General features: G+C 37.3%; 1 protein-coding gene and 1 long non-coding RNA gene across 4 annotated transcripts in view; both read right to left on the bottom strand.

Annotated features, from left to right (window-relative positions):
- Positions 1 to 12,597: 12,597 nt before the first annotated feature.
- Positions 12,598 to 103,188, bottom strand: IBTK (inhibitor of Bruton tyrosine kinase). Of its 3 annotated transcripts, none has more exons than XM_043890536.1 (29): positions 103,052 to 103,188; positions 90,471 to 91,161; positions 85,526 to 85,622; positions 82,217 to 82,341; positions 78,574 to 78,684; positions 76,763 to 76,933; positions 74,842 to 74,959; positions 74,572 to 74,752; positions 72,482 to 72,605; positions 70,082 to 70,259; positions 67,113 to 67,287; positions 65,315 to 65,914; positions 64,261 to 64,347; positions 62,813 to 62,895; positions 62,694 to 62,731; positions 62,161 to 62,257; positions 53,980 to 54,081; positions 51,412 to 51,529; positions 48,567 to 48,627; positions 41,976 to 42,097; positions 40,278 to 40,390; positions 38,268 to 38,416; positions 36,559 to 36,722; positions 35,379 to 35,471; positions 34,694 to 34,837; positions 24,884 to 25,033; positions 15,117 to 15,188; positions 14,597 to 14,729; positions 12,598 to 13,877 (listed from the first exon to the last, which is right to left on the bottom strand). In XM_043890536.1, exons 2-29 carry the CDS (start codon positions 90,975 to 90,977, stop codon positions 13,746 to 13,748), a joined length of 4,245 nt encoding a protein of 1,414 aa, XP_043746471.1. In that variant the 5' UTR covers positions 90,978 to 91,161; positions 103,052 to 103,188; the 3' UTR covers positions 12,598 to 13,745. The 3 variants fall into 3 exon arrangements, with proteins under 3 accessions (XP_043746471.1, XP_043746470.1, XP_043746472.1); XM_043890535.1 differs by having other exon boundaries at positions 67,113 to 67,290; XM_043890537.1 differs by lacking the exon at positions 35,379 to 35,471 and having other exon boundaries at positions 67,113 to 67,290.
- Positions 103,189 to 136,050: 32,862 nt separating this feature from the next.
- Positions 136,051 to 144,179, bottom strand: part of LOC122685618 — a 62,849-nt gene continuing 54,720 nt past the window's right edge. The window contains exon 3 of the long non-coding RNA XR_006338481.1: positions 136,051 to 136,466. This is a non-coding gene — a long non-coding RNA (uncharacterized LOC122685618). The remainder of the gene's footprint in view (positions 136,467 to 144,179) is intronic.

Genomic DNA, 144,179 nt, shown 5'->3' on the forward strand with positions numbered 1-144,179 from the left:
TTAAGAGATGTAATAGCTAGGAGATAGTTTTCTCTAAAAATTAAAGGAAAATAAGACTTATTTCCTCAAAATATTATGCAAGAAGTTCAGGGTTGAGTTACAGTAATGAATACTGTGTTTATTTTTAATAGTACTGTCTGTAAGTTCTAACTAGAGCATACTTTGAAAGGTTCTAGACTAGGACAATTACTAATATTAGGCATAAATTGTTTATGAATTGATCTTAAGATGCTCTTATTTTCTATCTTATTAATAAATGATTTTTTCCAGTGAGGATATAGATTACTTCCTCTTCATCCTAAGGTATACAAAACATAATTTTATAATATTCTAGGATACATTGTTTCCCAGAACTTTAAATTGGGTCATTAGAATAAGCTAAATACTGGAGTATAGCAAAATTTAGCTTGATTTGAAGTTTATGGCTTGGTTTATAAAACAAAAACAGAACTTTGTTTTTGCTTTCTGACTTTTTAAAGCTACTTGGCTCACAATAAAAAGAAAATAAATGCACTTTATGTAATTCTGTTTAAACATTTACTCACCTACTCTTTTCATATAGAATGCCTAAAGAAAAACCAAAAAAGTTACCTTTTCCATTTCTTAAGCTAACAGTTGTGATACAATTCACAACTTGAAAATTCTAAACCAATGTGCCATCTGTTACTATGAATATGAAAGATAGTGCCTCATGGAGACTTTTAATTATATCAAAACATGAAATTTGGACTTTTGGTTACTATCTCAGTAACCTATAAAAAGCTTCTAATTTTGGAATACTTTTAGGATTCACAATTTCTTAAAAGAGCAATCCCAAAGAAGAATCTGAGGCTCAAATCAAACATGAAATTTACCTTAATAGAAATCAACTTGAAGCATTCATAACTTTTAACTGACTTTCTTAACTTTCTGCTTTGGATTTATTTTCTTTACTGACCAAGATAGTCCATATAGGAAGACCCAGCAATTAATACGCTTATTAGAAAAGGGTTTGTTCAAGTCTGCTTCTCTGCTGCTCTAACTATGTGGAATGTATTGGTAACTTGACAGAATCCACAATTTACCTCTCTTCATATAATTAATATATCATAATAGGATTCAAAATTTAGTTTTACTTTAACAAAGTCTGAAGTGTACTCAGAGCATTGAAACATATACATGACTGTATGTAAAACAGCTAATGCAAAGCCGCTATATAACACAGGGAGCTCAATGTGGTACCATGTGATAACCGAGGGGTGGGATGCGTGGAGTGTTGGGGGAGAGGTTCAGGGGGGAGGGATATAGGTATCCTCGTGGCTGATTCACGCTGTTGGGTGGCAGAAGCCAATGCAATATTGTAAAGCAATTATTCTCCAATTAAAAATAAATTAAGAAAAATAAAGTATACTCAGGACTAAGATTTATATATATATATAAATAATCTAAATGTTACACTCCACCACAGATTTTTGCCTTAAAATATCTAATACAGTTTCAACACAGAGTGAAGACAGACGTCTTATGCTTGTACGTTTTCTGAAACAGGCTTATTTTATGGAGGAAACTTGGCTTAATATTTCGAACTTTCACGCTAACCAAGTTTAGGGCACTTGCTTTACATAGTTTCAAATTTTAAGATTAAACACAGGGTAGATCAGTATTTATACTGAGCAAAAATTAAGTTCTGGTTCTCTTTTCTATAAAGTCACCTATCTACTTACTACATTTTTGAGTTTATAGTTAACTTTACAATCTCTAAATTTTATCAGTAACATACACTTGCAGAGCTTAGAAGTCAAACCCTGCTAAAAAGATGTGTGCCAAAAAGTGGCTCCCGACCCCAGCTCAGAGGTATTACTTTCAGCTCTCCTGTTCCTTCTTTTTTTAATTCTACTTATTTTTAAAACCACTTTATTGAGGTATGATCGATATATAAAAAGCTGCACATATTTATACAACTTGATAAGTTCGGAAATGAGAACACACCGTGAAAGCACCACCACCATCAAGGTCACTGACAAATCCCCCATCACGTCCCAGTTTCCTCCCACCCCCTTTAATAGTATTTTGAATGTGTCTTTCAGAATACATGATCTGCATGTTTTAAGTATATAATCATACTGTTAGCTGTAGGCACTGTGCTGAAATAGTAGATCTCCAGTACTTATTTTTGCGAGGTAGGTTAGCCCTGGCCCTTTCCAGTCCACTGGGGAAGGAGCGTGCACAGACACACCCACTAGAGGGAAAGTGAGGCTGTGCTTGTGGGTTGCAACGCGGCAGCAGTTAGCATCTCGCTGGCTCATCACCAGTTCTGCTGTTTTGGGGTCAGCCTGATATTGAGATGGCTTGGGCCACGAGCACACAGCATACATCAGTTATTACAAGTTATTACAAGTCAGTTCTATTGGCTGACCCACAATTCCTGAAACTTATCAAACTGGATGACCAAATCTACTCTTTGGGGGAAATGTTTTTAAAACACAGGACCCAGAAGAGCTCAAATCAGAACTAACTAAAAAAGGAGAAAATACTTAAAAGAATAGGGGTTTTGTGGAGTTATAATCAACTAATAAAAGTGGAGGCCATTCTACTACAAGTTTGATGGGACCCACACTCATTCTGTCTTCCTACCCTGTGGGGTAGTCTTAGAGATATCTCCTGATTTGATCAAAAATGAATTGTGTGTTTGCTTCTTGCTGATTTTCAAGAGATAGGGGATGATATTTTCTCTATCCTAAAACTAGAAATTCTAGTACACACTAAACTGTGCCTACAAAATTGCTGTAAGTAAAAGTTTACATCACCTTTTTTTCCATCATCTCATGTAGAGATGAAAGGATTGTAGGTTCTTTTAATATTTTTAGCTGAATCTTTAAAAACCAGTTGTATTTTTGGCTGTGCTGGGTCTTTGTTGCTTTGAGGGCACTTTCACTAGTTGTGGCGAGCAGGGGCTACTCTCCAGTTGCAGAGCATGGGCTTCTCATTGTGATAGCTTCTCTCATTGTAGTGCACTGGCTTAGCTGCCTCACGGCATGTGGAATCCTCCCAGACCAGGGATGGAACCCAATGCAGGCGGATTCTTAGCTGCTGGACCACCAGGGAAGTTCCTGGCTGAATCTTTTAAAAGGGACAATATATTTGCCACCTATTTTAAAAGGACTGTTTACAGGATTTTATTTTTTAGGAGCTTCAAATACAAAAATACTACATTAAGCTCCATAGTGAAAATTTTAAGCATTTGGAAAATTATTTGCATTATAAGATGATATTAACAACCATTTAAAATGTATCCACTTCTTCATTATCTATACAAATTAACTTCAAATTTAAAGATAATTATACTAGGTATGGAACCTAAGGACTTCCCAGGAGGCACAGTGGTAAAGAATCTGCCTGCCAAAGCAGGCACTCTAGGGACATGGGTTCAATGCCTGGGTTGGGAAGATCCCCTAGAATAGGAAATGGATGGCAACCCACTCCAGTATTCTTGTCTGGAAAATTCCATAGACAGAAGAGCCTGGAAGGCTACAGTCCATGGGATCACAAAGTCTTGGATATGACTGAGCATGTGCACACCACACACACATAGAATCTAAAAAGTCTCTATGTACATTTGTTGTTCAGTCCTTATGTTCTGTTTGACTCCTTGTGACCCCATGGACTGCAACACACCAGGCTTCTCTGCCCTTCACTATCTCCCAGAGGTTGCTCAGATTCATGTCCATTGAGTTGATGATGCCATCCAACCATCTCATCCTCTGTCATCCCCTTCTCTTCCTGCCTTCAATCTTTCCCAGCATCAGGGTCTTTTCCAATGAGTCAGCTCTTTGCATCAGGTGAGCCAATGTACTGGAGCTTCAGCTTCATCACCAGTCTTTCCAATGAATATTCAGGGTTGATTTCCTTTAGGATTGACTGGTTTGATCTTGCCGTCCAAGGGACTCTCAAGTCTTTTCCAGCACTACAATCTGAAAGCATCAATTCTTCTGCAGTCAGCCTTCTTTATGGTCCAACTCTCACCTCCCTACATGACTACTGGAAAAACTGTAGCTTTGACTAGATGGACCTTTGTTGACAAAGTAATGTCTCTGCTTTTTAATATGCTGTCTAGGTTTGTCATAGCTTTCCTTCCAAGGAGCAAGCATCTTTTAATTTCATGGCCGCAGTCACTGTTCACAGTGATTTTGGAGCCCAAAGAAATAAAATCTGTCACTGTTCCTACTTCTTGCCCTTCTTTTTGCCATAGTTTCTTGAATGTTGAGTTTAAGCCAGCTTTTCATTCTCCTTTCATCCTCATCAAGAGGCTCTTTAGTTCCTCTTCACTTTCTGCCATTAGTTACCACTCTAATATCTGAGATTGTTGATATTTCTCCCAGCAATCTTGATTCCAGCTTGTGATTCATCCAGCCTGGCATTTCGCATGATGTACTCTGCATAGAAGTTAAATATCCAGGGTGACAATATACAGCCTCAGTGTACTCCTTCCCCAATTTTGAACCAGTCCGTTGTTGCACACCCGGTTCTAACTGTTGCTTCTTAACCTGCATACAGGTTTCTCAGGAGACAGATAAGGTAGTCTGGTATTCCCATCTCTTTAAGAATTTTCTATAGTTTCTTGTGATCCACACAGTCAAAGGCTTTAGCATAGTCAGTGAAGCAGATGTTTGTTCTGGAATTCCCTTGCTTTCTCTATTATCTAATGAATGTTGGCAATTTGATCTCTGGTTCCTCTGCCTTTTCTAAACCCAGTTTATATATATACATCTGGAAATTCTTGGTTCGTGTATTGCTAAAGCCTAACTTGAAGGATTTTGAGCATTTTTGCAAGGATGTGAAATGAGCACAATTGTACGGTAGTTTGAACGTTCTTTGGCATTGTCCTTCCTTGGAATCGGAATGAAAAGTGACCTTTTCCAATCCTTTGGCCCCTGTTTTCCAAATTTGGTAACATATTAAGTGCAGCACTTCAACAGCATCATCTTTTAGGATTTTAAATAGCTCAGTTGGAATTCCATCACCTCCACTAGCTTTGTTTGTAGTGATGCTTCCTAAGGCCTACTTGACGTCACATTCCAGGATGTCTGCCTCTAGGAGAGTGGCCACACTATCATGGTTATCCAGGTCACTGAGACCTTTTTTTGTACAGTTCGTCTGTATATTCTTGCCACCTCTTCTTACTCTCTTCTGCTTCTATTAGGTCCCTACCATTTTTGTCCTTTATTGTGCCCATCTTTACATGAATTGTCTCCTTGATATCTCAAATTTTTTTAAAGAGATCTCCAGTCTTTCCATTCTATTGTTTACCTCTATTTCTTTATTTCTATATGCACATAAACCTATATAAAACATGGGTGAAGGGAGACTGTAAAACAGAGTATCTGATTATTTAAGAAGTCATGGTCTATCTTGAATATTTGAAATTGAGTTCAGCCCTATAATTTTTTCCACACTGTCTTAGCCTGAGCCATTTATTTTCAAGCAAAGAATAATGGCATTAGGAAATTTTTTATTGAAGTATAACTGACATAAACATTAGTTTCAGGTGTACAACTGAATGACTCAGTATTCACATATACTATGAAATGATTACCACAATGAACTTAACATGTCACCATACCGAGTCACAAAAATTTTGTACAGTGCTATACATGACACCCCATTTATTTTTTTTTATAACTGGAAATTAGTACCTTTTGGATCCCTTCACCCATTTTGCCCAACCCTCACCTCCTACCTCCAGCAATCACCAATCTGTTCTCTGAGCTCAGGTTTTTTTCGTGTTTTTCTAAATAGCATGTAACAGTATATGCCTTTCCCATCTGACTTATTTCACTTAACGTAATGCCCTCATGGTTCATCCATGTTGTTGCAAATGGCAAGATTTCCTTCTTTTTTATGACTGAATATTCCACTCTGTGTGTGTGTGTGTGTGTGTGTGTGTGTGTGTATCACAGTTTCTTTATCCATCGGTGGACACTTAAGTTTATTTCCTTACTTTCACTATTGTATATAATGCTGCGTATTTTCATTTTCTTCAGATAAAATACCCAGAAGCAGAATTACTGGATCATATGGTAACTTTTTAAATTTTTTGAGGAACCTCCATACTGTTTTCCATATTGGCTGCACCAGTTTCACTCATGCCAACAGCTCACAAGGGTTCCATCTCCACATTCTTGGCAAAATATTTATTTGATAATAGCCATTCTAACAGGTGTAGAGTGATGTCTCATTATGCTCTTGATTTTCATTTCCCTGATGATTAATAGTGTTGAGACCTTCTCATGGCCATCTGTTAAGTATTTTTTGAAAAAGTGTCTGTTCAGGTACTCTGCCTATTTTTTAATGAGTTTGTGTCTTTGTGTTGCTACTGAGTTGTATGTTCTTCATACATTTGTTCTTTATACATTTTGGCTATTATTCCCTTATCACATATATAAGTTGAAAATATCTTCTCTAATTTAGTAAGTTGCTTTTCGATTTTGTTGGTTTATTTTGCTATGCAGAAGAAGCTTTTTAGTTTGATGTAGTCCCACTTCTTTGTTTTTGCTTCCATTACCCTTGCTCCTGGTGACAAATCTAAAAAACCATCACCAAGACCACCTACCACCTTTCCCCACCCCTCAATTGTATGGTTTCACATTTTTCATTTAAATCTAATCCATTGTCAGTTTTTATATAAGACAGTAGTCATTTCATTCTTATGCATATGCTGTCCAGTTTTCCCAACACCTTTTATTGTATGATCTTGGTTCTTTTGTCATAAATTAATTGGCCAAATGTGTGTAGGTTTCTATTGTTTCATTGACCTATGTATCTACTTTTGATTACTATAGCTTTAAAATCAGAAGTGTGGTGCCACCAGCTCAATATTGCTTTACTATTTGAGTTCTTTGTGGTTCCATTGAAATTTTAGGTTTATTTTTGTGAAAAATGCCATGGAAATTTTGATAGGGATTGTATTGAATCTGTAGATACTTTGAGCAATGTGAACATTTTAACAATAATTCTTCCAATTCATGTGCACAAAATATTTTTCACTTATTTGTGTCTTCAATTTCTTTCATCAGTATTTTAGTTTTAACAGGTGTTTCACCTCCTTGGTTATATCTATCCTGAAGTATTTTATTCCTCTTGGTGCAATTATAAATGGGATTTCCTTAATTCCTCTGACAGTTCTTTATTAATGTGTAGAAGCACAAAAGACTTTTATATGTTGATTTCTTACACTGCAAGTATACGAAATTCACTTATTCGAACAGTCTTTCGGTGGAGTCTTTAGTGTTTTTTGTAAATAGCATCATGTTACCTGCAAATAGTGAAATTTTACTTTTTCCTTTCCAATTTCAGTGCCTTTTATTTATTTAGCCTAATTGCTCTGACAATCTGAGAACCACTAGGGCTTCCAAAACTCCGTTAAATAAAAGTAGTGAGAATTGACATCTTTGTTTTATTCCTGATCTTAGAGGAAAAGTTTTTAGCCTTTCATTGTTGAGTATGACGCTGGCTGTGAGCTTGTCATATAGTACTTCTCCTCTAAATGCACTTTGTTGAGAGTCATCACAAATGAATGTTGGATTCTGTCAAATGCTCTTTCTGCATCTACTGAGATGATGATTTTTATTCTTCACTTTGTGGTAGATCACATTGATTAGATGTTGAATCATGCTTGCATCCCTGAAATAAATTCCACCTCATCATAGTCAATGATCCTCTTCATGTATTTCTGAATTCAGTTTCATAATGTTTTGTAGAGGATTTCTGTCTTTATTTTCATCAGGGATGTTGGCCTGTAGCTTCCTTTTATTGTGGCATCTTTGCTTGATTTTAGTGTTAAAGTAACATGTCTCGCATCAGAATCACCTGGAGGCCTTGCTGAAGCACTGATGTGGGGATTCACTCTACACATTTTGGATTCCACAGAATTAGAGTGGAGCCCAATACTTTGCATTTCTCTTAAATTCCCGGGGATGTTGATGTTGCTGATGTGGAGACAATCTGAGATTAGAGATTATACAGTTTCTTCCCTGCAGTTTAGGAGAAACAGATAGCACTTCTTTCCCTTCCCACAAGTTTTACTTTGTACTGCTGCTTCCATCTTCATCCGCATTCTACAATTATTTCCTCTTTTCCCAGCACCTTCTATAAGCACTGACTTCCCACCTCCTGTTGTCTGGATACAGAGACTTCCATTTTTTAAAACACAAAACAAGTGCCCTATCTGACCATTATTTCTGTGTCTCACACATCTATCTATTCACTGCAAGTTTCTAAATGATATCCTGGAATCAAAACCTCTACATTCTGTTACTTTTCTCCATTACTTGGATCACCTCTGAATTAGTTAAGAGTCCTAACAGGAAACAGCACTCTCAACTTGGGAAACTACTGAAGGACTCTTTATAAGAAAGTGTGGTTGCAATGGATACTAGCAGTAACCTGGGCTGGAAACAATGGGAGGTCTTCTGCCAGTCCTAGAACGATGGGTGAAGGGAAACCGAATCTGGAGGGAAAGTGCTGTGTGGAGAGTGAGCTATCTGAGGAGCCGTGACCTGCCTGAGAGACATACGGCCCACAGCAGTTCCATGGAGGTGAAGGGCAGGGGAAGAAAAAACGTTTTCCTCCTGTCAACATGCCAGTGTTTTGCTAGTGTTCCAAACTGGCTAATATGACCAGAAACCAGAGGTTCCCTAATCCTGGCTGGTAGAATCCTAGAGTTCAACCCTATTAAGACACAGGAGTGGGGAGAAGAACAGAGAATGGGTCTGAGGTACAAATAGAATACACCTAGAATCATCCGCCCCTTTTGTTCTTCGGCACATATTCTTGTCCTTTATTTAGGCAACAAATTTATGTTCTCAATGTAAGAAACATACAGAGTCCCGAGGCTATCATTTCATATCAATTTAGTCATACTCTTCTCATGAATACAATGGAACTTTCTCCAGGATAGATCATATATATGTTAGATGATAAGGCAGGTCTCAATAAATTTAAAAGACTGAAACAATACAAGATCCAAATTTAACAAAATTAAATTAGAAATCAACAATAAAAGGATATTGGGGGGAAATTCCCAAATATTTTGAAATTAAACAATATACTTTAAATAATCCTTGGTTCAAAAATGAAATCAAGAAGAAATCAGAAAATATTTTGAACTGAATGAAAATGAAAACACAACATATAAAAAATTACAGAATGCAGCTAGAGCAGTGCTTACTGGCAAATTTATAGCTTTAAAAGACTTTATGTTTTAGAAAGAAGACAGACTTTAAATCAATAATCTAAGCTTAAACATCTAGAAAAAGAACAGCAAATTAAACCTAAAGCAAGCAGAAGGGAAATAATAAAGATCAGGGTTGAAACCAAGGATGATGCAGGCACAACAGGGAAAGATCAAAAGGAACCACAAAGTTGGTTCTTTGAACAAAACAATAAAATTGATACGATCAAGGAAAAAAAGACTACCAAAATCAAGAATGAAAGTGGGGACCTCACCACCAACTTTACATAAATTAAAAGGATTAGAAGTAAATGCTATCAACAACTTTATGCCAACAAACTAGACAATTTAGATGAACTAGAAAAATTCCTAAACATACAAATTATTGAAACTGACTCAAGATACAGAAAATCTCAATAGGTGTATAACATGTAAAGAGAAAGAAACTGAATTAATAATTTAAAACCTTTCCACAAAATCCATATCCAAATTCTAGGACACATAGGAAAAAAGGACTACTTAAAATAAACTATGAGGCCATCACTAAACTAATTCTAAAGGTAGAAAAAAGGGCAAAAGAAAACCACAGACCAATATCATGAATTACAGAAACAAAAACCCTTCATGAAATACTCACAAATCAAATCCAGCACCTCTTTTCCAAGGGGCTGTTAATGGTCCATTTCTTGACCTACTGGTAAATCACTGAACTAAATATTTTTCTCTTGTGCACTTATGTCTGTGTAATGGTTCAAGTTTAATGATTTAAATACACACAAGAAAGAAAAGAGTGCCTAGTTCTATGCCTTCAAACTATAAGTAACAGTAAAAGATAAGGACTAACAGAAAAACAAAAATAATGGCAGAATTTGACAAACTCCCTAAAAAGGTATAAAGTGTTCAGAGGAAATGGGAACATAATTGATCCATGTATGCTACTCTATTTTTTGAGGTGGTATGAGAAGGAAAAAACAAAAACTTTATAAGAAAAATAGAATTGGGGTTGTGTTTATCATGGATGGGTAGAATTTCAATAGGCAAAGAAAAAGAAAAATTTAGGTAGAAATATGAATGAAAAAACTTTAAGCCTATCTGGGAGAAACACCAGGTCAGGTTTGGCTCTACCACTATATATACATATAGATTAAAAACAAACAAAATCACTGGAAGCCCAAGGTGAGCAAAGTATAGAGGGAGTAACTTAAGTTTTCAGAGCAGGAAAATATGCTTTTGGGGGTATTTTTTGAAAGTTAAAGAGCTGAATGTCTTGGACCAGGAGAAAGAGAATAAGGTGGCAGTTAAGGGACTCTGGCAGTTAACTGGACCACTTTCTCAACCTTTCAGGAGTTGGCAAGGTCAAACTATTCATGTTATTTGCCTTTTTCAATCTCAATCTTTCAAGTTTCCAGACACTATATGACTTTTGTTTTCATACCAGATTAAATGTGGAAATAAATATGAGAGTCTAGGGGTCCTCTATTAAACTAGGTGGTAAAGACCTAAACCTGAAATACTGAGTTACATATTTTTATATATGAAAATATAAAACAAGCTCACTTGTGTAATTTTTTATAAAAGTTACTTTTTCATTAGAAATGTCATTTATGTTAGCATGCATTGGTTTATGATTTTTTAATGAATTAAAATCTTACAGTCTGTTGTAACTTGCAATACATTATATATGATAGATATGTAGTCAATATAAGTGAAAGTTGTTTGGGGTCCTCAAAAATTTTAATCATTATAAAGGGATCCTGACACCAAAAAGTTTCAGAACTTTCAGAGAGACTTAAGGACATACAACAGAGTAGTACTGATAAGAATGAAATGGTGAAAGAGACAAAGAATTCAAAAGTTTATGACTTAGGAGAATGACAGATTAAGAGAGAAGGAAATAAAAAAGATCAGAAAGTTTGGGAAAGGCAAAACTGACAAGAATTCAGCTTTACCAAGTAACAACATGTAAGAAAATGAAGTATTTATAGGGTCTAAGATATAGTTTGATGGTCATTTTCAAGCAAAAGACACACATAAACATTACCATGAATATCTTGGATCACTTGTCCCCAGTTCCTTGGTGGAAGGTTGTGGTAGCTTCTTCTGAAAACAGCTCTTAAATCAGTAATTCTGGAAGCTTCCAGACTATATTTATTAAGTGTATTTTAATATTTTCTTACTCTTGGCTAAATTACTATAGACAGTTAGAAAGAGGCAGATAGCTATAGGCGGACCAGACTGAAAAGACAGAATTCTCATTACTCATTTTCTCTGGAGTTTACACTCTTTTAATTTATACAATAAAAAGATATACAGGGTTGATCTATTAGGCTTCCTCAAATCTAAAATTTTATGAATCAGTTATCAACCCCCTTCTCATGAACTAAAAAATATACCCCAGCTTCCAGAAGAGTTATAGAACAAACCCAGATATTAGCTATTAAGTAGCAATACCTTTCTCAATCAACTATATCTGTTGTTGTTCCTCTTTACAGTAAGTCCTAAATCCTAGTATTTTGTCAAAAAATATGACTTTATAGCTCACAGACTTCTTGATCTTGCAAACTTTAAGCATATACTGCTCTGACACTTCTATCCCCAGCAATTCTCCACCCAGTCAACACCTTTCCAGGCTAAGGAGTTCTATAGCAAGTGTTGTCGTCAGTCTTAAAAACCTCTTCATCCCACCGATCCTTTAAATTGCCCACCTCTAGAGTTTAAGACTTCCTCCAATTCATGAGATTAAAGATGAATTAATTATTGTAGGCTGAATAATGTTAGGGGAAAAAACCCATTACTTCCCTAGACTTTTTGGTCATAATATATCAGGTTGCTTTCATGCAATCATTTACAAATCAGTTTATAGCAGTGCTTACCTTTCATTTCAATAGCAAAAGAACTCTTTCCACTCACTCCAAATGAAGTTTTATATAATACTCTACTATATAAAACAGGCCATAAAGTGCAATTACCCTCAATGAGGTTGGTAAAGACCTAAAACCCCACAGACTTGGTCAGGCCCTGCCGCTCCTTCACATCCCATCCACTGAAGGCCCTTAGCTCTGCTCCAGGCAGCAAGGAGCACATCAGGAAGATCATCATTTTACGGCATCTTTAAAGATGCCACGATGCATGGAGGAGTCAGAGGTTCAAATGCAGGAAAATTACTTCAGAAAATCTCTTTACAGCAACATCAGTAACACATTACAAAAGTTGTTTTTTCTCAATCTACTCAAATGTACATAATATAAAACTTTTCACAGATGCATTTTAGGAAAATTGCCCTTTTAGGTAGTGGCTACAATACATGATATTAGGAAGAATCACTGGTAATTCCTCCTATAATAGATGTCAGTAGAGTACAAGATATTAAACACACATCAACAGTGAAATGGATCAAGATTATTTTTTTATTGCACATTTGCTTACAAGTTTGCTGCTTTGGGAGGAGCTAAAAAGCTCAAGTGTTGTTAATTTCAGCCATATTTCATCAACCTCATTACAGCAGTGATTTGCCTGTATGTTCCCCGAGGCTTATTATTTCCCAGAAACATTAACCTTCGCAATTTGTCTAGGCGCCGGAGCAGATTTAACATTTGTTGTTTTAAAATTTTAACCACTCAGAAACAACCCGAACAGCATACTGTAAAGAAAACAATGTTTCTGTCTGTTCATATAATCCAGGCTCAGAAAATCTGATTATGTAACATTGCAAAGGTAACTATAAACCAAACTTGCCCCACACTATTCAATTCTTGTATGTATAATTAAGCATTTACTTTAGAAAATTTTAACACCTTTAGGAACTGATTCTTTCACAATTAGGCTTTTGATAAGGTCTCCTCTCCCTATCAAAATACAATCCCCACAGTGACTCCTAATTTTATCTTAGACTAAGCTGCTCAGAATAGTTTTATTTCCTTTCCACAATACTCCACAGATCAATGCAAAATGGAGAAAGTGCTGTTCAAACTGAAATAATATGGCATTCAAACAGCTCAAGCTTTAAAAATCAGGCTAGAACCCAAAGCCTGATGGAAAAAGACACAAGAATGGAGACATAAAACTACTAATAGCAAACACAAAATTTTGACCATTAACAAGATCAGAAGTAATGGCGGAGGCTCCTACTTTAAGCTCATCAATGTCACACTAAAAAAAAAAAAAGATATTTGGCAAAACTCTTCTAAATTATTTATCCCAAATGAAAGTTATTTTTAATCCATCACTCTTACATTTTACACTTCAATCACTCATGTTTTCCTTTTAGGACTATTCAGAAGAAATAGTTCTACTCAAACTTAAGCTAGTAAGTTTTCCCTCTCACACATTTTTACATAAAAGGTTACTAAAATCACAATTCTGAAGAATTTCTTTTTAATCATACAAACATTATATACTTAAAATTCAGTAAAGAAATTATATCCTTTCATATTCTATCCAGAATGATCAGTTACCAAATTTGTATGAACTCTTTTTCCACAGCATTTACTTGTAACAATCACAATTTATGAAACTTGTATCTCAACTCCATGGTGAACTAGCATCCATGCTTATTCCACATAGGTACTGCCAGTGGCCCCTGTGGTGTCCTTTCAACAACGACAAACTCATCAGGGTTGCCAAATGCTTCATAGAAAACCAACAAATCCTGTATTGCACGCTCCTCAATCTGAAAGGAGGAAAGGAAGAAAACTTGCTTTACTTTTTGAATTACCACTTTCTATGCCTGCAATACAGAACAATAGGTATCCTGCAAGGAGAAGGGCTGAGGCCTGAGCTACAATAATCAGATACCCACCTTTCCTTGATTTTAATCTTGAGCAGAAGGAAAAAGAAACTGAAGATAGCAGATGGAATCCATTCATTGCAATCTCTCATCCTGTGAGATACTTCCTGTTGTTGCACAAGTTGTCTAGCTCTTTGAGCTCTTTAGGACAACGATGAGTCTCGTCTGTTTCCTAAGCCTGGCTCTCTGGTTTTCAGCTAAGTCTATGGAATCTTAAGTGTCTCTCAAATAAGTTCTGTTCTCCTTAAGTTAGCCTGGCTGGGTGTCTGTGGCTTACAACCTACCAACTCTGACTGATACAGAAGCCAGATGGAGAGCTAGGTAAGGCCAGCTCTCTACTGGCCACTTTAAAAAACTAAAACAGTCCAAAGCATCACCAGTGCTAAAAATATTAGCTTTACACAATTTAATTTTTATTATCCTGAATACCTTCAATTAATACTTGCTGAATGCTTCAGTTTTGTTTTATACTACATTTACATTTTACTGTGCTAAATACACATGCACCTCTGCAAAGCTAACAGAATTTTCTTAAGACCTAAGAATGAAATACAGTATATAGTTCTTACCCTGAATTAAGCCCAAACAGGCATGTTACTTACCTGAATCAAAGCCAAGGGCTTCTCTCGGCTTCTGATAAGAGCTGCTTCCTGCTGTAGCTCTTCTTCTACGATAGATGCGAAAGTGACTGGTGCTGCCATGGAAGGAACGGTCAGTGAAGACGACAGCCAGGGACTGAAAGAATAGGAATAATGAGCTTTCAGTCATCTTGCCAAATTTTTGCACATAATGTCTCCCCTGAAATACTCTTTACCAGTGCTGCATTGTCTCCTCGTGACCTAGAACATAAGGGGACCTGGAAGCTTCTGCATTCAAACTTAACAGAATGACGAGGTGAGAAAGAGAAACAGGGAGAACTGATATTTAAATCAGTGCTGTAAGGTTTGGAAACACCAACAAGGGGAACAGAGCAAAGCAATATAACAGAAAGATGACTCAAACTGTGGAGCAGAGTATTCAGATAATACATTTCTACTGATACCATCCTCAACTCTCAGTGTTCTCTCCCAGTGCCAAACCAAGTCTAGCTTTGAGGTCCCAAAGCTGATCAATTAACCTTACTTGGGACTGTCTGGAAGTGGTACATCTGAAATGTGGTTGCCTTCTCGTCCTGGGGAACCGTGAGCAGAACATCTGCAAAACAAATGCCAAAACTGGAGATTAAAGCTTTTAGTAACATTAGTAAAACTGCTTATTAATAGAAATACAGAGAAGAACTGCAAGGCTCTGACTCAAGACAAATTAATTTATGAAGTCAGACTTACCTTTGAAATTGTAAATAAAACAACAAAAATCTCCAGATAATTATAAACTTATGTGTATAAAATATCATGGGGGAAGATCTTACAAGATATTGGGTCTGTTCTTCAGAAACAGAGTCACAAATGTAGAAAAAAAACTTTATGGTTAGCAGGGGAGGTAGGCAAAGGATAAACTGGGAGACTGGGATTGATACCTACACTGCTATATATAAAAGAGATAACCAAGAAGGACTTACTATGTAGCACAAGGAGCCTTACTCAATACTTTGTAATGATCTATATGGGAAAAGAATCTAAAAGAGTGGGTGTATGTACAATCGATTCACTTTGCTGTATACTTGAACTAACACAACACTCAATCAACTACACTCTTCAAAAAAGGTCTGTTTCTTTCTAATAACATTCATATAGCCAATTTATTATTAAAAAAAAACACATTAGGAAATAGACAACTCTATGAAGACTGTTTTACATTAATAACATTTTATGAATAAAAGTGACAGATTAGCACGAAGTTTCAAAATATATAAAAACACAATGGTCAGCAGCCAAATTTTGTGAGGGACTCTAATAGTGTAAATACTGTGAGCAAGAAAAATAAAGAAAATGCTTTGATACCCCAGAGATTATAGATAGGACAGAAATTTGTTTTATTCAAATACAGTTGACATACAATGTTAATTACTGCTTACTGCTGTTTGGCAAACTGATTCAGTTACACATATCTATATAATATTCAGCTTTTTAGAAACACTGTTTTCCATTATGGTTTTTCATAGGACACTGAATACAGTTTTCTGTGTTACACAGTGGGCCCTTGTTGTTTATCCGTTCTGTATGTAATAGCTTACATCTGCTAACCCCAACCTCTCACACCATCTTTTCCCCACCCCGCTTCTCCTTGGGAACCACAAGTTTGTTCTTTATGTCTGAGAGTCCGTTTCTGTTGCATGGATAGGTTCGTTTCTGTCATACTTTAGATTCCACATATAAGTGATATCATATGATATTTCTCCTCTGTTTGATTTACTTCACTTAGTATGATAATCTCTAGGTCCATCCATGTTGCCGCAAATGGCATTATTTCCTTCTTTTTTATGGCCGAGTGGAATTCGGTTGTATCTATGTCCCGTATCTTCTTTATCCTTTCCCCTGTAGGTAAGACATTTAGGTTGCTTCCATGTCTCGGCTATTGTGAACAGTGCTGCTAGGAGCACAGGGGTGGCATGTACTTTTTTGAATACAGTTTTGTTCAGAACTATGCCCAGGAGCGGGGCTGCTGTGGTAATTCTGCTTTCAGTTTGCTGAGGAGCCTCGATACACTGGCCACACCAACTTACATTCCCACCAAAAGTGTATGAGGACTCCCTTTATTCCACATCCTCTCCAGCATTTGTTATCTGTAGACCTTTTAATGACGGCCACTCTGACTGGTATGAGGTGGCACCTCATTATATTTTTTTATTTGTATTTCTCTAATAATTAGCAGTATTGAGCATCCTTTTGTGTGCCTACTGGCCATCTGTATGTTTGCCCATTTTTATCTTGTTGAGTTTTATGAGTTGTTTATATATTTTGGAAATTAAGCCCTCATCAGTTGCATAGTTTGCAAATATTTTCTCCCATTTCATAGATGATCTTTTCATTTTCTTTATGGTTTCCTTTGCTGTGCACGAGGTTTATTTTTGTTTTTATTTCTACTGCTTTGGGAGGCTGATCTAAGAAAACATTGGTATGTTTTCATACCAATGAATGTCTTGCTTAAGTTCTCTTCTAGGAGTTCTATGGTATAATGTCTTACGTTCAAGTCTTTAAGTCACTTTGAGTTTATTTTGTGTATTTTTGTATATGGGGAGAGCGTGTGTTCTAACTTCACAAATTCACATGTGGCTGAGAGAAGAGAAATGTAAAACACACTAAGAACTCACAAACTAGATGAGGAACCAAGATATAAAATGACATAACAGAAAAGAGTTTAAGAAAACAAAACTTAAAGGTCTACTGACTGTAAAGATTAAAACAACCAAACAGATTTGGTCATCTGAGAAGGTCTCACAGAAAAGACAATAAAAAGGGTATAGAATGAGGGAGGTAAGAAGCATTCCTGTAAGGAAAAAAATGAACAAAGGAACTATGAGAGAGCCCTAGTTGTGGAATTTTATGCTTAGAAAGATACCTAGATATTACTTAGATTAATTGACTGCCCTCATTCAGCAATAAGCAAATTTAGGTCTAGATGGGCTTTACAACAGAAAGTCAAACAGAGCATGAATAAACGGGGCCTAAAATATTGACTTTCTGATTCATTTATGCATTTATTGGGTATACGTCAGTACTATGATACTGAAAATCAGGTTAAAACCCAGTTCTCTTCACTCAAGATTTTTTAAAGGTATTTAAGTAATGATAAAGCAATGTGAGAGTAGATAATTGATATTTACATCAATATGTACAAAGTACTATGGATTCACGGGAGAAATTACATAACATGGAGAAGGGTATATACACTATTGGCTTCACTGAGGAAATGACATTAAAGCTGACCTGGAGAGCGGCACTGAGATGGGGGCTGGCCGTACAAATACGTGCAACAGTTCAAGACTGCTGGCTTAAGTAAAGGTGGGTTGTTCTCTTCAATGAACTGAATGACTGGATTAAGAGATTAAGAGGGAAATAAAGTTAAAATGAAACAGGGTCAGAGTACAAATGCACTAAGAACTAAAATGTTTAAACCTGATGTGTGTGGGCAAACAAATTTACTGAATCTATTTTCATATACATTATCTCATTTAATCTTTCTAATACTCTGAAGAAAGCATGTATTGTTCCTATTATATTGATTAGGAAACTATTAAAAATACTCAAAGAATATTCGATAATTTGCCTGATTAGCAAGCTGGGTAAATGGTAAAGACAGAACTCAAATCCAGGCTTTTTTCACTCAAAATACAGAGTATTTTCCATACACTGTAGCACAGAATATGGTCCATTACAAGGATCTTCTAATTCTCTAAGGACTGATTCAAATATCACCTTTTCTCTCTGCAAACAGAAGTGAATATAAGGACTAAAGTATCTTGTATAGGTCTTGTTAAAGCCAATCAATCAGAACTTACTTAACATTATATAATTTATAAAGTACTATCATATGAATTACCTGATATAATCCTTGTAACAAACCCATATGATAGGCATTACTGCTGTCATTTCAGAAATGTTCACACTGGACTGCTGTAAGAATTATACCCAACTCAAATGTGTTTTGTAAGATGTCAGAATTTTTTCATTAATGATTTTCCAAAGGATAACATTATTAATTATAAATTTACTCAAACATCTTTATCAAAATTTCATCTTAGAATGAAGTAAAATTGCTAAATAGAGCTATGACTAAACAAATACGAAAAGAGTATAAGCTTTCCAATGATAAATAACAGCATTATTAAGCCTCAGGTATTTGCAGCATAGAAACAGACATCCCAACAGATAATCTTATAAAATTTAGCCTTCTGGAAATAAAAGCAACATAAAAGGGCTGGCTAAAATCTTTTAAAGATTTTTGTTCAAACTGAGGAACATTAATCTGCCAAATTTAGACTTCAAGAGAAAAACTTACTTTTTGCTCACATGGTTGACAATTACTTTTTTTTATGGTTGACAATTATTAAAAATAATTTTGTATTATCACAATTACAAAGATTTTATATAAAATTAGATCTGATATAATGATTTTATCTCACATGTAGTTTTCCTTACTAATTAGAAATGCAAGATCACATTTTCTTCCTAGAAGCACTTAAGCGGATATTTAAGTGAAAGGAAAATGAAAGAAAACACATTAAAATGAAAAAGAACACAGAAGTAACAATAAACAAACAAAAAGTGCATAAACCTCTTTTCACATCAGTAAGTAACTTTGCCATTCTTTTATTAGCTCCCTAGCCTGGGGGTGGGGGATGATCACATTTTCTACAATTAAGACAAGAATGTATTATTTGTGGGATGAGCCCTCCATCCCTGCCACTGAGTCCCTAAAATATTCCTGTCTTCTTGCTCTAATTCCCACTATTTCCTCTCTTTATACTGTCCTTTCTCCTCTCTTCTTTTAAAAATCCCATAAATATATGGCCATTTGATCATTATGTTAAGATAAATAATCATTTAAATATATAGCCATAAACATAATGATCAAAATATTTGAGATTGAATAGGAAAAGTGTTTATGAACTAATGCTCAAACTTTTCCTCTTCAATGAAGTTTTTCTGGACAGCTCTAGCCCATGGTCATTTTCCCTTCTCTGAACCACGCATTCAGCATATAGTCATATATTGCCGTGTGACTTCTTTAACACTGTTATATTACGCTGTATTTTTGTTCTGTCAGTTAACTTCCATGTATGCATATTTACACTTACCAACCAGATTTCAAACATATTTCAGGCTGGGTCTGTGTATTATACCTTTATATATACATCCAAGAGAGGCCAGCAGAATATGTATATCAAATGTCCCATAATCTGGTGAATTAATAAATATTCTACTTTATCTGTTATATATTATTTCCTTAAATACAGCTGTCTTAATGGTAACATATTTTCTATGATGAAATTAAAAATGAAATCAAAGCTGTTTTCTTTCTCAGTGACCAGAAGACAAAAAACTAAAACATTAACTTCCACTTGCCAAACACCCAAGCTATGGATAGCAAGATACTATCATACACTCCTTTAACTAAAATGTCTAAAGCACTGTAACATCACACACTACTTTTCAGTTAATAGCCTGATGTTATAGCACACCCTAGCGATCAACTATGAAACCACACATCCTTAATATTTTAAAAGATAAATATCTATCCAAAGAAAATTAGAAAATTTTTGAAATACATTCAATATTTAAAATGTAAAAATGTTACAAAACAATCTTAACATTCACACCTTGACATTTATACATCCAGGGCAAACAATATAGCTCATTACATTAAAAACAAATGCTACTTGAAATAAGAGCTACAATTTTGTTTCACTTATTCTTCCCCTCCGTTCACCAGATGATCACTGAACACCTACTATACACTAGGAAACATTCTAATCAGTGATAAGCAAAAGTCAATCTTCCTTGCTATCACTGAACATACAGCTGAACACAGACATTAAAGGACTAATATTTGAAAACACTGGGCTTCCCTGGTGGCTCAGTGGTAAAGAATCCACCTGCCAATACAGGAGACATAAGAGACACAGTTCAATCCCTGGGTCAGGAAGATCCCCTGGAGGAGGAGATGGCAACCCACTCCAATATTCTTGCCTGGGAAATCCCATGGACACAAAAGCCTGGTGGGCTACAATCCATGGGGTCACAAAAGAGTCGGACACAACTTAGCGACTAAACAACAATTCGAAAACAGTAAACAAAGAATCACACCAACAGTAAGTTTACGATAGTTCCCATGTTATCCACAGGAATACATTCCTAGTCCCCTAGTGGATGCCTGAAACTGCGGATGGTACTGAACCTTATACACACTATGTTTTTTCCCCATACATACATACCTATGGTAAAGTTTAATTTCTGAATTAGGCACAGTAAGAAACTTACAACAATAATAAAACAATTATATAACAATATAGTGTAATAAAAGTTATGTGAATGTGCTCTCTGGCTCTTTCAAAATATCTCACAAACATAAAGCCTTTTACTTCTATGTCCTAAAGTATGATAGCAAAACTAGCATGAATATTTCATGGGTAGAAGATTCGTTTATAGCATAATCGTAGCACCCTAAAGACACAAATTTTTCTCTCCTCTCCTTACTAGGTTGAGAACTTTCCACTTTTTTTTTTTTTTTTTCACTTGAAGCTTTCATTTAAATGGCTTCTCTTTGGCATATTTGAATTGTCAACATCACTACTCTTGTGCTTCGGGGCTGTTATTAAGTAAAATAAAGATTACTTGAACATAAGCATCGTGAAACCCCAACAACTGATCCGATAACTGAGACGGCTACTGAGTGACTTGCGGGCAGGGAACACTGGACAAAGGGGTGATTCGTGTCCTCGGTAAAATAGTAAAATGGATCAGGCAAACGGTCAGGATGGAGAGCGATTTCATCACGCTACTCAGAACGGTGCAGAATTTAAAACTAAAAAAATTGTTTGCTTCTGAAATTTTCCATTTAATATTTTCACACTAGAGCTCACAGCAGGTAACCAAAACCATGTAAAGGAAAACCACAGACAAGGGGTACTCCTCAGACTGTGGTAAATGTGACAAGCGAGAAGAGCCATGAAGGCATTAACAGGAAACTGACCCAGTGAGAGAAGTCAGGCTTCTTCAACGCTTTGACTGAACAGAGACTGGAAGAAGTGAGTCAACAAGTCAAAAGGCAGTCAAGTGGGAAGAGGTAACTGGCATTTGAGAAACTACAAGGTCAAGGTTAAAATACAGAGACCATGTTAAAAACTAAAGAGGTTGACAGGAGCTAGACTGTATCAGCCTTGAGGGCCATATAAGAATTCTAGCTTTTATCCTACGAGGTAAGATTTGCATTTAAAAATACACAAACACTAGCCAAATATGCCATAGAGAAGGATAAAAGGCTATATGGCAACACTTGTTAGGCAGCTTACTCAGGCGGCCCAGGTAAAAGATTACAGTAGTCTAAATAAGGGTGGTGGCAGTGGAGATAGTTTAATACACAAATGGATATAATACTAAAGAGCTATAACTGGCATGTCCTGCTGACAGACTGGATACTGCTGAGGAAGATGATCATGTAAAACTTGCGAATGACATTTACTCAGGAAATCAAGAATAGGCTGGGTTTATGATTTGCCTGTATTTTTGCTTTTATGAGAAGGCTATGAGGAAAATGTTCAGTTTGGTTTGGGACATAAAAGTTTAAGGTATTTCTGAACATCCAAATAGGATGGCAATATCAAAGAAGGCAGATGGAGACCTAAGTCTGAAGCTCAGATGACAGACGTGAACAGGCAATTTAACTTTGAGTCTTTCATGTATAGCTGATAACTGAACAGAGAAACTCATGAAACAACACAGAAAGAACATAAGTGAAATGAGAAGATAACCTATAAGTGAACTTCAAGTATGATGAGTCATATAAAAAGCCCATGGTGTTGGCAATATGGAGGCTACTTCCGAATTTAGCCTGAACTGTTTCAGTTTAGTTGTGGGACTGGAAGCCAGAAGAAGTAGTAAGTGGGCAATGACAGCTCTTTTGAGAAATCTGGCTGTGAAGGAAGCAGGGAAGGGGGAACAACAGGACAATTCTAGAAGAAAGTAAGGAGGCTGAGTGAAGGACTGACTTCCCTCGCCACCCCCCACCCCCCACCACTCCACATGTGAGACACCTGTGCATATTCAAAACCAAATGGGATTTTGTCATACATTGACATGAATCAGCCATGGAGATTCATGTCAATGTATGACAAAACCCACCACAATGTTGCAAAGTAATTAGCCTCCAACTAATAAAAATAATTGGAAAAAAAAAAAAAAAAACCAAATGGGAAGAATCTACTTAAAAGGAAAACACTGAACATCCATGAGAAAAAGAGAGACAGTTAATAATTTAAGCCTTCATTAGTGGACCTGGGTTAAGATACAAGCACAGGTATAAATCGAACCCGCGTCTCTTATGTCTCCTGCATTAGCAGGCAGATTCTTTACCGCTGAGCCACCAGGGAAGCCCATAATGACTTATTTAGAAGATCCTAATTGAAATAAATGGGCTTCCCTGGTGGTTCAGTGATAAAAGAATCCGCCTGCCAATGCAGGAGACGTGGATTCAATCCCTGGGTTGGGAAGATCCTCTGGAGGAGGGCATGGCAATCCACTCTAGTATATCTTGCCTGGAGAATCCCATGGACAGAGGAGCCTGGCAGACTACATACAGTCCATGGGGTTGCAAGAGTCAGACATGATTTAGGAACTGAACAACCGTGAAAATAAATACTATACAATTAAAACATGAGAAATAAATTGAATATCGAGGCTGATAAACTTCCTCTTCATAATGTGTTGTCACTTTTGTATAAGGTTGGTCTTCTCTTTTGAACTAAGTTCTGTATGAGCAGGGGCTATGTTAATTTTGTTCATCATTGTAACTCTATTATCTACTATAATGTCTGATACACATCAGCTAATATATGTTAATATTAAGACATCTTACACTGCACCCAATTTGTATTTATGAGCCTATCACAATAGCTTTAATATTCCCTTAATCATACGTAAACATTATGTAAAAAGGTTTATCTGTTTTACACATTAGAGTTTGATTTAAGATTTTTGTTTTAAAATAACATCACACTGCCAAAAGTATTTGAAAAGTTAGATACTGATCACGACTTCTTTAGATCCTTTCTAATCTGATTTTCTGTACTATAAGTAAAAGGCTCAAAAACTACAGTCACAAATATACCTATCTGTAACAAGAAAGCCAATTACAAAAACAACAAAGCTATGTTTAAACAGTTCATCTAAACCTGCACTTCCCAGTGTTGTGAGAAGACTCTGGCATTCCTCAGGAGCTGCTTATAGGACAGGTGAGGAAACAGTAAAGCTGTTTGTTTCCTAGACCCCTCTCTTCACTCCAGTCAGAGAAGTTTGTATTACCTGTTTGATACGCTACAATTCGACGAAAGATCTGATTTTTAAAAAGGAGTTGGGGGGGAATCTGACAATGAAAAACTGTTTAATCATTATGAAAAAAATTATTAATCTGGCCACAACTAACATTTTTAATTACATTTTTATTTTGTCTAAAACATTCTAGGGAGTATAATATATAGGAGATGTCATATTAGCAGAAATAAGGTAAAAAAGAAAACTCCATTTAGTCAACCTACTTGAAACAGTTTTTCCTTCCAACATTGGCCCAATGCCCCAAGAATGTTTGTTCCCTTTTGAACGATAATTAAAAGAGAATTTACATACCATGGTGGGGAAACTTTTTTAAAATACCACTTTTAATCTATGTTTAGGTTTTCATGTAGGCATTTATAATATGAAACATGTTTTTAAAATACATTGGACTTTGACAACTAGTATCAAAAACAGCTAGAGAAAAAGATGGAAATACCTAAACAGATTCAAAAAAACTTGGATGCATCTCAAAGTGGATGCTAAGTGAAAGAGATTTTTTAAAAAGCATGTGCGGAATGATTCCACTGATATAATAAAAGTACAGAATATAAAAGTTAATCCATAATGACAGAATCAGGTTAGTAGCTGCAAGGAGACAGGATGGGGAAGGACTGTAAAGGAGCATGAAGAGACTTTGGAGAATGGTGGTTAATAGTCACCAACCTGAATAGCTAGTGATGATGGTTTCACAAAGGTATACATACGCCAAACTTCAAATTGTATACTTTAAATATATATAGTTTACTGTAAGCCAATTATCAAAATATATCTTAAAAGTAAACATGTTAATTTTGAATGTAAAAAGAATGTATAAAAACCTGCCTTATAAATTTTTAAAGACTATTTCAGAACATAAAACCACTATAAGAACATTTAAAGGTAGGAAAATGTTTATTTTACCTTACAACTTTTGGAGACTGGGAATTTTCAATTCCTTTAAAACAAACTTTTTTGACATGATCTCCTGAGCTCTGGCCAGTAACAGATTTTTTTTCTTCTACTAAGAAATCCCGGAATGACTTGGATGAAATTGAATGTTGAGAACATACCCTGTAGAAAGACAGCAAAGATCATAGAAAAACATTCATTTTTCTTAAAAGGCTGTTGCTGAAAGCGACGAGGGGACAATGAAGTGAATATATACCAAAAATTTTAGTGATATAATTACAGTTTTCAGTGTGATGTTGGATTTTTACTGTCAATTATAGACTAATGAAAACTGTGATAAGAAAAAACAATCAATGGAGATCAACATGGGTGATAGCCCAGATACTGAAATTAGCAATGCTTTTAAAAACAGTATTATAACTATGCCTCAGGTAACAACGAAAAATATGGTTAGAATAAATAAGTAAGCTCAGCAGAGGGAAAGTGTCTATCAAAAAGACACTATGAAAAAGAAGAAAACAGAAATTCAAAGGCTTTAATATTCAACAACAAAATTCACTGGAGGGGTGTAACAGCAAGATTGGAAAAGTCTAAACTGGAAGATAAATTTTTTCAATCTTTTCTTCTGATTAAAAATGTTTTATTGATTTAAGTCAGTCATGGTGACTTAAGGTAATATTAAATGTAACTGGAGACCCAGAAAGATAGGAGATAGGGCAGATAAAAATATCCAAAGAAACAATGGCCATCTCCAAATCTGGTGAAATCCATAATGTGAAAGAACTCAAGAATTTTAGCCAACCCCAAAGAAGAAAAATGTAAAAAAAAACATACTTAGACACATAGTGGGCAAACTGCTAAAAACTAGAGATCAAAAAAGAAATCTTAAAAACAGCCACAGAAATCCAACACAGTATGAAAACACCTGGCTTATTTATTAGAATGAAACTCAAAAGAGAAACAACATCTTTAATGTGATGGGGAAAGGGAGTCCCCCCACTTAATTACATTTAAAAAAAGCATTAACCAACCTAAGCCATAACGGATTCCTGATCCAAAGGACCATATACACTGGTTGTTTTAAGCTACTGTTTAAGGTAATTGGTTACAAAGCAATAGATAATACAAGATAACAATTTCAAAGGACAATAAAGAAATATTATAAATAACTATGCAAATAAATTTCACAATTTATAAGAAATGGACATACCCTCATCAAAGATAACAAAAAATAAATTAGAATATCTGCATAGACCTGTATCTAAACAACTGAATTAATCCCACCAGCTTTTTACTGTAGAAACTAACAAATCGATTCTAAAATTTATATGAGAATAGAAAAACCTAGATTAGCCAATGCTGTCTTAAAAAAGAATATAAAACTGGAAGAAGATAAAATAAGTTACTGTAATCAAGACAGTGTGGTATTGACATAATTATTAACAGATCAATGGAACAGATTAGAGAACTCAGTAACAGGCCCTCATGTGATAGTCACTTTACTTTCAATAATGGGACTGCCAAAGCAAACAAGTGGGAAACAGTGTTTTTTATAGAAGAAAATAAAAAGGCCTTTATTTCACACCATACCCCCCAAATTATTTCAAGATGAATTATAGACCTAATGTAAAAGCTAAATGTCCTGGAAGAAAATTGAATTACAGACTTAATGTAAAAGCTAAATGTCCCAGAAGAAAACAGATTATCTTCGTAACCTGGTGGCAAGCAAAGGTTTCTTCAGACATAACCAGCAATAACTATCAAATTAAGGAATGATAAATGAGACTTAAGCAAATCAAAAACTTCTGCTCATTAGAAGATATCATTAACCGACCGAGCTATGAGGGAAGCCCTAAGAAAACAAAAAATATCTGTAAAACATATATCTGACAAAGAACTTTTTTTTTTTGGACAAGCCAAATCTAAGATTTATATAAATGTGGTTGACATTAAAAATAATTCTGAATAAAAAGAACAAAATCAGAGAAACTGCACTATCTGATTTTAAAATGTATAAAAGTTATCATCAACAAGTCAGTCTATATGGGCACAAACACATGCACGTAAGTCATATGAAACTGAGTGGAGTCCAGAATTAGACCCACACATACATGGTCAGCTGAGTTCCACCAAAACTGCCAAGTAACAAAATAGAGCAAAGACAACCTTTTCAATAAGTTCAGCTGAAACAACTAGTTATCTGCATGAAGAAATAAAAATCTTGCCCTGTACCTTACCCACATACAAAGAGACACTTGATCACAAAAGCTAAACTAAGGAAACATCTACATCAAAACAAAAAATGTTTGTAACCTTAGTCAAAGACATGGAGATACTAATACCATCTCCTTCCTTATAAAGGTTGTTATATGGATCAAATGTTAACTTATGGTAAAATATTTAACAGTACCTGATACACAGAAATGCTATGTAAGTCTGTACTATCCACAATTTTCACAGCATTTAACAAAATTTGCTTAAAGCGAAAAAGACGACAATGAGAACACAAATTCTGATATGAAGAAATATAGTCAATTAACAGGCATAATATCTTTCCTTCCTAAAGTCTGACTTAGAAAAACTAATCCAGAAATGTAACTTTTTAGGTATTAATCCTAAGCATCATTTTCAGAAATCCTTAATAAGTCAATATTATGAACAATATAAAAAATTTCCTAGTCAAACATTAATTTCATCTATTTTATTTCCTCAGAAAACAAAGTGAATACAAATGCTAACCAGTTAATTCCTCCCAAAACTAAATTCATACTTTGAAGAAACCATAAAATTCACACCAGAGTAAACTCATAAACTATTTGGGGTTCCCCATAAAAGATTAGCAAAGCCTTCTAAAATCCTATTATCTTATCTGAATTCAGGGATTCAGTTCAGTTGCTCAGTCATGTCCGACTCTTTGCAACCCCATGGACTGTAGCATGCCAGGCTTCCCTGTCCATCACCAACTACAGGAGCTTACTCAAACTCATGTCCATCGAGTCAATGATATCAGCCAACCATCTCATCCTCTGTCATACCCTTCTCCTCCTGCCCTCAATCCTTCCCAGCATCAGGGTATTTTCAGATGAGTCAGTTCTTCGAATCAGGTGGCCAAAGCATTGCAGTTTCAGCTTCAGCATCAGTCCTTCCAATGAATATTCAGGACTGATTTCCTTTAGGATGGACTGGCTGGATCTCCTTGCAGTCCAAGGGACTCAAGAGTCTTCTCCAACACCACAGTTCAAAAGTATCCATTCTTCAGCACTCAGCTTTCTTTATGAACTCCCAACTCTCACATCCATACATGACTACTGGGAAAACAATAGCTCTGACTGGACAGATCTTAGTCAGCAAAGCAATGTCTCTGCTTTTTAATGTGCTGTCTAGGTTGGTCATAGCTTTTCTTCCAAGGAGCAAGCGTCTTTTAATTTCATGGCTGTAGTCACCATCTGCAGTGATTTTGGAGCCCAAGAAAATAAAGTCTCTTTTTCCATTGTTTCCCTATCTATTTGCCATGAAGTGACAGGACTGTATGCCATGATCTTAGTTTTTTGAATGTTGAGTTTTAAGCCAGCTTTTTCACTCTCCTCTTTCACTTTCATCAAAAGGCTCTTCAGTTCCTCTTCAGTTTCTCCCATAAGGGTGGTGTCATCAGCATATCTGAGGTTATTGATCTTTCTCCCAGCAATCTTGATTCCAGCTTGTGCTTCATCCAGCCTGACATTTCACATGATGTACTCTGCATATAAGTTAAATAAGCAGGGTGACAATTTACAGCCTTGACATACTCCTTTCCCAATTTGGAACCAGTCTGTTGTTCCATGTCCAGTTCTAACTGTTGCTCCTTCACCTGTATACAGACTTCTCAGGAGGCGGGTAAGGTGGTCTGGTAGTCCCATCTCTTTCAGAATTTTCCACAGTTTGTTGTGATCTACACAAAGGCTTTTTGTAGTCAATGAAGCAGAAGTAGATGTTTTCCTGGAACTCTCTTGCTTTTTCGACGATCCAATGGATGTTGGCAATTTGATCTCTGGTTCCTCTGCCTTTTCTAAAGCCAGCTTGAACATCTGGAAGCTCATGGTTCATGTACTGTTGAAGCCTGGCTTGGAGAATTATAAACATCACTTTACTAGCGTGTGAGATGAATGCAATTGTGTGGTAGTTTGAGCATTCTTTGGCATTGCCTTTCTTTGGGACTGGAATGAAAACTGACCGTTTCCAGTCCTGTGGCCACTGCTGAGTTTTCCAAATTTGCTGACTTATTGAGTGCAGCACTTTAAACAGCATCATCTTTTAGGATTTGAAATAGCTCAACTGGAATTCCATCACCTCCACTAGCTTTCTTCGTAGTGATGCTTTCTAAGGCCCACCTGACTTCACATTCCATGATGTCTGGCTCTAGGTGAGTGATCCCACCATTGTGGTTATCTGTGTCATGAAGATCTTTTTTGTATAGTTCTTCTGTATATTCTTGGCACCTCTTCTTAAATCTTCTGCTTCTCTTAGGTCCGTACCATAGCTGTCCTTTATTATGCCCATCTTTGCATGAAATGTTCTTGTCTGAATAACTAATATATATCTGATTGACCTAACCACCAAAACACTTTTATATGCGTCATCTCATTTAATCTTTACAACAATAATCCTTAAAGTATTTTCATCACAACCTAAATTTAAAAGAGCACAACCAAAGCTGAGGCCTTTGAATGACCCTCAGATCACCAGAGATAAGCAGAACTGGGATCCAAACCCAGTTCTTAATGATCACAAAACTCATGCTTGGCCATCTAGTCTATCACTGGCTTCAATAAGAATCAAAATAATACTCCTTATAAAGTGCCAAAGATGACACAGATGGAAGGAAAATGATGATTCACACTTAGTTTTGTTAGTATATGAGCTAATAGGCATCTATTCATAACAAAATCAGCTGAAACCTTCTACCAAATTTCTATCTGCTCAATAATTAAATACAACTGCTTCACATAAGGTTTTTCTTAGGAAAAAAACTCACCAAAATAACTCAATACATGCTAAAGAAATCAATCATGTGAACATATCACAAAGTTACATTTTATTTATATACTAATGGTTAATATTATACAATGCTTAAGGTGCTGTTATAAATGTGTTTCATTAACTGTTTACTCTTCACAATACCCCTGTGAAATAGGTCCTGTTTTTAGCCTATTTATGAACAAGAAAACAGAGAAAAATTAAATAACTGACCTGACAGAGTAAGACTGGAAAGTCAAATTAAAGACTTAATCTGAATTCACACAGCTACCAGGCAATAGATCAACATTTTAAAGTTCAGGCAAGGCTGACTCCTGATTACCAGGCTTAATCACTATACTACTATGTTCACAGAAAATCATTCACCCTATGTAAAATTCTTAAATGAGATAAATTTTCTTTACAGATTTATCAGAAATATGACCTACCAAGGCATTTACATTAAAGATATTTCTTCAAAAGGAACTTACCTGACTGACTTTATCACAAAATTTTCTCCAAAGCACATACATGTGCAGAACATTAAAAAATTAAACACAAAGAACCACGCCCCATTTCCTTACCAACTCCCTTCTCTTCCCAAAAATACACATACCTGAAAGTTTCTACCGGCAAACAACACAACTGTGCTATAAAGTACTTTGTAGTATCATTAGTCACTAGGAACACTGCTGGCAAATACTCTGCCCAAAAAAATCTGATGAATGTCTTTTGTAAGTAATTCATGTCTCTAAATACAGAAACTTCACAATCATCTGTATAAAAACCACAAGATGTCAAATTACCAAACTTTGGTAATCTGCAAACTTCTAGACGTGGTAAATAGTGTACACCCTAAAAAAAATTATTTCTTTCATAGCTATTTATAATATATCCTTAAGAATCAATATAGGTAACAATGCTTACTTACAAGATATCTTATATTCACGTTTATTAATCATGCATAGTGGCTACTTATAAATCGTCTTATACAGACTTCTTTAAATGAATTCTATTACTCTTTCCACTGATCATGCCATAATTTGAAACAGTGTCTGATGTCTGATTTCCCACAATTTTACTTTCCTAACTCAAAGGCTCTGGCTCTTTTCCATTTTAGCAGCCAGAGAAACTTAAGAAGCATTTGTAGACATTTGTAGCCACATAAAAAATTAATCAACATTTTTTTCTCAACTAAGGAAGCTCTAAAAATTGTGCTTTAATGAGTAAAATTTCTAGCTAAAAAATTAAAGAACTGAACTTAGTTTATAGGTTAGCTCAAAATGGAATTTGGAAGAAGTTACATTCATACAGCCAGGCCACAAAGATCATGCATTCTTCCACTCAAGATGGCTGGTGAGAAATGCAGTTTTATTTCTCCAAGTAAAATAAAGGATAATGAAAAGTGATCAACTCCCATATACACTTGGTATTTTCACAACAGATTTAAAAGTCAACTGGTTAGAATTTCATTGTAATGCAAAAACCAGTTATTTCTCCATTTAACATTGTCACACCTAACTGCATGCAGCAGGAGTACTGTTGCATACTAGAAGTCATCATACAGACTAAGTGAAGGAATGGGTGAACAAACTAAGTAAATTCCCCATCACAACCAGAAGTAGACTTAAAGGGCTAATTTGTGATTTGCTAAAGAATTGCACATTAACCTTATTAAGAAGTTGATGTTTAGTTGCTAAGTTGTATCTGACTCTTTTACAACCCCATGGACTGTATGTAGCCCACCAAGCTCCTCTGTTCTTGGGATTTCCCAGGCAAGAATACTGGAGTGGGTTGCAGTTTCCTTCTCCAGGGGTTTTCCCAACCCAGGGGTCAAAACCACACCTCCTATACTAGAGGTGGATTCTTTACTGCTGAATCACCAGGGAAGCCCGTTATTAAGATAAAAACAGAATAAAAACATCCTTTAATAGTTAAGAAAAATCACATTAGATGATTTATCAGGAGATGAACATGTCCCTTTGAGAAGTAATTGAAAAAATCACTATAGCAATGAATATATTCCATACATACAATCTGTAAATCAAATCAAATTAAAATGCTAATTTCTTATTAATTTTCTACTTTTTTCAAAGCTGAGCAAACTTTAAATTCTACCAACTTTATCTAGACCAACATTTACAAGAGATATCCTCAGAAAAACAAATCTATTCCTTTTTTTTCTAATATGATTTCTAGAGAAAATAGTAAGGAAGAAAGTATCAAATAGTATATAAGCTGTTCCTAGACTTGGATGTTCCTAGACATGCTTTTCACAATTAATAAGAGAGCCCACCAAGTAGCCAGTATAACGTATCAGAAAAGAATCCACATCAAGGCACTTCACTATGAAATTTAAGAACACTAGAGAGAAAAAGGGGGGAGGAAAAGAAACTGGTAACATGTGAAGAGTTAGGAGTTGGAATGGCATTAGACTTCCCAGTAGAAATAAGAAAAAGGAACTCTACAAATGATTTCCAACTCAGAATTCTGTTCCCATTCAGTCAAGGGTGGCGAGAATAAAAACATTTTCAAAGTTATAAGAGCTCCAAAAATGTGCGTCCTGTACATTCTTCATCAGAAAACTACTGGTTTTGATGTGGAGTGTGCTACCTCAAATCAAAGAATAAACCAAGAAAGCAAAAAACACAGCCTCTAGGAAACTGGGGATCGAACACTGGAGAGAAGCAAAGGAAATCCCCAGGATGACAATTAAGAGAAACCTCAAGATCACAGTATTAAGCGTGCCTGAAAAAGGCCTAGTTCAAGCTAGAGAACTCAGAGTTCTAAATGAAAATGGTTCCAATAAAAAACAAAAGTCATAAGTTAGCTGGGATATTTCCCAGTAGGGGAATTAGTTATTCCCGGGAAAAATAAAGGCATAAAAAAGGAACCAGAATCATACGATGGTTCTGTTGTAAATCTTAACCAGTCAAAAGAGAATTTTTTTTATTGGGGTTGGAATGAACTCCAGTGTTTGAAATAGATTTGAAACCAAGAGTTGGATTAAGTCTATTAGTTGGATTTCCCAACTTGAGTAATCATTGTTTTGTTCCTCCTTTTGCTCATTTACTTTTTGTTTTTAAATAAGGAAACTGGTTGATGACATGGCTGAAATTGTATTTACTAAGCCCAAAGCTTCTCCTCAGGCTTCCCAGGTGGCACTAGTTGTAAAGAACCTGCCTGCCAATGCAGGAAACATAGGAGACACAGGTTTGATCCCTGGGTAGGGAAGATCCCCTGGAAAGGGAATGGCAACCCATTCCAGTATTCTTGCCTGGAGAATCCCATGGACAGAGGAGCCTTGGTGGGCTTCGGTCCATGGGGTCGCAGAGTCGGACACGACTGACATGACAGCAGAAAGCTTCCTCATGTGCTTAGTTAACTGGCTCAAATCGCAATATATTTAGTATCTTGAGAACTAATTTAAGAATTTTTTTTTTTGGTCTTTTCCATGCTTTTGTTTAGGAAAAACATTAACTCTATTTTAACAGCTACTCCATAAACCTAACAGAGGCAGTGATCAAATTACTTTTGTATATTGCCTTATCAGAAACTAGAACATGCCTTGCATGTAGAAGCTACACAACAAATACCAATGAATTGAAACATTCTACTAAACCCATTCCCTCAAGTTTTACTCTTTTCTTTTTAAATTGGGTTTTCTCATCTTTTTTTTTCTGTGATCAAGTTTTAGATTTACTAGTGGTTCTGACATTTAGTCTTCCTGATAGCAATCAAAATAAAATGAGTTGATACTCTCTTCAAAATAATTTGCATTTTAATTGGGAAAAAAATATTCCTTCTTACAAATAGAAAAAAAGTGGCATTAGAAGCAATGAAAGGATCTCCCCATGCCCACCCCCCCCGCCCCAATCAAGGGTAATCTCAAGTACCCTCTTCTATGCTTGTGACAGCAATAGGGTTTTTTCCTGCCCTTCATATATCCATGTATTTTTCCTCTAAAATTGGTTTCCATATATTCTATTAGTGGACTTGCCTGGTGGTATGGAGGCTGGGGATATGCCTACCAATGCAGGGGACACAGATTCAATCCCTGGTCCAGGAAGATTCCACATGCCACAGAGCATCTGGGCCTAAGTGCCACGACTACTGAAGCCTGCATACCCTACAGTCTGCACGCCACAACCACTGAGCCCACACGCCACAACCAGAGAAAGCCCATGCAGACCAATGAGGACCCAGTGCAGCCAAAAATAAATAAAAATTTTTTACAAAGTCTATTATGATATTAGTTACCAAAAAAGGAGGATGGAAGGGAAGCAGGAAGTACAATCTTTTAACATATCTCAAAATTGCCATGTGAACTCTTTGGAAATGATTCCTGCTAATGCTGCATTTATGGTTAAATTATAACGGAGAAAACTATATAACATATTGTTAAGTAAATAGTCCTGCTTAAAAGTGACAATGACAAGCTATGATAACAGAGATTTTCATGATACATACGGGGAATGTGCAAAGAAATTAGGGTGCTAAAAGAGATTTACTTTTATCAAACTTCTCCATGATATATATTATTTTTTATTAAAAAAAAAGAAAAAATAATGCTCTCAAACTACTTTAGCAATAAACATTAATTAAAATACCAAGAAGGAATTTTATCTACACATATGAAAAAGTTTGAAAATCATGATATACTTGTCAAAACAAACAAAAAACTAAAGGATTTCCCAAGGTCTGATTCATAACATAAAAGCTAAGGGGGAACAAAATATTTGAAAAAACAGGAGGAAAAAAAAAACCAAAGCCAAGAATCACCTTAAAAGCTAATGTACAAAGCTTATTTTAATAAAAATTAGAGCATACCATGCATTTGCTGGCTTGGGGCTTTTTGAAGGAGCACTTAAAGCTGTTTCCATGTTATTCATTCCTGAATTATTATCTTTGGTAGTCATTGCAATCATTTTTCGTTGCTTCTGAGAAAGTTTAACTCCATGAGAAATCATTTTTCTAGAAATTAAATTAAACCAATCAGTTTTACTGCTTCTGAGAAAGTTTAATTCCATAAGAAATAATTTTGCTAGAAATTTCTGCTTAAGATTACAGGTAATTATATTGCTTTGTGTTTAGTTGATGAAATTTTACTATTACTAGATCAAAATGACCACAAGTTTCAGCAGTGACCATATATATATATATATATATAATCAGTTTATACTACCAAGGATAAAGTAATAGCTACAATGAGCCTTTATAATAGCGTTCATCACACTTGTATCAGAAATAGCCTATAAGGATTATTTTAGAGGCCAATTTCTGGCATATAATTGTATTCCACAAGATCTGGACTATCAACCCAACTCAATCTTTAGCATGTACTTAAGAGATAATGTTATGGAGGCTAAATTACCTATCAATAGAAAAGAGCTTAGAACTAACTTTAACATCAAATGCAGAAAAATAATAGGAAAGGTCCAGTAGGTCTTTCTAATTCCTTAGGGCAAAACTATAATACAACATGTTCTTTCCTTTTTATGATTTTGTAACCAACCCCAAATTTGTCTTTGGTGTAGTTCCACATTTTTGTCTACTTTCTTCAATTTGCATGATGGTTCTGAGATCCACGACAGGAGGGCTGACAGGACTAAAAGACATATAAAAGCTACTTTACAACCCATTCATTACTTTCTACCCAAATATTACTGAAACTGTAAGTTATATATAACATCATTAATGAGAGGACAATTTAGGTCCATTTTGTCAGCTGTGGTCAACTTCAAAAAGGATAAATGAAAGCTCCTTTTATATATACATACATAAATAATAATTAAAATGTATCTAAGGTAAAATGTTAAGTGATACATGTTTAATAAAGCAGTCTAACATTAATGATTAGAAGATGCTTCCAAGTGTTCCCACAAGTATGTTTACGTAGGCAGAAAATTTTGAAACTACTTTCTGACTATCTTTAGATCATGAACCATCATATACCAGGACATCATAATCTTTATTCCAACTGTGCAATAGAGCATATTTCAAAATATTTACACAAATGGTCCAAATGATAACTAGTAAGGCAATTAACAGTTTTAGCCTATAATAAACCATACTAGGTAATAAAAGATGAAGAACAACCTCAATAAGCATTTTGAAAAAAATACTGTATTTTAATTATATTTACTCCTTCAGTTTTAAAAACTGGATTTTCTAAATAAAATAATGGACAGAATATATAGGTAAGGTAAAACTACAGTATAACAGTATAACTAAATGAATATCTTCTGACAATAACTGTGAACAACAACACATTTTATGAGATCTTAAATACCCTTTAATGTGCTAAAGAAAAGATAAAGGAAGCCTATAAGAGACAAAATGGTCTTCCTGAGTGGGTGTTTTTACTAATATACACTATTCGTTAAAAAAAAAAAAAATGGTGATATCAAGTCACTGCGTGCATGTATGTGTTTGTTACAGAGAATTTACTAGTATTCACTAATGACACTACAAAGGCAACTATATTTTGTCTGGAAAAAAGAGCCTATTTTAGCTGGTTAGTAATTTGTATGCACTTTAGCTGGTAATCTGTATGCAATTAGATACTTTCCTCTATGTTAGAAATTTATATTAATGGTTTTAAATGTGCTCCATTAACAATTTTCATTTGACTAAGAATGAATGATATTTTTGCCAACTAACAAGTATAGTACAGAACAAAATAGAAATCCTACCTGAAAGAGCCAGAAACCCAACTGGAAGAGCTTGTAGTATCAATTCTGTTACTGGGAATGGGCTGTGGAGCAGTTATTTTAAGTACTGGTGATTTTTCCCATGGTTTTAAGTCTTCTCTAAAGTATGTAGGAGGTGTACCATTAACATATGATTTAATTTTCCCCTGGAGGTAAAAAAAAAAAATTTTTTTTTTAGTTGAGTAGTAATAGGCACCCCTAGCACAGCAGTTTACACACAGTTGGTACTCAGTAGATACTGGTTAAACTGTATTAAAGAATAAAATTTTATGACAATAATCATCTAGCACTTTTAAATGTCACACAATTCACTCTGAATATACTTAAAGGACTCTGAATAAAATGAAAGCCAAATAATATTGTCACTTCAAAAGGGATGCTACAACTATTGCTATAGATTCTTCTACTACTGCTAGAAAGGCACTTCAACCTTCCTTTAAACCTCAAATGTCTTCCAGGCCAACCTTAGTGTAATATGAATTGCCCCCAAACTACTACTCTACATAAAAAATTTTAATAAAATTTTGTTTTGTATCAGTCCTTGAGGCCTGAGACTCTTTAATAAAGGGTACATTTTCTGAGGTCTCACAAATTTCTAGATATTCTGATATGTTTTGTGAATGCAGAGAGGTTAGAAAAAGATTATATCTGGTAAGTTAGATGTTTTCATTCCCTGTAGATTAACAACTATGGAATAAAATGTTAAGAGATGTCTAAAATATGGCCTCCCCAGAGTTCACTAGACTAGGAATTCAGCAGCTTGGTGTCAATTATGCTAGACTAGGAGAAGAACTCCATTTCAGATTGCATTGTTCTAATTATTACCATGAAGGAAAGATATTAAACAGATTTTGCAATTCAGCTCATTTTCAAAATCATTTTCCTTGGTTTTTAGCTGGTATTAACTGACATTCCAAAAAATAAATTTCAAGTAATCCAGCCATGAATATACAGGTGGTGCCACTGGTAAGGAATCTTGTCTCCAATGCAGGAGACACAAGAGACATGGGTTCCACTCCTGCTTCAGGAAGATCTCTGGAGTAGGAAATGGCAATCCACTCCAGTATTCTCGCCTGGAAAATTCTGTGAACAAAGGAGCCTGGTAGGCTACAGTCTATGGGGTTGCAAAGAGTCAGACACGACTGAGCAACTACACATACACATATATTTCAACTGCCTATACAGTATTGCTATACTTTATATCAATATTATATTTAATGTAGAAAGATTAGAAATATAACATCATAAACAGCTCAACAGTGCCATTAAAATCTTTAAGAGTAGAAACATTAGGCAAATTTGAGAAAATGAATATTACATGTATTGTCACTAGTTTCATATATATATATATATATATATATTTTATAAACCAGTTAGAGGAGTGTTTTAGAGTAAAACACTTGTAAAAAAGCCCAGTAAAAAAATGCTGGGTTCTTAGTAGCTCAGCTGGTAAAGAATCTGCTGGCAATGCAGGAGACACCGGTTCAATTCCGGGTCAGGAAGATCCGCTGGAGAAGGGAAAAGTTACCCACTCCAGTATTCTGGCCTGCAGAATTCCACTGTATAGTCCATGGGGTCGCAGAGTCAGACACAACTGAGCAACTTTCACTTTAGAGTAAAAACAATGAAAGACTAAACCGTCTCCAGACTAGAATTTGAAGAAAATAGTGCATTAAAAAACAAAGACAAACCTCAGACTTATCTGAATGAAATCCTGTTGTAAAGTCAGGAGACTGTAAATCTCTAGGACTACCCACTCCTGCATAGCTTCCTTCAGAGTCCGATGTCAACAGTTCTGGAAGAGACTCCACAGAATTGGTCTTACCAGACTTTAACAATCCTAAAAGATAAAAAGTTTTAAAACATTTAAACACATATACATTAAACATATATGAATTACATTTAAAGAACCAAATAATTTAATGAAGTAAAAAAATTGAAATGGAGGTTTTAAAACAAGTTTTATTCATTTCAACTACATATCAACTATGAGGAAGATTGTTATTTGGTATCTAATGTAAGAAGTGACTCAGAATATTTTCCCCCATAAAGATAAAAAAGGAAGGCAAAAATAAGTAAACTCTACTCTTTCTATAAAAAAGAGTCTATTTACTAGTGGAATGTTCCCAAAAGTCAATTATAAATTAATCTAATAAATAATGTCTTCTAACTTTAAGGATCAACACAAAAACTAAGCTGTCACACAACCATCCTTGATGAAATTAGCCTCATACTCAAAATTTCTTCAAGAATGGTCTTTTTTTTTTTTGGCCCGTATTAAATTTAACCTTTCAATCATTATTTGCTTTGGCCACAGAAAGAGTAGTATAGCAGGAAGAATACCAAAGGGAAATCAAGAAAATAAATTCTACTTCTGTCTGTTACTACCTGAAATCACGTAAAAGTTTTCTGACCTTGCTTCAAGTTTAAAGGAAGGGGCATAAATTAGTTCACTACTAACGTCTCTTCCAACTCTGAAATGCTATGACTCTAACACATGTGCTAACAATATCATTTAAAACAAACCAAATGTCTGCTTTTTCCATAAACCTTTTAGGTATTTAGAAAATCACTAGTTCCATGATTGTCTATCCATTTAAATACCTTCCCATCAATGTACCTATGCTTCCTTCTAAGGATGTGAGGTAATTCATGTAACAGAATGAAAAATCACAGAATTTTAAACTTGTAAAGGTCCGAAAATAGGAATCAAGATATGTAGTAAATATCTTTTATATTACCTAAAGCAATTATTCTTCACATTATTTATCAAACATGTCAAATACTTCACTTGTGCTTAAGTTGTTTGTATAAAGCTGACTGACTATGAAAGAAAATACTGTGGATAGAAATTGCACCAGTTTGTCTTACTGCTACAGATACACCTACTATTCCTTGAAGCCATATTGTACAGTCATTATTTGTTTACACTTCAAATTTTTATCTAAAGAAACTTAAAATTTAGGTAGTTTAATTTAGATCTAATCAGATGAATCTACAATATAGGGTAGTCTATACCGCCACTGGCCTTAACTTCTGAAAACAGAACAAAACGTTGTGAGGGGGTGCTACTCTAGTGTAAAAACACTAAAAAGACATTAATAAGCAAAGGCAATGTCAATCTTAGTAAGACATCAGATTTTCTTTTACATTAAAACAAAAAAGGCTATAAAAACATTTTTGGACAAGTAGGGAAATTTGAGTGTAGACTGTAACACTAGACAGTATTATGAATTAATGTCTTCCAAAGTCTGACCCTCTCCCACCCATCTCCTATCGGCAGAGATCTGATATGGCCGAGCCAAGCGGAACTGTGTGCATAAGATATGTGCAATCTTTCTACTGTCTCTAGGCTTGAAACACTGCCCTGTTCTCTTACCACGTCAACCTGCCTCCTCTTCTTAACTAACCTCTTTACTCTGCAAGAGCCAGCCCAGCTATCGCTGTCCTCTAACAGACATGTCCTCTAACAGATCTCAGGCTGCTTTGGGTGCCTCTCTTGTTCTCACAGAGCAGGTATCAGAGTACTTAACCACAACACACACCATTTTCTGTGGCCTCCCTAAGACAAGGATTATCTGGTTCTGTAGACCCAGCAAATGGCATGTATTGGTATTCAACACATGTTAAGTGAATTAGATAAGGAATAGAGTCGTGAAAGATTACATCAGAAAATACACCCTCAAACAGGTTCCACTAACCTGCAGATGGCGGACTCTGAATAATATCTGAAAGATTATAACCTCCAGAACTATCTGACCGTTTACGTGGCTTCTTTTTCGCTTTTGTTTTTGTCTTCTTGAACATACTTTCCCTAGAAAAAAAGCAAACATAAAAGTCATTTTTAAAAAGTTAAGTTAGAGGTAAAACAGAACAATGAAATTTTGAGCAATGGAATACAGCTTGATCAAACAGAAAACACAGAAGAATACACATGCTCTAGAGTCCCATTTATCTACGTGGCCCAGAGTTCCACTAAACTTCAATGTGATACTATCACACAGTAACTAGTATTTCTGTGAAAGTCAGAAACAAGGTGGTATATATGAAATACTCTGAGAAGTAAAATACTGTACATGTTCACATACAAGCTACTATAACCTATGATCTGGAACTAGAAATAGTTGGTGATAATTTTTAAAGCATTTCATGCGATGCTGTAAGCATTATTAACCAGGAAAAGGAAAATAACACTATCGATGACAACTACAAGTATCTTATCTCATCTAAAAATAATAAATCTCATCACATGATTTATCCCCAGTTAACACAGGTCAGCTATGAATACTATTATTTTGTAAAGGATAATATACTTAAGTCAGAGTTAATTTTATGATCACTTTTAATGTGGTAACACATCATACATCCAAGTCAGACATTTATAAATATCAAGTAGCCCAACAGGTACCGTCAAACTCCAGAAAAGAGGTTAAAAAAAATTCCTGGAACCAAGAGGAACTTTTCAGAGAGCAACATAATTGATTATTATACACTTACATATATATACACTCATATGTAGTAAATTACTTGAACATACCAAAATTTTAACAGGTCATTTACCAAGTAAAGGGAGAGTAATTCTATAACCAGCTGGTAAACTAGCCTAAAACACAGGCTGGAAATTCTAAACCTGACTTGTCAAACAGTCAACAGGGAGATTATGTAGAACCTGGGATATTTTATCAGAGGACTCCCAAATGCCAGGCATTATAGATCGTATCTCTTGAACTAGTAGGGTTCTCTAATATACTGGGGGATCCAGAGGAATGGCTGATGAATCCCCTTGGTTCACCCTCCCCAGAAGGCAAACCTTTTCTCTTCTATCAAGATGGAGGCGAGGCACTTACTTGGTTCAGGAATAGATCAATGCTTTTAGAAAAATTCTCAAACAGTGCTCTTTTTGAAATCCAACCAGGTACACTAGTCTTCATAAACCTAGTACCTCTAATTCTTAAGCCTGTCAAGAATTCTGTTTTGTCTTTTCTGTTCTAAGTCACTATTGCTCAACAACCACTTTCTAACTTCCAAAACATTAACATCTCCTGACTGACATTCACTCCTTTCCTGTTCTCTCTACTCTAGCACAACATGCCTTTTTCATTTCTTTACTATGCTCTCTGCAGGGTTTGGAAAGGTACTAAGATAACTGTACTTATTCAACCCAACATATTAAACTGGAAGCCTATATTCCTTTTATGCTTATGCTTAATTTTGTTATATCTGCAAATATTAATTATGCAGTCATATCAAGGCTAAGAATGGACATAAATACCTATTTTCTACGTTTTCACATTTTCTTTCAGTGGCAGTACAAAAGTGCCAACAGTGTCCAAGATTGGGAATGGGGGAAGGAGAAAAGAAACGGAAAAAAAAAAAAAAATCCCAAATCTAAAGCTTACGAGTAATTCTGTTCCATATTGACTTCTTCTTTCAAAAAGATATCTCCATCTTCTACATCCAAATAGCTAATATCTGGTCCATCTTGATATGGTGTAATGACTCTTCTCTCCATTGCTGGAATCTATAAGAAAAAAGATGTTACTTTTTCTTATAAATTCTACTAAATGTGTAGAGGAATTACATCACCTACCTTTCTCTCGCCCCTTCAATCTACAACCAGTAAAACAGCCAGAGCTCAAGAAAGGTGCTTCTGTCCAACACGAGGACGCCAGAGATTTCCACACATCTGCACGTCTAAAGGTGCAGGCTGGAACACACAGAGGAAGGAGGCAGAACCACTAAGAGTGGAGTCGGTGCCTGCAATCCTGGGCCTCTCACCATGGCAGCTGAGTCCACAGCTTCAGAGAACCGAGAAGCAGCAGGCAAGGCGGTACACACGTCTCTAGCCTCCTGAAAGGGGTGCTGGTGCTCACAACCCCAGGTCGCCGGGTAGCAGTGGCAGTGGGCCCTGGACCCCAGCCCTCTACCCCCACCTCCCACAGTGGCGGAGCCCAGAAACCTTACACAACACCGGACACAGTAGAGACACCTGTGAAACTGCTCCTACCACTCTCACGCTCCTCCTCCCCCCATGCAGAGGAGACCGTCACTCAAAGAATCCCAGACGCTGGGGAAGGGCCCCACATCCCAGTGATGACTGCAGCTCTGGCAGAAGAAAGGCAGTAAGGATCAGGGAGGCACAGAAGGAACAGGCAAGGCACTGACACACTTCTCACTGAGCCAGTGGAAGCCGGAAAGTGCCAACTAGAAAATACAATCGGACGCAACTCGGGGAAGAAACCAAAACCTTGTGTTATAACGCCACCTACTGGGAAACAAGAGTAAGGACTCCAACTTCCAACCTATCGTCAACTTCAAATGCACCTGCAGAGGAATAACTCATCAAGCACCGTGTACAGCCACAATAACACTGTATCACAAAAAAGAAAATAACTCTCCAGAAACCAAACTGAATCACAGAGTGTTTCAACATAACTGAAAGATAATTCAAAACAGCTGTTAACTCAAGGAGCTACAAGAAAAGTCAGAAAGGTGGTTTAATGAGCTCAGGAATAAAATTAATGAACAGAAGAAATCCTTTACCAAAGAGAAACTCTAAAAAAAAGAACCAAACAAACACTGGAGCTGAGGAATCTAACAAATGACATAAATAATGCATTAGAAATAGAAATAGACTTAATATATGGAAGAATTAGCAAGCTCAAAGATAGAAATCTTGAAATGATACAAGTATAAGAAAAAGAAGGAACAAAATATTAAAAAATGAGGAAATTCCTCAAGACCTATCTCTTTTAGGAAGGATGACACTAAGGTAATCAGTAACACAAAAGGAGAAGAGAGGGAGAAGGCAGCAGAGCGTTTATTTAAAGAAATAACAGCTGAGAAAGTCCCAAATCTGGGGAAGGAACTGGATATACAAGTACATGAAATTACCTCATACAAAATGACCTTTTCCAAGACAAGTAATAAATAATAAGATTGCTAAGAGTCAATAGCAAAGATTTTTAAAGGCAGGCAGTGTAAAAAGGACAGTGGCCTATAAAGAAACCTTCACTAGGCTATCAACAGATGTCTCAGCAGAAACTCTACAGGCCAGCAGGGAGTGAAATGACAGTCTCAGCATATTAAAAGATTAAAAACTGTGAGCCACGAATATTCTATCTGGGAAAGATATCATTTAAATATGACAGATAAAGGCTTTCTCCAACGAACAAGCTGAGGGAGTTCATCAACATTAGACCTGCGTAACAAGACATGTTGAAAGCAGTACTTTAATAGAGACAAAAGTAAATAAAACTTTGAGCAAGATGATAAACAGAACCAGGAAACTGTAGAGCATAAAGGTTAAACAGAGAAAAAAAGAAAAAGAACTATAAGCCATTCCTGTTTGGTAGCAAACTCACAACATAAAAAGGGATAATTTGAGAAAACAAAAACATAAAAGAGGATGAGAAAAACTGAACAGGTAAAGGAAGGTAACCAGCAGAAAAAAGATTTTTTCTATGAGCTGTTTTTTTACAAAGCTCAGGACAACCACAAAACTTTATCCTACAGAGCAGAGATATGAAACATAAAAAAAGAAAACACTGAGAAAAAGACCAAAGAAACCTCCACACCAAAATGACAAAAACACAAGGAAAAAGAAACAACGGAGATGTCAAGCAACCAAAAAACAAAACATAAAATGTCAGGACCAACTCCTCATTATCAATAATCACCCTAAATGCAACGGACTGAATTCGTGAATCAGAAGACAGAGACTGGGTGAAAGCACCAAAAAACAAGACTAACTCTATGCTACCTCCTGCAGACACACCTCAGCTGTGAGGAGAAACACAAGCTCAGAGTGAAGAGATGGGCTGCTATACTCCAAGCAAATGGCAGCAAAAAAGAAGCAGGTATAGCCATCCTCACACCAGACAGACTTCAAGCCGAAAAATGTAACAGACAAAAAATGGTCAGCATACAGTTATAAAGAGGACAACTCATCAAGAAGACATTGAAGTTACTAATGTATGTGTACCTAACCTAAGAACTATAAAATATATAAAACAACTATTAATCAACCCAAAGGGAGAGAAATGACAGCAACAAAATAATTGTAGGGAGTATTTATCACCCACTTACATCAAGAGTGGGCTTCCCTGTGGCTCAGCTGGTAAAGAATCCGCCTGCAATGTGGGAGACCTAGGTTCGATCCCTGGTCTTCCTGGAAAATCCCCTGGAGAAGGGCAAGGCTACCCACTCCAGTATTCTGGCCTGGAGAATTCCACAGACTGTATAGTCCATGGGGTCACAAAGAACCAGACACGTCTGAGCGATTTTCACATATACATCAACAGATAGATCAATCTAGAAGGAAAGTCTACAAGGAAACAGTGGCCTTAACTGAAACATCAGACTGGATATATTTGACAGGTCAAATTTGAACAGAACATTCCATCCAAATGAAGCAGAATATACATTCTTCTCAAATGCTCATGAAACTTTCTCAAGGATAAGCTGTATGTTGGGACACAAAAAAGTCTCAACAGATTTAAGAAACCCAAAATCCTATCAAATATCTTTTCTGATTACAATAAGAAAATAGGAATTAAGAACAAGAATGATAGAAAAACTACAAATATGTAATAAACAACATGCTACGGAACAACTGGGTTACTGAAGAAATCAAAGGAGAAACAAAATCCTACCAGAGGACAAATGAAAATATGATATACCAAAATCTATGAAAAACAGCAAAAGCAGTACTAAGGGTTTGTAGCAATAAAGGCTTACCTCAAAAAAATAAAAACTTATACCTAGAGGTACTAGAAGACCAAAGGAAATAAAGACCTAGTAGAAGGAAGGAAACAGGAAGAGAGGACAGTAGAAAAGATAAAGTAAGAGCTGATTCTTTGAAAAGATAATAAAATTGACAAATCATTAGCTAGACAAAGAAAAAAGAGAAGGCCTGATAAATAAAATAAAAAATGAAAGAAAAAAATGATACCAAGAAATGTAAGAGTATAAGAGAATACAAAAATTGGAAAACCAAGAAGAAATGGACAAATTCTTAGAATAATAAAACATTCCAAGGCTGAACCATGAAGAGACAGAAAATCTGAATAGATGAATCATGAATACAGAGATTGAGACAGTAATCAAAACGCACCTAAAAAGCATAGATCCAGGACCAGACTGCTTCACTGGTGAATTTTACAAAATATTCAAAGATTTAATACCTATCTTAAAACTCTTTCAATGAACTGAAAAGGAGGGAATGCTTCCTAACTCCTTTTATAAAGCCAGTATCACCCGATACCAAAACCAAAGACAACACAGAGAAAGAAAATCACATGCCCGTATCTCTGCTGAACAGATACAAAAATTCTCAAAATATTAGCAACCTGAATTGAATAATACATCAAAAGAATTATACAGCATGATCAAATGGGATTTATACCAGGGATGTAAGAATTGTTAACATCCTCAAATCAATGTGATATATACCACATTAACAAAATAAAGCATAAAAATCACGAGGTCTTCTCAATAGATGCAGAAAAAGCATTTGACAAAATTCAACACCCATTTAGGATAAAAATTTTCAATAAAGTGGGTATAATATATGAAAAATCCACAACTAACATACTCAATGGCAAAGTACTAAAAGCTATCCTCTAACATCAGGAATAAGACAAGGATGCTGACTCACCACTCTTATTCAACACAGTATTAGAAGTGCTGGCCAGAGCAATTAGGCAATAAGAAATAAAAGACATCTAAATTGGAAAGAAAGAAGTAAAACTGTCACTATTTGCAGATGACATGATTTTACACATACACAGATACACTACACATTCCACCAAAAATCTGTTAGAAATAACAAATGAATACAGCAAAGCAAAGGATACAAAATCAACATACAAAACCCTGTTGCATTTCTATACACTAAGAATAAGCTATCAAAAAGAGAAATTAAGAAAACAATCACATTTACAATCACAACGAAAGAATAAAACACCTAAGAAAAGATTTAAACAGGAAGATGAGAGATCTGTACATTGAAAACTCTAAGACACTATCAGAAGAAATTCAAGAAAATACAAATAAACGGAAAGATATTCCAGTCTCATGGAACGGAAAAATTACCATATTACCTAAAGCAGTCCAACTCAATGAAATCCCTATCAAAATCCCAAGAACATTTTTCACAAAAAATTCTAAAATTTATATGGAACCAAAACAGATGCTGAATAGTCAAAGCAACACTGATTAAAAAGAACAAAGCTGGAGGTATCACACACCCTGATTTCAAACTATATTACAAAGCCACAGTAATCAAAACAGCATGATATTGACAGAAAAATAAATACAACGATCTCCAAACAGAATTAAAGTTCAGAAATAAACACTTGCATATATGGACAACTAATTTACAACAAAGGAGCAAATATACAATGGAGAAAGGACAATCTCCAGTCAATAGTGCTAGGAAAACTGGACAGCCACATGCAAAACAAATTAAACTAGACCACTATCACACCACAGACAAAAATTAATTCATACAGCGGATCAAAGGCTCCAGTGTAAGACCTGAAACCATAACACTCCTAAAAAAGAAAACATAGGTGGCATGCACTTTGATATGAGTCTTGCAGTATCTTTTTATTTTCTCAGTCAAGGAAAACAAAAACAAACATAAATCAGATTACATCAAACTAGTTTCTACAGAGCAAAAGAAATCATCAAATGGGAAGAGAGATTTGCAAATGATATATCAAAAAACAACTTATATATATGAACTCAATGATATATTTAACAAAAAAACTGATCAAAAAATGGACAGGAGTTGAATACATATTTTTCCAAAGAAGACATATAGATGGCCAACAAGCATATGGAAAGATGTTCAGCATCATTAATTATTAGGAAAATGCAAATCAAGACCACACTGAGATATCACTGTACACCTATCAGAGAGCTAGGGTCAAAATGACAACACAATATAATGTGTTGGCAAGGATGTGGAGAAAAGGGAACTCTCGTACACTGTTAGTGAGATTTTAAATTGGTATAGTCACTAGAGAAGAGAGGATGGAGATTCCTAAAAAAATTAAGAACAGACTACCATATTATAGCCAGGTACTGCACTTCTGGGTATTCATCCAAAGAATACAAAAACACTTATTCGTAAAGATACATACTCCCCTATGTTCACTGCAACATTATTTACAATAGCCAAGATATGGAAGCACTGTATGTGCCCATCAAGGGATGAACAAATAAAGAACCTGTGTTATATGCATTTGCATATATAAATACACACACACACACATATATATACATACAATGGGATACTACTCAACCATGAAAAAAGATGTAATCTTGCCATTTGCAACAACATAGACCATGAGGGTATTACGCTAAGTGAAATAAGTCAGATGGAGATAGACAAATATTGCATGATTTCACTCATAGATGGAATATAAAACACTAATAAATAAAAACAAAATAAATGAGTAAACTAAACCCCAAAATTCCCTTTGTACAGAGAACACAGTGTGGTTATGAAAGGGAAAAGCAGGTGGTGAAACAGGTAAAAGGGATCAACCATATGCTGACAGACAGAAGTTAAATTCTTGGTTGGAAGCAACCTGCAGGGTACACAGAAACAGAAATATAATGCCGTCCACATGAAACCTATACAGCATTATAAATCAACATTACCCCAATAAAAATAAATAAAACCACTAAAAGCCCGTGTTTTTATAATTTCCAGATCTTTGCTAAATGAAAAATAACAAGACCCTGAAACTTTCCATAAATTCCATTTATAAAGGAATTTAAATAGACATTAATTTTATCATTGGACATCTTTAATTTTGATTATCAGGTTTACCTGTACAGTGGGTACCTAAGTCTCATGACCTCATTTTTAAAAGATCCTAATGAATCAGAATTCATTAGGAATTTGTTCTACTGAGAAGTTGGGCCAAATATACTGTTTAACTTGATACTGTAACTGAAAAAAAAGTAAACCTTACCATTTTCCGGTAAAACACAGAAAGGTCCTTCAAAACACCATCACTTAAAACATCAAGAGATCTAAAAAATAAATTATAAAATTCTATCTTAAGACTCAAGTAATTTAATGCCTGGTAAGATTTTCAAATATATAGAGACATTTTATATAGTTGAATAAGTAACATTTATTTTTTAATATATCAGCAGCAACAAATTCTTTTTGGAAGTATGTGTGATTATATATTTCAAATACACAGCAAACAGACAAACATACTGAATAAAACTCAAGCAACTCTTACAAATAATAGAAAAATATTTTCTATCATAATAAAGTATAAATTTTCAACTTTCATTTTCCACAAATTAAAATCCTTAAAGAGTAATAATTAATATAATTATAATATATAATTATATGTAATATATAATCATATGTAATATATAATTAATTATAGTTAGCATAATTTATTATAATCCTACAAAAGAGTATTATATTGATAGAACAATGGCCTATCAGGTACCTGAATTCTATCCAGAATTATCACTGTTTCTAATCATCTACATTATCTTGAGCAACTCACTTCATCTCTCTACGTTTTAAGATCTTCATGTATAAAATGACATTTGGACTAGTTCAACTGAATTCAAAGAGATTTCAAGGAATTTTACTGATACTTTGAGGCATCAGTAAAAATTTAAATCAGTTTTCATTCTAAAGTAAACTTCAAACTTTTTTACAACTAATATGAAACATGGAGAAGGAAATGGCAACCCACTCCAGTATTCCTAACTAGAGAATCCCACGGACAGAGGAGCCTGGTGGGCTACAGTCCACGGGATCACAAAGAGTCAGACATGACTTAGCAACTAAACGACAATGTGCAACAAGCATATTCAAATCTGTACCATACCGTTTTTTTAGCATTTAAAGATAATTAACTTGTAATGCTACATCAATTTACATGCAGCTCTCCTTTCTTAACATCTATTTGCATATTTATTTACACTTCTGAAAAACACATATTTTACTAGAAATGTTTACATTTATACAAACAAATCTTTATTTTAATGAAACTTATGCAAGTCTACTTATGTAAAATTATTCAACACAGCACATGTGCCACCCTTAATACTTCAGCTGACAAATTTGTCACAACATAATAAATGAAAAACAGTAGTGTGACACATCATTTTCCACATCATATTTTATTTTTCATATTTTAGATATGGTGTTCATTTCACACTGTGGTTGATTCTTATCTGACATATTAAATGAGCTTAATTTGGCGATAATGAAAAAAATTGCTATGATTAGAATTACTAATGTCAGCAAAAGTAAATGAATTTGTTCTGAAACCTTTGTTCCGACACTAAAATACCAGAGGCATTTTAAATGACATTGTCTAACATCCCATACTAGTAATTTGTATTTAGAAAGCATGCACCAAGTAACAAAGATTAAACGGCCATAAGAATTTCTTCTAAATAGACCCTAAATGTCAATTATTAAGAATCTCTTTGTGATTCACCTTTATAAAAAAGTAGAAAACTTTTATTTCAAACATGTTTTGAAATTAGTTTTATTAAAAATCATCCTGACTTTGAAAGGTTAGTTATCAAACAACTGTTACCACTTCTAATTATATGAATCAAGGTTTTTCTTGATTATTTGCAAAAAAAGTTTCATGGGTTTTTTTCATCCTCATATGAGGATATAAAAAAAATCTACCTTATAAGGTTTTCATAAAAATTATGAGAATCCATACAACACCTCTAGAATGCTGCCTGGCACATGGTAGTATTATTATCACTATTATTATGTAACTATTATTATATTACTACTATTAGTTATTATTAATAACTACTTTTATGGCAATAAGTGTTACCTATTATTACAATTAAAACAAAATACAGAATTATTATGATACTGACTTTAAAAATGCAACTGACACCAAAAACTCTAATCTGAAATTTCTGTATTCACCAAAAAGACTCATCTTCTTATCACTGACTTTATAGTGAATAAATGTAATAACATCTTGACCTTACACTAAAAAATGAATCTGTAAATTTATTTCATTAAAAAATTCCACTGCTAAAATAGTTGAAAAGAATGGGATTAAATTTCCTAAGATTCTTCTAATTCTAAAATGTCTATGACTCCTAAATCATTAGCATTTATCAAATTCCTTTCATCCAGGTAAACAACAATATAACGTGAAATATTAGCATATAACATAGGATATAATGTTTAACTTGTAACGTGTCATTTTTCATAATGAATATTCCATTACCATCAAAGCTTGCACACATGTACCAGCTTGCAATAAACCAGACCAACTAAATTTTTCAGGCCATCTGCTGCACACTAAGTTTGACCAAAGAATCAATACATAGTATAGGGAACATCTTAAAAGAGAATAAATACAAAGAGAAAATAGAAATCAACCAGTAACAAATTATATGCATAAATATATGTGAAGTAATTAAGTGCTGGCTTAATTAGTATTAACAGATAGTTTCCAAAAGACAGGTAACAACTACATAGCTACAAATTAGCCTAAACAAGCAGAGAGGTATGAATACATATACAAATACATTTGTGATAATATTGTCCCATAACCTTCCAATCAGAATGTAAGCTCCTATAACACTGAGGGCAAGGATATTGTCCATTTGTTCACTGTAGTACTGTAGCAATGGCTGGCATATATTAAGCATCCAAATACTGATGAAATGATTAAATGTCTTACATTTTCACTTTTTCTACAAAGTTAGGATTTATTGTTATTCACTTCCAAATTACTAACATAATAGCTATTATATATAAATAAGTGCTTTTGCAACAGTCTGTATATAATAACCTACCTTGCTTCAAGTAAAGCTGCCATATTCAGTCCAATAAACTGTAAACAAGAGAGTTTCAATTGTTCAGCATTATACATTGCTGCAAATTCCAGCAGCATAGCAGCATTCTTAAGGGTAACTACAAAGGAAGAAAAGATCTATAAAACAAGATGAAAGGCATTTTAACTATAGCAAATGAAACATACTTATTTCTTAACTTGTCAGGTTTGAACATTTAGAAGAAGGAAAACTGAAAGTACTGTCCTGCCAAAAAAAAGTTATACTGGGGCAAATATAGAATTTATTTTCCAACCCGATATGCCAAAGTAATTTTAAATGATTCATTATGAGGAAAAATAAACACACACAAAATTTTAAGCAAAAGAAAATAGAAAAGGTGCATTACAGTGTCATCTAAAAGTAAACACGTAAGAACTGACAATCTTCCATCTAAACTTTTTGGAGTATTTTTAACTTTCACTGATAAACAACACTCCTTTTCATTTACATGTCACAGAATAGTTATTTCCTCTTCTATAAAACTAAAAAGATATACTTATGACTAACAGAAAGTGAAGGAATCATTCTATAAAATATATTTATCTTAAATCAACTATCAGACTTTATGTGAATATATTTACATATATAAACACAAACTATATATTTAGAAAATAAGTACATTTAAATATTACTATATTATCATTCATGCCAGTGCACAATCTGGCATACTGCACAAAAGATGCTAAATTTTGTTATAATCCTTGTAAATGTATATACGAAGTGTGTTTTACTGGAGACTGTCCAAGAATATTCTGCTTACCTAACATGTAACTTGGCTTCTGAAATCCCCTTTTCTTATTTCCTCTGAGCCCCAGCCAACAGAGAAACACAACTATTTTCTACACCTGGCTTCCTCCATTTCCTTTCTCTTTCTCTCTTGTAACTCAGTCAAAAGTTATATGCAGACAATAATGATCTCTGCCTCACTCTGGACTGACCCAAAGTCTCAACTATTTATTTCACGGAAATAAAAATGAATCATATAAAAACTTTATAAAGAGTTGTTCAGCTGGTTTCAAGGACTGCCCAATAAACAGACACCAAGGTTCTGTTGAATCCTTCTCTTGCTAGATTCTAAGATGATCAAGAAATTCATTAACAGGGGCAACTGTGCAGCAGGAGCCAAGAAAGAATATCCAAAGGATAACAGGAAAGTTGACCGAACAACTGAAAATATCCTCAATTTGTATATTTTATACCTACTGCATGCTGTGTCCTTTAATATAGAGCTGGTCCTCCATGCCAGCAAGTTCCATACACAGAGAACCAGCTGTATTCACTGTATTAATACTATACTATTTTACACAAGGGACCTGAGCATCCACAGATTTTGGTGTCTGCAGAGGCTCCTGGAGTCAATCCCTGTGACACTGAGGGACAATTGTATTTCCTTTTTCTGGCTTTTAAGATCATAGCTGTTGCTCTCTCTTTGACAACCAAGAAGAAGATACTCCACAGAACTCAAGTGAGTAAATAAGATACCTGAGCTAAGTTAAACTATTAGCAAGTACAAATCAGAAAAATCTAACAGGAAATCTCTTCACACTTCCTTAAGAGGCAAAGAAGGAGAACAAGGATAAGATTAGAAAGCCAAGAAACTTTTGTTATCAGGCTAAGGAAATTTAACCATTATCTTAGAGGAAGCAATTAAAAACATGAATAGGAGAAGACACTAACCACTTCCTATAGGAAGATTAAAGAAAGAGAAGTCAGAAGAGAGAAAGAGGACTTAAAAGACTACTATGACACTACACAGAAGGGACGAGTAACAGTGATCTCAACTAGCATAGTGACAGTGAGGAAAAAAAAGGTGGGGGAAATGTGATCGACATAGTTAAGAGATTGATCAGTTTTGACAGCTGAAATTTGGATGTAAGGCACAAAATAATAAAGAAATAACTTTGGCTTTCAAAGTTCAGTGTTAGGATGACAGTCCTGCAAATAACTGAAATAATAAGCAGAGAGAGAAGTAAGAGCTTCAGAAAAAGAGATACTTTTGATCAAATACATTGATGGGATGGTTACACAAAAATTCCAGCAAATATAATTCTCTGGCAGTCCATGGGTTTGAACTCTGTACTTGCACAGCCAAGGACACAAGTTCATCCCTGATGGGGAAATAAGATCCCGTAAGCTGTACTACGTGGCTTAAAAAAAAGAAATTCCAGTAAATAACAGGGTAGTTAAGTGTAGACTTACAGACCAGGACAAGTGCAAAGAATTTCCACTTTCAAACTCTCATCCTTCAGATTGCAAAATAATTTCATGCCATCTTTATTATTCAAGTTTTATGATATTTCAAAAAAATTAACATATTTCAACTATAAGATTTACATGTATTCACATATTAACATCTCTGAAATAAGGATGTGCTTACAAATGATGACAAGAAATAATTTTAACTGTCTTGACATTTTTCATGATATAAAAACAGGCATTTTACTTAAGCTGCATCATAAAGTCAATAAAATACTATAAATCCTGAATCAACCTGAGAAAACACTAAGATTCTAATTCAAAATTACTCACGTTTTTCAGTTAATGCTACTTCACAAATTTCTTTCAGTCGAGATATGAGAAGCTGATCAGCCACCACAAGAACACTACAAACAAAATCCACATTTTGAGATTCTGGAAAAAAAAAAAAAAGTGTCACTCATACTATTTTGTAAACATTACACCCAGGAAAAAAGTCCAAGTAATTAAGATACTACAAAACACTACAAAAGAGAGGTAAGATGATTCGTTTCTAAATGTTGAAATTGTAAGTATGATAAAATATTTCTATCTATAGGTAGAAAACTGTTTAAAAATAAAAACACAAAACCATCAAAATGCCCTGGTTTACATTAGGACCATAAAATGGGAACTTGAGTAGATCTCTTTTAGTCTAAAGGGCTAGAATGCCTGCCTTATTTAAAATCTCCCATTATTGTTACAGAAACTAACAGGGGGGAAAGTCAATTCTCATCATCAAAAATAATATACAGGTATATGTTAAACACACACACACACATACAGCAAGGGACGGCAGAGGTGAATAAAGCTCTTAGGCTTATTTAAAATGAAACTGGTCATCTAAGAGTACTTTTAAACTATAGAGAAGTTCCTTAATTTAACATAACCTTGGTCCAATGTACTATTTATAACCTTAAAAATGCCCCCGAGTCACTGCCAGAATAGTAATATAAATAGGAAAAAAAAAAAAAAACAAAACACCATAGGAAGAAAAAAATGGTTAAAAAGAAAAAAATTAAAGCAGAAAAAACATTAAATGAGAGGCGAAGTCACTATAAATGGGAGACTAAGGACTACGTCAAAAATTCTTCTCTTCTACCAAAGCAATGAGAATTATTACAAAAAATGAGCAAAAATCAACTCTTTCAGAATTCTAGAAATTAGCCAAAGGCTCACAATAATCAGGGAGCACTGACTCCAAAAACTTGGCTGAATCTTGCTAAGAACAGTGAGCTTTGGGACACCCTGGCTCCTCCTACTTAGATCCTACTCTCCTCCATTCTCAACAGTAGTCCTGAAAGCCATCATTCCTGCAATCATGGGCTGAAATAAGCAGGTACAGACACTGGAGGTGACAGAACAGTTGTGGGGCAACATTATCAAATAACTTATTATTTAACCTATCTGGCAGTTTCCTGGAAACCCCACCAGTAGGGGTTTATTTGACCTGACTCAAAGCTCAGTGTGAACAGCGGCAGAAAAAGGTACTTATTAAAAACAAATAGCAATTGTTTAACACTGAGGCTGTCCAAGACAATGATGAGGGACAGAGCAAACAAGAGGCAGGTCAAAAAACTTAAAAAGAATAGCTCAGGGAGGAGATGTTGTCAAGACTGAATGTTTGTGTCCCCTGAAAATTCACATGGTGCAGTCATAAGGGTAGGGCCCTGATCTGACGAGATTAGTCTCTTTCTACGAGACAGAGATCTATCCATATTTCCCCAAAAAGCTGTTCCACGTGTGTGTGCTGTCTCACTCTTTCTCCATACACACTCACACACAAGCGCTGAGGAAAAGCCAAGTAAGCACATAACAAGAGGCTTGTTACACAACACAACAAGTAAGGACATAATAACAAAATTATACACACAACCTGTGTATGAGACAGGAAGAGAATCCTGCCAGACCTTGGTCTGAGACTTCTAGCCTCCAGAACTGTGACAATAAATTTCAGTCTGTTATTTTGTTGTAGCAGTCTAAGCTGACTAGTAAAGTGTCTAAAAGGGGCTTTGAAAAGTTTTAACATATTCCTGTGAATCTAGAAGGCCATACAAATGTGGAGGACTGTGTACATGCCCAGAAAACACTTAGGAAGGCCCCAAACTCTTGAAGCCACGTCACAACACACACAAACAACTCCTAGGCGTAGGCTGGGAAATTTACTGGTTTAGACATTTAAGGAAAACTCTATTAGCTGAACAAGCAGAGGCCTCAGTGGTCACATATGACAAAGAATATCAATCTGACAGAATTAGCTTCAAAAAGTCACTAAATAAACAGAAAAAATAAATAAAATAACCCCTGGAGAAGAAAGAGAATCTGATTTCAAGAGTTGCTACATTATGGGAATTCCCTGGTGGTTCAGTGGTTAGTGTGATTACACTGCCAAGCCCTGGTCAGGGAACTAAGATCCAGCAATTATGAAAGATGAAAAGAGAAACGTCAAGTGTGGCCTATAGGCAAAAAAAGGAAAAAATAGTCAAGAGAATGTCCCTAAGAATGCCAAGATCCTGAACTATTACAAAGAGTTTAAATCAATTATTTTAAATATGTCCAAAAACAAATTTAAAATATCACATCTAAAAATTTAAAAGAAAGCATCAGAAGAAATGAAGACTATCAATAAAGACAGAAACTACAGGTTAACTGAGATAATCCAATATGAAGAACAGAAAAAAAATAATGAGTAAAAAATAAACTGTGTATAAGGGATTTATGGAATACTATAAAAAGATACATAGGGGACTCACAGAAGCAAATAAGAAAGAACATAATATTTGAAGAAATAATGGAACTGGAAGATAGGGATTGACATATACACACTATTATATATAAAATGGATAACTAATAAGGACCTCCTATTAATACAGGGAACTTTATTCAATACTCTGTAATTGCCTACATGGGAAAAGAATCTAAAAAAGGGTGGATACATGTATATGTATAACTGATTCAAACTAACACAACACTGTAAATCAAGTATATTCCAATAATTAAACAAATAAATGCTTTAGTGGTATATAAAAAAAATAAAATCAGCGGTAATCTGGAAAAAAAAATAATTATCGGGGGGGGGGAACTAAGAGTGAAGAAAATCTGAATGCAAAATTAAGCAGTAAATGACAGCCAAGATAGGTGTAGTTCAGTCACTAAGTCGTGCCTGACTCTTTGCAACCCCAGGCGCTGCAGCACACCAGGCTTTCCTGTACTTCACCATCTCCCAGAGTTTGATCAAGCTCATGTCCATTGAGTTGGTGATGCCATCCATCCATTTCATCCTCTGTCATCCCTTCCAAGAAAGGGAACAACCAAAAAAACCATCACCCAATGAATGGATAAAGGAGATGTGGTGTTTACATGTATGTATACATACATATATGTGTGTGTGTCACATACAGTGTAATACTACTTGGCCATAAAAAAGAATGAAATTCTGTCATTTTCAATAATTAATCTAGAAGATATTATGCTTAATGCTGCTGTTGCCGCCAAGTTGCTTCAGACGTGTCCGACTCTGTGTGACCACATAGGCAGCAGCCCACCAGGATCCCCCGTCCCTGGAATTCTCCAGGCAAGAACACTGGAGTGGGTTGCCATTTCCTTCTCCAATGCATGAGTGAAAAGTGAAAGTGAAGTCGCTCAGTCATGTCCGACTTTTAGCGACCCCATGGACTGCAGCCTACCAGGCTCCTCCATCCACAGGATTTGCCAGGCAAGAGTACTGGAATGGGTTGCCACTGCCTTCTCCGATGCTTAATGAAATAAGTCAGAAAGACAAATACCTCATGTTATCACTTGTATGTGAAACTGTGGAATTTAAAGAACACACATGTATATAAAAAGGACAAAAACAGACAATGAGAACAAAGCAGTAGTCACCACTGGGGAGAGGGAAAGCGGAGGGGCAAGGTAAGGTTATGGGATTAAGATCTAAAAACTACTATGTATAAAATGAGAAGGCAACAGGATATATTTTATAGGACAGAAAAATAAAGACATTGTTTTTTTTAACAACTTTACATGAAGCATAATCAATAAAAATATTGAGCCACAATGCTGTACACCTGAAACTAATACTGTAAATCAACCACACAGAAATTAAAAGAAATACAGAAAAAAAAGTTGTGATTGTTATAATTACATTAGGGCTTTCCCCCGTGACTCAGATGGTAAAGAATCTGCCTGCAGTGCAGAAGATCTGGGTTCGATCCCTGGGTTGGGAAGATCCCCTGGAGAAGGGAATGGCAACCCACTCCAATATTCTTGCCTTGGAGAATTCCATGGACAGAGGAGCCTGGCAGGCTATAATCCATGGAGTCGGAAAGCCAGATATGACTGAGCCACTAACACTTCCAGTTCCATGATTATATTACATGTAAGCCTCATGGTAACAACAAAGAAAAAACTCCATGAGATATGTTGGAGCACCTATATAAAGGAAATATTAAAAGCTGAAGGCAGAAATGGACATGAATACAATAATAGAAAGGACTTTGGGCATCCTGGTGGTCCAGTGGTTAAAAAAATGCCTCCTAATGCAGGGAACACAGGTTTGATCCTTGGTCTGGGAGGGTCCCACATGCCGCGGGGCAACTAAGCCCACGTGCCAGACTACTGAGCCTGCACTCCAGAGCCCACAGGCTGCAACTGCGGAGCCCAAGCTCTGACAGCCTGTGCTCTGCAACAAGAGAAGCCACTGTAACGAGAAGCCCGCGCACTGCAACTAGAGCAACCCCTACTCTCCACGACTACAGAAAGCCCATGTGCAGCAACAAAGACCCAGCATAGCCAAAAATAAACAAGTAAACATAAACATTTTTAAAAATAATAGAGGACTTCAATACTCCATACTCAATATGAATAAATAACCCGGACAAAATTAACAAAGAAACAGCAGATATGACCAACGCTATAGACCAAATCACCCTAACAGACATAAATATAACACTCCATCCAACAGCAGCAAAACAGACATTCTTCTCACATGTACACAAGACACCCTGCAGGAGAGACCATGTGTAGACCCACAAAACAACAATTTAAGACTGCAATCATATTAAGTATCATCTCCAACTACAAGGGCATAAAATTAGAAAAATAGGAATAAAACTGGAAAATTCAGATGGTCTTGAATAACCAGGAAGTCAAAGAAAAAGTAAAGAAAATACTTGAGTCAAAGGAAAATGGGAAACACAACATATCAAAATTTAAAGGACAAAAGAATTTCTAAGAAAGATGTTTATACTGACAAATGCCCTAAAAAAAAAAAAAAAAAAAACTCAAAAGAACAACCTTTGAAGGTTTTTACACAACAAAGAACTATAAAAAGAAGAACAAAGCCCAAACTTGGCAGAAGGAAGGAAATACTAAAGATAGAGCAGAAACCAATGAATCAGACACCAGAAAAGCAAAAGAAAAGACCAACAAAAAGTTGCTTGTTTGAAGAGAGAAAATTAACACACCTTTAAGTAGACTAAGAAAAAAACTCAAATAAAATTGCAAATGAAAGAGGAAACATTACCAATGATATCACAGAAATATAAAGGATCATAAGAGACTATTATGGATAACTATATGCTAATGAACTGGACAATCTAGAAGAAATGGATCAGTTCCTAGAAACAAGAAACATACCAAAACTGAATAATAAAATAGAAAATCTGAACAGACTAATAACAGAATAAGGAGAATGAATCAGCAATCAAAAATCTACCACATAAGGAAAAGTTCAAAAGCACAATGCTTCATCAGTGAATTCTACCAAATATTTAAAGAAAAATTAACATAAATCCTTCTTAAACTAATCCCAAAAATCAAAGAGGGGGCAACATTTGCAAATTCACTTTATGAGGTCAACCTTATCCTGCTACCAGAGACAGACAAGTTCACTAAAAGAAAATTACAGAACAATATCCCTGATGAGTGTGTATATAAAAACCCTCAATAAAGTACCAATAAACACAATTAAACAGCATATTAAAAGGACCATACACCATGATCAAGTGGGATTTACAGATAGTGATGCACAGATAGTTCAAAACGTGCAAATCAATATAGATGATATGCAACATTAACAGAATAGAGGTTAAAAATCATATGATCATCTCAATAGTTGCAGAAAACGCACATGATAAAATTCAACATCAGTTCAGTTGCTCAGTCATGTCCGACTCTGTGAGTCAACATACATTCATCATAAAAACTGTCAACAAATTAGAAATGCAACAGGTTTTTGTATATTTGTTTTTAACCCTGTAAATTTATTCATTTATTATTTTTAATAGTATTTTGGTGGCATCTTTTACAAAAAAATCAATATACAAAAACCTGTTGCACTTCTATACACTAACACTGAGCTAAGAGAAAGAGAAATTAAGGAATCAATCCACTTTACAATCACATCAAAAAGAATAAAAGACTTAGGAATAAATTTAACCAAGGAAATGAAAGATCTGCATACTGAAAACTACAAAACATTGAAAAAACAAAGAAGATACAAATAAATGGAAAGATATTTCATGTTCATGGGCTAGAAGAACTGATATTGTTAAAATGCCCATTCTACCCAAAGCAATCTACATATTCAATGAAATCCTATAAAAGTTACAATGGTACCTTTCATAGAAACAGAAAAAGTAATCCTAAAATTCACATGGAACCACAGAAGACCATAAATGGCCAAAGCAATATTGAAAAAGTTCAACAAAACTGGAGCTGTCATATTTCCTGATTTCAAAGTCCTACTACAAAGCTAGAGTAATCAATACAGGAACACCCTGACATAAAAAGAGACACGTAGACCAATGAGATAAAATAGGCCAGAAATAAACCTTCATGTATACAGCTAATTAACCTCTGACAAGAATGTCAAGAATACAAAATGGGGAAAGACCGTCTCTTCAGTTAAGGATATGAGAAAAACTAATATCCACATGCAAAATAATGAAACTGGACAAAAATCAACTCAAAGTGGACTAAAGATTTAAATCTAAGACCTGAAACCAAAAAACTCCTAGAAGAAAAACCAGGAAAGGCTCCTAGACACTGGCCTTGGCAATGATTTTTTAGATGTACCAAAACCACATGTAACAAAAGTGAAAATAAACAAGTGGTGTTCCGTGAAACCAAAAATCACACCAAAGAGTCAATAGAATGAAAAGGCAACCTTGGAATGGGAGAAAATAATAGCAAAGCATGAGAGATTAATGTCCAAAATATATAAAGAACTCATATAAATTCAACAGCAAAAACAAACAAACAAACAAAAAAATACAGACTTAGAAGACAAACTTCAGGTTACTAAAAGGGAAAGCTTGGGGTGAAGGATAAATTGGCAGTTTGGGACTGACATATACATACTACTATATTCAAAACAGATAACCAACAAGGACCTATTGTATAGCACAGGGAATATTCTGTATTCTGTAATAACCTAAATGGGAAAAGAATTTGAAAAAGGATGCATGTATATGCATAAATGATTCAGTTTCCTATATACCTGACACTAATACAACGTTATAAATCAATGACAGTCCAATATAAAATAAAAACTTTATTTTTAATGGGCAAAAGATCTTAGACATTTGTCCTTGGAAGACATACAAATGGCCAACAGGTAAATGAAAAGGTGCTCAACGTCACTGTTTATCAGAGAAATGCAAATCAAAACCACAAGGGGATGTCACCTTATACCTGTTAGGAAGGCTATTATCAAAAAAAAAACCAAGATAACAAGTGAAGAGGTAGAGAAAAGGTTACTCTTCTGCTCTGTTGAGAGGAGTGTAAACTGGTAAAGCCACTATGCAAAGAATATGGAGCTTCCTTAAAAAATTAAAACTAGAATTATCATACGATACAGTAATCCCAATTCTGAGTATTTAGCCAAAGGAACTGAAATCTGTATTTTGAAGATACACCTGCATTACCATGTTCACTGCAAAATTATTCACAATAGCTAAAGTACAGAAATACCTAAGTGTCCATCAACAAACTGATTAAGAAAATTTGGTATATACAGAAAACAGAGTGTATCACTCCTATGACTAAAGACACCTGGTAAATAAAACACGGGTGTGTTCCTGACAAAGCATATAAATGCATCCTCTTTATAAAATTCAGTTCAATTATTAGTCTATTTATTTTACTTCAGACACATTACATGAGGGGAAAAACAGACAAGAAAGAACCACACTCCCTGTTGTCAATTTTTCATCTCAATCGTGTAAGTAGCTGGGTATGAAAATGTTAAATCTAACCTCAACCATTGTTAACAATTCATATAGAGTTCATTTTTACATAGGTAATGAAAATTTTCTATTCCATTCCTTTACTGTTAGTAATCATCTGCATAGCTTATTCTAAATTTAAGCCTTTGCTGATTAATTCAATTAAAGCAGAAACTAAGATCTGTGTAATTTTATCATTTTTAAACTGTATCTTAAATATCTAAAATGTCCTAACTTTTATTAATACCTTTGATCACAACAGCTTCATCAGCATAGAGGTAGTCCAAAATAACTTTTAGTATGTCAGAATGTATTGGCATTTCCAGAGCTGCACAACTGGAAGCCTAAATAAAAGTAAAACAATTAATTTTCAACTACAAAATAACACTGCAATCTGACTGAGGTGATCAGTGTGAAAAACTTTTAACAGGAATCACATCAGATACAAAAGAATATAATGTTAAAACACAAAGCTAAAATGAGATACATTTAATTTTAAAATGCCTTGTAACATGAAAAAGAATCAAGAAAATCTGAGAAAAAAGAAACAAACTGGTATTCCACATATAACTCCAAATAATAATGGAGAATTCATTTAAGTAACTATTTTGCAACAACTTTAATTTCAAAAAATTGCTATTTTCCTGCCAGTTTAAGCATAAATAAAGTCAATACAAGAGAAAAACTGAGTTAAAAATATTTTAGAATTTCTTTAGTATATAATTTCCCAAAGATATAAAGCATAATTAGCAGCCTATGTGGTTTCTACTTAAATCTTACCTCAATCCATGAGCTACTCAGCATACTACGAAAATATTCTGAAAGAAAAAAGAATCAATTAAGAATAGGAAACAATACCAAAACAAATAAATCTGCAACCAACAAAAAAGTAAACCTACCAAGTCTAGCACAAAGAATGCATTTATGACAAGGAAATTCCTTTCCATCCACTGATTTCATGGTCACATCACATAAAAAAGAACTGGAAAAAAAAAGTTTAATTGAAGCAAAAGCTTTAGGAATTGTCTTAACTTTTGATTTTCTCCTAATTAAAGGTGGCATATAGCAAACAACTTGAGGGTATACATACAAATAAAATATTTTATCTCCTTCCACTATAGGGAAAAAAAGGCCTTACAATGAAGATAGTATTTGTAAAAGGAACTGCATACAGATAAATATTCAAGAAAGTTTTTTCTAATTTTCCTTTTTCAATACAGGGCAGGTGCTGATTAATATGACACTAAGTGGCATCACAGTCAAAGGTCATTAATTCACTTTTATTTGTACAACCTATTTCATGCTAAGCACAGTCTATATACAACCAGGTTTTTCTCTAAAATTTTCTACCTACAAGAGACAAATACCTAAAAATAAAAAACTTTTTTTTTTTCATTTATTTTTATTAGCTGGAGGCTAATTACTTTACAGTATTGTAGTGGTTTTTGCCATACATTGACATGAATCAGCCATGGATTTACATGTGTTCCCCATCCCGATCCCCCCTCCTGCCTCCCTCCCCATCCCATCCCTCTGGGTCTTCCCAGTGCACCAGCCCTGAGCACTTGTCTCATGCATCCAACCTGGGCTGGTGATCTGTTTCACCCTTGATAATATACTTGTTTCAATGCTATCACTCAGAACATCCCACCCTCGAATTCTCCCACAGAGTCAAAGTCTGTTTTGTACATCTGTGTCTCTTTTTCTGTTTTGCATATAGGGTTATTGTTACCATCTTTTTAAATTCCATATATACACGTTAGTATACTATATTGGTGTTTGTCTTTCTGGCTTACTTCACTCTGTATAATGGGCTCCAGTTTCATCCATCTCATTAGAACTGATTCAAATGTATTCTTTTTAATGGCTGAGTAATATTCCATTGTGTATATGTACCACAGCTTCCTTATCCATTCATTTATTAAAAATAAAAACTTTTAATAATAAACATATTTTAGAATAATATACTTATTTTGGAAAAAAATTTATACTAAAGGAAATAATCTTCATAATGATGAAGAGAAGAGGCATAATTATTTCGGTTTCTGGGTTAACATCATTACCTATTTTTAAGAAAAAATACAAAATTTAGGGAAATTTTTTTAAATTCTTCATTAGAAAGTAATCAGGAAAAAAAAATGAACTCTACGTCTTACTGAGCAGTTAATATTTTACCCATTTGCCTCAACAATTCTTCAACATTTCCAGACATGAAAAAGATGAATAAAGGTGAGAGGGTGTCCACATACACATTTTGCTGCATACATGTGTAAATAAAGAGAGCTCTACTTCCAGTCAGGTTCCCAAAATCTAGAGATGAAAAGTTTATCTTCATTTCCTAACTTACCATTTTTTCTGATTTAGCTTTGGCTTACTACCAGTTTTCTTGGCAATGATACTAATTTCTTCATTTTCATATCTGACTCCATCTAACCTATCAAGGATAAAAAGTAACAATTGGTGACTATATTCCCCCGACCAAAACAACAAAAATCCAACAAATGAGCCCACATCTAAACATGATTATATAATTTGTATCACCTAAAAGAGTATCTCAGCAAACCCCCCACTCTGTGATAAAGAAGTCATCCAGTCTCCTTCAATTTTACTTAATATTCAAAATGTGTTAAACATCATTACCGACAAAAAAACAAGTGAAAGCCATGACACAAAACCCTTCATGGTTTCAATTAGAAAACATGATAAACTCTCCTCCCTTGGCTCCTGCCCCACAACTAAGGTTATACTGCCACAGGCAACATAAATACCTTAAAAACAGAGAATTCCAAAAAATCTGGTTTGTAAGACGAGAAACATTGTCAAGCACTGTACACATGCTTTATGACCAAACTACACCAATAATGTAAGGTAAACATTATTCCTCTCATTTTATCTGCTGAGAAACTGAGGCTCAAAGAAGTAAGAAATCTGCCCTAGCTAGTTACAGTGGAGCTAAGAGGCACATATAGGTCCAACTCCAAAGACAGAAACTCATTGCAGAATACCACACTGCCTGCCACTCCAGATCCCTGTTACAGAGACACCATGAGAGTTCAAATCCACGAACAGTCTTCCTATCCTTTAATGTTTTAATCCAGGGATTCTAGAGATAGCTTTAGCAGAAAACAGAGAAACACAGGTCCCTGAAAAGAAAGAAACAGATCCAAACAGGAAGGGGAGGGGGAGAGAAAAGGAGAGAGAGAGGGAAAGTAAGGGAAAGAGAAAAGGAAGATGAGGAGGGGATGGAGGAGGGTGGGGAGGGGAAGAGAAGGACCAAGATCAGAAGCAGGAGCAAAAGCAAAGTAAAGCTGAGCAGGAGAAAAAAAAAAAAAACAAGAAGCAGAATTTCTAAAAGGAAGACATAATGAGGTACAGGAATAGATACTAAGGAGGAGTCATACCTACTACTTAAATTACTGAGACCAAATTTCTTTGCGACATTTTGTAACATTTTTACAGGATCATCTTCCCCAACACTTTTTACTTTTTTGGAAGATTTGGATTTACTCTTCTGCTTTTCACTAATTGTATGAGCTTGATTACTTTTGTAAACTTCAAATGCTGACTTCTGATTATCTTCATGGGAATTCATTTTATTCGAATGACAATTTGGAGTGCCCAGATATCCTTCTGGTTTTCTGCTTAAATTTAGTCTTGGTTTGAAGCCATGAGTTAAAAAGTCGCAAGTATCTGTGTATATAAACTGCAAAAGATATTCAAACAGGTCAGGATGAACCTTCTCTACCACAAAGAGATGGCAGCCTGCAGAATCTTCATCTTTCCGGTAAACATCTATGAAGTCTAATGCAGTACCATCCGAAAGAAACAATTTCTGGAAAAAGTCCGAACGCACTGCCAAAATATATTTATGTGCAGGGAAGAGTCTACTGCCAACTTGAAATGTCACATCATGGATGTTGTCCATTTCATCCGTTTCCCTCAACAGTTTGCCAAACTCTTCAAAAAAGGATGAGGAGGACACGGTTGGAATTTCATAAAGGCTAGAAATAAAACAAAAATTATTTTTACTTTCAAAATAATGAAAAAAAGAAAACACAAAAAACCAAGAGCATCCCTCCTTAAGTATAATTTTTTTACTTATTAAACTTAGAAAATCTTTCATTTGACATTTCTGATAAGTATATTGCACATAATTTTAGATACCCTTTAAATATATTCTATTCCTTTATGTATCTTATTTCCTCTAAACTAACATGACTAGAATTAAGTTTTCCTTTGAAAGGAGAGTTTTCTGTTTCTATAAGGAAACACTAAAACATAAATTTGAATGACTTTTGGAGAAATTTTTTAAATGTATTTTTAAAAGTATAACTAAAAACATTCAAAAAGAGTACAGTACAGTGTTCAACCTTTTCCTGTTTATATTCTTTCATCTCACAAGCGGAGAAGAATATATACAGAACAGCAAATAAATACTTCAGTTCCCAGATCCCAGAATAAGTTAGAAACTCAAGGAAATAAAGATAAATACACACACATACATCAGTCCATACCCCTGGTTCTTTCAGTACTGTAGGCATGCAATCGTTACCTTCCCAATCTACATTTCACTCTTCTCGGTAGGGTGACCAACTCCCCTGGTCTGCCTGGGGCTGAGTGGTTTCCCAGGAGAGGAAACTTTCAGTGCTCAAGCTGGGACAGACCTGGGCAAACCAGGAGGAATGATAATCCTGTCTCTAGGGACTTTTTCCCCTCTACAGTAAGACCCTTGATATTTATCTTAAACCTGTCATCTCTGTACTAACCTGACAGAAGATTTGCACTGAGATTCACAATGCCCTCCAGATGACTCTACATTACCTCTTCTATCATTTCCCACTGTACTCAATGGTCAGAAAGTTTTGTAAACTATGTAACAAATATTTATATTTCTCAAAATCTGAGAACCTACAGGACCTCATGAAGTACCAAAGATATGAATAAATTCTGTGTGTATGTACATATTACCTTCAACATTTTCAATAAATATCCTTTTGCAAGAACACTCACTCATAATTTCCAATATAACAAATTCCACCTTTGAGGTAACCTAGTAATAGGATTATATGTCTGAAGTCTCTTTAAGACTTGACAACAGCTCTTCAATTAAATTTGTACCAGGAGCTATTGAAAACAAAAGAAAACCCAATGACTGTTCCTTCTAAAAATGAAATTTAATATAGACAAGTGTACATTTACCTTGTTTTAGGATCTGACTGCAAGATTGCAAAGTTGCATCCACTTGGATCTGTGCTGACACTAACAGCTCTATGGGCAAAAGTAAGTTTCTCAAGTCGAATTCTTTCATACACACTATTTATATCAGAGACACAAGACACATCTGGTGAGGAATTATGAAGGTTTGATAAAATCTCTGCTAAAAAGAAAAAAATAAACTTTCATTAATCAAGGCTTTATTGAAACTGTTAAAACGATTTAGGAGTAAATGGAATAGAAAAACGATTAGGAGAACAGGGAAATCTTTTATCTGCATTAAGTCCTTTTGAAGAACTACATCTTCTCTCTCTTCAACATAATTTACACCCTATATATTATTTGTCTGATAGAAGAAATTTTGGTAGGTCAATTCTCAATTATTCATGATTTTTTAAAAATTTTCTTCTTTTCCCAATTACTCATGATTGTGTCCTCCACACTGGAACCAAAGCTGTCTAAAAGGCAAATACAGTGTTATACTACCGTTGAAATTTCCTCAGCTTCCATTAAAAATTGTATTTGCTTCCTCCCTTCTTCTCCCCCTTCCTTCCATTTATTGAGCAAATATCTGAATGACCACATGTGCTACAGTGATATAGCACTTTTCAGTGTAGCCCTAGTAATACTGTAGTGAACAACACAGCATGCGTCTACAATCTTGGAATATACAATCAAGCAGAGAAGACAGATGTTAAACAAATGATTTTATCAGTACAAGTCAGATTGGGGATATGAAAGAAGAATATGGCACGTGCATGCAAGTAAATGTTTCTGCCTGTAGTATGAAAAATGTTTAAAGCAAATAAAGACAAAGAGATCACTGATAAAACTAAGAGTCCAAAAAAAAGAATGAACACTCTAAGACTGAGGTTGTAGCAATGAAACTAGAGAAAGCGGAGATTTCAAAAATGTTTGAGATGGAAGTGACAAAACTTGGTGACCAGTGGGTTGTAGAGGGTGAGGGACAATGGGGTGTGAAAGACAGCCACTTACTTAAAACCAGTGAGAAGCAGACACGTAAGCATGAGAGCGTGAATCCAGTTTTAGACTAGTTAGGACTAAGGCACAGTTCTAAGGGCTCCAACACAAGTTAGTTAAAGACCCTCTGGTTACTCTCAAATTCACTCTTTTACTCACAGGGATTTACTAATCTTCCTGACACTCAAAAAACTTATTATGTGCAAATTAGTATTTGTCTCCATGAACTGCAAATATTTATAAATGTATCTATTGCCCCTACAAACTCATGACTGTCTGAGAACAGGGGCCCACCTTACATATTTTTGTATCATTAAAACCTAGCCCTATATCCAGCACATAGTAAATATACCTTAAATGTTTATAGACTTGTGTAATCTATAAACAAATAAAATACTACACATCAATAAACTATCCAAAAATCATTCCTTTGTGGCTTTATAATTTTGAAGAATATGTTTATAATTTCCTGAGTAATTATAAATGTTCTTTATATATCTTTTAGTATATAATAACTAATTTGTTCATTCAATAGATGACTTAATGAGGGAAGGAAATATGCTGAATGCTAATGATTCCAAAGAAACCTTTATTTCACTGTGAGGATATAATGACTATATGTCATGGTCCTTGCCATCTTATAATATGATAGGAGACCAACATTAGAAAAATTAATCACAAAGATAAATACATAAAAACAAGTAAAACTAAGCTACATGATAAAAATACAAAGAGAACATTAAAAGTTAAAAGGGGTAACCAAGTTTAAATAATCGGTGAAAACAACTCTGATGAAGTATAAATTAAGCTGAGATGTGAAACTAGAAAGGCCCTGGGACTAACCACAAGTGGACAAGACTGAATACCTGAAGGTCAGTGTGTCTGGAGAGTGGTAATGAGAGGGAGAGAACTCAAGAGGAGTTCAGAGATGCAGACAAGGGTCAGAGCAGGAGCCTTGTAGGCCATGTTCAGGAAGTGAGGAAACCATCAAAAAGTTTTTAAACACAGCAATATTGGGATCAGATCTTAAAAGCTCACTCTGGTAAGAGAATAAATAAAAAGAAACAAGAGTTGAAAAAAAGGAAACATTTTTCGCAGTGACCATTTGATGTGACTTGGGCTAGGGTGGAAGGAATGAAATGTGAAGAGGTAAATGAATTCTAGTTTTTCTGGAAAGAAAAAAAAGATTACTAACTATGGATGAAAGAAAAAAGCTGCTACTAGAGTTAAAAAAAAAAAAAAAACAATGTTAAGCAATCCACAAGTTTGTAAATTCATAGTCAGAAAATCAAAAATGAACTATATAATGTAATAAATAACTCCTATTTTCCATGCTAGCATCTTAAAGCTCTCCTTTATATTCATCAAGGAATGCATAAAACTTGCCTCCAATTATTTTGTTTAAAATAAATTGTTTAATAAAGTGAGCTGAACTTTTTAAAATTCTCAATGAATATAAAAACCTTATTCTTCCTGTAATCTTCCTCTAAATCCTAAAACACCTTATGAAAGTTTCATTTTATATATTCAAACATGTAAAAAACAAAACAAAAAGCCCCCAAAACACCCCCAAAGCATAAGCCACTCAATTCTCAATTTGGGGAGAGGGGGGAAAAAAGGAATTTGGAAGACTGTTCAAATCCACCTGCAAAGTTTTTTTGTTGTTTTTTTGTTTTTAATTTTATACTGCCCTGTCCCTAGAGCCAAGGCTAGAGATTAGCAATGCTCAGCCTCTGTTACTGATGAGAATGTGCCATGATTTCAGGGCATACTGACAGATATAAGGTTGAAAATTTAGGATTTAAGTGGATTGAATTCCCTTTGTTTACCTGCACAGACAAACCAAAATCAAAAGAAGAGATACAGAGGTAAAACCTAGTAACACTTGTCAGTTAAACCTAATAATAAATAAGCACAAAATTAAACATTAGCTAGAAGGTACTATTACATGCCATTCACATATATGAACTAACCTTTCTTTTCAGAACTCTTTCTTTTTTCTTCAAACCATTTCCCTCTAAATCCCTCTCCATCTCGTGTGACAAAAAGAATTTCATTTCTACTTAAAGCAATATCAGAAATGAAGACTTGGCGTGGATAGGCCCATCGACACTGCTTCATAGAACTGTTGACAGATCTCCAACAAAATACCTAAGATAAAACCAAATTACAGTGGAATAGAAAGCAATATAGCATCTAAACAACCAAAAAATGAAATCAACAAATCTTATCTCAAAAAATAAGAGCTCTCAGTATGTTTCAATGTTCATTTTTCCATAGTAAAAGATATATATAAAAGCCATGATGGTGTATGTTTCAGAAAACACATCAAGCAAACATGAAGCATTAAAAATACTTCAAAGACACTTCTCTTAAGAAGTAATGTTCAGTGTTACTCATTTTGAGCAAACATATGCTACAATGTGTTACTCATTTGGAGCAAACATATGCTACAATGTTTAGCATACAATATGCTAAAGAAAAACAAAATTCTTAATGCTAAAACTTGAATGTCAGACTCAAGTGTAATATTTACAAGAAGAATGAAAACCACCCTACGAAAATCTAAACTTTACTCTCGAGGGAAACAAAAACAAGATGTCTGCGTAACTCAAGTAAAACAAAATCTCAAGAGACAGAACAATCATCATAGAATTCAGCGGCTTCCAGTTGATTCTGCCAGCCTTAGTGCTCCTGAGAAATGGCCCAGGAGCTGCTGCTCAAGGACTGAAAATGACAGGAGACGAGGGGCTGGGCTTTCCAATCCAGCTCTATCTAGAGCAGCAAACCTTTTTTTTCATCTACACCGTAGACAGGCATTCCAAGTATGATTTCATTTGAAAAATTAATACTGCTGATCTTGAAAAGCTCAATCCCCTCATAATTAAGAATCTTAAAGCACAGAATGGTATCTGCCAAGGTCACTCAAGTAATATACACAAAATATAGACTCTACTGATTAGCTGATACCATCAGAGCTTGTCTGTCATTTTTATAGTAAAGTTATTAATTTTACAGGAAGTAAATATCCACATGTATAAACAATCTAGATCTCTACTAATGTGCATGAAATATATCCCAAAGTCAAATGTTTTTAATATTCAACTTTTTAAATGCAATTCTATGCCTCTGCTTCCTTCTTTCAGTACAAATTAGATCTCTAATTCTTAAAGATAGTTCCCTCTATGGCTGATTCATATCAATGTATGACAAAACCCACTGAAATGTTGTGAAGTAATTAGCTTCCAACTAATAAAAAAATTAAAAAAAAATAAAAATAAAAAAAATAAAATAAAATAAAAGGACATGCTAATATCACCTTTATGCTTAAAAAAGTTTTTAAAGCACCAGTGATACTATGAAACTATTTATAAAGCAGGATAACTGTTTCTGGAATTTTTGAAAAAAAAAAAAAAAAAGATAGTTCCCTAAATAAAATGATCCATCACAGAATTATGCCTATAATGTACCAGTAGGTGGAGTTTTATGATTAATTCTTCAGTTTCTAAAATTGCAATTTTTATAGCAATTTATAAAACCTCAATACACTTATTGTATGTTTTTATTTTATAAACAAAAAGCAGATAGCAATCTGTTTTTCCAGTGACAGTGTAAAACTTATTCAGTGTTTCTAATGTATAATACATATTTTTAGTTGACAATTTTATCAGAGAAATGAAAATTACAACTCTATTTACTTAAATGAAAAGAGACAAGAGAGGCTTTTTTTTTCACTTGCACCAGGTGGCATGCAGGATCTTAGTTCCCTGACCAGGGATCAAACCCATGCTCCCTGCACTGGGAGTGTTGAGTCTTAACCACCTGACTGCCAGGGAAGTCCCAGAGATTATATAGTGATCCAGAAATTCATTATATTTTCTATATGATAGTTATAATCTCTGTATATATAGTATTTTGTATACATTTAAGATCAAATTTGAGAGAAAATTTCCAATTACATATTTTTAACACTGCCAGCTTAGTTTTTTACTTTTTTAAAAGAGTAGTTATATACCTCATATCTAATTCAATATCATTTTTGAATACTTACTGTATATATCAAATAACTCATCAAATCCCTTACTTTTATTTTAAACACAATAAATGAATATTTTTCAATAAATGAAATTTTAAACTATTGTTTAACAAGGCAGTACTATGCAACATGAAAGGTCATACTTTCTTTGAAATACCAATTAGTATTTCAAACCAATTAGTACTGGACATCAAAAACAAGTAGGGACAAAAACATGTAGGGAAACAAAAGTCAGTAGGAATCCACTATCATAGCAACACAGTTTTACATTATCAGGTCCTCTAGAGCTATCAACTGAGAACAAGATTACTAAGCTTTTGCATAAATATATACTCACCCTTCCAGCTCCATCCATTGCAAGAATGCAAATTTTTTGACCCCCATTTTCTTTCAAATGTTCAGGATCAACTTTGTATTCCATATGACCCCCAGATACAAGAACCTTTTTCAAGTTCAGTTGTCTGAATGAAAAAAAAAAATTCTAGATTAATATGTTTTCTATAATATACAAGCTCAATTTTAAAGAAATGACTATTCAAACAATACTTTAGGGTGATTGCTGTGAAAGATAAAAGTAAGGTGATTTGACCTTTGGTATCCTTAGTCCCTCCTTTTATGAGTTTCCCCTACACAATGACCATTTCCTTCTATGGCAAGTTTATACCTACTCAGATACACATGCTATGTATCTAAAATCCCATGTACTAACATATGTATTCTCCCCAGATTAAATTACTGGTAAGGCGAAAAAGCTCCTATGTTATCTGCATTTTTAACAGAAAAAATTTAAACCTCAAAACAAGACAGAAATCCTTAATTTCAAATGTGGACAACTTTAAATAGATATAGCTACCATTGGTGTTGCTAATTTAATAACCCATCCACTAGCCAATTCATTACACATTTCATTATATCCACACATGTGATGCCTATGACACTGTGTGAAATCTACCTGCTACTACTCCAATGACTGTCCTCTCTTTCAGATATTTTTAAATGTTTAAAAATACTTTATTTTTATATTTTAAATAACATAATATTGTATTTTTACATTTTATTTTAAAAAATAAAATAAAAATTATTTTTAAAAAATATTTTTATATGTTTTCCTTTTCAAAATTACTATCCTGTAACAAAAGAATTTTCTTAGGCAAAACATGATGTAACATATCTATGTAACTTAGTGTTGTCAGGTAAGTTTTATAAATGCAAAGTAAAAACAAATTCTAACAATCCACAAATCATCTCATGCTCAGAAAGATACCTACATAATCAGTTCTAAGAAACATGTTTGATCACATTTTCTTTTTTTTTTTGTTTGTTTGATCACATTTTCATGTTTTTATAACTGAAATATGACCTTACAATTGATAATTTTCCAATTGTTATACACTGAAAATAAGTTGTATATATCGATGGTTGACATCTTCTGTTCATAATGGTATCTGTTCATGAAGTTACCATCTCACTGGCATTAGCAAAAGCACATTCTGTTGTATTTCAGTTCAAATCCCTGACTAGTTTAAAAGCTGGATAGTTACTCTCTAGAATTCCCTCACACGCCTACTCCCACTAACTGAGCTATTATACCTGTTCAAAGATCTATTTCTCTACTTGTATTTATTACTACACTTATAATGAAATATGTAAACCAACAAAATAGTCTGAGAAGAACACTTTCTATAAAAGAATACTTTAAAGTGACACAAAAAATATGACAAGCAAAAAAATTAGTCAGATACAGATTAACCAACTATATAAAATACTGAAAATGTATGAAAAATACAGGATTCTGCCCTTAACTTACTTATAATTCTTTTTAAGCACTTGCTCAAGTCACTCAAAATGAAATAATGAATAATACATTACAAATATGGTTTATGCACAAAAGAACTCCAGCTAACTGACTCATCTATACTTAAACCTTAAGCTTTATAATTCCCTGCTTTAACTGACTTTTTGATTAGACAGCCAACTACTTATTTACCACATGTTACTATAATATGTTATCATATAACAACTGGCTATACAAAAATATGAAAATACACCAATTAGGTATAAATACTTGGACTGAGTAGAGGGTACAGAATATGATTAACAATGTAAAGATGATTGTGTCACAAACCAAGAACTATGATTAATCTAGCTCTGTGCACCTGAAGCATAAAGAAGGGAAACTTACAGGTCATATTTAACCACGTATTATCATAATTCAGAAATACTCTTTACAACCCTACAAAGAACTTTTACATATATTTACTGAACATTTGCCAAAAGATTAAGATTATCATCTTAGGCAAAAACTCTTGACTTTCCCACCATTCAATGTACCCATTTGACACTTCAGAGAATAACACAGAGCTGAAACTCAGATATTTGCCGGAAGAGTTGAATTAAGGTATGTTTCTTTCACAGAAATATACATACTTAGAAGCCAGCTTCTTGCATTGATAGTCTGCAAGTAAGTAAATATCTCCTTTTGTGGTAACACAGACAGTAGCCCCATCACTAGCAGCAACCAAAGACAGAGTGATGTCCTTATGATGAAGGGCAGAGACTTGACGAGGTGCAGTTACACACTTTTCTCCATTGGGATCTAGTAAATAACCTAAAAAATTACATCAACAAATAAATCACAAAATATCCGTTTTAAGAACACAATTTACTTTTCAGATACTGTCATCCTGGATTTCTTACCCAGCTGTCCACCGTTTAGTCCCATAGTGTAAACAGCTTCTCTAGTCCACAGCACGGTATGAAACCTTCCAGCTGCTACTCCAATGATTGTCCTTCCTTTCAGATACTTTGCCTGCATCTATTCAAAAGACAAGTGAGGCTTCAGTTGATTATGTATCTATAAACTAATGGAATTTTGCAAAAGATCCAGCAGACCAGGGTAGCCAATACAGGGCAAACTTGCTGCCAGTGACCCCTTCAAGTGCTAACGGCAGTCATCACCAATAGATCTCGGCACTAGTACTGACCCCAACTCCTCTCAGAACGTAAGACATTTTGGTGCAGCCGCCTTAAGTCAGCAGTTTTAACATATAAAAAACCTTACATACACCGAATCATTAAACTTTGGTTAACAAGCAATATTCAAAACAGGCATTCTGGTTCTTGCTAGAAAACATGGTACTTTTACATTTGACATATCCAGAGTCTCTCAACAGTAACACTGCTGACAGTCTGAACCAGATGATTGTTGTGGGGGACTGTGTCAAGGAGGTTCGGTAGCATCCCTGGCCTCTGTCCACCAGATGTCAGTACCACTAACCTCACCCCTACCCACCCCATCCCCCACCCCCATTGTAACAACTAAAATTGTCTCTAGACATTGCCAAATGGCTCTGGGGCACAAATCTGCCCTCACTTAAGAACACTGGATTTGTCCGTAACAAGCCAGAGCTCCAGGACAGCCACACAAAGAGAATGAAAATGAGTAAAAGCTACCACTCCTAAAGAAGTCTACAAAATGATTAAATAGATACAAATTCCACAGTTGGCTGAGGAAAAGGGATCTTCTAAGAAGTACCACAGATCGGAAACTACCTCTAATTATCTTGGAGTAATTACTATTGATTCACTAGCCATCCAGAATGCAAAAGCATTGGATTTTAAAGCTGTATTAATAAAAAAATGTATATCTAATAATCATTTTAAATACAGAGAATTAAACCAATGAAGAAATTTAATACCAGAAATGCAAAATTTTATGAGTTGAAAACACATGTGTTATAGATGATTCTGCTGCTGCTGCTAAGTCGCTTCTGTCGTGGCCGACTCTGTGCAACCCCATAGACGGCAGCCCACTAGCCTCCTCCGTCCCTGGGATTCTCCAGGCAAGAATACTAGAGTGGGTTGCCATTTCATTCTCCAATGTATGCATGCACGCTAAGTCGCTTCAGTCGTGTCGGACTCTGTGCGACCCTATGGACAGCAGCCCACCAGGCTCCTCTGTCCACGGGATTCTCCAGGCAAGAATACTGGAGTGGGTTGCCATTTCCTTCTCCAATAGATGATTCTAGTAATATATTAATTTAAAGCACCAGTCCTGTCCTGTGTACTAGGTCCCTGAAGTTGAGGAAAGGCCACCTTCTGCTGGTAGTTGTACAAAAGAAAAAGGGACAAGAGAACACAGAATAGTGGCTTTCAGGCTTATATTCCCTCAAATACACTTGCCAGGTGTGATTTCTGTGCAGAGACAGATTGACCATGAAGCCATAACCTTAAGCTTCTGGGTACCTCAATTGCATGGCCCATTTTTTACTTATAAAATTTTTTTTTTAAGGAGGGCCTCAAAATTAAGCTTCAAACCCCAAATATCTGGATGCCCCTCTGCAAAATATCTGGATCCCCCTCTGCTTGTCACCACTTGTAAGTTGAATCAAAGGCACTTTGCTGCCTAATATCCCAAGTGCTTTCTTTCTCACTCCAAACAAATTTTAATTTGTACTATGCTAAATTTCTCCCGTGAAAAATAAGATATATACCATTTAAGAAACATATACCATTGACTATAGGTAAAATAAGTTGCTCTTATCAACACCTTCTATCCTTTTGTCCATGTAGGTTTTATGGCAATGGTCACATTATTGTTTAAAAAAGAGAAGTTTACCTGTCTGGGTACATTACAACTGGAAGGTGGAGGAGTGAGTCCTAATTGGTGAAAAATATTTAGACCAAATGTATAAACACATCCATCTTCAGTTAATACAACAGTATGATCCTTAGCAGCTGCTACTTGAGAACAATTATGACCACTCAGTCCTTCCACAAGCCTAGGGACCTACAAAATAAAATTAACTTTGGTATATTACATTAACCACTTATATAAAATATACAAATAGAATCTGAGAACATTACATCCCAAATGACATGACTGCTATATGGCTGTATCAATCATAGGCAAACTCTACAATTCAACAAGGAGGGGGATGAATTTAATAGGACACAGACATTGCTTTATAAATAAAATACAAAATCCCAATGAGAGATTTTAATAAAACAATTGGATTCGATAAATGATTCTGAGCCCTTATCATGTATCATACACCAAGTGCAAATTTGTTTGGTTTGAACAAAGGGCGCTCTTTAACCAAAGTATTCACTCATGGAGTGAAGCAATAAGTAAAAATACAGGAATCAATACAGCCCTTCAATGAATACCAAACGATATTATATTCCTTTAAAGTCATCTGTTCTGGGTTCAAATCTTAATCCAGCCATTTACCAGCTGCTGCTGCTGCTAAGTCGCTTCAGTCGTGTCCGACTCTGTGAAACCCCATAGACGGCAGCCCACCAGGCTCCCCCATCCCTGGGATTCTCCAGGCAAGAACACTGGAGTGGGTTGCCATTTCCTTCTCCAATGCAGGAAAGTGAAAAGTGAAAGTGAAGTCACTCAGTCATGTCTGACTCTTAGTGCCCCCATGGACGGCAGCCCACCAGGCTCCTCCATCCATGGGATTTTCCAGGCAAGAGTACTGGAGTGGGGTGCCATTGCCTTCGCATTCAGCAGCTATTTGATCTCAAAAAAATCTCTTCTCTCACTTTCTTCATCTGAACACAAAATAATAATAGTATTTTGGATGATAATAAGATCAATAGAAGGAGTAAATGAGTTGGTAAGCGCAAAACAACCATCTCTGGCTCAGAGTAAACAACTGATAAATGAGTACTATCATTACTATTGGCATTATGTATAAAATGAGGATAATAAGGCTATAACTTCACAAGGCTGTTTAAGGCTTAAATCAAGGTAGCAATACTAAATGGAAAGCATAAACAATGCCTAGCACATAATATACCCTTCAAAGAACAGAAGCAACTATCATAGCGCTCTCTCCTTTTTAAAGACCTCTTAATCGATGAATATGCCAGCAGTCCCCTCAAAAAAAAAAAAAAAAAACCTTAGTTAAAAGTAAGGTATTTTTCTGAATGTAATGATTATTAGGTTTTCTCCGGAATTAGCACTAAGTTTCAGTAGCTGACTCAATTTTGTGATTATATAATGAAAATATTGGCTCAATTTTTAGACCACAAATACCTTAATGAGAAGTTAAAAATGAATAAATCCTGGACTACAACAGAAAAAATCTTTTACAATTAGTAAACTCCTTTTAAAATTTCAACTATGGAAATATTTTAAAGCTTATTTATATACTATATCTCCTGATTCAATACTTGCTATAAGAAAAAATTTTTTGATGCTTTAGAATTTTACATATTTAAATCTTTATTTTAAACACAATATACCAGGAAAGTAACTGATCTTTTAAAATCAATTATCATTGATATACTATTGGTATACAATTGGTATACTATTTTCTCCTTTCAGTTAGTTTAAAAAAAGAAATTTAGTTAAGTGAAGCTTCCAATCTATCAAATTTTACCAAAGTTACCTAAACTGTATAGTGACATTTCAATTACCAAGCATGTCTGTTCATCTCCATGGCCTAATCGTCCTCCAGGACCATGACCACAGGTGTAAACCTGCCCTTTCTGAGACAGAAACACTGAGTGAAATTTACAAAGCACCACCTACAGGAAAACAAGAGAATATTATTAAATGTCTCTGCATAAAATATCCTGTATTTCATAAAAACAAAATAACAGAATATTACTAATTGTTTAAGCTAGATAATGGGTACATCAGAATTCATTATACTATTCTCTCTACTTCGTACATGTTTAAAGTTTTCTGAAATAAAAATTTAAAATATATACTGGTCTATTTTAAAACTATCTCTAAAACCACCGACATATGGGGGGAAAAAATTTAGAAGGAATTAAGCACATGTAACACAGAAGAGACTAAACAAAGGAAAATACAAAAAGTAACCAATTGTTTTCCAATTTCATAAAATCCCACACAACACGAATTGAACAGAATAAAATATGAAGCATAAAGATTACCAAATAGTGACATACTACTAAAGAAAACAGTAGAAATGCTGTTAAGAATATTTTTTTCAATATCACCTATACAGAGAGAGTGGTAGGTTAACAGTATGTCCTTTTTTATCTCTGAAGTGTTTAATATGTCTTTAATATCATTACATGGCTTTAAATAACTTATACCGATTCTCAAGCTTTTTTCAAGGCATCATCAGTACACTCATTTTACCTAAATACTATTTAAACATGCTTTATCTTTAAAACATTTGCATTTGTATTTCTTATGCTATCCATAAATATTTCTAACTTAGGACATTAAAAAAGGATTAAGAAATTAAAAAATCCTAGAATTGTTTATAAGAATATTATAAGCTGAACTGCAAGTGCTATTTACACATATCCTTAACCACCTGACAAGTTCTGTAAATACTTTTTTATAGAACTTGTTTTTTACAGAAAAAAGTTTATCAAAGACTCTGGGTCTTTGATTAAAGAAAAAAAGTCATTTATTTAGCTGTACCACAAACATCTAGAAAGTCTAAAAATAAAATAAAAAATGTATTCAAATTTGTACTACAAAGTTAAAATCTGTAAAGGAAATATTATTTTATGAAACTAAAAATAATACATTTTGTTCAATCCTATATTCAACATTAGAGCACCCCTGTAACTTCCAACTTCAGCGTCCTTGGTGGCTCAGTGGCAAAGAATCTGCCTGCCAATGCGGGAACGTTCAATCCCTGGGTAAGAAAGTGCCCCTGGAAAGGAACTGGCAACCCATTGCAATATTCTTGTATGGCAAATCCCATGGACAGAGAGGAACCTGGCGGGCTACGGTCCACGGGGTCTCAAAAGAGTCAGACACGGCTTAACAACAACAATATCAAACAACCAACGCCAGAGTATAAGACCTTCAACTTTAAAACCTCTGAATTTAAGAGGCAACTGATCATGGATTTTCATCTTAATTATCAAGAATACATTATGCTAACAACAATAATCTCTGTCCCAAGGCAGTCAATTCATCTGGTAGGACAGAATCGGCTGTTTTTCAATGAGGAATGGAGCTATCTACATAACCAGGCACTCGGTAAACAGTGCCAAAAACTTGCTTCCTCTTTTCTTACTAAATTTACACTGCTTTCCTTCCTCTCAAACCTATCTATAGTGTTTATGTTTCAACCCTTTGTGGTTAAGACAAAAAAATCCTTTACATCCTTAATTTCTTCACAAAATACTTAAGTGTCCTTGTCTTAATTGAAATGTAGCTTTGTCTTCATGTAGTTTCATCTTTAACCCTACCAAGTGGAATATGCTCAATTCTTCTATAGCACATGTGTCTTAGGATCAGAAGGTACAATCAGCCCATTTCCTGATGCCTACATGACTCCTTCCCATTCGTGTAAAAATCTCTGCTCCTGAAAAATCTTACCTCACCAAATCTGACTGTATCTTGTACCAAGTCAGAAAAGGAAAACAGGAGCCTTACTAAGTGCCTCAACTCTGATCACTTATTCATGGCTGCTGACAGGTGAACTCTGAGGACTTGTCCCAATTCACTTTAAAACAGAGAGGCGGGGAAGAGAGTGGGACTGAGGAGGAAGGGAGAGGAAGTGTGCGCTGTGATTGATCAGCAATGTCTACCGAAAGCTTTTAAGTAGGTGAGAAAGAGCCAGCCCTGCTCTAACAGTTTCCTGCACCTTCTCTAGAGACCCTGACCCCAGGCTTAAGACTCTGGTCTGTCCCAAGTCCTTTCAGCATCCTCAATTCCTTCCAAGTCTCTGTATTAATAGATGGCTAGCCAGAATCAGGACACCTGACCTGAAGAATTGAGCATAGTCCACTTGGTAGGGTTAAGGATGAAACAGTGTACACAAAGACACAGCTACACTTCAGTTAAGGCAAGGACACCAAGTACTTTGTGAAGAAATTACGAATGTAAAGGATTTTTTTTTAACCACAAAATAAGGTTGACATATAAACACTGTGGATAGGTGTGAGAGGAAGGAAAGCAGTATTCGGCACTATTTACTGAGAGCCTGGTTATGTAGACAGCCCCATTACTCCTGATGCCTCCACTGCTCCTGCACATTTGTGTAAAAACCTCTGCTCCTGAAAAACCTCCCCTCACCAAACCTGACTATATCTTGTACCAAGTCAGAGAAGGAAAGCAGGTGCCTCCCTAAGCTTCAGGACACCACCCCACTCCACTTCCCTCGTCACTCTTATCACGTGGGCTCCTATTCTTGCCCTCTCAAATTTTAATATTCTCTTGGGTTTAACTCTTCTATTACTTTTTCTAAATTGCTGATTGTGATACATTAGTGACTTCTGGTGTAAAAAACAGTGTCCTACATAGCTCTAAATATGGTGGCTATATAATTTATCATCCAAATAATTGGGGGAAATAAAAGAGTTATGATTACATCATGGGGAAAAAAACGGAGAAAAGAACTCAGCAGACATATTCTGAGATGTAGTTTTCAGATTTAGAAAATGAGATTTATAGCTCTAAAAATTATTAAGTAGAGGTTGTTTAGGAGTGGCAAAATTAACACTTCAGTTAAATTTAAAACTTTGAAGACTATCCAGAGTGCAACTGAAATGAAGCTCAAGAGGAAGAAACGCTGAGGCCAGATATGTATTATACACACAGAGACACACACATACAGAGCATTATAGAAAAAGATGAGTAGGTCAATAGCAGCGAAATACACTGAAGAGGGAGATAACCAGAATTATGATATAAGGACAAAGGCAAAACCTTTACAATTATCAATTAAAATTTTACAATTACTTATATTTAACAACTCAGGTTCACTTACCTAAAACTAACAATAAATTGAGTTTGAACAACAAATTCACTTGAGAAACAATTTGAAGAACTCTAAATGGAAAACTAAAGCTAGAAAATCCAACAGAAGTTCTATCTTTAAAAAACTACTATCTGTATAATGCCTTCTAACTTCTAATGCTCCTTACACAAACGTGAACGTGTTAGACACTCAGTTGTGTCCGACTCTTTGTGACCCCGTGGATGGTAGCCTACCAGGCACCTCTGTCCATGGAATTCTCCAGGCAAGAATACTGCATAAACATCTCATAGTTTTATGATACGTTATACAGTCTAACTATGATTAAGACTAACAAAATCTTAAAAGAATTAGTAAAATACCTGCTTGATATAAATCCCACTCCTGGAAAACAGATCCACCAACTCTGGATGATGTTTGCTATTCTGGCTTCCATGACCCAGGGTGAAATTTGTATTATCTCCCCAAGTGTAGACATCTGTAGGATCTAAAATGAAAATTAGTTTTTATATTCTATCACATTTTAAACAAGTATCAGGGTTGTTTAATTACATACTGAACTAATCCGTTTACTTCAAATATGACTCTTTACAAAACCAAACTACCATATTTAGAAAGATACTACCAAAATTTTCTTTTAAATTACCCATCTATAATTTATTATAACACTCTAGAAACAGAAATCAGAAGATCCAAATCAGCACAGGCCTGTCTGAACGAAGGCAATTTAACACACTGAACCCTTGTTTCTTTAGCAGCTAAGGTTTAACTGCCAAATGAGTAAAATGCCACCTGCCATATTCACCTAGCTTTCATGAAAATTTAAATTTTAAAATAAAATTTAAAACTATTTAAATGTAGAATGTCATTAAAACATTTCATATATACAGGTTCTAAATGAAGCACATGGTATTAGTTTCTATTATTACATAAACATTATTTTCCAATAGTTTGCTCTTGATAGATGCAAAAATCACACTAGGCATTAGGGCAACAAAAATGAAAATGGGATAAAAATCACAGCTAATTATTATATAAATCTTCATTTTTGTTTTGGAACACTTATCAAGGTCTTCAATGGAATAATGACTGTAACTTGGAATATAGGGTCCAAGACAGAAGTAAAATGAAGACCATGTCCTTACCCAGCTTGTCACTGGTTAACATGCAGATTAACTAGTGCCCCCATCTACATCTCTTCTTCTTTTCAATCAATTTACATTCACAAAGCTCACAGGGCAAAAAAATTGAAAAGATAAGTGCCGTTACAAGAACGGACGTGTGGATAGAAGAATCACTTCCTTTCCCTTCAACCTCAAATACTGTCCTTTCTCAGTGCACATCAATCACTTTATAGTAGTTACAATTCTAGCTGCCTTTATTTGTTGTTCAGTCACAATCATGACCAACTTTGTGACTCCTGGACTGCAGCACACCAGGTTTCCCTGTCCTTCTCTATCTCCTGGAACTTGCTCAAACTCATGTCCATGGAGTCGGTGACACCATCCAACCATCTCATCCTCTGTCGTCCCCTTCTCCTCCTGCCTTCAATCTTTCCCAACAGCAAAGTCTTTTCTAATGAGTCGGCTCCTCGCATCAGGAAGCCAAAGTACTGGAACTTCAGTGTCAGCATCAATCCTTCCAATGAATATTCAGGACTGATTTCCTTTAGGATGGACTGGTTTGATCTCCTTGCAGTCCCAGGGACTCTGAAGGGTCTTCTCCAACACCACAATTCAAGAGCATCAATTCTTCCATGCTCAGCTTTCTTCATAGTCCAACTCTCACATCCATACGTGACTATTGGAAAAACCATAGCACTGTCTATACGGACCTTTGCTGGCAAAGTAATGTCTCTGCTTTTTAATATAGTCTAGGTTGGTTATAGCTTTTCTTCCAAGGAGCAAATGTCTTTTCATTTCATGGCTGTGTTACCATCTGCAGTGATTTTGGAGCCCAAGAAAATAAACTCTGTCACTGTTTCCATTGTTCACATCTATTTGCCATGAAGTGATGGGACCATATGTCATGATCTTAGCTTTGTGAATGTTGAGTTTTAAGCCAACTTTTTCACTCTCCTCTTTCACTTTCATCAAAAGGCTCTTTAGTTCTTCACTTTCTGCCATAAGGGTGGTGTCATCTGCATATCTGAGGTTATTGATATTTCTCTCTGTAATCTTGATTCCAACTTGTGCTTCATCCAGCCTGGTATTTCATATGATGTGCTCTGCACAAAAGTTAAATAAGGAGGGTGACACTATACAGCCTTGATGTACTCCTTTCCCAATTTGGAACCAGTTCACTGTTCCATGTCCAGCTCTTACTGTTGCTTCTTGACCTGCATACAGGTTTCTCAGGAGGCAGGTAACATGGTCTGGTATTCCTATCTCTTTAAGAATTTTCCAGTTTGTTGTCATTCACATAGTCAAAAGCTTTAGTGCAGTCAATGAAGCAGAAGTGGATGTTCTTCTGGAATTGTCTTGCCTTTTCTATGAGCCAATGGATGCTGGCAATTGGATCTCTGGTTCCTCTGCCTTTTCTAAATTCAGCTTGAACATCTGGAAGTTCACATATGGTTGAAGTCTAACTTGGAGAATTTTGAGCATTACTTTGCTAGAATGTGAAATGAGTGCAATTGTGCAGTAGTTTGCACATTCTTTGGCATTGCCTTTCTTTGGGACTGGAATGTAAACTGACCTTTTCCAGTCCTGAAGCCACTGCTGAGTTTTCCAAATTTGCTTGAGTGCAGCACTTTAACAGCATCATCTTTTAAAATTTGAAGTAGCTCAGCTGGAATTCCATCACTTCCACTAGGCTCTGTTCATAGTGATGCTTCCTAAGGCTCACTTGACTCTGCATTCCAAGATGTCTAGCTCTAGGTGAGTGATCATACCATCGTGATTATCTGGGTCATGAAGATCTTTTTGTATAGTTCATCTATGTATTCTTGCAACCTCTTCTTAATTATCTTCTGCTTCTGTTAAGTCCATACCATTTCTGTCCTTTATTGTGCCCATCTTTGCATGAAATATTCCCTTGGTATCTCTAATTTTCTTGAAGAGATCTCTAGTCTTTCCCATTCTATTGTTTTCCTCTATTTCTTTGCACTGATCACTGAGGAAGGCTTTCCTATCTTTCCTTGCTATCCTCTGCAACTCTGCATTCAGATGGGTATCTTTCCTTTCCTCCTCTGACTTTTGCTTCTCTTCTTTTCGCACCTATTCGTAAGGCCTCCTCAGACAACCATTTTGCCTTTTTGCATTTCTTTTTCTTGGGGATGGTTTTGATCACCGCCTCTTGTACAGTGTTACAAACCTCCGTCCACAGTTCTTCAGGCACTCTGTCAGATCTAATCCCTTGAATCTATTTGTCACTTCCACTGTGTAATTATAAGGGGTTTGACTTAGGTGATATCTGAATGACCTAGTGGTTTTCCCTACTTTCTTCAAGGCTGTGTTTTTACTCTTATACACATAAATCTAGATTGAAAAAGTATAAAATAAACCTAAGTGTTCTGGAAGAAAACCAAAGTTATCAATCTATATATATTAGAGTAAAAGTCTTTGCAGATATCCACACACAAATTTTCTCAGTTATTTTTATAACAATAAAATTTCGTTAAAATGTTCTAAACTTTACTTTAATGAAATATATTTATGGAATTTTCTTACCAGTATTTTTGAATACTACATGAGTTGGTCTATCCTTCATTACAAGATCCAAAGCTGACAAGCCTTCTTTATCTTGAATATACAGATTAACACCATGCTAAAAAAGGAAAAAATGTGCATATAGATATAGATATACATGCATATATTTTTAATCATTTACCTATAATCAGTAACATTTATATTTATCAAGTCAGATGATCAAACTATAAAGAAAATTAAAAATAAACACCTAATAACAATTATCTCCTATGCTCATAAACATTTATTTCTCATACAGAAGAAAACTAAGAGAAATCAAATATCCAATTCTTCGTAGAATAAAGAAGAACCATAAAATGTAAAGAAGCAGCATTTAAAACCAAAATGAAACAAAAATCTAAATGAACTAGATATGAAAGTTTTCCATGGTAATGCAGGTCAGTTACCTAGAGGGCCCTAACTCTGAGAGTGTGTGTGTATGTACATACACAATTCTTTTTTTTTTTTTGTATTTGAAGAACCAAATTCCACATCCAGATAAAGGGTGTAAAGATTTCTACACAGTGGCAAACAATAGTTTTTACTTTTTGTATGTTTATTTTTTCAGATTTACTGTATATAATGTGATCACCTATGCTCCATCTTTTTGACTTAAATTCTGTTATATCTATTACTGACATGAAGACAATTATATTTTTTATTTCTATTTGTGTGATTTATGTATTTCCACTTAAAATTTTCTACATGAAATTTCAGAGCATTGTCTTATCACTTAAAGTCAGACTGTGTCTTAAAACTCACGGCTGAGGGCACAGGTTTAAACCCTGGTTGGGGAACTAAGATCCCATAAGATGTGTGGTGTGGCCATAAATAAATGTGAAAGCATGCATTTGTATGTTTTAAGAACAAATTTAATCTATAGTTTTATATCTCCAGAATTTAAACATGAAACAGAACATTTTCCATCCCATTTATTTAAGGTAGTTAGTACACCCTATCCTTAGTACATACTTACTGTCTTTTAAAATATAATGAGAGGAGAGGAGAAAGTGCAATGTTCAATTCATAGTACTATTACATTACAGCTTCCTAAATACAAAATGTACTCCTTTTCAAAAACAACTTAGTACTTGTTGACAGTTTAATAAGGCATTCAACAACCACTTTTTAATCTAAGTTTCTTTTTGTTGGGATGTATCATGTGTTTGGCTGTGCCAGCTCTTCGTGGCTGTGCTCAGGCTTCCCCAGCGGCAGGGAGCAGGGCCCCTCTGTCCCGGGCACGAGCCGCACTGTGGCGGCTCCTCCTGCGGCCCCGCAGGGCCTCTCGGCGCGGCCTTCAGCGGTGGCGGCTCGCAGGCTCAGCAGCTGTGGTGCCTGGCTTAGTCGCTCCGGGGCACGTGGGATATTCTCAGAGCAGGGATCATACCCATGACTTCTGCACTGGTGGGTAGATTCTTAACCATTTAACACAGGGAAGCCCTTTTAACTCTTTTAACTGATGTGAGTGATCACTGCCTATCCATACACACTGGAGTTATAGGTTGAGATGGAACCATGAAATGTTTAAACTTTAACCGTAATGTGTCAGAACACTGTTTTGGGTTACTAAAGAAAGGGACTCTCCTCTTATCTTGTAACAATGAATTTTAATAAACTAAAATCAATTCTTTACCACAGAGCCACCCGGGAAACCCAGTCCATGGCATTGCAAAAGAGATGGACACAACTTAGCAACTAAACAGCAATACCAATCCTAACTTCATTGTGTTCCAGAAGGTAATGACAACTGATTTCACAAGGACTGTCAATGAACAAAAACTACTCAAGATAGTGAGCTAACAAATAAAATTCAGAAGTGATCTTTTAATAAGATCTTAATAAATTAAAAAATGTATATTGCCTATTTTCTAAGTTAGATATAATAAATCCACATAGAAAGACCTGATTTTGACCTTTATAAGAGTAAAAAGGGCTGATTCCAGGGCAGTGTTCCAAATTATGAATTTGACAAACAGGATCCCAGAAACTTAGATCCCTGCAGATTTTACTTTATCAGTTTTATAAATTAATCCTAAACTTTACTGGACCCTATTTGTATTTTCTTAAGTAGCCCCAACTTCAAAAGGACTAGGAACTTTTTTTTTTGCCTTTGGAGTTCCCTATATATGGTGGTCTCTGATGCTTTTTTAATATGCTCACTTTAAACTCTAAAGGTAGAGAACCAGTGTGTAGTCTATCTCATTTATTTAAAGATCAAGTCTTTACATAGCCCCCAAAGAGGAGATAATTCACCAGCTTACTAAATAGCATCTAAGCATAACAACAACAACAAAAAAGCATTCTTTTTTTTTTTTCATTACAATATCTCTAGCACTGAGATCACTGCCTAATACACATCAGGCACTAAAGAAAAATTTCTGTTCCAAATACTTGACAAATAGGTTATCATTTAGTCCACACAATCTTATGATTCAGCTAGTTCTTCCATAAGAAGTTTCTGCTGAGGGTTTTCATCTTTGGCAAATGAATGGGAACTGACAGCATGGCTGTATATTTATTGTACAATTTTAGCACTTAATTTTAAAATTTCATACTATGAAGTTTTTTATCAAACGTAATTCATTTAAAATGTGTTTTTCTGTATAGTCTCTTCCTGCTCATCCATAACACCTTAAATGCTAGAGTTGTTAGCAGAAGCAAAATTGACAACAAACACCTCTATCATTGCAGCTCTTCCAATTAAAGAATTAAAAGGGGAAAGGAAAGAAGTCTGGACTAAACAAATGCAGATGGATTACAGAACATGGGAGTACTCAGTGAAAGAAAGGAGTTTCTATGGGATATTTCATCAGTGGGAAGCATGCATGTTGATGTCTATCACTGATCAGAAGGACTCTTGATGAAAATCAGAGTCAAGCCAAGAGCAAAGTGGCCCAAGGCACCATTTCCTGGCCTCTCCTAGCCAAGGCAGCAAGAATGACTGAGGATTTCTAAACAGAAATGAAACCCAAAGGCAGGGAAGGTCCAGAATTCATACCAGGACCTATTTCAAGCTGAAGAACCAAATCCTCACACCTGAATGGCAAACCCTAGGAAAGCAGAAAACCAAAGGACATTCTCAAGCTTGTAAGGGCTGGCAGTCATCCAATTTTCCAGCAGAAACTAAAGGGAAAGGGCAAAAGTAGAGCTGATAGACGCTTTAACTCTTATTAACCTAACTTTTCCTACAAAAGAGTTTATAATAAGGGAATTAAACTGATACCCAAAGGTTTTAGATAAAATAGGAATTAACAGTACTATTAATACTTAAGAAAAGTTTTTCTTCACTGAAACTCCCTGGGGAAAAACAAATGAGGATGGTACTATCATTATCCTCTTTTTTATAGATGAAACTGAGGTTCAAGATTCAGTAACTCATCCAAGACGACTTGGTAAGTAGTACACCTAGATAGATTAGCTCCAAAAAGGATATTTTGCCATTAATATATACTGAAAATCATTTTGATCAGTAAATGTTACTACCTAAAGACCACTATGCAAACAATTGTTTTGAAGTCAAAAATAAAATATAAGCTCCCTAATGTCTTACAGTGTGACCACAAGTTCCTTGAGGACAGGAACTGCTTTGTTCTTCTCTGGTCCTCCACAAACATGACTGAATGTCTGTACAAAAATAAACTGTGCAGTTTAAAACTCATGATTTCTGACAGTTTTTAACTTGCATTTATTAATAAAATGATACCAGGGTATATCTCAAAACATTATTTGTCTAACCAGTACAACAAGCCTAGATTTAATCTACTTCATGGGAAATTTAAAATAAACTGATTCTGGGAAATCCCATGGACAGAGGAGCCTGGCGGGCTACAGTCCATGGAGTTGCAAACAGTCAGACACTACTGAGCAACTAACACTTTTTGGGCTTCCCAGGTGATGCTAGTGGTAAAGAACCTACCTGCCAATGCAGGAAATGCCAGAGACATGGGTTCAATCCCTGGGTTGGGAAGATTTCCTGGAGGAGGAAATGGCAACCCACTCCAGTATTCTTGCCTGGAGAATCCCACGGACAAAGGAGCCTGGTATGCTATAGCCCACAGGGTCACAAAGAGTCGGACATGACTGAAGCGCCCTAGCACGCATGCAAAACTGATTCTGATTATTAATTTTTCAAACAACTATAAAAACTTTGCCTTCTCATACTGTTTACGGACAGCAAGGAGGTCAAACCAGTCAATCCTAAAGGAAATAAACCCTGAATATCCAACGAAAGGCCTGATGCTGAAGCCCCAATACTTTGGCCACCTGATGCAAAGAGCCAACTCACTGGAAAAGACCCTGATGCTGGGAAAAACTGAGGACAGGAGGAGGAGGCTGCAGGAGACAAGACGGTTAGAGAGCATCACTGACCCAATGGACATGAATTTGAGCAAACTCTGGGAGATACTGAAGGACAGGGAAGCCTGGTGTGCTGCAGTCCAAGGGGTCACAAAGAGTTGGACATGACTCAGTGACTGAACAAAAACAATAAAAACTTAATCCCTAGCCAAACAAGAAATGAACACACTACTCAAATCAGAGTCCTTATATGATTTCAATAACTAGTGCCCTTTTAAAGTATCTAATAATATAGCTATAGAAAAGGAAACCATACTTCTTAAAAATACTGAAAGACATATAGTACTGTGTAAATGACAAAATGTCTGGGATTTACTTTAAAATAACATGGGGTGGAGAAAGTCAGTGGAGACATATTAAATATGTAACACAAAACTGGCCCATAGTTTACATTATAAACTTTAGTATATATTTAGAATTTCACATCATAAAAGGTTTAAATTAAAAGGATAATTCTAAAAATGGTTACAATAGTAAAAGATATCAATTGATAAGAACACCAATCTCTTCGTGGAGATTAAGAAAAACACCTGCCAGACCGAAAAGTTTTAAAAAAACAAATGACACTCACCTTCAGTAGAGACCAAACACAATCAATATGCCCATAAAAAATGCTTCTATGCAAAGCTGTCCATCCTGACTCCTTGTCTTTCACCAAGGGATCCACTCCTTTCTCGATAAGCCAATCTAACACTCCTTTTTTTCCACAGGAGGAAACAAGGTGGAGGGCATTCCGGCCAAAGGCATCCTTGATGGTTGCAGCATTATAACAATGACTGGAGACAAAGGCCTTAATCTGGTTTTCACTCCCCTTCGTCACCACAGAAAGGACATCCAGAGCATGTGTCAGGGATCGACACTTTGATGTGCAGTCAGGGATGGAAGAATTCATCCTAATTGTTTTTATGCAGCTTCCTTCTTCAGAATAGTCAGATAATTTTAAAAAATGAAAAAGCCAGGCCACAAAGGTGCTATTCAGAAAGACTGGTAGAGAATAAACGGCCTGCTTAGGGTTATAATTTAAATCCTCCTGGTAACAGTATAAAACTATATAGATTTGTACAATGTATTTTGGCATTTAAATCAAAAAATTATAAATAGCTCTATAAAGTTTATATCAAATACAAGTTCTTTCTTTAAAAAAGAAAACTTTCCACAGTTTATAAATTATTCCTGGAGTCAAGCACCAAGGGGGAGTGAGGAGGGGAACTCCCCCTCCACACTGTCTGATCCTTTTAAATATCCATAATTGCAAGGGTGACCTGTAAGAGAAGGAGAAACAAAGTAAAAAATACAGAATCTCTCTCTTACTCAAGTATTTTACAATACAATTACCCCCTATTGAAGTGCCCCAGATTCCTACTTTCAAAAGCAAGCAAGCAAATCAATGGCAGGATCTGACTTTTGTTGTTCCTCCTCCCCTGTGATACTCTCCATATGGAATTTGTGGCAAAGTTAAGAGCTTCACCGACAAAAGCTCGGCCTCCTCTCCCAGTTTTGATCAGGGAGGTCAGTTCTGCTTGACTATAAGCCTGCCTGAAAGGTGACTTCATCCACCCCCACCGAGAAAGTTGAGGTGGAGAGGGAAGTGGATCCACCTGGCAGCCACCTTCCAGCTCGTTTGCCTGGATTCTACCAACATCACCATACAGATGACTGGAAGGGTCTCTCACATCCGAGGTATGTCTAAGTTCTTTGACTTCACTCAAACTTTACTTCAGGACCCAGGCATTATGGGTAGGTATGTACATGGGGAGTGATGAAGTTAATTCATTTAATCAGGCCCTGCTCTTACCACAAACCCAAGCCTACACCCATCCAGGAAACCTAACACCAGCCAATCCTCTAACTCTGCTCTGGTGCGCTCACCAACCAATCCTCCAACTCTGGTGTGCTCACCTCCCTGCACAAAATGGGACCTGCACGCCTCGGCAGGGAATCCCCAACCTCCTAGTCAAGCACACCCTGCTTCAGGGTTGCCTCTTTCAACATTCTGCAAAATTCTCTCTCGCCCAAAGCCCCTGGGAAGACTGCCCCACTGCTAGTGAGAACTGAACTCCCCGCAATCCATGGGTTGTTTTCCCTTGAATAAAGAATGCCAAAGTTGTTACCAATTTTTTTTAAATTTTGTCATCTGACAGGAGACAGTGTGTGAGTGAGAGAGATGAGGGAAGAGAAGAAAAGAGAAAGGAAGAGAGAGGTATTACTTTGTGCTATTCCTGCATTTTAGGAGATTTCAAGCCCTGAAACTGTGGTCACCTGTCCCTACTTCATATGTAACTTTCAAAGAAACGAATTTTGAGGTCACCTTAATATTGTTTTTTAGATGGCCACAGTTTTGCATTATCAGCTCTGTTATGGTTGCCCCCCCAAAAAAAAAAAAAAGTTAACCAGGTTTTAAAAAAAAAAAACTTTTCACTAATAGAAGAAATTTTCACATACTGAGATATGGAGAGGTCATTCTTGCTTATTCTTGCTTATACATGATTTGTCTTTGAATTTATGCTAACTAAAAACAGCCTGTCCTATGGCCTGTCAAACACACTGTACATCTGCTTTTACCATTAAAGAAGAGTGTGGCTCACCATCCAGTACTAACACAAAGCTTGAGTCGCAACCCACAGCAGTAACCCACTGACAGTACGTCCTGAGGAATATTTAGGATGGGAAAAACAGGATGAAGCATCCTACACTGGGGATCTACAGGCACCACGACAGGTAAGACGACCAGATTCTCACACCTCCCCATACACAGGAAAACACCACCATCATTTACTTGAGATATCTGTCATTTGTGATTAGCAGTACTCTTTTACCAACATGTACACTTGACTGTATGTATTTCCCAGCAAAAAAAAGTTCATGTTTATGCTGGCTCCTCCCAAGTTACTGAGATGTTGTTTCCTGGGCTACCATCTGCAGTTGAGTTGGAATAAAACCCTCTTTTATTCTTACTATGGGTCACTGGTTATTTGCATCAACATCACCTTCACATCTATAACATTCTGTATCTGTATCAGTCATCCGCTCACCTTTTTTCCAGTCTTATGTTTAAGGTTAACTACTGTGTGTTACTCTGGAACCCACCTCTTTTCTTCCAGAACCTTCATTACTTCTCTCCTGTATTTCTACACTCTAACCAGTTACACCCCCACAAGCTATAAACACACTTAAATCTACTGTCTTTATAGGAATCCCACTTAAAAATTTTATCCCTTAAAACTGAATGATCAGGCTTCCCTGGCGGTCCAGTCATTAAGAACCTGCCTGCCAACGCAGAGGACAAGGGTTTAACTCCTGCTCCAGGAAGATCCCACAAGCCTCAAGCAGCTAAGCTGGTGCGCCACAACTCCGGGCCCGCGCTCTGAAGCCCTCCCGCCACAGTTGAGTCCATGAGCCACAACTACTGAAGCCCACGTGCCCTAGAGAGCAGCCCCCGCTGGCTGCAGCTAGAGAAAGCCCTCGTGCACCAGTGAAGACCCAGAGCAGCCAATTAAAAAAAAATGTAAGTAATCATTATCACCAACACCTCCACCACCACGAACACCACCAACACTCTTATCAGTTAGTATTTACTAAGTGCCAGGCACCGTGCCAACACTGTTTTCTCTGCCTGGAAGGCTCTTCACCACAGAGGGAGATGTTAACTAAACATCAGGTATTGGAACTTCCTGGTACACGACTGAAGTGACTTAGCAGTAGCAGTAGCAGTGGCTAAGACTCCATGCTCCCAACTCAGGGGGCCCAGGTTCAACCCTTGGTCAAGAAACTTGATCTTGTAACTAAAGACCCTGCATGCCACAACAAAAAGATCCTCCGTGCCCTAACTAGAACCCAGTGCTGCCAAAGAAATAAGTGTTTTTAAAAATATGCCAAACAACAAGTATCAAAATAACTGGATAGCTATCTGGGGGGAAAAAACTATAAATACTTATTTCATACCTTACGCCAATATAAATTCCAGATGGGTCAAACATAAGATATAACACCATAAAAATACTAGAAGAAAAACAAAGAGACTCTTTTTTATAATCTCAAAGCAGAAAAAGTCTCTCTAAATATGATCTAAAATCCAAAAGCTATAAAACTCCAATAAATTCCATCAGTTTAAAACATACATAAAAAAATTTAAAGACAAAAAAGGAGAAAATTTTTCCTTTAATATATCATCTATACAAAGTAGTAAAAATAGAATAAATATCAAAAAAAATAAAATAAAAATCAAAGAATATGACCAATTTTCTCACACAAAAAGGGGAGGTGGGGTATATTTAAATGGATTTTTAAAAAGAAACTCATCTCATTCAAAAGAAAAGAAATGTAAATTAAAACTACAATGAGACACTAATTTTATCAGAAAGACAAAGATCAAAAAGGTTGATATCACTATGTATAGACAAGGGTATGGAGAAATAGAAACTCTACTCCACTGTTGGTGAATGTACACCAGTACAGTTATTATAGACAGCAATTCAGTAATATTTGCCAAAATGTAAAATGCATTCCTTCTGACTCAAGCAATTTTACTCCTAAGAGTTTATCCTGTAAAAATATATCCATGTGTGAAATGGCATAGGTACAAGAACAGTCACTGCATCAATGCATAAAAAAAATCTTCATAGTTAAAAGATAGTTACGGTGTGTCCATGCAAAAGATTGTTCATGTATTAAAAAAAAAAAAAGGCAGCTACATATTTTCTAATATGAAATAGCCTGCAAGATAAATTCTAAAATGTCTCTTAAAACTAGATGCATGTGTAATGCCACTTATGAGAAAATGTATATGTAAGCACATGTTTATGCTTAAATATGCATGAAAGATGTTTAGAAAGAACATACAAGAAAATGGTTAATAACGGTTGCTCCAGGGAAGAGCACACGGCTGGAGACAGAAATGGAAGGCAGACTTACTTTTTACTACAAACCTCTTCTGAATGCTTTACCAAGCGCATGTACCATTTTAAAATAAACATACACCTTAAAAACACACATAAATGCTAATGTGTTGATTAGAGAGGCCACAGGCAAGTCAAGAAAACTCAACCACCATACATGAGCCTCTAGTCTTTTTCCAATATGCTAATTTTCTTGTTTTGCCTTTTCAGATCTGGAGAAACAAACATTATTTGTCAACCGCTTGATAAACTACTTATCTTCAGTTTCTTCACTGTTAGAAAACTAAACACCAATATACTAGAAATTTTTTATCTAGAGTGGACTACTTCACATTAAGCATTTCTCCATCACCTTTTATTTATCATCTCCTAATTATCTTCTCCTTTCAGTACTTTTGTCTTCTGGATTTTAAATGAGCAGTCAATCCATCTATAACGCCTAGATCTTAAAGCTTTTATAACAGAAATTCTACATAAATTACCCTTTTCAAGGTATCAAATTAAGTTCCCAAAATACTTTTTTTAAGTATGTAGTCAGCCCTTCATATCTGCAAGTTTCACATCTGTTAATCAAACCAAGCTTGGATTGAAAGTATTTAAAACTTCCAGAAAGTTCCAAAAACAAAAGCTTGATTTTGCCTCATGCTGACCAACTATATTTACACAGCATTTTCAACTACAGTTGACCCTTGAACAACACAATGACCCTCTCACAGCCAGCTTTCCCTATGCTAGGTTCCTCCTAGTCACAGTTCCATATCTGCAATTTCAACCAAAGGCAGATCTTGATGGTACTGCAGTACACATTTATTAACAAAAATCCAAGTATAAGTCAACCTATGCACTTCAAATCCATGTTGTTCAAGGTTTAACCATATTTACATAGCATTGACATTGTATTTAGATATTGGAAATAATCTAAAGATGATTTAAAGTATACTTGTATGCAAATATTAAGTCATTTTACATACAGGACCTAAGCATCTGTGGATTCTGGTATACCATTGGGATCCTAGAACCAATACCTGACTGATACCAAGAGACTTCTGTATTTATATGAATGACAGAGGAAAAACAGTTATATGACTATTTAGAGGGACATAAGTGAGTTTACGTGTATGTACAGGAAAAACTTCTGTGTAGCAGACATAAACATTCCAAATCCATATTTTCCACTCCCAATTCAAATCACACTAAGTCAGAAATTCTAAATCTAACTGGTTCCTAACTATTATGATTTCCCCATTTGGAAATGATAGCAGAGACCTAGAGAACTCCTAGTTCTTTCTAGCTCCAGTTCTGTTTCCACTAGGCTACATGTAAACAAGCTAACAAAGTGTTCGGTAGTTAGTTGACATGAAGACAAAGTACCAAAGCCTCAAGTAGTTTAAAATGTTAAACTGGAAAACATGATAGGTGGCAAAAATAGTCACAAGTACTTAATTCCTTTGAGGCTCTAAAATTTTTCAGTGTCTTCCTAATACCTGAAAAGAACCACTTACATCAGTCACTCAAACCCTACATGCAATAATTAAGGTACAAGAGAAAAGAATTCCCTAATTTGTTATGATACATAATTCAAACACTTAAAGGGAAAAAAGAATATTAAATCTAAATAAAAGTGATACTATATAATATGTAACAAGAGAGGCACATACAGAGTACTATGAACATAAATATGGAAGTGACTAAGAGCTAGCACTTCTCTGAATCCTACATATTTGAATTCAAATCTAGCAATGCCAGCTGTTACCAACTATGTAACTGCAAAGCACAATCATCTCTCCAAGCCTTCATTTCTTCACCTGAAAACAGAGACAATGCCACCCACCTCACAGAGTTACTATAATGACAAATGAAGCTGCTCAGCATGGCATCTGCCACCAAATGTATATTCCACAAATAGTAGCTTTTATTACTACCATTTCTTCAGTAACAAAAAGATAAAACTTTTATCCCAGAGCTCATGTTTGGTCTTCAGTACCGCTGTCACTGGTTTCCGAGCACTCTCCTCCAATGAAACCATACATACTAAGGTTACCAACGACATCCAAATTACCAAATATTACTTGAGGATAATGTTACTTGACTTCCCTGCTGTTGAATCATTACCACCACATTCATATCTCCAAGCAGTAGTGAAAGGACAGGGAACCACTGAAGCATTTAAGCATGGGCTCTCTCTCCTATCACTTCTTCCAAAGGCATTGTCCCTTCTCCTGACATTCAAATGTTGGGCTTCTCTCAGTGTTCCACTGAGTTTTCCTTTCCTAATTCATACTCTCCTTGGATAGTTTCAATCTCTTCATGTTATTTTAACCTATGTGCTCATAATCCTTAAACCTGTCTCCTGCCCTCATGTTTCCCCTAAATTCCTGGCCCATTGCCTACTGTTAATCTTATTTATGCTTTAAACAATACTTATTGATGGCAAAGAGAGCAAAGGAAGTACTCATGATGTGATATTTTACATCAGAGAGGTTAAGTAGGCCACCCAAATCACACTATCAGCAAAAGAGTTAGGATTCAGGATTCAAACAGATCTATTTCACAGTAAAGTCCAAGCTATTTCTACAACACTATGCTGCCTCCTCAGTGCATCTACAGGTCACAAGGTACTGCAAAAACAAAAATACGTAGAGCTTAAGGGCTTCCCTGGTGGCTCAGACAGTAAAGAATCTGCCCAAAATGCAGGAGACCCGGGTTCAATCCCTAGGTTGGGAAGATCCCCTGGAGAAGGGAATGGCTACACACTCCAGTATTCTTGCCTAAGAAATCCCATGGACAGAGGAGCCTAGAGAGGGCTACAGTCGTGGGACTGCAGAGTCAGACACAACTAAGCGACTGACAGTTTTCACTGTTGCTCTAGATAATTTGAAAAATTCTATTCTCGATATTCATGAATAATACTTGAATGAAAATACAGTTCATTTCACATTGTATTGACTGAACAAGATTTACTATCTAGTACATAGTCTACCATCAGTGGGTCAGTTTAGCACAGGGGAATGAACTACTTAGTAAAAAGGGATGAATTTAAGCAAGTACTAAAAAAATCATGAGTAAAAATCTATGGTAAAGATATAACAAGTGACTCATAGGAATGTAGAGTCAATAAGAGGGATAGAGAGATTTCCCAAAGGATATGTATAAACGAAGACTTAAGATGAGCACGTGTCAGCCTTGGGTTAGTGGGCATTTGAGGCAGAAGAGTAAATATAAAAACACTAAAATCATCTTGGTCCATTCTGAAAACTCCAAGAAGTTCAGAAAACAGAAATGCATAATGCCTAATATATATATATATATACTGGATGCACTAGATTATAGACAGTCTTACATGCCTTTCTTTAGGAATAAAGAAAGTGAGCAATCAAAAACATATTTAGGACCCTGAGTTGATTAGATATGGTGATAACTCCTAGGTTTCTGGCTTGGGCAGCCAGGAAGAAAAGTAGAGGGTAAATACTTTAAAAATCAGAGAAAACAAACTTAAAAGGAACAAACAGAAATTAAAGGTGAAAATTTGTTTTACATGTGAAAAAGTGTTAATGAGAAATTGAGTGGAGAAGTATAGCTAGCTACAGGCAATTGTTAACCTTGAAGACTGGTTCACTACAAAGTGCCAATCAGGAGAGGTTGAGCCCTCAACAATGGCTCATAATCCTATTTATACCCTTGGTTAAGAGTTCAGTTATATTCCCAAAACACAAATCTGATCATGCTAGTCTCTGAAATATTTAAGACCAAAATGAAACAATATATTTAATGCCTTGTGACCTCAGAAAGAGGATGCCAGTTAGACTTGGAGATTATGTAGCACATAAAGTTCAGACTATGAATTCAGAACACCGAGCTAGTAACTCAGATACACAACTAATTAAATTATAAATTACCCTGGGCACATCACCCATTGCCTAAGCTTCAACTCTCTCCTGTAAAAAGTGAATAACTATTTATCTCCTGAGTTGTCCTGAAAAATCAGTGAGACAATTCATGCACATGTAAGTACCCAAGAAATGTTATGAAGGAAAAAGGAACATAGCGATATATAGAGATCAGAAAATAGAGTAACTATATTAAAGTCCCTCCTGCTTGGAACATTTTTACTCAAACCTCTACAAGGCTGCCAACTTGTCCACGGCTTACAAACGTTACGTCTACCATCTTTTGAACTTTCGTATGGACAAGCATAGTGCTTTACATAAATGAACTAACTTAATCTTCTTTCCAGCCTGTATTGCCCTGTATATATTATTACCTTTATTTTACAAAGAGGAAATTGATGTAAAAGCTTGAATAGCCTATCTAAAAATCACACAGATAGAAAACAGTGTGAATTCTACGTATTCTCTCTACCCAAACTGCTCTTTCAAAATGCAGTTAGGAAATCTTCAATAAGAACTAGAATAGTGTGGCAGAAAAGAATTACCCTTACTTGTAGTCGTAAGAATTGGGCTCCTACTATGGAGGTGATTTCAGACAAGTCCTTGTATTACTAAGAACTTAAGTTTTCTGAACTGTGTCAAACTTGGGATGCCACCAACCAGTCTCAGGAGAATGTCTGCTAGCAGCTGGTGACCACGACCCTACTTTTTAAAGGCCTCCTCTTATAATTATTATATTTTTAGACAATGAATTTGCTTTAAATCATATGTTAACAAGATGAGAAAACACATGTGCAGGGACCAATAAAACTCGTTATGTATATGTTAATACCACATTAAGAGTTAAAACCTACCTAGATAAAACGAGACAAATGGCTACCTGGCTACAAGTCTCCCCAAAGCACCAGGGCCACACTGGGTTTCTGACTTACTCTCCTGAAAAGAAATGTGACCAATTTTGTCTATTAACATTCACATTGTCACTTGTCCAACTACTTCTAACTGGGTCTGTGACACCTACATCAATCACACTGGGCTAACAGGACAAAGAAAATGTGTATGACCACACCAAATAGCTTCATTCCTCTGGACAGGGTAACCCAAGCTCTGACTCTATCTAGACCAGGATCAAAACTGCTATGAAATGTAACCTGGTTCTTACTCCTGCTTGGGCTCCCGGTTACAAAAAATTATTTTATTGATATTTGGCCCCTGATTTTTTCAATCTAGATTATTAAGTTTGTCTCTTCCAAATTATAACAGTTTTGCATCAAGATGACAGGGATGAAGAGATACCAGCCACTCCTCAGAATAGACCCTGCCAAAATAACAAGTCACCCCGGGTCCCTTGGTGAGACAGAACAAGAGCTCTGTGACCCCAACTAGGTAGAGTGTATGAGCTCCATGTCAGTCTAAAGAAGCTAGAGAAGACAGACCTTTGCCCTTCATCCTCCCAATAAAGATTTCTTGGGGTTCATCTCTCTCAGGGGGGATTTGAGGCAGACATTATTTTGTCAACAAAGGTCCATTTAGTCAAGGCTATGGTTTTACCAGTGGTCAGTTGGGACTATAAAGAAAGCTGAGCACCAAAGAATTGATGCTTTTGAACTGTGGTGTTGGAGAAGACTCTTAAGAGTCTCTTGGACTGCAAAGACTCCGATACTTTGGCCACCTGATGCAAAGAGCTGACTCACTGGAAAAGACCCTGATGCTGGGAAAGATTGAGGGCAGGAAGAGAAGGGGACAACAGAGGATAAGATGGTTGGATGGCATCACCAACTCAACGGACATGGGTTTGGGTGGACTCCGGGAGTTGGTGATGGACAGGGAGGCCTGGCGTGCTGTGGTTCATGGGGTCGCAAAGAGTCGGACAGAGCTGAGTGACTGAACTGAACAGTTCCTCTCCCCAGTGGACAGAAACTCTATAAATACCAGAAACTCCATAAAAGCAGGACAATGGAAGAGTCTGGGCCCCTGCCCAGGTGTGATATAAAAGATCACTTATTCCTCATTCTTGAAGTCAAGGAGACCTTGCGGACTACACATGAAAGGCTCCTTAGAGGTCAAAAAGGGAGGAGGCATCACCTCACAGTAAGTGATGTCAACTACCCATAAGCCTCTGCACTAGAATCCATCTTGGCTAAAAGATGAGCAGGCACACATGGGAAGTTCCTAAGCTATACTGAATACAGACTCAGAACCAGGCAAATCAAAATGACTGGTCAAACGAAACCCGGAAGAAATAGCTCCTAAAAAGTAATTCAAACTACCATGAGGGTGCAATTCTTTTCTGCCTAATAAATACATGTTTCACTTAAAAAAAAAAAAAAAAAAAGACAGAAAGAAAGAATTGGATTCCTACCATCTAAAACCCTGGTCAAGTAGCTTAATCTCCCTAATCCAAATTTCTTCATCTGCAAAATGACAACAACTTGCCTTATGAGTGGAGACCTTGCCTACAAAGATTTTAAGCTCCTGAAGGGAGGGAAGGGAATGCCTTACTAACTTGTATTTCTCACAAAATATAATATATATTCAACCAGTAGGTTTATTTTTTTTGAAGAGCTCTCTAAAATCAAAATATCTTCCCTAAAGCCTTGTATCTATGTTAACTGTTACAAAGCTACAAATTATGGTGACTTATAATCAAAGAATTTTAAAAATTTTAAATTCCTTCTGTAAGTCCTGAAAATATTTCACCTAATTTTAAAACATCAAGACTTACTACTTTAGGAAATAATTTAGCTTTATCAATACTGTATTTCATTCTAATGTTTTCTCAATTATTCTCTGGGTACAAGAGATAGAAAATTCAACATTTTATTAGCACAAAACCCAATTTCACAATTTAACAATTCCCCAAATTTTAGGGGGCAAGCACATCTCTGGAGGTGGCAAAGAATTATCACCCTATTGCCTGGAGAATCCCAGGGATGGGGTCGCACAGAGTCGGACACGACTGAAGTGACTTAGCAGTAGCAGTAGCAGCAGCAGCATGATAATAAAGGGATTTTTCTTAGGGATCCCTCCAGTGGTTAAGAGTCTGTCCTCCACTGCAGGGGTTACAGGTTTGATCCCGGGTCATAGTTGGGGAACTAAGATCCCACATAACACAGGACATGACCAAAAGATTTTAAAAAATAATAATAATAAGCTGACTTTGAAATCATTTATAATAATTAACCAAGTAACACTGAGCTCCTTATGTAATATGGTCTATTGAACTTTATGGTCTTGAAGCATAAGGTACAATTTAGCATAATGAAAGCCGTGGACACAAGTTTTTAAAATTTTTAAATAACAGAAGAGCCATTTTTTAAAATTCCTTGAAAGAAGCTGCTTTGACTAAATATCTGTACTTTCTGCCAGTATCTATACTATAATTCTTTGTAGAAAGCAGCTCTTTCTGCCCTATATTAATTTCTGAAATCCATAAAAATCAAGGAATTCAAATTAGAAAAGGCAGGGACTCCCCCGGTGGTCCAGTGGCTAGGACGCTGGGCTCCCAGTGCAGGGAGTCCAGGTTTCATCCCTGGGCAGGGAGCTAGATCCCAGGTGCAGCCAAATAAATAAATAAAAATTAAAATTAAAAAGTTTAAAAAAATGGGGGGTGGCAGTGAAAAGATCAAGGATCTATGGCAGGATGTGAATTTGGACATCACGGGCATAGAAACACTGGTTCTTTTATCATTTCTGATAAATTTCGACTTTCAAACCCCCTATCTTTCATGCATGGGCAAAAAAAAAAGGTGTCACATCAATTTCTACTTCTGACCTGTTTGGTGAACACCCTTTACGTTTTATTACCTACGCTGGAAATCCGGAATCACGGATATCCTGGGTTACTTATCTCGCTGCTGAACTAAAACTTTTTTTTTCTTTTTTAAGAAATCCGCAACATGATACAAGAACAGAAGCCCTCTATCCTCTCCCCTCCATCCCCCAAGAAAAGAACGGGTCCCTTTCACAGAACAGTCGATTCACTCTGCACTTCATCGTTAGCATCCCCAGAGTGAACGAAAACTTCTGTGACGCGACGAAGGGGCTGAGGAATACGGGCGCCTCGAGGAATGACTTCTCAGTCAAGGCTCGAGGGACAGTGACAGGAGACAACCACCAGAAACAAGCAGCGCGACGTCGCTGGAGGGCGTGGCAGGAGAACCGCAACGTAGCGCTCTGCCCGCACACACCATTCATTAGCTCGGGGAGGACGCGGGGAGGTGGCCGCTGGGACCCGGGCCACACGGCCGGCCTCGCGCCGCCTCGCGCGGAGCCCGGCCCGCTGTCCCCCGCACCCTGCGGGAAGATCACACCGTCCCGTCGCCTCTGCCCGGCTCCGTACGGCCGTGCGCGGCCGAAGCCTCCCTCACCAGTCGCTAGATGAAAATGCGCCAGTGGTCTCCGCGGGGTGGGCGCACGGCCGCGCAGGGACTCATCCTCAGTGAAGGCAGCAGGAGAAAGCGAAGGGCGCCAGTGGAGGCCGGTCCCCAGGCCCGGGTCAGCTTTGGAGGCGGCTGCAACTACAGCCGCGTCTACGGGCGACTGGAAGTGGGGTGGGGAGGTGGGTCTGGGAGGAAAGGCCGGCGCGGGCGGGACCTAGGAATAAGACGGGTGGTGATTGGCTGGGGCTCGTGTATGCCTCTTGAGGATTGGCTAATGTCTGCCCAGAAGGCCTCGCGTGGCAGCACCGAAACTGTGGCCTTTCCCTGGCGCCCTAGAGGAACTTGACCCCGCCGGCCTTGGGACTGCCAGCGCTGGCGGGTGGGAGGGTGCCGAGGGGGACGGGGTGGGGGAAGGCCGCGGTCGGGGACTCTTAAGCCAACGGGGGGTGGTGGAAATGTCCGTCCCGCGGTCAGCTGTCGCCCAAGGAGAAACCGTGTTCGCCCCCACAGCTGGAAACTTGGCAGTTCACGATAAACCCTGGTGGAGAGACTGAACTTGGGGAACCTGGACGGATGCCTGGGTCACCTCGCAACAGAAAGCAAAGACGTAGGCATCTGGCACCTGAGTTTCCTTCCCGACGCCCTACCAGCGGGGTCACTGAAAAGCTCAGGGCGCGGTCTGGCAGAGAGACAGCCTCGCCCCTCCCACACCCAGATGATCCGGGGGGTCACTCCCTGGGTCAGAAGGCGTCATGGACTTCCTAGATCATCGCTGTGCGGGTCCAGCCGCCGACCCGGGGCCCGCCAGTCACCATCTCACGCCACTCTGCCTGACGCCAGGCTGGCACTATCCACCCCCCCCCCCCCCCCTTTAACTCCGCACGGAAGGGCAGTTTTTTAAAATGGTCGCGTGAAAAATGAGGGAGGAAAAGCAAGCAGCCAATAATCGATACTAGGGTAGCGAAAAAGAAACACCCTGCCTGGGAATGCCTAATACAGTAGGCGCCCGGTCAGTGTTTGTTCGGGGAGGGCTGGGTGACTCAGAACAAACAACACGAGGAGTCAGGAGGTAGCTGTGCGGCTCTGCCACGTGGTCAGTTATACAAGCCATTGAGTCTCTCTCATCTGTAAAACGACAGAGTTGGACTAAACTAAATGTCTTCTTCGGGACAGCCCATTCAGCGGTACTCTTTCTGGAGCCTGCCTTGTGGAAGCCCAAAGACACCCAGTTGGTTAGTGAAGAGAATAACTAGCTCCGTTCTGTCTCTTTGCCCCTTATTCTAGGTGCCCTTCTTTGACAGGTAACAAAAACTAGTTTATAATGTAAACATTGAAGTGATTTTGAAAATAAGCTATGTATGACGACTTTTATATTCATGCACAAAGAAGCTAGCAATGCCAAGTAAAATAATGTAAATAAATGCACTGACCAATGATGAAATATTTTATCAGTCTCTGGACAAGTTAATTGGCTTTTTGGAAGCCTCTGTTTCCTCATTTGTAAAATAGGAGCAACACTGCATATTACCGTTGTGAAAATGTAATTATATAGAGACATATTGCACTTAGCAGACTGCCTGAAACACAATAACACTTCCTAAATGGTAGATGTTACTTTTTATAAATAAGAAGTATTTCCTCAGCAGTGGAATTATTCTAGTTCCATTGCAATTATTCCATTCATTTTAACAATAGCCGGTGTCAGGCACTTGTAAACAATAGGGATCCAATTAGTGAACAAAACACTTGTATAGACCCAGATAATCCCACATATAAGAATTGTTTGCAACTTGTACAAAAACTGCAAATAATACTATGATAAATTGAAGCTCCCAAAGAAGTGACACTTGAACTAAGATTGGAAGAATGAGTATATGATAACAAGATGAAGCAGGTGAGAAAGAACACAGTAAGCCAAGGGATGTGAGATTGCTCCCCATTTCCCTGGAAGATTAGATGTCTTCAAAGATACTGGTAATTTGCAGGATGGAATACTGCAATGATTAGGAAATAGTACAAATAAAGGAACATGAAATGAAAAACGCATTGGCGATGTGGTTAGTGAAGGAAGAGATCAAAATTAGCCATTTAAAAAAAAATGCTCTTTGTGCTGACACATAGAAGAAGAGAGAGAACTATACCAGTAGCAATTATGTGTGGTGGGTTATTGGTGACTCTTAATTTCTATCATGTTGAATTTGTCATTTTTATTTGCAATAATTAAAGTTACTTCATTAAGTTAAAAAAACAAGTGGCATAAAATGACTGGAATCTCCAAAGTAGGCTTAGGAAATTCCCCGGTTGTCCAGTGGTTAGGACTCTGTGCTTTCTCTGCCAAGGGCCTGGTTTCAATTCCTAGTCAGAGAACTAAGAACCCAGAACCCATATGGTATGGCCAAAAAATAAACAATTTTTTTTAAATTAAATTAGGCTTAAAGCAAGAAATCTAAGCATGGCTTTAGAAGATTACAGTGATTTAGAGGCAGAGAAGTAGGAAAATAATCCAGGCATCAGGAATGGAGCTTGAGATGAGGCCAAGACAGAGCATCACAGAGATGTTTAAACCACACCATTTCCAATAAACTCCATAAATGCCACTTTCCCCATGTTAATTGTGCTATCCTTCATAATCAGAGTATATTGTGCTACCATTGAAGTTGTACAGTGACAAGGAATGCAGTACTGCCCCAAATTCAGCTGGTGACAGAAGAAAGAATATCAGAATTTGTATGGTTGCAATTGAACCAAAACCCAGACCTGCTCAGGTTTTGCAAGAGTGGTTATCACTACTGGAAGATCAGCAATGCAGCTGGCGAGACAGATGATGAGAACTTTATTGTCTGACCTGATTTTCTTTTACTCCAAATTGCCTTCCAGGTAAGAACACTTGGCTGGAAGCAGCTTGCTGACACCCACCTCGGCTTTGCCACTAGGGAAGACAGCACTGAGCCCTCTGCCTCAAACACAAAAATCTCAGGGCCCCTGATGTACCCTGAAACTGTCTGAAATTAGGTGAAGCGTAAGGGCATCATGACTAACAGCCTTTATTAGAGTTCTATAGTGACTCAGTGTTAAAGAATCTACCTGCCAATGAAGGAGACATAGGTTCAGTCCCTGAGTCTGGAAGATCCCCTGGAGAAGGAAATGACAATCCACTCCAGTATTCCTGCCTGGGAAATTCCATGGACAGAGGAACCTGGGCTAGCTACAGTCCATGGGGTCGCAAAGAGTCAGATATGACTTAGCAACTAAACAAATAATTGAAGCAGAATGACAAGTAGTTCCCCAAAAGAAGACAGGGTACAACGGCAGATAAAATTATATAACTCTAGGGTGTTTCTGTGCTTTTAGATCCAGGGGTTATGGTCTCCACTGCATGCTTCCAATGGGAAAATTATCCTTCTAATTCTCACTTAGAGGAGGCAACCTCCTCACAAATCTGTGACGCCTTCCCTGATGTCCTTTCCTAACAGTTATCCTCTCTTCTCTACTAGTTCTATAGCTTATTCATATTACTGTGTCACACTGGGTTGTTTTTAAATTTATTAGTTTTATATGTGGGTGCAGTACAAGCAAAGGTCCTGAAGGCAAACTGTCTGAATATAAAAATTTCCTTTTATTATTACTAGCTGTGAGACCTAAGGCAAATTGTACAACCACTCTAGGCCTCAATCTCCTCACCTCTGACAGGGGATTAACAGTACCTCCTTCATAAAGGCCTTATGAAGTTTAATGATTTGATACAAATCTCAGTATGCTGTTAGTGTGCCTAATAAACGTTGATATCCCTGAAATAATCTGGATGAATATGTTTGCATGAGTGAGTTTGAGGGGTGGGATTGGGAGACCCAAGAAATGACCCACAAGATGGCAATGTTTGGATATAACTTCAGAAATATATAAGCTTCAAAGCAGAGTTCACCAATAAATCCAAAAATTCAAGGCAAATACTGGAGAAATTCAAGACCATTTCAAAGCCTACATGAGGCAAACTAAAGTTGTGAGAAATCAAATCTATGGATTTGGGAAGCTTAGCATTCTTTTATAATCAGGACAAACTATTCCCCCTTTACTACGAGAATTTGTAGTGCTCGTTTCTTAGCCCAACTTAACTTAGATTTTCTTTTTTTTTTTTTTTTTTTTAATTTTTTTATTAGTTGGAGGCTAATTACTTCACAACATTTCAGTGGGTTTTGTCATACATTGATATGAATCAGCCATAGATTTACACTTATTCCCCATCCCGATCCCCCCTCCCATCTCCCTCTCCACCTGATTCCTCTGGGTCTTCCCAGTGCACCAGGCTGGAGCACTTGTCTCATGCATCCCACCTGGGCTGGTGATCTGTTTCACCATAGATAGTATACATGCTGTTCTTTTGAAACATCCCACCCTCACCTTCTCCCACAGAGTTCAAAAGTCTGTTCTGTATTTCTGTGTCTCTTTTTCCGTTTTGCATATAGGGTTATCGTTACCATCTTTCTAAATTCCATATATATGTGTTAGTATGCTGTAATGTTCTTTATCTTTCTGGCTTACTTCACTCTGTATAAGGGGCTCCAGCTTCATCCATCTCATTAGGACTGGTTCAAATGAATTCTTTTTGACGGCTGAGTAAAATTCCATGGTGTATATGTACCACAGCTTCCTTATCCATTCATCTGCTGATGGGCCTCTAGGTTGCTTCCATGTCCTGGCTATTATAAACAGTGCTGCGATGAACATTGGGGTGCATGTGTCTCTTTCAGATCTGGTTTCCTCAGTGTGTCTGCCCAGAAGTGGGATTGCTGGGTCATATGGCAGTTCTATTTCCAGTTTTTTAAGGAATCTCCACACTGTTTTCCATAGTGGCTGTACTAGTTTGCATTCCCACCAACAGTGTAAGAGGGTCCCCTTTTCTCCACACCCTCTCCAGCATTTATTGCTTGTAGACTTTTGGATAGCAGCCATCCTGACTGGTGTGTAATGGTACCTCATTGTGGTTTTGATTTGCATTTCTCTAATAATGAGTGATGTTGAGCACCACTCTCACTGTTTGCAGATGACATGATCCTCTATATAGAAAACCCTAAAGACTCTACCAGAAAATTACTAGAACTAATCAATGAATATAGTAAAGTTGCAGGATATAAAATCAACACACAGAAATCCCTTGCATTCCTATATACTAACAATGAAAAAACAGAAAGAGAAATTAAGGAAACAATACCATTCACCATTGCAACAAAAAGAATAAAATACTTAGGAGTATATCTACCTAAAGAAACAAAAGACCTATACATAGAAAACTATAAAACACTGATGAAAGAAATCAAAGAGGACACAAACAGATGGAGAAACATACCGTGTTCATGGATTGGAAGAATCAATATTGTCAAAATGGCTATTCTACCCAAAGCAATCTATAGATTCAATGCAATCCCTATCAAGCTACCAACGGTATTTTTCACAGAACTAGACCAAAGAATTTCACAATTTGTATGGAAATACAAAAAACCTCGAATAGCCAAAGTAATCTTGAAAAAGAAGAATGGAACTGGAGGAATCAACCTGCCTGACTTCAGACTCTACTACAAAGCCACAGTCATCAAGACAGTGTGGTACTGGCACAAAGACAGAAATAACTTAGATTTTCTTGTGTTCCTTCTTTGCCTAACTATGTAATTAAATCAGATTATCACCACTTCTTCTTTAAGAAGAGGGAGTGGCAGGAGAAAGAAGAGGAGGCAAGGGGATTGGGGAGGAGGAGAAGAAAAGCAAGTTGGATTTAAAATGGCAGGCTGGGCACATACTGCATGCCACAAATCTCTAGACCTGGCAGGAAAAGCATCTTTAAAATTGAATTTTAAAATTCATAAATGAGTGCATTGGAAAATAAGAACGTTGGCTATTAATGGTCCAGAACTTAGGAGGAGTCTCTGAGAGATGAATAGGAGGCTGGATTGGACAGTAGAAAGTAGTAACAGCCCCAAAACAACAAGACAGGACTGCTACAAAAGACAACAGCAGTGCGAAAGTGTTCCACAGCCAGGGTGGCTATCCGGAGCAGAAAGGAATTCATACTAAGCCACCAAGTGATTAACTGGACTATCACAGCAGGAGCAGATAAGCTAATTGAATCTTCCTTAGCCTCCCTCTTCAAGGAGCACAGTTGGGATATCTGCCTCCAGATAGAATATTGGACCTTCAGTTTAAAAGACAGGACAGTGGTCATGTGGAAGGTGAAACCTGGAGTAATCAGGAAACTCTTATACCTCAACACTAGCTACTAGCTCTTCCTGTTCAGCAACATGACCCACCCCTTCCTCATACCCCTAAAGCAAGACAGGTATTCAGGTGTGGCTACAGGTCTTATTCCTCCCCACCACAGACACAGCCTCCTCCACAAACAATAGTGTTCTAATCTCTTTTGTGCACAGATGAGCACAAAATTAAGAATCAGCAAATATTTAAGGGAAACTAACATTGTGAGAAATATGCATTTACACATCCAAAGAAGCTCAGCAGAACCTAGGCAGAATAAATTCAAAAACACCTATGCCCAGAAACATTATAGCCCAACTGCTGAAAACCAAAGAGGAAGCGAAATCAGAAAGCACTCCGAGAAAGATGTAGTATTATATAAAAGGAAGAATAACTTGAATCACCATGGATTTCACATCATAAATCATGAAGATGATGTGCGTGTGTCCTAAGTCGCTTCAGCTGTGTTTGACTCTTTGTGACCCTATGGACTGTAGCCCGACCAGCTCCTCTGTCCATGGAATTTCCCAGGCAGGAATACTGGAGTGGGTTACCATTCCCTTCTCCAGGAGATCTTTCTGACCCAAGGATCGAACCAGCATCTCTCATGTCTCCTGCGTTGGCAGGCAGGTTCTTTACCACAGTGCCACCTATGAAAATGACAGTAAGTCAGTATCTTTAAAGAGCAGAAGAAAGAAAACTGTCAACCCAGACATTGTCCCTCAATAATGAAGGCAAATGAAGGTATTTTTAGAGAAACAAAAACTAAGAGAAGTGACTGCCATCAGAACTGGCCCACAAGAAATGCTACAGATCTTCAATGGGAATGCTGCCACTTGGAAACTCAAAATTTCAGGAAGGAAGGGAAAATGTTCAAGGAAATATAGTCAACTCTCAGTTTTCACAGATTCTGTGTTTGTGAATTTACCAGTGGGCTAAAATTTATGTGTAACCCCTAAATCAGTACTCAGAGCTTTCCCAGTCATTCAGGGATTCAGGGCAGCGGAAACTCTGAGTCACCTATTCCAGGTGTTCTCAGCACATTCCAGATGGGCTCAAACAAGACAACGCTCTGCCTTCCTGTTTTAGCTCTCAAGATGCAAATAGGTGTCATTATATATTGCCATGTTATTTGCATTTTTGTGCTTTTTATGGATGATTTTTTTTCTTTAAAGTGGCCCCCCCAATATGGAGTGCTGAAGTGTTCCAAAGCCCAAGAAGTCTGTAAGATGCTTTGAGGAGAAAATACATGTGTTAGATTAACTTTGTTCAAGAATGAATTATAATGGCCGTCAGTTCAATGTTTTAAAAAAAAAAAAATCAGTTAAATCTTGTTTATCATTTCCTTTGCTGTGCAAAAGCTTTTAAGTTTCATTAGGTCCCATTTGTTTATTTTTTGTTTGTATTCCCCTTACTCCAGGAGGTGTCAAAGAGGCTTTTGCTTTGATTTATGTCAGAGTGTACTGCCTATGTTTTCCTCTAAGAGTTTTGTAGTTTGGGGCTTTAAATTTAAGTCTTTAATCCATTTTGAGTTTATTTTCGTGTATGGTCTTAGGAAGTGTTCTAGTTTCATACTTTTACAAGTAGCTGTTCAGTTTTCCCAGCACCACTTATTGAAGAGGCTGTCTTTTCTCCATTGTATATTCTTGCCTCTTTTGTCAAAGATACAGTTGCCATAGGTTTTGGGATTTATTGCTGGACTTTCTATCTTGTTCGATTGGTTTGTATTTCTGTTTTTGTGCCAGTATCATATTGTCTTGATGACTGTAGCTTTGTTGTATAGTCTGAAGTCAGAAAGGTTGATTCTTCCAGATCCATTTTTCTTTGTCACGATTGCATTGGCTATTCAGGGTTTTTTTTGTTTCCATACAAACTGTGATTTTTTTTGTTATTGTTCTAGTTCCATGAAAAATACCATTGGTAGTTTGGCAGAGATTGCACTGAATCTGTAGATTGCTTTGGGTAGTATAGTCATTTTCACAATATTGATTCTTCAGAATGGGAGAAAATAATTGCAAATGAAGCAACTGACAAAGGATTAATCTCCAAAATATATAAATAGCTCATATGATCCAATATCAGAAAAAGAAACAGTCCAATTAAAAAATGGGAAGAAGACCTAAACAGATATTTCTCCAAAGAAGATATATAGATGGCCAATAAGCAGATAAAAAGATGTTCAATATCACTAATTATTAGAGAAATGAAAATCAAAACTACAATGAGGTATCACCTCGTACCAGTCAGAATGGCCATCATCAAACAATTTACAAACAATAAATGCTGGAGAGGATGTGGAGAAAAGAGAACTCTCTTGCACTATTGACAGGAATGTAAATTGAAAAAGCAACTATGGAGAAGAGTATGGAGACCCCTTAAAAAACTAGGAATAAAACTACAACATGACCCAGAAATCCCATTACTGGGATATACCCTGAGAAAACTATAATTGAAAAAGACACATGTACCCCAATGTTCATAGCAGCACTATTTACAATATCTAGGACATGGACACAACCTAGATGTCCATTGACAGATGAATAGATAAAAACATGTGGAACATATATACTGAGTGGAATATTACTCAGCCATAAAAAAGGAATCTGCTTATAATGCAGGAGACCTGGTTTTGATCACTGGGTTGGAAAGATCCCCTGGAGAAGGAAACGGCAACCCACTCCAGTATTCTTGCCTGGAGAATCCCATGGACAGAGGAGACTGATGAGTTATAGTCCATGGAGTGGCAAAAGAGTCAGATACAACTTAGTAACGAAACAACAACAAAAATAAAAATACAACATATCATTTGTATGCTGCAACTCAAGTAGTGCTCATATACAGAAATTCATAACTTTCAATACTTATGTTAGTAAAGAAGAGCAACCAAAAATCAGTCAGCTAGAGAACAGACTTCTGGAGACAGCAGGGGAAGGAGAGGGTGGGACAAATTGAGAGAGTGGCATTGAAACATATGCATTTCCACGTGTGAAGCAGCTAGCTAGAGGGAAGTTGCTGTATAACCAGGGAGCTCATGCCGCTGCTCTATAACCATCTAGAGGGTGGGGTGGCATGGCAAACGGAATGAGCGTTATGTTTGCATCACGTCCAGATCCCCTGGAGGAGGGCATGGCAATCCACTCCAGTATTCTTGCTTGGAGAAGTCCATGGACAGAGGAGCCTCGCGGGCTATGGTACATGAGGTTGCAAAGAGTTGGACACAACCGAGTGACTAAGCACAGCCTACAGCACGTTTTTATAGGCTGGGTAATTTCATAGGCTGATAAGTAGGAGGATTGTGACCATGCTAAGTCACTTCAGTTGTATCCAACTCTTTGCAGCCTCATGGACTGTAGCCTGCCAGGGTTCTCTGTCCATGGAATTCTCCAGGCAAGAATACTGGAGTGGGTTGCCGTGCCCTCCTCCGGGGGATCTTCCCAACACAGGGATTGAACCCAGGTCTCCTGCATTGTAGGTGGATTCTTTACTGTCTGAGCTACCAGGGAAGCCCCCATACAAATTAACCATGCCATATTTCAGGGCCACTCTTGCCTTCTGAGATGGCCTACACTCAGTTTGAATAGTGTGTCTATCTCTAAATAAATCCACTTCTTACCCTATCACTTTGTCTCTCACTGAATTCTTTTTGCAATGAGACATCAAGAACCTGAGCTTCATTTAGTCCTGAGACCTGGTGTGAACTCAATTAAAAGACTGTGGATTCAAGTGTCAGTCTGGGTTTCGGCTGGGTTCAAGTCCTGGTGAGTGGCTTCAACTCCAAATCAGAGGTACACAGTTTCACTTTTGGTCCCCAAATCCATCAGGAATGACAGAGTGGCCCAGGTAGATGCTACAAATGTTAGTGAGTCAGCATCCCAGTTAAGGAACGCCAAGCTGAGGGAAACAGTATTTTAAAATGTATTGCAAGTAGACCTGTTTTTATCCCTGAAGCAGAAATTGCCTTTATTATACTAAATAGTAAACAAACATGTCCTCTGCTCCAGAGAAAGCCACTATTGCTATTTACCAAGGCTGTTTGCTATACCAACACAAATGACCTTGAGAAGACAGTGGAGGACAAAGGCTGTCAGTGTCCTCCTCACAAGATGTGCAGAAACATGAAGACATATAAGTAGATAAGGTGGGGGTTCCTGGAGACAGAGAACCAGGTAAGGCGTTTCTTACACAAGAGAAGCCATTTTGGGCCTAAGCCATTCTGTGACCTAAGCCTGCACAGTGCTTGTCCTTCAACAGGGCTCAGAGATTATAATTTTAAGGAACAAAAGAATGCAGGAATAAATTACTAATATCAGGCAAGAGAAGTGAAAATAGCAGAGATAATAAATCAGTTGTAAAGACTACCAGTTAATGGTAATGACTAGCCTGAGGCATGCTTGAGCTCCTTTGCAGAATTCAAGCTCCCTCCAGCCTTCAACCACCAGATCAACTGGAACCTAAGGAATGACAAAGGCTGACCTTTTCTGATCCTCCTGACTGCTTCAGCCAACCAAACTTGGACTCTCTTAACCGCTGCCCCAGTTCTGTGCTGAATTCTCCTCTGCTCAAGCCCCTTCAGGAATATGAATATGCCATCCCAATCCCTTCATTGAATATACATGTACCCTTGGCAATTTTGCTATTTAGGGAGATGGTGCTTTGGGGAAAATTCCTGGTATTCTTCTTACTTGCTGCAAGTAATAGATTCTTTCTCCCGCTCTTTGGCCTGGTTGTGTGTTTTGACTCAATATCCATCAAGAGGTAAACCTAGTTTTCAGGTAACAGAGACCCATGGGTAATTATCTCTCAATAAGAACCCCAATTACCAGTATCAGGAATGAAAGTGAAGTCATCACTCTAGATCCTACAGACATTAGAAGGAAAATTAGAAAACATTATAAACAACATTGGGTTAGATGGTCTGCCTTGAAGAATTAGGGATAGATATTGTCTGGGAAAGTGTACAAGAAAACTTTCCAAGTTGGTTAAAAAAAAAAAAATTTGTATCTTTACAGGGGTGTGGATTACAAAACTGTATGCATTGTCAAGACAACAGATATGCACTTAAAATTTGTGCATTTCATTGTTTAAATGTTACTTCAAGAGGAAAAAAATAGTAAATAATATGAACTTTAGCAATGATTTTATGCCAAAATATTTAAGTGTAAATTAATGCCTGCTATTTACTATGTATCAAGAAATATAATTTGGAGATAAAGATAAATGATGATAGATATGTGATAAGGGAAGTATATTAAAAATGTTTACTGTAGTTCACAGTAAAACTCCTCCAAATTTGTTGCATGTTTAAAGTTTTCAAAATAAAAAGAGGAAAATTGACTTAAAAATTGTATAACTCAGGGGCTCCCCCGGTGGTGTAGGTGATTAAGAGTTTGCCTAGCAACACAGGGACACAGGTTCCATCCCCGATCTGGGAAGACCCCACATGCTGCGGAGCAACTAATCTCATGTGCCACAACTCCTGAGCCAGAGCTCTAGAGGCCAAGAGCAGCAACAGTGAAGCCCAAGTATCCTAGAGCCTGTGCTCTGCAGCAAGAGACGCCACTGCAGTGAGAAGCCCATACACTGCAATGAAGAGTAGCCCCTGCTCACCGCAACTAGAGAAAGCCCACACGCAGCAACAAAAATCCAACACAGCCAAAAATAAATAAATCTTTTAAATAAATAATTAGTCTGAATTTTCAAACAAATTGTATAAATCAATTACAATGTATGGCCTTGATTTGGATCATAATTTGGACACGTAAGATGCTAAAAATGATGAGACACTAGGGGAAATCTGAACACTGGCTGATTACTTGTTAAAGTGTTTTTATGCCTGTGTAGAGTAAGTTCCCAGGTCCCATAGTCACTCACCCTTACTAGTAAGGTGCATGCTATCCAGAATTTTGCTGTCTGCATCTGCATTTCTTCCCTGAGAGCTTTCTCTGTCAGCCGAAGTCTTGGTCAGCCCTTGTTTATCTGCAAGTGCTGAGGAGTTAATGCTTACCAGAGCAGCTTTCTACCCATGTTTAACTTACAGCCTTCCCTTTTTCGTCACACTTCCTCCTTTTCCCTAATGGGGCTCCTTCTCTCAAACAGACTATTTGCATTCAAGTCTTTGTTATATTACGAGTTTCTGGAAGAACCCAGAGTATGACATTGGGATAATGACATTTTAGTTATGTTTTTTTTAAGTTCTTCATTTTTGGAGATACATACTGAAATATTCACAGATAAAATTATAGCTTGGGGATTTGTTTCAAAATAATCAAGTGTTTGTAGGGAGAGCAGGTGGAGATATGAGTGAAAGACTTGGCAGAATCACAATACTGTTGAAGTTCAGTGATGCTCATGGGTATTCATTTTACATTTCTGTCTACTTTGTATATGTTAGAAATTGTATATGTACATAATTATTGTGTATGGTAAAATCTCTATATATTTCTAGTTTGTATATGTTAAAATCATATATATATATAATTATATATACTTTCCATTACAATATTGTAAAGTAATTAGCCTCCAACTAATAAAAATAATTGGGAGAAAATTATATATACTTTGTATATGTTTGAAATTGTACTAATCATACTAAATGACCAATAGGGATTAATAACGATAAGGGAGGTCTGTCAGGAACCTTGGGCACACACTCTGGTCTGAGTTCTATCAAGCAGATCTACCTCCAATGGGTCAGTGGGTCAATGTGATGAAGACCTTGGTTTAAAAGTGGATCAGGGAAACTACGTGAATACTCAAAGCAAGTTTGTTTGTAAAAGTTCCAAACCAGAAACAACCACAATGTCTTTCAGTGGGTGAATTGTTCAATAAGCTATGGTATATCTATACCTTGGTATACTACTCAATAATGAAAAGGAACTAACTGTTCATTCTTAACTACACAATAATTTAAATGGATCTGAAGGGCAATAAGCTGAGTGAAAAGAGTGGGAAAAAAAGTCAATCTTAAAATATCATACATGACTGCATTTACTTAACATTCTTGAAATGACAAAAACACAGAGACGAAGACAGATTAATAGTTGCCGGGGTTAGCAACAGGAAGAAGTAGGTATAACTATGAAAGGACAGCACAAAGAAAATGTTTATGGTGATGGATCAGTTTTGTACCTTGATTCCGGGGATGGTTATACAAATCTATACATTTGCACAGACCAGTACACACAGACACATTTACACACAGACACATAAATGAATTCACATGTAAAAGTGACAAAATCTGAATAAGGGCCATGGATGGTACCAAGTGAGTTTCCTTATTTGATTTGTGCTATAGTTATATAAGGGCTTTCCTGGTAGCTCAGTTAGTAAAGAATCCACCTGCAATGAGGGAGACCCTGGTTCAACTCCTGAGTCAGGAAGATCCCCTGGAGAAGGGTTAGGCTACCCACTCCAATATTCTTGGACTTCCCTGGTGGCTCAGACGGTAAAAAATCTATACATTTGCACAGACCTGTACACAGGTTTATAGCTATATAAGGGCTTTTCTGGTAGCTCAGCTAGTAAAGAATCCACTTGCAATGAGGGAGACCTGGGTTCGATCCCTGGGTTGGGAAGATTCCCTGGAGGAGGGCATGGCAACCCACTCCAGTATTCTTGCCTGGAGAATCCCTATGGACAGAGGAGCCTGGTGGGCTATAGTCCATGGGGTCACAGAGTCAGACATGACTGAGTGACTAAGCACAGCACAGCATAGTTCTATAAAATGTAATTATTGGGGGGGGTGCGGAACTGGGTGAAGGGTATAAGGGACTTCCCTGAGCTATTTTTGCAGCTTCCTGGGAATCTATAATTACTGCAAAATAAAAAATAAATATATTTTCTAAAAAGTAAAGAAATGGAAAGAAAGTTTAAAAAGAAAAAGCATTCAGATTTCAAAGGTAATTAGGGTGAAGGTCCTAGAACTTGAGTTGCATATTCATTGTTGACACTGCAAAAGAACAAGCTTCCTTTCCTCTGTCCAGAAGCAAGAGAGATACAGTCTTCACTGGATAACCCAGTAGCCAATTATTACAGGCCCTGTAGCCTATAAACCCAATTATAAAGGTTCTCTCAGAAATTATAAGGCGCCCAACATCTTAATACATTCCTTTTAGGCTTAAACTAAACAATGCAGGCTCTGTTGTTTGCACTTTTGAATGCTGGCTAGTTCTTATTTCAAGGGTTTCAATTGCATATCTTAATTTTCTGAGAGACTTAAAAGGGTGATCAACAAAGCCTAAAGCATATCTCTACCCACTGAAACCACTGAGAAATTGATATCAGGCTAGAATGTAATAAGGTTACACAATATCCCTCAAGAATTTCTTTGTTTTGAGCCTGAATGTAGCTGCTTGGTTACCTCTAGAAGCAGAGAGAACTGGAACTTGCAATAGTCGGTGGCCCTCCCTTTCTGAGGTTTTTTGTTATTCTGAAATCCCAAAGAAACCAGAATTCTGGCATGTCTTCCATGTCCAGAATGTGGGTTTTTCTTCTATAGCTCACTCACGCTATGCAGCACAGCCCTCCCTAAACCCCCTGAGTGACCCATCCTGGTTCTCAGATGGAAGGAAAACTAAGCCTCGGAAAACTTTCTGCTTTTGTGCTCAGTTGCTCAGTTGCGTCTGACTCTTTGCAACCCCATGGACTGTAGCCCATCAGGCTCCTCTGTCCATGGGAATCTCCAGGCAAGAATACTGGAGTGGGTTACCACGTCCTACTCTAGGGGATGTTCCAGACCCAGGGAACGAACCCACAACTCTTGCATTGGCAGGTGGACTCTTAAACACTAGCGCCACCTGGGAAGCTCCTCCCTGCTTTTAAGCACAACGTTAAGTGAGGGCTCTGAAAGGGGGATACTACAGGGAGCTGCACAATTGCCCTCTACTGTAAGCAGATCAGGAGCGGACAAGAAGACCAGCACAGGACCAGAGGAGAAAGCAAGAGAACAGACTGAAACACACAGTTCAGAAAAACGAAGTAAGACTCAGAGAAATGATCTTGGCCTAAGTTAAAGGAGGAGGAAGACAGCCCAGATCTTAAGGACCTCATTTCCCCATAACCCTTAGGACTGCTTTGCCTTCAATGTGTATGTGGATTTGGATCCCTGCTGGTGTTGGCAATTTGCTCCTAATTTGCTCAGCCTTTAATGTGAAGAAGTTAACTTACGAAGTTTATAAAAGCAGAGCCACGTGAATAACCTCATTTGAATGGAAGCTTTCTTTGGTCCCATATAGAAAAGGTCATTGTTCATGCACATCTGTTTCCTGATTCCAGTTTTAGGTTTGTGGATAAAATGCAGCTGAATAAACACTTCCTAAAAATTTACATCATTGCCCAATGGACCTGCCCCCAAATGGAGATGACAGAGAGGTACATGGTACGACTTGTGTGGCAATTTCTTCTTCACAGCTTTGTTCTTTTCAAGTCTTCTAAAGCTGCCACCATTAGATACTTAGATTTTTGACCAAAGACAAAAACAAAGCAAAACATAGTAAATAGTATCATAGTCACGGTACCTCTAGACCAGCTGAGGTCCACCATTCGTTATCACCATCATTGCCTACTTTTCTTTGGTGTTTTCCAGTTTGGAAGTTACTTTAACATCCTTTGTTTCCAATTATGATTTTGCTTCTCAGCAATAAATCCTGAGCAAGAAGTAGGGACTTACAATCAAAAGGTTTATCATAAAAAAGATGATGCTGTAAGGGGTTAAGTGACTTGCTCAAGGTCACAGAGCCAGTAAAAGATTCCTCATCCATCACATCAGAAACAGACTGAGCCTGCTGCCCCCTGTCACGCTAACAGATTACATGAGAGAAAAGGGAGCCCCGGGGAATTTCCTCTAATCACCCCACATTAGCTGAACTGCACAGATTGCCTTCTACGTCCTCTCAAATCCCATTGCACTTGCCATCTGTAAAATTCACTTGAGGCCGTTCTCACATTTTGCCTTGTCTTGCTTTTTAAGAGTTGAATAAGTGAATGGGTGAATGCTGTGTGTGTGTGTGTGAGTGTGTTTGTACTTAGTCGCTTCAGTCACATCTGACTCTTTTCGACCCCATGGACTGTAGCCCTCCAGGCTACTCTGTCTGTGGGATTTCCCAGGCAAGAATACTGGAGTGGGTTGCCATGCCCTCCTCCAGGCGAGCCTCCGGACCCAGAGATCGAACCTGCGCCTTTTACGTCCCCTGCCGAGGCAGGTGGGTTCTTTACCACTAGGGCCAGCTGGGAAGCCCCTGTGTGTATGTTAACACCCTTATTATATATAGCAGAAGGACTAGAAACAGGAACCTAGACTTCTGTATTCTCACAAAATTTAACGCTGCAATACTTATAAATAGTTTTTATTTGACTTTAATCAAATTAGATAATAGCATGAAAAATATGGACTCTGGCCCTAATAAGACAAGACAGAGAAAAGGAAAATTTTAGTGGAGGAAGACCAGATATTTTTAAGCCTATGGAGTCTACATTCATTTATCATTCTTTCTTAAATATTTTCATTTAAGAAAATGTTTTTCATTTTCTTTCAGTCTTAAAATTTTTTTTTCTTTTAGTATTTATTTATCTGGTTGTGTCGGGTCTTAGTTGCAGCACTTGGGGATCTTTTGACCAGTATCCCCAGCATTGCAAGGCAGATTCTTAACCAATGGACCACCAAGGAAGTCCTTTGTGATGACTTTTAATTCCCTGAATTCTTGGGGCACATGCCTGCCTCAAACTCAGTGGTAATCCTGGGTCAACCTACAGCTCAGCCTTCTTCACTCCTTACCTTAGTTATGCTGGAGACAAGATAACAACTAACGGGAAGATGAACACACACTTGTGTAAATAATGAAGGGCATCTGAACTGAGAAGACCGAAGGTAAAACTGCCTTCCAACACGGCTTCATCTTAGAGCTCAAATGATGTGAGCAACACCAAGCTTCCCTTTGTCATTTCATGTGGCCTTCCTTGGGGCTGGCTTTGTTGTCAGGCCAGGCGCCTTCTGGTGAGCAGCAGTGCTCCTGACAATTCTGATGTCATGCTTGTTCCTGCTCCTTGGTATGTGATCTACTTTATCCCACTGGAAGCCTTGTACATGTTCAGTTGTTCAGTCGTGTCCGATTCTTTGTGACTCCACCAACTGCAGCCCACCAGGCTCCTCTGTCCGTGGGATCCTCCTGGCAAGAATACTGGAGTGGGTTGCCATTTCCTACTCTTGGGGAATCTTCCTGACCCAGGGACCAAACCCATGTCTGTTGCGTCTCCTGCATCAGCAGGCAGATTCTTTACCACTGTGCCACCTGGGAAGCCATTGGAAGCCTTAGGGTTCTAAAATTTTGAAGTAATATTTTTTTCCCATCATATCCAGCAGGGAAAAAACAAATATGTGTCCCAGCATTCATGGTAAAAGTCCTAGGTTGTGTGCCCACCACTGAGCCAGTCACTCTGGCCAGGTAATTCAGATAAACTGATAATCTTCAATTCTGTTCTGTGTTCCCATATTGGTGCTAGAAAGGGAATTAGTTTCCCTAGAATCTCATGGATCCCAAATAGAAATCAGTATCTACTAGAAAGAGGGAAATAACACACTAAAGAAATAACTAACAGTGTCCTCCACTGCCCTTTATCTTGACTGATGGGTGTTACTAGAAGAAATTAAACAATTATGTGTAATTCACAAATGAAAATGTTGATCTCTACTGTCTGCTGGATTCTCATTGCATTATTCTCCCTCCTTCACAGTTCACTCTCTACTGAGCACTTCTCCTTGGCTTATTGGTCAAATATCTTTCTTCAAAAAACAAACAAAACTCACCCCAATTCATGCCACTGAACACAACTAAACATTTGATGTCTTCACACAGTGGAAACCATAATAAAGTGAGACAAAAGTAAGGTCCCTGCAATACACATGATATCAATCATCACCCTCCTCCAGCTAAGAAGAGTGACTACTACCTCCTTACAATCTTCCCTCTAGTCTGCCCTCCCAATAGATATAATTTATTGAGACATCCAAGCATAGAATTGCCCCCACTTTTTGGTAGTGAGTAAACCCCTCATTTCCTTACACTTTTCCTCAAATTACCCAACTAATCCAATAAAGCTCAAATCCAATAAATAGTTTCCTTCTACACCCTCTTATATAAACACCCCTTGGTTCCTCATGGTGAGTGTTCACATTCCTTTGCAGTGAGTAATAAAATCAACTTGTTCAACTAAACATATGTATCTGGTGGTCTTTGACTGGAGGGTGTTGGCAGTCCTTACTGTATCCATTGATGTATTATTCACTGAAATCCATTAAGTACTTTTCATTTCTCTCCTGAATTACTCCAGCAGTCTCATAAAATGATTTTCCTTGTTTCTAGTCTTATTTCCTCTAATCTACATCCCAGAGACCTTTCCAGGGTGACCTTTCTGAAATTCAGACCTAATGATGTCACTTCCATGATAAAGTCTAAGTATTGGAGCCTAGCTTGTGACAGCCTCCTCACAATCACACCTCCTAGCTTATTAGTCACGCTCCCTCCAACTCCAATTCCATGCACCAGTCATGATGAATTTGTGAGTAGCTCTTTCAAAGCACTTTTCTGAACTCTGGCATGACCCTTGGGCCTCTTGTGATGCCTAGAAATCCTCATCTAGCTCATTTTTATTTGTTCTCAAGCATTTTATTTGGTCTCAAGACATGGCTCAAACATTTTGTCTTCTGAGAAGCCTTCTTGAATACCTCTGGGAGTCATTAGTTTGTGTTTATTTTCCTCATATCACGTGTCAAGCTGTACTGTATTTACTCATCTGCTTTTCTCTGAGGTTGCCAACTTCTCGAGGCCCACAACCTTGTTTTATTCATCCTGATACCCTCCCATGAGACATCATACCCAGGTTCTTCTGCAATGTTTGGAAATGGAAGTGGGGAGTGGGGTTAGGATACTCAGGGAGTAAGAACAAACTGCTTTGTGGATGGAGCCTAGAGATGACAAATGTTTTGCAGTCTATGGGACCATCCAGCACAAGAATATCTCAAAGATTTATCTCCCACTGGCAGTCCAGTGGTTAAGACTCTGAGTGCCTACTGCAGGGGCCCGGGTTCAATCCCTGGTCAGGGAACTAGACCCTCTAACTAAAGATCCTGCGTGCCATAACAAAGAAACAGTACAGCCAAATAAATAAAAAGATCTTTCTCTCTCAAAATGCCAATAGCATCTCCAGTAAGAAATAGCCGAGATTCTATTCTATACCTTGACTCAACAACAGGTATTCGTTGGTTGAAGGAATGACTAAATAAACATGAATGAATAAGTACAACAACATAAGCATGAAAGAATAAATTAAGAGGGGGAAAGGCAGGGAGCACTGTATTAGAGATGCAAGTGTACTCCAAGGGGAGAAATCAATTGGCAAATTCATGCTTTGACAACTTAATTTTTTCTCCTGGTCGTATTTGCTGTCCCTGCCCCCTGGGATTGTGAGTGCAAGGTACAAACTGGATTGAAATAACAAATTCAAGTGAAAAGATTCACTCGAAGGTATCTGTGCGGGGAGATAAACCCAGGCTATCTAGAAAGTGCTGGTGTTCAGTCGCTCAGTTGTGTCCCACTTTTTGCAACCCCATGGACTGTAGCCCACAAGGCTCCTGTGGCTATGGAATTTTCCAGGCAAGAATACTGGAGTGGGTTGCTATTTCCTTCTCCAGGGGATCTTACTGACCCAGGGATCGAACCTGCATCTTCTGCATTGGCAGGCAGATTCTTTATCACTGAGCCACCTGGGAAGCCCCTATCTAGATTGTCGTGGGGGTGGGGGGTGGGGGTGGTCATTTTTGTAAGGCTTCTCAGAACATTTGGCCTCTGACATTTACCTCATCGTCTTCAAGACAAGATGTTTTAATTCTGATTTGAACTTTATATTCAACCATTTAACCTAAGGCCCATTACTTGCAGCTTATTGTTGCTGCAAATTAAAATCTGCAGGGAGCAGACATGCACTGTGGTTTTATTTGCCAGTGTAAGTACTGTGTGACTCACATCCTCCCTTGAGGGGAATCTCAGCTAGGTAAAACTTTTCCAGGGCTCAACTTTTTCTGGAATAACTTTGTCATTAAAGACACAGGTACTGAATCAAAAGCTAATTGAATCAAAACTGTGAGTGATTTAATCTGGGATTCTAGACCCCTTTAGTGAATAAATGATTGCTACCCAGTGTCTTTTATGCAAGGATGCCAACTCCTTCTGGGTCCCAGTGCAATTGTTTCTAGTTTTGAAGGCAGTGTTTTAAACTCTCACTGTTTGCAGATGACATGATCCTCTACATAGAAAACCCTAAAGACTCTTCCAGAAAATTACTAGAGCTAATCAATGAATATAGTAAAGTTGCAGGATATAAAATTAACACACAGAAATCCCTTGCATTCCTATATACTAACAATGAAAAAACAGAAAGAGAAATTAAGGAAACAATACCATTCACCATTGCAACAAAAAGAATAAAATACTTAGGAGTATATCTACCTAAAGAAACAAAGGACCTATACATAGAAAACTATAAAACACTGATGAAAGAAATCAAAGAGGACACAAACAGATGGAGAAACATACCGTGTTCATGGATTGGAAGAATCAATATTGTCAAAATGGCTATTCTACCCAAAGCAATCTATAGATTCAATGCAATCCCTATCAAGCTACCAACGGTATTTTTCACAGAACTAGACCAAAGAATTTCACAATTTGTATGGAAATACAAAAAAAAAAACTCAAATAGCCAAAGTAATCTTGAGAAAGAAGGATGGAACTGGAGGAATCAACCTGCCTGACTTCAGACTATACTACAAAGCCACAGTCATCAAGACAGTATGGTACTGGCACAAAGACAGAAATATAGATCAATGGAACAGAATAGAAAGCTCAGAGATAAATCCACGAACCTATGGACACCTTATCTTTGACAAAGGAGGCAAGGATATACAATGGAAAAAAGACAACCTCTTTAACAAGTGGTGCTGGGAAAACTGGTCAACCACTTGTAAAAGAATGAAACTAGAACACTTTCTAATACCATACACAAAAATAAACTCAAAATGGATTAAAGATCTAAATGTAAGACCAGAAACTATAAAATTCCTAGAGGAGAACATAGGTAAAACACTCTCCGACATAAATCACAGCAAGATCCTCTATGACCCACCTCCCAGAATATTGGAAATAAAAGCAAAACTAAACAAATGGGACCTAATGAAACTTAAAAGCTTTTGCACTACAAAGGAAACTATAAGTAAGGTGAAAAGACAGCCCTCAGATTGGGAGAAAATAATAGCAAATGAAGAAACAGACAAAGGATTAATCTCAAAAATATACAAGCAACTCCTGAAGCTCAATTCCAGAAAAATAAATGACCCAATCAAAAAATGGGCCAAAGAACTAAACAGACATTTCTCCAAAGAAGACATACAGATGGCTAACAAACACATGAAAAGATGCTCAACATCACTCATTATTAGAGAAATGCAAATCAAAACCACAATGAGGTACCATTACACGCCAGTCAGGATGGCTGCTATCCAAAAGTCTACAAGCAATAAATGCTGGAGAGGGTGTGGAGAAAAGGGAACCCTCTTACACTGTTGGTGGGAATGCAAGCTAGTACAGTCGCTATGGAAAACAGTGTGGAGATTTCTTAAAAAACTGGAAATAGAACTGCCATATGACCCAGAAATCCCACTTCTGGGCAGACACACTGAGGAAACCAGATCTGAAAGAGACACGTGCACCCCAATGTTCATCGCAGCACTGTTTATAATAGCCAGGATATGGAAGCAACCTAGAGGCCCATCAGCAGATGAATGGATAAGGAAGCTGTGGTATATATACACCATGGAATATTACTCAGCCGTTAAAAAGAATTCATTTGAATCAGTCCTAATGAGATGGATGAAACTGGAGCCCATTATACAGAGTGAAGTAAGCCAGAAAGATAAAGAACATTACAGCATACTAACACATATATATGGAATTTAGAAAGATGGTAATGATAACCCTATATGCAAAACAGAAAAAGAGACACAGATGTACAGAACAGACTTTTGAACTCTGTGGGAGAAGGTGAGGGTGGGATGTTTCAAAAGAACAGCATGTATACTATCTATGGTGAAACAGGTCACCAGCCCAGGTGGGATGCATGAGACAAGTGCTCGGGCCTGGTGCACTGGGAAGACCCAGAGGAATCGGGTGGAGAGGGAGGTGGGAGGGGGGATCGGGATGGGGAATACGTGTAAATCTATGGCTGATTCATATCAATGTATGACAAAACCCACTGAAATGTTGTGAAGTAATTAGCCTCCAACTAATAAAAAAATAAAAAAATAAAAATAAACTCTGTTTACATACCGAATGACCTAAAAATGATTTCGAGGTAATACCAATCCATAAATGATTAACTGGTGATCAGGATCTAACCTGAACTTCAAAAAATAAAAGGCATTCTTAAAAAATCTTTAAAAAAAACTTTTATTCACATTTTTTATGGGAAAACTTTTCTAAACTTCTAATTTCACTGGAGGAAATCATAGTAAAATCTTCTCATAAGGATGACCATGAAGGACTTCTGTTCATTTAAATCATTATAAAGCCCACACTCCAAAGGTTTAATTTTTTTTATTTACTGGTAGTAAAATGAAATATTGCCATAAAAGAGACATAAGGGAGGTGGTCCAATGGCTAAGACTCTGCCACCTCCCAAGGCATGCAGGGGGCCCTAGGTTTGATCCCTGCTCTGGGAACTAGACCCCCACATGCCGCAACTAGGATCTCACATTCTGCAACTAAAGATTCTGAGCACCACAGCTAAGAGCCAGTGCAGCCAAATAAAAAAATTTTTAAATATATATTTAAGAAAAACAGAGAGAGAGAGAGACAAGGGAATTATGGAGCTATTAATATAAGAGAGAGCTACAATCAGTTGAGAAGATCAGAATAAACTTTATTTTTTTTTTAATTTTTCCTAACTTTATTGAGATATAATTGACACATAAAAATCTTACCTATTTAAATGTACAATATGATGATTTTATATATGTAAATATTATGCAATAATTACCAGAATCAAGCTAATGTTCATTATGTAAATATTATGAAATCATTACCAGAATCAAGTTAACATGTTCATTATCTCACACACTTTTTTCTTGGTGAGAACACAGATCTATTCTCATAGCAAATTTCAAGTATACTGTACAGTATTATTAACTACAGTTATCATGCTGTACATTGAATTTGTTCATCTTATAACCATTCTTATACACTTTGACTAATATCTCCCTGTTACCTACCCCTCAACAACCCCAAGCAACCACCATTCTACTCTTTTCTTCTTTGAGTTTGACTATTTTATTTATTTTTTTTCCATTTATTTTTATTAGTTGGTGGCTAATTACTTTACAATATTGTAGTGATTTTTGCCATACGTTGACATGAATCAGCCATGGATTTACACGTATTCCCCATCCCGATCCCCCCTCCCACCCCTCTCTCCACCCGATCCCTCTCAGAATAAACTTTTAAATTGAGTTATTTGTAAACGAATTGAAGGATGAATAGGCTTCAGGGGAGCCTCAGAAAACAATCTCTTATTTCCATGATTGCCAATGTAGGAAAAAATTGTGGAAAGACATTGAAATGGACCAAAAAGATCTGGGTGACACTAATGGGAAACTAGGTGAATTAGCTGATATGACTGGGTCCCTGGGCCTTTCAGTGTCTGTGAACTATTTTACAGCACTGTAATTTGTACACAGATGAGACAAGGCCTCAGAGAACTCCTGTTCCCAGACAGGTGGATCTATCTGCAGACTGTCTAGTTCCCCAGCATTAAGTACAGTCAGTGCAGGCACCTCATGGAGACTCCTGGTGCCCCAGTCCTCAGACCCGGGTTGTCAGCAGCATTTATACTGCCTCGCACCGAGGTCTCGTCTTGCAGAGACTGATGTCTAAAGCAGGCTTGGATGGCTTTCCCAGTGAAGCCCATAATATCTGTCCTTCCTTCTCAGTTTCTGCCCACACATCTGCCTCACTCCTATCCCCAACACACAGAAATCACTCTGTCCCCCCCCACCCTTTTTAAAAATACAAAGCTAAATCGTTTCTTAAGACAATACAACCTGGGTTCTAGTCCAGTGCTGTGAAGATACAAATATCTGTTTATGTTCATCCCTATCCATCCATCACCTTCTCTTTAGTTGTAGTTTTAATCACTAAGTCATGTCTGTCTCTTTGCGACCCCATGGACTGTGGCCTGCCACGTTCCTTTGTTCACGGGATTTTCCAGGCAAGAATATTAGAGTGGGTTGCCAGTTTCTTCTCCAGGGCATCTTCCTGACGCAAGGATCAAATCCTCATCTCCTTCATTGGCAAGCAGATTCTTTACCAATGAGCCACCAGGGAAGTCCTCTCTTTAGGACCTGAAGCATAAAATTTCCTCTGTGGATGAGAACTGTTGTGGGTTTCTTAGAGGGGTCGTGGGTCCCTTAGAGCTCTCAGAGTAGGAAGCTGTCTCATAAGATGAAATGTCCTTTTATTTCCTAATTATGTCCATAAAACCCAAGAAATTTTTATAAGAAACCTAGATATTCTAGAAATATATTTTTGGAATCACGGACATGCTTAATAAGACTTCCTTGGTGGTCCAGTGGATAAGACTCTGCCTGCCAACACAGGGGACACGGGTTTGATTCCTGGTCCAGGAAGGTCCCACGTGCCACTGGGCAACTAAGCCTGAGCACCACAACTACTGAGCCAGAGAGCTCTAGAGCCTGTGCTTTGCAACAGGAGAAGCCAGTGCAATGAGAAGCCCTCACACCACAACTAGAGTAGACCCTGCTCACTGTAACTAGAGAAAGTCTATGCACAGGAATGAAGGCCCAGCAAAGCCAAAAACAAACAAACAAGTAAATAATAAACCATTACTATCCCTGGAAGTCAAATGGGCCTTAGGAAGCATTACTACAAACAAAGCTAGTGGATGTGATGGAATTTCAGTTGAGCTCTTTCAAATCCTAAAAGATGATGCTGTTAAAAGTGCTGCACTCAATATGCCAGCAAATTTGGAAAACTCAACAGTGGCCACAGGACTGGAAAAGGTCAGTTTTCATTCCAATCCCAAAGAAAGGCAATGCCAAAGAATGTTCCAACTACTGCACAATTGCACTCATCTCACGCACTAGCAAAGTAATGCTCAAAATTTTCCAAGCCAGGCTTCAACAGTACATGAACCATGAAATTCCAGATGTTCAAGCTGGATTTAGAAAAGGCAGAGGAACCAGAGATCAAATTGCCAACATCCACTGGATCATTGAAAAAGCAAGAGAGTTCCAGAAAAACATCTATTTCTTCTTTATTGACTATGCCAAAGCCTTTGACTTGTGTGGATCACAGCGAACTGTGGAAAATTCTGAAAGAGATGGGAATACCAGACCACCTGACGTGCCTCCTGAGAAATCTGTATGCAGGTCAGGAAGCAACAGTTAGAACTGGACATGGAACAACAGACTGGTTCCAAATCGGGAAAGGAGTACATCAAGACTGTATATTGTCACCCTGATTATTTAACTTATATGCAGAGCACATCATGAGAAATGCAGAGCTGGAAGAAGCACAAGCTGGAATCAAGATTGCAGAGAGAAATATCAGTAACCTCAGATATGCAGATGACACCACCCTTATGGCAGAAAACAAAGAAGAACTAAAGAATCTCTTGGTGAAAGGGAAAGAGGAGAGTGAAAAAGTTGGCTTAAAAATCAATATTCAAAAAACTAAGATCATAACATCTGGTCCCATCACTTCCTGGCAAATAGATGGAGAAGCAATGGAAACAGTGACAGACTGTATTTTTGCGGGGGCTCCAAAATCACTGCAGATGGTGACCACAGCCATGAAATTAAAAGACGTTTGCTCCTTGGAAGAAAAGCTATAACAAACCTAGACAGCATATTAAAAAGCAGAGACGTTACTTTGCCAACAAAGGTCCGTCTAGTCAAAGCTATGGTTTTTCCAGTAGTCATGTATGGATGTGAGAGTTAGACTGTGAAGAAAGCTGAGTGCTGAAGAATTGATGCTTTTGAACCATGGTGTTGGAGAAGACTCTTGAGAGTCCCTTGGACTGCAAGGAGATCCAACCAGTCCATCTTAAAGGAAATCAGTCCTGAATATTCACTGGAAGGACTGACACTGAAGCTGAAACTCTAATACTTTGACCACCTGATGTGAAGAACTGACTGATTTGAAAAGACCCTGATGCTGGGAAAGATTGAAGGCAGGAGGAGAAGGGGACGACAAAGCATGAGATGGTTGGATGGTATCATAGACTCAGTGAACATGAGTTTGAGTAAACTGCGGGAGTTGGTGATGGACAGGGATGCCTGGCGTGCTGCAGTCTGTGGGGTTGCAAAGAGTCAGACATGACTGAGAGACTGAACCGAACTGATCCCTGGTGGCTTAGATGGTAAAGAATCTGCCTGCCATGTGCGAGACCCAGGTTTGATCCCTGGGTTGGGAAGATCCCCTGGAGAAGGGCTTGGCAACCCACTCCAGTATTCTTGCCTGGAGAATCCCAGGACAGTGGAGCCTGGTGAGCAACAGTCCATGGGATTGCAAAGAGTCAGACAGGACTGAGCAACTAACACAACTTGTTCTAGTTTTACAAAACTGGAACAACCTTATAGTTCCTGCCAGTCCTAAGTTCCTTGTAATGAGAATGGCTCTAGTTCCTGGTTAAACTAGTCCACTCTCTTCAGGAGATATCTTCTACTGTAGGCAAGAATTTGTTTTAGGTGCTATTTTGTTCATTAATAAAATGATGTGCCAGAAATGGATCAGTGCCCCAGTTCTGTGTTCCAAACACCTTTCCATGATGAGTGGGATGTGAAAAAAGTTATTTGGAAGGGAGGGCATGAAGCCCATTGCTTAGCATCTATGTGTCCTCTAGTTGCAGAGAGAGAGAGATTCCTAGGGGAGCATCTTACTACTGAGTCTCATGATTTTACTTTTTTTTTTTTTCCCCCAGCCCTTTGGCTGTATCCCTCGGCATATGGGATCTTAGTTCCCTGACCAGAGATTGAACCCACACCCTCTGCATTGACAGGCAAAGTTTTAACCACTGGACCATCGGGGAAGTCCCTCATGGTTCTACTTTTAAGAGCAGCATAAAATAGTGTCTAACAGGTTACCAGAAAGTTCAAGCACTAAGAGAAACCAGAAGGACATAGGAGGAAGGCTTTTCTTACTATATGCCCAGGAAAACTCTGAGTTAACGCCCACACAGAGAGAAGAGAAAGAGATGCCAACACAGACTAGGTATTAGTTTAATTGAATCTCCATATGTGATTTGATTAAGACTTCTGAAGGGGGGGGGGGGGGGGGTGGAGGATGGGGAGGTATAGTTAGGGTTGTAAGACAGGGCATTCATCACAACTTTGCATCGTTGCTGTGTTCTGGTTATGTAATTATGAAACAATTAAACTGCCCTCATAAAATTATATGAACATTAAATGATTACATTTTAGAAATGAAGCCCTTGATCCTGCTCAGTTTCTAACCCGTAATAAACTTGGCACCACTGGAGAGGGTTGGAAGGGAGACAAAAAGTGAGCACGGCTTGGCATTCTTCCACTAAAATTCCTGCTATGGAAGGTTGGCCCTTTCAAAGAACACCAGATACCAAACTGGTATTTAATTTAAAACTCTTTAACAACAACTTGCCCAACAACCACTTCAACTTCACCGCATGTCAATTCTAACCAGCAATTATGAGACTACTGCTAATGCCATCAGCAAAATGGAAGCCTTTGAATTAGGGCAGTAGAGGGATTCTAAAACCACAGAGATCAAGAGACTAGCATCCTGTTTCTGAAAAGGCAAATTCTATAGTAGTTTAGCCAAAATTCAGAACAGAGGTTTTGAGTCCTCTTTAACTGAAAACTGCTTTAGACAGGTGTACCTCATTCAGTTACTCTCTTTCTAATTAACATGGCAAAATGACAGTAAAATCCGTGTTCTAAAAGCCTCTACCCTGAAACATTCATTTTCATCGTATTCATTTTCACAGTTAACAGTACCTCAGTGAAGAAAAGATTAAGGGGGAGGTGGGAGGGGGGTTCAGGAGAGAAGGAACATATGTATAAACACTGGCTGATTCATGTTGATGTATGGCAGAAACCAACACAACATTGTCAAGCAATTATCCTCCAGTTAAAAATAAATTAATAAAAAAAGAAAAGATTAAGACCAAAGATGTCCTTTTGTAAATGTCAGGGAACCATGAGAGGAAGACCAAACTTCTTTAAGAAGAAATGCGCCTCTGGGTCTTCCCATGGGGAACACATGTAAATCCATGGCTGATTCATGTCAATGTATGGCAAAAACCACTACAATATTGTAAAGTAATTAGCCTCCAACTAATAAAAATAAATTGCAAAAAAAAAAAAAAGAAGAAATGCCCTGATGATGAGATATTTAGAGAAATTAGGGATCTTGACCCCGATTCAACAGATATGTAGCTCAGCAGACATTCTATGAGGGCTGAGTCATTCATTCATTCAAGCACCTCCTATTCAAAACATTTTAGACTTGCACAGCTTGTCTTATATTTCAGTTGACATTCGTGTTTGTCAGTTTATCCACAAGACCAAGACAGAAAGCAAGCAAGTCCAGCAGGAAGGGGGCCTGAGAAACACACCTGAGGTCTCTGAGGTCAGCATGGTAAGGAGCAACCTCTGTCAGCGGCTAGGAAGCACGTGATGACTGACGCATGCAGATCTGATCAGCTTCTCAGTGCTGCTACCAGAAGAGAGCCCTCTGAGAAAGCCAGAAGGACTTCGGGGCAACATAGAATTCTGGTCTTGGAAGAAGCCCACAAAGCAAAGCCCACCTCAGTTCCAAATGCAAGATCAGTCTTCAAAAGGGCATGCAGAGCCTTGGAAACACAAATAAATTAGACCATAGTTTCTGATTTGGCTTCATTTTTTCTAATTTTTTCTTTCTTTCTATATGTGTGTGGAGGGGTGCAGGGAGGGTTGTTTATTGATTCTGAACTTTGCTAGCAGGGGCCAGCTTCTCAAACTCTGGTCTTGTCTGCGTAAAAGCATATCTCTTTCATAAATATAACTGATTAAACCTTTGTACACATTCACATAGTTAGCATTTAAGAACAATAGATTTAAGTGAGAAGAGTTGGAACAGGAGAGCATCTTTGTATTTTCAGTGGTATGATCATTGCTGTTTTCTTAGATTATTAACATTTTTCTCTTTTCAGCAGAATTTGTTTTACAATCAGAAGTGAAGTGGCAATAAAGTTTAAATTTAAAACAGCAATGCAGCAGCAATTCTTCAGGATTTTCACAGTTTTTCTGGCTCTCCACTAAGCAGATTAAAACTTTCTCAATGACACCAAAAAGGGTCCCCATGATTGGATATCCCCATAGAAGGTAATACGTGAACCGTGAATTTCCAGATGTTCAAGCTGGTTTTAGAAAAGGCAGAGGAACCAGAGATCAAATTGCCAATATCCGCTGGATCATCAAAAAAGCAAGAGAGTTCCAGAAAAACATCTATTTCTGCTTTATTGATTATGCCAAAGCCTTTGACTGTGTGGATCACAATAAACTGTGGAAAATTCTGAAGGAGATGGGAATACCAGGCCACCTGACCTGCCTCTTGAGAAATCTGTATGCAGGTCAGGAAGCAACAGTTAGAACTGGACATGGAACAACAGACTGGTTCCAAATAGGAAAAGGAGTATGTCAAGGCTGTATATTGTCACCCTGCTTATTTAACTTATATGCAGAGTACATCATGAGAAACGCTGGGCTGGAAGAAGCACAAGCTGGAATCAAGATTGCCGGGAGAAATATCAACAGCCTCAGATATGCAGATGACACCATCCTTATGGCAGAAAGTGAAGAGGAACTAAAGAGCCTCTTGATGAAAGTGAAAGAAGAGAGTGAAAAAGTTGGCTTAAAACTCAACATTCAGAAAACTAAGATGATGGCATCTGGTCCCATCACTTCATGGCAGATAGATGGGGAAACAGTGGAAACAGTGTCAGACTTTATTTATGGGGGCTCCAAAATCACTGCAGAGGGTGACTGCAGCCATGAAATTAAAAGACGCTTACTCCTTGGAAGGAAAGTTATGACCAACCTAGATAGCATATTAAAAAGCAGAGACATTACTTTGCAAACAAAGGTCCGTCTGGTCAAGGCTATGGTTTTTCCAGTGGTCATGTATGGATGTGAGAGTTGGACTGTGAAGAAAGCTGAGCACCGAAAAATTGATGCTTTTGAACTGTGGTGTTGAAGAAGACTCTTGAGAGTCCCTTGGACTGCAAGGAGATCCAACCAGTCCATCCTAAAGGAGATCAGTCCTGGGTGTTCATTGGAAGGACTGATGCTGAAGCTGAAACTCCAATACTTTGGCCACCTCATGTGAAGAGCTGTCTCATTGGAAAAGACCCTGATGCTGGGAGGGATTGGGGGCAGGAGGAGGAGGGGACGACAGAGGATGAGATGGCTGGATGGCATCACCAACTTGATGGACATGAGTTTGAGTAAACTCTAGGAGTTGGTGATGGACAGGGAGGCCTGGCGTGCTGCGATTCACGGAATCGCAAAGAGTCGGACACGACTGAGCAACTGAACTGAACTGACTGATAGAAGGTAAAACAAAACTAGAATCAAGCCTGGAGATTCTAAAAATCAGACCCTAATATTAATAGCAGCAGTTTTCTAGGTTCATTTAATCAGTCCCTCAGTGAAAGTGTGTGTTAGTTGCTCAGTCGTGTCCGACTCTTTGCGACCCCATGAATCGCAGCACGCCAGGCCTCCCTGTCCATCACCAACTCCAGGCTCCTAGGTCCATGGAATTCTCCAGGCAAGAAAACTGGAGTGGGTTGCCATTTCCTTCTCCACAGCTTTTAAACATCTCTGCCACTAGATGGCACTATATAGACACCTTTATTTTCAGTTTTCCCATCTCAACGAAATCGGAAGGAGGCAAAATATTAAGTAAGGGAATCCATTCAGTCCTTGAAATTGCTATCATTTATTAATTTAACTAAACCTTTAAATTATAAGCCTAAACACCTTGTAACCAATTTGCCAATACCTTAATTCTCTAACAACAAGTACAGTTCCATTGATGAGAGATTGGCTCAAAAGCAGCTTTAGATGTGTTATTTGGCAGCTAGGAAACTGAATAATAAGAAGGTCAGAAAATTGATAATACGTGAGAGGGCATATAGGAAAAAAGAAATACATTTAAAAGAAATTGTCTAATCTTGACTTTTCTTTGGTTTCCATTAAAACTCCCAGTGCCTCAGAAGACTGTCGGTTTAATGTTCCATCAGTAGTGCTGTAATTTATTCTTTTGTTAGACCATGAGGATTGGAGACGAAAAGGCCCGTGCTAGCTAGCAGGAGACACAGGAAGAGATTATATATGCAAATCATTCCATTGCTCTCTACCAGGAGAAGGTTTGTCTTGTAATATTTCTTTTAAGTTGCACAGAGAAATCTTCTTTGGTTGTTTGCCAAAAAGCAGAATTGGGAGGTTAAAAAGAAGGGGAAGAAAGGAAGAGACGATTTGAAAGGAGCATGCAAAGCTGTGATGAACAGTCAGAAGATGTGTGATAACTGCAGTGTCTGTGATTTCTTTTTCTTTTTATTTTTTAAGAGCTGAGAATGGAGAGGATCTGGGGGTGGGTGAGGAATGCAAAGCAGTTTGGAGAAGCAAGGTTAAGTGTATTCAGGCCTAGGGAATTGAGGACATCTGGTCAGATACAGACCAAAAGTAACCTGGGAGGCTGGCAGTAGGTAGGCATAACCCAGGTCACCTGCCTTCCTAACCGAGGATGGCTACCTCTTGATCCTCCTTCCCAGGAGCAGACAGCCACATCCCATAGAGTGGAGAGGCCAGATGCTGCTTCTTTGCCCGAAAAAGACAAGCGGAAACTGAGACAGAATTTTAAAGACATCAAAGAGCCTGAGTGAATTATGGCATCCCTGTAGCTGGCCACTCTACTGGTCCAGTAAGGTCAGGCAGGATGAAGAGGAAGGAGTTGGGGGACTCTGGTAGGGATGGGAGTAGTGGGTGAGAGAGGGCTGGTTTGAATGAGCTTTCTTCTTCCTCTAGCATAGAGTCAGTAAACTTGATTTTCTTTGTACTTGAGCTTACAAACATTGGCTGCTCTCTGAAAAGGTCACCCTGCTATTCAGGCAGAATTTGTGACTCTCAGCAGCTGGGAATACCTTGGAACCAAAGAGAACCTATTAGGAGAGGAAAAAAAAAACCTGAACTCAATTGCTAAGCCAAAATATGGGGGAAAAGATTAACCTCTAAAGGTTTTTTCTCTAATTATAACAACAACACAACATTTCTCTTTGACTTATAACCTTAATAAATTCTGCTTATCATCTGCAATAATTCTAAGTTATTCTTAAGACACTTTTTTATTATTAGAAAAGCGTTTCATGTTAGTTTAAATTACTTTAGGAAACAGATGCCCTATTCCACCACTAGAAGTTATGGAAAAATCCATAGGAGGACATGTTTTATTCACCCTAATGAAGAAAGAACCTAATAAAGGATTGCTGAATTTTGGAGAGGGGGGAGCTGTGTTTATACCCACAATAAAATGTTAGGCTGCTACATCAGAAAAGCCTTGGTTCATTTATTTTGACACAAGCATTCGAAATAATTTAGTTTCCTTGGTAAATGGTCTGTAGAGCTCTTCGAAGTGTTGTTAGCTAAAATATTATTAATGTGAATTCACTCAACACATCTCATATTTTTGCTGAGAAGTGAGATGTGAACATTGCGTTTTATGGGAGCACAAATTGGATGAGGGGAGCAGAGAGAGGCACAGGGATGAACAAACAGCGGGCTTGAATTTATGAAGTTCTGCCCCCAGTGGCTCAGCGGTGAAGAATCTGCCTGATGCAGGAGCCGCAGGAGATGCAGGTTCGATCCCTGGGTCAGGAAGACCCCTGGAGGAGGGCATGGCAACCCAGTCCCAGTGTTCTTGCCTGGAGAGTCCCATGGACAGAGGAGTCTGGAGGGCTACAGTCCATGGGCTCACAAAGAGTTGAATAGGACTGAACTGACTTGGCACTCACAGGACACGAGCAACTGGAAAAAAGAAATCAGGAAACTTAGATTTTGCTATCAGATTCAGCTTAAAAAATAAACTCTGTGGTTAGTAAACATGCTGGGGATGGTTTCACATGAACTCCGGGCACATTGCCGGGATTTTCCTAAGCATAATTCAGCATCATCTGGTTCCCACGTGCTAAATTCATTCCCTTCACAAATGTTCCCTGTTCTCGTTCATCTAGTATTTCATTAAGTTTATGCTTGAACATCAAATTCTAACACGACTATACTCCCAGCCCTACCCCAGGCTGCATCAGGGGGCCCTATTCTGTGGCTAGGAGTTTGGTTGACCAATTGTCCCAGTTTGTCCAGGATTGAGCAGTTTCTTAGGATGTGGGACTTTTAGTGCCAAAATGGGGACAGTAGCAGATAAACTGGGAAAACTGGTCACACCAGCACTGCTCCCCCTGCCCCCGAGTACACTTCCAATAGAGCTCTTATAAACAGACTAACGTTTTGACTTTCTCTCTCTCTCTGGCTCAGAGGGTAAAGCGTCTGCCTGAGATGTGGGAGACCCAGATTTGAATCCCAGGTCGGGAAGATTCCCTGGAGAAGGAAATGGCAAGCCACTCCAGTACTCTTGCCAGGAAAATTCCATGGACAGAGGAGCCTGGGAAGCTACAGTCCACAGGATTGCAAAGAGTTGCACACGATGAGCAACAACCTCACTTCTCTCTCTCTCTAGACTGAGTTTCTTGTCTCTTTAAATTCCCAGCATCTAGCACAGGGCCTAGTACTTCATTGACATGAATGTTTGTTTCACACTTAAACGAATGGAGAAATGTATGGAGAGAATGACAAGTTTTCTTTATTTCCCCATGAAGGGGAGAAACTTCTCCTTTCTGTGTTGCAGTCCTATTACAGAGGTGCTCATGCTCAGTCACGTCCAACTCTTTGTGACCCCATGGACTGTAGCCCACCAGGCTCCTCTGTCCATGGGATTCTCCAGGCAAGAATACTGGAGTGGGTTGCCATGCCCTTCTCCAGGGGATCTTCCCAATTCAGGGATCAAACCCAGGTCTTCTGCACTGCCGGCAGATTCTTTACCGCTGAGCAACCTTACAGAAGGTTTTCAGAGAAAGGGGGCCACCAGAATAAGGCAGGGTTTCAACTGCAGCCCAGAAATTCCTGGATAACTTGGGCACTCTCTTCATAAGGAAGAGGCCCAAGGAGACACCATGAGCTGCCCAATCTCTCCCCTTTATGTGCAGCTCAAGCATTTTCTCTTTTAAAAAAAAATTCTTTCACCCTCTGGCTTTCCATTCTGGGGCTTTTATAGCACTTATTTGTCTCCTCTACTGCTCTGAGGGTATGTGTGTGCTAAATTGCTTCAGTCGTGTCTGACTCTTTGCGACCCTATGGACTGTAGCCCTCCAGGCTCCTCGGTCCATGGGATTCTTCAGGCAAGAATACTGGAGTGGGTTGGGAAGATCCTCCAAGAGATCAAACACACGTCTCATGACTCCTTCATTGGCAGGCAGGTTCTTTACTACTAGCACCAGCTGGGAGGCTCTGAGGGCACTTTTTTAAAATTGAGGTACAGTTAATATACAATTTTGTGTCAGTTTCAAGTGTACAGCAAAGTGATTCAGTTATGTGTGTGCATGTGTGTGTGTGTGTATATATATATGTGTATATATTATACTTTTTCAGATTCCTTTCCATTATAGGTTATTACAAGATATTGAGTGTAGTTCCCTGTGCTGTACAATCCTTGTTGTTTACCTATTTCATACATAGTAGTACATATATGTTAATCCCAAACTCCTAATTTATTGCTCTAAGGGCATCTTGAATTGTCTGTCTCTTATTCATTCATGGATCACCAGAAGCTATCATTGTATCTGGTCCATAGTAGGTGAGCAATAAAGGAGCAAAAGAAAATGTTGAAAATACAGAGGAATGCATTCACAAGCCTTTCATCAGACTGACATAGACATCAGAGGCACTGAATTTAATGAGGAGATGCTCATAATAAGAACATAGACTTAGTAAGCACTCTGTATTATTTTATTTAATCCTCACAACAAACTTCACAAAGTTTGAGTCATCCCACGAAGGAGGAAATAAAAGGTCAGAGAGATGAAGTAATTGTCCAAAGTCACAGAGTTCATGAGAGGCACAGTTCAAGCTGGTTTCACATTCCATTTCATCTCACCGGCTTTTATCTGGGGACAGAGGCTTTTGATGCGGACAAAAAAAGCAGGAGTTTGAAAAACTACCTCCAGTATATATTAGTGATGAAGGATGGGGATATGCTGAGAAGGGTATACATTATGACTAAAAGAATTTGTGGGGACTTCCCTGGTGGTCCAGAGGCTAAGACTCCACACTGCCAAGGCAGTGGGTACAGGTTCGATCCCTGGTCAGGGAACTAGATCCCACATACTGCAACTAAGAATTTGCATGTCGAAACTCAGACCCAGTGGAACCAAATAAATAAACAAATATTAAAAAAAAAAAAAATCTGTGGAACCAACCAGTTCCAAGGCTCCCTTTAAATGAGATATTAAACATGACTTTCTCAAAGTTCTCATAAAGGATATACATTCTTAATTTCTATAAGAAAAACTTTTGAAAAGTGAAGAAAACATCTTATCTTGCTAGTCTCTAGAATAATCTGGAAGTTTTACCCATTTCAAAAACAATATTCAATTATAGTTAGAGCCTTTTAAAATACCCATGAAAGTTTTCTCTGACAACGCAATCATTACGTTCCAAGGTTGTAAAAAAAGTCCTGTCCTGTGTGCTCAGTCATGTCTGACTCTTTGCAACCCCATGGACTGTAGCCTGCCAGGCTGCCCTGTCCATGGAATTCTCCAGGCAAGAATACAGGAGTGGGCTTCCATTTCCGCCTCCATTTAAAAAACTATTAACCTTCTAATATATTTGATAATCACATACTGATATGTATTGTAATAAGTATAATAAGAAAAAGAGTTTTTCTTAATGTTTAATATCTACTTTTGACACTTTGACTTGTAGGATGAAATAATGTAAATCAAAGATAGCTATCAATTTAATTAAAACTGAGTTTTCTAATATTGAGATTAGTTGACAGTGATATCAAAAGCAGAGCTGGTTAATGTACATTGATATTGGGACAAGAAAAATTTTTATAAACAACATTTATACCTCTCGCTTTTCAGAGATCTTTCAATATGGAAAGGGAACGAGATCAAAAGATAATGGAAAGCACATTGGTTCTAACAGAAAGAATTAATCTGAAAAGAACGGAAGGTACAGAGACTCAGTTAACTCCAGCTGTGCCAAACCACATGGGACCGAACCAGCGTTAACTGTCACCTTTGCTTAGGTTTACGCGACATCCCTGGCTGCTCTGACTTGTTTTGCTGCTAGCACGGTTAGTACGTTCATTTAACCTAAGTTCGCTCCATCCATACGCACGCAGCAGTCATCGGTGAGGTAAGGAGGCCAGTGCAGCTTTCTAACAACCAGGCAGACTTCTGTAGCAGCTTCCTGCCAATCTCAAGCTCAGCTGTACCAAAGGGCTTCGGTTCCCCTCTACCCCTCCCACCTGCGACCTCACCTCCGTCACTTCACAGTGGACACAGAATAGGAAGAAAAGTCTCTGATCCTTCTCAGATCTATTTTAGGCACATGGATCAATACATACTGAACACCAACTTTAAGAAGCTACAGAGACCTTTACCTTCTTTTATATTTTTCCAATATTGATCATTCTTTATTTCCTATATTCAGGGCAAGTATGGGACAGGTAGAAGGCTGCAAGAAAAGTGGTCCTGTGGAATTCACAAAAAACAAAAATAGAGACTTCCCTGGTAGTCCAGTGGTTAAGACTTCAGGCTTTCAATGCAGGGGGGTGTGGGTTTGATCTTTGGTTGGGGAACTAAGATCCCACATGTTGTGTGGCACACCAAAAAATAAAAAATAATACAAGAAAGAAAGGGACTTCCTTGGGTATCCAGTGGTTAAGACTCCACGCTTCCACTGCAGGGGAGCATGTGTTTGATCCCCGGTTGGGGAATTAGATTCCACATGCCACACAGTGAGCCAAAAAAAAAAAAAAGCCCCTGTTGGTGTATCATGAAAATGCACAGTAGGCATGAATAGTATTGGATCTAGAATTGAGGGCATTGCTATGATCTGAAGATCCTTAGGAAACTATAACTGTGTTGAATGTGTTCTAGTAAAACTATGAGAGAAGCAAATGTAAGAGATAATAATAGCTAAGATTTATTGAGTAGTTTCTATGTATCAGGCATTTTCTTGCAGGCTTTATTTTATTTAATTTTCACAATCCCATCCTGAGGGGGGTACTACCATTATCTCTATTTTACAGATAAAGACGTGAGGCACAGAAAGGTAAATTGTCTAGCATCACACACTTAGTAAATAATAGAGTACTTATACTCAGGGTAGACTGATACAAGAGGCCATGCATCTATTTAGTCTCTATACAAAGAAGTCTATGCAAAAATGAAGGCAGGAGGAGAAGGGGATGACAGAAGATGAGATGGTTGGATGGCAACACTGATTCAATGGACGTGAGTTTGAGCAAGCTCCAGGAGTTGGTGATGGACAGGGAAGTCTGGTGTGCTGCAGTCCATGAGATCACAAAAAGTCGGACACAACTGAGTGACTGAACTGAGCAACGAAGTCACATAATCAGGGTAGACACCTCAGTGAATTAAAAAAATGAACTCTAGGGCAGGAATAAGTCCTTGCATATGGTCAAATGATCTTTGACAAAGATATCAAGAACCCTCAATGAGAAACTGTCTCTTCAACAAATGATGCTGGGAAAACTGGATATCCACACACAAAAGAATGATGTTGAAGCATCATCTTATACCATATACAAAAGTAAATTCAAAATGGATTAAAGACCTAAATGTAATATCCTAGGGACTCCCCTGGTGGTCTAGTGGTTAAGAATCCGCCTTGCAACACAGGGGATGCAGGTTCGATTCCTAGTTGGGGAACTAAGATCCCACATGCCATGGGGCAGCTGAACCCATGTGCCACAACTAGAGAGCCTTTGTGCTGTAACTACTGAGCCCGCATGCCATAACTAGAGAGTCCAAGAGCTGCGAAGAAAGATCCCGCATGATGCAACGAAGGTCCTGCCTGCTGCAACTAAGACCTGACAGCCAAATAAATAAATAAAAAATAAATGTATTACCCCAAACTATAAAACTCCCAGAAGAATTTGGGAATATAGGGGAAAGTCTTCCTAACAATGTATTTGGCAATGATTTCTTGGATGTGATATCAAAAACACAAGCAACAAAATAAAAAACAGACAAATGGGACTACATCAAACTTTAAAACTCCTGTGCATCAAAGGATACAGTTAAAAAGGCAATCTAGAGAATGGGAGAAAATATTTGCAAATAATACATCTAATAAGGAGTTAATATAAAGAACTCTTATAACTCAACGACAACAATAACAACAACAAATAACTCTTTAAAAAATAAAGGACTTAAAGAGACATTTTTACAAAGATAATATACAAATGACCAACAAGCATATAAAAGATGCTCAATATCACTAATCATTAGAGAAACGCAAATCAAAACTACAATGAAATATCACCTCACACATATTAGGATGGCTACAACTGAAAAACAGAAATAGAAAGTGTTGGTGAAGATGTGCAGAGGTTGGAACACTTGTACACAGTTGGTGGGATTGTAGAATTGTGCGGCTGGTAAACAGTAGTGGTTCCTTAAAACATTTAGCATAGAACTATTATATGCTTCAGCAATCTAGGTACAAATCCAAAAGAATTCCAAAAGAATTGAAAGCAGGGTCTCAAAGAGATGTTTGCACATCCATGCACGTATCAGCTCTGTTCACAATAGCCAAGAAGTAGAAGCAGTACCAACACCCATTAATGGATGAACAGATAAACAAAATGTGGCATATACATGCAATGGAATATTGTTTAGTCTTAAAAAGGAAAGAAATCTTGTCACAAGAAATGCTACAGCATGGGTGAATCTTGAAGACCTTACGTGAAGTGAAATAAGCCAGTCACATAATGACAAATACTGTATGATTCCACTTAGAGTAGACAAATTCATAGAAATAGAAAGTAGAAGGGTGGTTACCAGGCAATATTTGGGAATGGGGTGGTGGTGGATCTGGCAGTTGTCTAATAGATACAGAGTTTCAGGTTTTTAGGATGAGATGTTCTGGAAATCTGTTGCACAGAGACGTTCTAGAAAACTGTTGCATAGCAATGTAAATATAGTTGATATGACTAAACTGTACAGTTAAAAATGGTTAAGGTGGTGAATTTTGTGAGATATATATACCACAATTAAAGAAGCAAACACACTGGAGACACTGGCTAGCGGAAAGGCATATATCAACACTTTCCTTCTATGATTTCTAAGATCTATTCCTGCGCTGATGTTCTCTTGCAATATCCCAAATTGTGCATGGTGATCCCTTATCTCTTTGCAGAACCTCTTTCTAAAGTCATCAGTGTCCACAATCTCCAGTCCTATCCTGTAGTACTATTTAGAGTCTTGATTCTTCTGAGTCCATTATCTGACAACTTTGCAAATAATGAGTCTCAGATTTATCAGATAAACCAATCATGTTAACATACCATCTCACTAAAGCAGTACTACCGAGTCCCTTAAGCCAGAGATATACAGATTGGCTATGCCAAAGCCTTTGGTGTGGATCGCAACAAACTGTGGGAAATTCTGAAAGAGTTGGGAATTCCAGACCACCTGACCTGCCTCTTGAGAAAACTGTATGCAGGTCAGGAAGCAACAGTTAGAACCAGATATGGAACAACAGACCGGTTCCAAATAGGAAAAGGAGTATATCAAGGCTGTATATTGTCACCCTGCTTATTTAACTTATATGCAGAGTACATCATGAGAAATGCTGGGCTGGAGGAAGCACAAGCTGGAATCAAGATTGCCAGGAAAAATATCAATAACCTCAGATATGCAGATGACACCACCCTTATGGCAGAAAGTGAAGACCTAAGGAGCCTCTTGATGAAAGTGAAAGAGGAGAGTGAAAAAGTTGGCTTAAAGCTCAACATTCAGAAAACTAAGATCATGCCACCTGGTCCCATCGATTCACGGCAAACAGATGGGGAAACAGTGGAAACAGTGGCTGACTTTATTTTGAGGGGCTCCACAATCACTGCAGATGGTGACTGCAGCCATGAAATTAAAAGACGCTTACTCCTTGGAAGGAAAGTTATGACCAACCTAGACAGCATATGAAAAAGCAGAGACATTACTTTGCCAACATAGGTCCACCTAGTCAAGGCTATGGTTTTTCCAGTAGTCATGTGTGGATGTGAGAGTTGGGACTATAAAGAAAACTGAGTACCAAAGAATTGATGCTTTTCAATTGTGGTGTTGGAGAAGACTCTTGAGAGTCCCTTGGATTGCAAGGAGATCGCACCAGTCCATCCTAAAGGCAATCAGTCCTGAATATTCATTGGAAGGACTGATGCTGAAGCTGAAACTCCAATACTTTGGCCACCTCATGCGAAGAGCTGACTCATTGGAAAAGACCCTGATGCAGGGAAAGATTGAAGGCAGGACAAGGGGACGACAGAGGATGAGATGGTTCAATGGCATCATTGACTCAATGGACATGAGTTTGGGTACACTCTGCGAGTTGGTGATGGACAGGGAAGCCTGGCGTGCTGCAGTCCATGGG

This window comes from Cervus elaphus, chromosome 28 (genome assembly GCF_910594005.1).
Source record: "Cervus elaphus chromosome 28, mCerEla1.1, whole genome shotgun sequence".
NCBI classification, from domain to species: domain Eukaryota; kingdom Metazoa; phylum Chordata; class Mammalia; order Artiodactyla; family Cervidae; genus Cervus; species Cervus elaphus.

What these genes read in the sequence shown, in the direction of transcription:
- IBTK (XM_043890535.1), bottom strand. Translation starts at nt 90,977, where the DNA reads ATGCCAAAATACATTGTACAAATCTATATAGTTTTATACTGTTACCAG. An exon ending in TGGGTTTCTGGCTCTTTCAG is followed by an intron (nt 35,472 to 36,558) that starts GTAGGATTTCTA and finishes TATGTCTTTTAG; the next exon opens with TCCTGTCAGCCCTCCTGTCG. An exon ending in CCACTTCCAGACAGTCCCAA is followed by an intron (nt 14,730 to 15,116) that starts GTAAGGTTAATT and finishes CTATTCTTTCAG; the next exon opens with TCCCTGGCTGTCGTCTTCAC.